General features: G+C 41.5%; 1 protein-coding gene across 1 annotated transcript; it reads left to right on the top strand.

Moving 5' to 3' along the window:
• The first annotated feature begins 35,541 nt into the window (after positions 1–35,541).
• ZNF516 (zinc finger protein 516) lies at positions 35,542–91,624 on the top strand. Its single transcript, XM_058809949.1, has 5 exons — positions 35,542–37,438; positions 77,668–79,137; positions 83,988–84,092; positions 84,999–85,066; positions 91,558–91,624. Exons 1-5 carry the CDS (start codon positions 35,542–35,544, stop codon positions 91,615–91,617), a joined length of 3,600 nt encoding a protein of 1,199 aa, XP_058665932.1. The 3' UTR covers positions 91,618–91,624.
• Positions 91,625–144,179: the final 52,555 nt, after the last annotated feature.

Raw genomic sequence — 144,179 nt, forward strand, 5'->3', positions numbered from 1 at the left:
CTCTTAGAATCTCTACGAAATTACTTTTTCCTTTGTCTGTTCTTCTCCCTTTTCTTTCTTGCCACCTCACTGTGTGGTGTTGGGAGCTTGCTTCTCCATGTTGGGCTGTCGTATTTATGTCCCAAAGGAAATGCTTTCCAGCAGTGTACTTCAAATTGCAAAGTAGAAGAATTTTGTGGCTCCCTAAATCTATAAGGCCTGTTTCTAAAATGATCTAGCTTTTAATCTTCTTTTCAAAGTAAAATAAAAACTACAAAGCTATGTAATTACAATTTGTAGCTATTTTTGGACTCCTGGCATGTTTCGTTTATAGTATAGTGATAAAAACAAATAGCACAGCGCCTAGACAGACAATTTTCAAACCAACAGCATCCACTTCAGCTACCCTGTATGTATTTCATACGTGTTTCCTTTGGTTATTTTTTTTTTTTTTGTTCTTTTTTTTTGTTATTCTTTTTTGGCTGGGAGTGTACTGAAACTGTATGTCTCAGTCCATGCTGGGGGGTGCAGGGAAAACGAGAGCTCTGTCTGTCGGGCAGGTCCTGTTGTGAGTGCTTGCTGAAAAGCGGATCGTGTGTCAGTGAGTTTCAATGTACTGCACACACACCCGCGCACACACACACACACACACACACACGCCTTGCTTTTCTGGCAGGTATAATAAAGGAAGAACGGTGAGTTGGCTCGTCACTATTTTTACACTGCATAGAAATGCTTGTGTTGGCTTATTATGGGGATAAAGCTGACTGAATAGTAATTTTTCCTTGTCTTTTTTAAGAAGATGGTGAACAGGGAAGTGGTGTTAGTTTTCACTAAAGAAAGAGGGAGAGAAGCTGGTAGAAATTGAGGTGTTTTGGGCACAGTTGTAGCCTAATTTTAAAATGGTCACGTTTACTTATTTAAAAATAGATTTGGGAATGGAATTAGCCATGTTCTTTGTTTTTAAAAGGGTAACGTGTGTGCACTCACCATATGGTAGCATTTAACCCATATTGTATTAGCTGACAAGTCACATTTATTCTCTGATTTATTTCAGTGTTTCAGAATGTTCTTTTTCTGAAATCTAGTACAATAAAAGATGTATTTAGGGTTGTGCAATGTAATTGTCTGTAGCTGTTTTACCTCATTGCTGAAATGATACCAGGTTCATGAGTAAGCAATATTTTCCCCTTCTGAAATAATTTCCTTAAGAAATAGTCATTCTCTGAATGTTGAAATGGTTTGCGGGAAGAGTTATGAACAATAGCCAGTGACACGGTGTGTTGTAAAGGATTGCGGGGTGAGGTGTTACAGTCTCTGCTGGCTGAAACTAGAGCTCCTCTTTTGATGGTTGAGTATGTGCTTGCAAAGTCTCTCTCTCCCCCCCCTTTGTCCACCAGTCTTTACACAGGGGCTGCTTAGTTGTCTGTTTTAATGGATGCATTCTGGCTTCCTTTGTGGCAGACTGTGAGGCACCTGCATTGGTGAGCTGGTAGCAGTATTGGCAACCACAAGTATGATAAAACTATGAATCAGGCAGCTTAAGGACTGACTTAAACTATGCAGTTAGGGAAATAAGATATCTTATTTTCCCTTTGGATTTGGATTTCCCTGGGAGTTGTATTTTTAGGCTTTCTTTCCCCTGTGCCATCCTGTCTGTGCACATCTTGGGAGTTTCAGGAGCTGAGGCTCTCCTGCAAAGTCCTGAAGTGTGCAGTAAATCGGGGTTAGCCCCATACGGTGCGTTGCGTGAGAACTTTCAAAAGTCGGTGGCACTCCTCACTGAGGTACCAGTTGCTCACCATCTGTCTCTTAAAGTAATTTCTTTTAACCTTGGGACTCAAAAATATTTCAACAAGGTTATTCATGTGTTTGTGTGAAGAGTATGTAAGTGTACCAAAAAACTGCTAAGCTTCTAATTTCAGCGTGGTGTTTGAATACTAATTATACCAATTAGGAATGGCTGACATTGTAATTTATAGAAGTTGAAAGGGGCATTAAACACCACCCTTCCAACACTAAATACAGCTTTTCCTCCTGTTTGTAGCTGCTTATGTGAAACCAAGGGTCTGTCTTCCAGATTGTTGTGCTGGCACATTGATACATCCTTGGATAAAATACCAAGTTTGTGTATTTTCACATCAGTCCCTTTGCAACATCCTGTGTATAACTGTACCTTTAGCTGATTAACACAATGCTTTCTTGGTACTGTTTTTGATGGCTCTGTGAATTCTTATTTTAGGACCTTTTTTAAAGGAGTGTTTTCATCACTAAAGAGAAAAGCTGTACGAAATCTATAAATACTTACTTTAATTAGATTTGCTCTGTTTGTCTCTTTTTTTTCTTTCCCTCCAGATAAATTTTACCTCAGTAATGAATGCTGTGATCTTCAGTGCATAATTTATATTGACATTAGTAATGATAGTTGGGGAATATTTTAATGCCAGTTTGAGAAAACATGACAATTTATGTTGGTAACCTTGGTCCCATTAAATTAGAACAGATTTTAGTAGAGAGCTGTGACTATCAGTGGTGTGATGAAATAACCCACTTCTTTTCGTTGTGGCAAGCATATTGGAGAGTTCATCTTATCACGAGCAGTACATACCAGGTGTCAAGTGACATGCCAGACACACAGCTTTGCTTCTGAATGACTCTTCCCAATTAGAAAGTAATGGCTTTAACGGGATCAACCAAGTAATCGGAGTCTGTCAGTTCTCCCGTGCCAGGAGGTGTATATTTGCAAATGTTATTTATTTATTTATCTGCTTTTTAATGAGTTGCAAAATTGTTGGTAACCTTAAGTAAATTTGGGGGGTGGTGGAAATACTGTGTGGAAATTGTGGGATTAATGGTTTAGCAGTTGGGATTAAAAATAGTCTCAGCAAATTACCCTGTTGATACTGAAGCCAGAATCTGTTAATGGGGTTACAAGCAGATTGGTTTATCGGTCATTTATTTTCTAGGTTGATTAGGGATTATAGGCTGCCATCACAAAAGTAAGCAGTGCAAATGCGAGGATTGCTAATATTTTGCTTCAAAGTTTCATGCACTTAGAAAGAGGGTGTCTGGAGCTCAGAAGTGGTTTCTAGATTGTGAGCAGCCCTTCCCCTCAGATTTTTATATCCTGAAGCAGATGTAAAAGGAGCCTGGGTATTGTATGGTTTTGATTGTTAAAAGTTTGCAAAATGGTACAAAACAGTAATCTGCAGGCCACTGAGAAAATTTTAAATGCCTGCTGCTGAATTGCCTACTGTTGTGTTCCCTGTTTCAGTGCAGAACCCAGGGCTTTCTTACAACAATGTTTATGATGTGCAGTCTGTGCAATAGACTGATGACTTTTGTGTGTCCTGTTCTAACCTGCAGACAAACTGTGTGTACCTCTGCATAACAAAATCCTTTAACTGCCACCTGTTTATTGCAGATCACACATACCCCTCTCAGCTAGGGATAGAGTTGCAAACCAGGGCATCCCCTCTGAGGGATAAAAAGATGGCACCCGTGATGGAACCATTTAGACATTACTCTTATCTTCCTCTGTCTAGTTCAGGAGATGCTGTGACTTTAGCGCTCTTTGCTACCTTGTCCCGATGTACAGCTTGAGATAACATAGTGACATTTATTTGGCTTTTCAATACTTGCTAAGTCAAATGCAATGAAATAGCAGGTAAACATTTCTGCAAATTTTAGCTAGATGTGGAGCACTGCACAAGATTCGTGGAGAGACCCGTAATTGTTTTTGTGTCCTTGGCTCTGACAGAAGATAAGGGAGAGAACAAGAAGTTCAAGAAGAGAAATGCTGACTTGGTTAGAGGAGTGGAAGATACAAGCTTAAAAAGAATCCTCTGGGGACTGGCTGATCTGGCAGGCTGGCAAAAGGGAAGGAAATGGGATGTAAAAGATCAAGTAATTCCTTACCCTTATAAAAACTAGATTTTCTTCTGTCCTTGCATAAGGCTTGTCCAAGCTTCCTGCAGGTTCGAAGACTGATATCCAAGGATCAAGACTTGTATCACCAGACTGGAGAGAAAGACAGATAGTTACCTGCTTAATGTGGCTCTTCTGTGACTTTTGTGCTCCTGGAGGATGGGAGAGAGAGCATAATAGACTTGATGAAGGATCAGCAGCCCAGAGTAGTGACAAGATCAAGAAATTTGTCTGAAGTTTGGCTTAAGTATTTTCTCCTGCAGTTCAGTTTGCACATCGACACAGGTTACTCTGGAGTGTGTTGGGAGCCTAAAGCTGTCCTGCTGGCTCAGTGGGATTGGGAATGCTGCCCTCTGAGTTGGTCCTTCCTCTGAACAGGAAAAAAAACCTCATCACTTGGGGTACAGTCTGTCATCTGTGATCCCCGTGGAAGAACACTATCTCTTAAACTAAACTCTCTTCAACATGTAAGAAAAAGGACAAGATGATGAGAGTTGAGAGTCTGTCAGCTAAGAAGATGCTAGACATGAGACAGATTTTTGTTTTCTTATACACACAGTTTTTTCTGCTTTATTCATTGTATTTTACACTTTGAAGAAGATAACAGTCTTTGAAGGGCGAAAGTCTCAGTTTCTCATTCTAATATGCAAAATGAAGTTTTGAATTTGAATCTTAATTTAAAAAGAAAATATATGTGTAGGTATAGCAGTATGTGAATGTAGGAAAATAATTTTGCAGATGAATAATAAAAATGCTTACCACACAGTCCTCCCTGTTTTCCTCCCATGCTGTTAGGGTCTAATGGATTTTGCCTATCATAACTCAGTTCTTGTGGAATCTTACAGCAGCTCTGTGAAGTTTATTGAAGACCAGGTAACCAGAATTACTCCTTGTGTAATTCCACCCACAAGTGAGGTAATTACACCTTGTGCTGGGCATCAGCGGAGCTATGCCAGTGTGAGCTGGTTCACTTGTAAAGATCTCTCAGCCGTTTCACGTCTGGCATCAGTGCCCGTCTCTTCGCTCAGAAATGATGAAGAGCTGGCACAAACAGCAGGCACGGCAAAAGCTGTAGGAGAAGAAAATAGGATGTGTTGAGCTGAACACAGCCTTAAAGGTAAAAAGACTGTAACAAGATCATACAGAAAAAAGGAGGAGGAAATGGGTGTTTGGAGGAGCTGTGGGTGTCCAGGAAGACTGTTGAATGTGGAGAACTACTTTCCCCTGTACCTGGGAATGCTGAGTTTCTGTAGGTGGGTGTCTGTCTTTCATCAGAAATCACCACGGCAGGAATCTGTAGTTATCTGCATTAAGGTAGTTAAAGAATCATTGCCCTTTGGTGATGCTTTTCTTCATGAGTGCTGAGGTTGCGGTGGTGGCCGGAGCTCCCCTGGTCATCATGTCCCTGTACAGTGTTGCTGGATGTTGCTGTCTGGGATGTGTTAATGGGGTCTGACTGAGATTTGCATTATTTCCTGTGGCACTGGTCTGCTGGGTGGTCTCTGCCGTCCTGCAGCAGCACCAGAATGAGATGGAGTGTGTGCAGAGCTGTGTAGGAACAGGATATGGGAGATGCCTGGTGTTCTGTCTGGTGCCTAGCTTGTGCAGCCCTGTTTCATCACAAGGAGCCCTGGGAGAAATTAGAGTGGTGATGGTTATAGAGAGATGTTAAACAGAAGAAGAGGAGGTTGGCTGAGCACATGTGTTTGCATGTGTGTGAGGTAACTGAATTTTTCTTCTGTGTGGTTTCTAGAAGGGACTTAAGACTTGGTTCTACTGCACAAATCACCCATTATTGTAGGCTCCTTTCCTGTCTCTTGTCCCCCAGGTGTACTTTGCTCTGCAGTCCCTTTTTCCTGGCTGTTGGGCACTTCTGAACTTGAGCTGGTGTCAGCACTCAGAACTTGAAGGTGGCAGAGACTTGGGATGAGTGGGTGGATGTGGCATGCTGAGCATGAGAGTTTTTGGAGGAGGAATATGAAGTGGAGCAGGTTTGTGTTCAGAATGAAAACAGGAGTGATCCAGGTGTTGCAAGGGGCCCGTGAGAAGGATTGAGCTATGCTGAGAAACCAGGCTGTTGGCACAGAAGGGTTGGGAGGGTGTCTGGCACAATGCAAACAGCCACCTAATATTGATTAATTTTTAGCACTGGTAGCAAACTTCCTGAAAAAAGAAATTGCTATTAATGAATAGAATTTGTTCAGAATAGCTGGGTTTGTAAAATATGCATGTCAGCAAAAATAGCCATGAAAAAAAAAAGCACTTGGGAAGTCTGTTGTTCATCCTCTGTCTTTTCTGTGAATACTCTCGTGAGTCTGTCCTGAAAGCACATTTTCTAGACGTGACTTTTACTGCTACAGCCTTAACTCTGATGACTTTGCAAAGAATGTGCTGGGTATAATGTTTCTGCTCTCTTAAAAAGAAGTAGTAGCTTTATGTTTTTAGCATTATAAAGGAGATAAAATGAGGACTTGCAGCAGTTCACTTTAGCAGCCTTCTGTAGCTCTGATCAGTTCCTTATGGTAACAATCATCCTCTGCATCAAACCACAATATGATGGTCAGGTAAAGGTGCGTGGGAACACAGCAGGCATCTGTTTTTATCTGACACAGAGTCAGCGGTTTAGGCTTACAGAATATTATGATTTATCAAGAGAGTATAATTATAAGCTGTTGTCATATGGTGGCACCCAGTAGCAATGATGATCTATTGCTGCTGTTCTGGGATGTGTACAAACACACAGTAAGAATAAGTTGCAGGACTTGATTGTATCTCCTCTGTGTACATGTGGTTGTATGGATCCATTAAGGGGTCATTAAAGTTCTCCAAAGCATATCTGCTGTCAAATTAAATGCTAATAAATGTCTGTTAATTACCACAGTCCTCTTCACAATAATAAGTTATTAGAATTGAATTAACTGTGCATTTTACTACAGTGGGGGGAAGCCAACGTTGGTGCTTGATCTTCATCTGGCATTTGAATGTGTATGCATAATGCAAGGCAAAAATTTGGCCACAGTCTTCCTGGTACTGAAGGCTGCCTGTGTTGTGATGGGATAGAAATGTCCTCTGCTCTCTTCCAGACTCAGCTGGTTTCTGTGCAGAAACCGGTCCCAGGTTTGCAGGAAAGCTGCACCTTGGGGCTGTAGTTCTGTATGACACCATAGGTGCCTAGAAATGTCATAGGTGCCTAGAAATGTGGTCAATGCCAGGGTCCTTGGGTCATTCAAGAAAGTAACCTGTCAGCTGCCTGAAAAATATTAGGATGGTTCATTAGCCCTCTCTCTTTGTGTCCATTTCAGAGGGGTAGTAAAGGTCACATAAGAGATCAGTGACCAAGGAGGAAAAGGTTTAGCGTGCCATAGAGCATGGGTTTACTCATGTGAGTACAGCTCTCTTCCCTGAGAAAGAGTATTGAGTATGGAATTATCTTTCATTGCAAAGATACTTACCTTTTGCAAGCAGCAGCAGCAACTTTCTGGTTTTGGTAATTGAGCCTGTTAGTAAGAGCTGTGTAGCATAGTAAATATGCACAGATAAGAAGCTTTGGTGTACCTCCTGAGCAGAGCAACTGGAAGTGAAGTGGTGCCACATCCCCTGCATGTGTAAATGGCATTGTAATTTCTTCTAGACAGTGGTCAGAAAATGATGCATATTCCATCACTTTAGGACATTCCATCAACTTGACCCCAGAGGTTAAACCTTGTTCAGTTACTGTGCGTTTTGGTAATGTTTGTCCAGTTGCTTTAGTCACATTAGTTTAAATTTACATCAGCACATCTTAGACTAGAGCCTGGTATTAGGTGTGCTGAATATGTGTTGTGGCATAGAAAGAGCAGGATGACAGGGAACTGGGCTGGCAGAAGGAGATGTGCTTATGGCATCTGTTTTGTGCCTCTTGAATGCTTTATTTCAGCCCCGTATTCCCTGAGTCATGTTAATCCTGGTATCGGTAGGTGCTGCCTACGCCCAGTTTATTTCTACCTTGAGGTCATGGCATAGGGTCATTATCTCACTTTCTGACTGTAAGCCATACTGCCTTGTAGGTTGATGATGAATTCATGGCTTTTAGGGAGTCATGTCTGCTCCTGTGCATATGTGCATACACACCCCCCCACTGCAGAATAGCAACTTCAAAGCCCTCACTAGGTAATCTTCACTGACATCAGTGAGCACTTCTTACTCATCTGAGGAGCCTCGCTGACTTGAGAGGCACTTTCTTGTGAGTAGGAGTTTGCCAGTGTTAGCAATGGTGGCCCAGCCTGGCCCTAGAGGGTGATGGTATGATTCAGTTACCCGAAGTTTGGCATTGCCTAGCTTGGGCATATACACACACATGCACAAAGAAAAACACCAAAAAAGGGGAAGAAAAGGGTGTTGGTGTTACCTGGCCAGGATTTGAAAAAAAAAAAAAAAAAAAAAAAGGAATTGTTGGTTTCTTGTGTGTTGTTGATGGTGTTTAAATCAAGCAAACAGAATTGCCTGCAGCCCTGTAGGTACAAGTGCCTCCTTGGCTGCACATAGTCATGTGGAACATTTTGTGTCTATGGCAGTGCAACGTGATGTGCTTCTGTCCTCCTGCCTCCGTTGTGACACTGTGGGCTGGATTCTCCTCAACTCTTTGCCATCTCCACCCACTGATGTGGAGAGTTCAGGGGTGTAGGCCCGGCTGATTTGGTTCTCTGTTTATATAGGACACAGACCTGCATGCTCTGAATGTGTTTGTTTAAACAACAGGTCAGCTGTTAACAGAAAATGGTACATGCCTTGCTGGTTAATGGGAAAATAAAGGCAATATTGTCATCATGATGGCTGTAGAAATTGAGATTGTTTCCTGTAGTTTCTCAAGTATGACAGAAGAGACCTAGCTAAGTATTGTTTAAAAAGATGCTTGCTCAAATAATAGTAAGTGTATGATGAACTTAATGGTAAAGATAGCAATGGAGTTCAATAGAGTGACTTCAGAATCCTGTTGTCATTCATTATTTCTGCTTCTTTTGTCTTGATCAAGAGCAGGTTTTTTTTTTTACCTTCTCCTACTTCCGGTTTTGCAGAAGGAGGTTATCTGTAGATTGCTATAGTTTGGAGTTTATATATTAGCAAGCATCACGTTATTAACCCTTGCAAGTCAGTGTTGATTTTTTGTAGTATAAGCATGGTATATGCCTGTACATGTGGAAACAAAAGTCAGAGATTTATTTTAAAACTTTATAGGTGGATATGTGGTGTTGGCAGGAAGCAGAGTGTACCCTAAGGCATCCTTACCAGTGCCAGTTGGGATTTAAGCTTTTATACTAGTAAATTTTATTGTCTAGGTTAAAAGCCAAATTCATTCAATTAAATTAATCTCTGGTTCTTTTCCAGTGTGGCAGAGTTTAACCAGGGACGAGTGTAGCTGTTTGGTTGAACATTAAAAGATGCTGATGATTTGATACTTTTTAAAGCTAATATTAGAGTGAGCTCAGAATGAAAAGAGGTTTTGAAGTTTTTGCATGGGGCTGCCATGCTGCCATTAATAAAATGGATCTTTATTTATTTACTTATTTAATCAACATGCTTGCCATGAGTACAAAGCTTGTAATTTAACACTCCTTGGTCTGGCAAGCTGATCCCTGTAGGCAGATGCTGGTGGCCACTTGGAAGTCTATTGAACTGACTGCAAAGATTTGGTCATGTGGGTCAGTCTGTACAATGTGGGGTTTAGTTTCAGAGACAATGATTCACTATTGCCTAATTTTGGAGCTCAAATAATTGCTTTGCTATCAGTGCTTCTTTTGGAAGTGTTCCTAATTAGGGTGTAAAAGCAGGTAGTTTATGTTAAATGGCAGGAGAAACAGTTTGCATGAAACCACCCTGTTTATGTATCAGTAATGCCTGTAATCCATCCACAAGTTAATGCATTCAGTGTCCTCCTGGAAGTGTTAAGAGATCCACTGTGCCCCTGAGCACTAGATTTAGCATTTGATGCTCAGATGTAGCTTTTAGATCTATAAAGTGTCTTCATCCTTTACAGCTCCCCACTGGCTGTGTTTTTCAAGACATTGAAGGAGCTTGGTACTCTTCCCAAGTCAGCTGTGATTTATGCTCAGTCAGAGAGGACTGAGGCAGCCCATTGAAGTTACCCTAAGGGAAGCTGTCATCATCAGGATGATTAAACAGCCTCGTTGGGCATATGATGCAATATCAGTGTGCAGGATAGCCCTGCTGCAGGTCGAGGGCTCTGGCCCCAGCTGATGCTCCTGCCCAGGTATCTGAAGGATGGCAGAGCCGCAGGTGCAAACTCAGAAACAGAAGGAGCAGGCAGGAACAGTTGTTCCTGTGGATTTTTCTCTAAGCAGTGAGAAGAATATGAAAGAAGGTTTAGGAAGGCTAAAATACCAACTTGCATAAATGGAAAACAGCTTAATAAATGCAGTGCTGACATGGCATAGGTGAGATCTTGTTGCCCGGTTGCTCCACATGCCCTGTTGTGACAGCTGGGGCGGTTGAGCGGGGGAGCACGTATCCTCTCCCCTCTGCAAGTTTTCATGTTGCAACTCCTATATGGATGTCTTCTGGCCAAAAACTTCTCTCAGCCATCACTTTAAGAAGCATGTTTTGACACTGCCTGCTTGCATATGTGCTTACAGGGAGTCACTGCAGGTGTCAGTGCAAAGACAACTCTTCTCTCGTGTGTGGTTGAAAGGTTGCAAGGCAAAGAAGTCAGCGAGAATTACTTAATCTTCTTTGAAAAAAACCAAACCCTAACTCTTCCTCATTAAAATTGCATGAATTTAACAAAAATGTATATCAACATTTGATGTATTTGGGCGGAGTTCATTAGTTTTGATATGAAACATTGGATTTAGAACAATCAAGATCAAGGACGTGATATTGCAAGTGTAAAACGTTTTGGGTAAAAACCTTTTTTGGTTTTTAATGTTTTTAATTTTTTAAAAAATTATTTTAAGCACATCAGTGCATATTTATATTTATATTTATATTTATATTTATATTTATATTTATATTTATATTTATATTTATATTTATATTTATATTTATATTTATATTTATATTTATATTTATGCACCTGGGGACAGAGATTACCCTTCATTGTTACTGCTTGTGGAGAGGTGACCTTAATAAGAAATACTGGCCTGAGTGTGTTCCTCATCCTTACCCCTTCCTTCAGAGGAAAGGTTTGGTATGGAGTGGCTGATTCAGTATTGAGAGGTGTGGTTCTTTGGGTTTCTCTTTGGATTTCATCCATGTGCCTTCTTTTTTTTTTTTTTTGTTTGGATTTTTTTGGTGGTTTTGACACAGACATAGGTGAAAACCAGGTCTGCTGAGAAACCTAGATTAACACACTAGATGTCCTGTGTAACTTTGCCAGGGTGAGGAGGAAGGGATTTGGTTGGGATGTAGCAATTGGCCAGTGTGCTGAAGTGTGGTAAGACCAAAGGGATGCAGTCACCAGGGTGCAGTCTGATTTGATTGTCCTGTGCTTAGTTACTCTTCCTGTAGTTACTGACAGGTAACATCCTGCCATGTAGCAGGCATCTGCATGTTTGAGCTAGGTCATACAATACCTGATCTTACAGATCTAATAATCTGGGGTGGTTACACAGCATAACAAAAAGAGTTTGCATCCTACTTCAGATTAATGAGATCTGTCTCTTAAAGCAGGGGGCTTAAGATGCAATTACTCTGTATTTATACAACAATCACTTGTTGTGGTGTAAGTGAGGTAGCTTATATAAACTTTTCTTTAGCATTGTTTTTGTTACTGTGAATGAAAAGTTGGTTTATTTTTCTTTTAAATAAATTTGAAAGTAAGATCAGGCTATTTTTTCTCCCTGCACATAGGGTGTAACCACTACAGCGGTGCAAATTGCAGCAAAGGTGTTGTTGCTTTATGTAGATTCAACAACGTGGAAGTTCTGCCTTGTGCTGTGTGGGTCCCTTCTTCTTTCAAGGCCAATGCACCAGAGTTCTTGAGCAGCTAAATGCCATAAGAAGGAGCTCCTGTCTCTTGTGTCATGGTGTTTAGCTTTGTGATACTGGCTGTGCAGTGGAGGGCAGAGCCCTGGTGAAGGGGTAGGGGTGGAAGAGGTGGAGACAGGAGGGCAGGGATACAGCCTGGAGGTGCTGGCTTACCTCCATGGCATCGTTGAAACACTTTTGTTTGAGTTGAGAAGTGCTTTGAAGTCCTCTGGTGGAAAGTCTGCCTCCTCGCCCCTGTCTTCTCTTTCAGGTGGGTAGGTTTTCTATCTACATTTTACCAGAAATGTAGGTTTAGCTGTCTGTGCTTTACAAGAACATAATGTTTCCTATGGCAAACAGAAATTGCATGCAGAAACCCAGGTTTGATTTCTCAATTCTGAGTCTCTCTGTTCTTACAAAAGAATGGTTTTGCTGCATTTTTTTGTTTGACTTAAGTTTTAAAGGAAAAGATTCAAATTGTGCTATTCAAGATGATTTAAAATATTCAAGTCATTGTCTTGGCCGGCAGAGGAGACCCTGGGGAGCTAGGATGTAGAAAGGCAGAGAAAACAAAAGTACCTGTTCAATTAGAAGTGCCAGTGCAGATTAAGGAAGGTGTAGCATTTTTCTGCCAAAACTCAAGCAGCAGTTTCAGTTCAACTGTTGACTGACACAATCATTGCCCCTGTTGCAGCATCTGAGTAACTGTGAGGAAATACCTCAGTATCTCCTGGTTGCTGGTGGTGTCCTGGTGACCTCATGCACTGATGTGTGTTTTCTCCCACTGGTGCCTGAACACGCATTGCTGCCAAGGCTTTCTTCCATCCACAGTGGACAGAAGCGAGCACTAGGCTTTGTCTCTGTGCCTATTCTTGATTGAAACAGTTGTTGCCTCCTCTTGGTGCCTGGAAACACATTCCTGAATGTTGAACACTGGCATCTTGCTCTTCACTTAGGAGTGAAGGCAGCCCTGTTGACCTTGGGCTTGAGAAAGTCACTGTCCTAGTGGGTTTTATAGGGGTTTCCTTTTTCTGCTTCTGTTTGTTTTTCAGTAATTAAAACTTGTCGCTATTTGAATTCTGAGAGTGAAATTCTAATTGCTAAATAAAACTTTAGTTATTTGTATAAATAATGAGGGACTCCGTTAACAGCTTTGTGTTTCTTACTGTTCTGGTTCTGCCTGCTAGGAAACTTTAAGGAAATATATGAAGCTGTCAAGGCAGCAGAAGCAAGAGAGTCTCGTTCTTGAAGAGAAGAGACTTGGATAGCTCATAAAATCGCAGCCTTTGGGTGCTGTGGAGAAGTAAATTGAAGTCATTATGACATTATGGTAGAGAGCGTCTGATCTGCCAAACTGTCAGCGTTTGATGGACGTGGTATCTACTGACACGATGTTGCACGAGTGCCAGCCAGTTTCTCTTCTGTCAGCGCAGTGTTGATACTGCCAAGTGCCTGTTACTGCCTCGAACTGCTGCACGTGTAGGAAAAGCTGCTGATCAATACTGTGAAGGGGCACTTTGTGTTTGGTGATTATCAGATGCCTATTGATCCGGCTTTCGGTTATGGGTGTGTGATGTTAGGAAATCAGTGATTGAGACGGTTGAAGTATTGGTAACAGATAATTTCTCTAAATTACAACATAAACATTTGCAACACTTAATAACTTGCCAGATAAATATAATTTCCTGACAGCTTTCCAGCATCAGCTTCATTTGGGAGCTGAGTCACTAACACCCTAAAGTTTAGGAGGAGAAAAACCAATGAAAGTCTCAGGAAGTGATTTTTTTTTTTTTTTAGTATGTTTAGTGTGCTTTTGTTTGTTTGTTTGTTTAACATAGCATGAAGTGAACATCCCAAAGAAATGATCTCACCAACCCTGCTATGACTAAGTGCCTCCAAAATGAGTCTGGAAGCAGGTTCTGAAAGTGGAGATGCAGCAGAAACAAAGGTGAAAGAACAAATGCTGATGTTATGCAAGATAGCAGATGAGAAATGATTCAATAATGGTTTCAAGCATTCATACAAGGGAAGGAAAACCCACCCAGATTCCCACTTAACAGTATTGATTCCACACTTGAAAAATGAACTGCAGTTTAGTGCATCTGAGTTGCAGAGAATGCTCTCCGTGGGTCCTGGAGAGGTACGACAGGAGGGGTTTTTGCTGTGTGCTTAGACGACAAAGTAATATGGGAAGGATTAAAGGACTTCTCAGGTGAAGTCATCCTCTATTTAGTGCTTATGGAGAAAGCACTGGCTTCTTGTAGTCTTGGCTGAATATATTTTGGAGGATTAAGGATATTTCTGCCATTGTATAAGTGACTGTTGAAAATAAGATCAAGGCTCCAGTCTTTTATTAGCATTCTCTCATAGCAAGGGCGTGTGCTTTGTATTTTACTGTGTCACAATTTCTGGGGGTTTGTTTTTGTTTGTTTAGTTTTTCTTTCCTTGTTTTTGTGCGTGTGATAGCTTGTCATCTCTAGTACAATGTACAAATTAGTTATTCAGGTAAAAACTGTAAAATCTGGATGACCTAATTATAGATTTCTTAATTTGCACTCCTGTGTCCTGTTATTAAGTATTCCCTAACTCAGAAAAGCTCAGTACTTGGAAATCCCATTGCAGTCAATGGGAAATGCTATAATAAGTACTTTGAAAAGCGAGCTTTCCTTGTTAAGCACTTAAACATGATGGTTTGTAGAGATACCCGAGACATGAAAATTCTTTACCTAAATTAGTAACCTAGTTAGTATCTCCAGAGCCGATGAAGTGTTTGAAAAATGTTTGCACATCATTTGCAAAATTTCAGGTTTAATTTTAAATAATTCTGAATCTTGTAGGTATTTTTGCTTGGAGCAGATGAGTAGAATTTGATTATGTATTTTAAGTACTGGTTTTTAAAAAAATTTTTAAGTTTCACAGTGACATCTCTGATTTTGTTTTTTGTTAAATGTATTGTGTCATGATTCTACTCACATTCAAAAAGTGTGAGGGGTTTTGAAAATTATAGCAGCCTCCCTGCACTTAAGCAGATTATTTATATGTGTGAAGTTACTCAATTGTATAAGTGTTTGCAGAAGTAGGGGTTCTGTGAAGTTTCAGTTAATGGCTTAAATTTCTTTTTCTTCCATTCTTAATAACTTTATTTTTAAGATGTCTGAAATGCCTGTATTTACAGCACAGCTCACTCCCTGCATTTGGTTTCAGAAAGGAAAATCATTTTAGGTCAGCTTCTGTTCATGTAGAAGGAAAGAAATGGATGTGGAAATAGAACGGATTTTGGCTTTGTGCGTGTTTCATCAGTGATACAATGGATTCATTCATAAACCTTTAGTAAGATGTATTTTGATATTTTTCCTTTCATTGTAAAACACAGGTACAAGTTTTCCTGGAGAATTAACAACACAAAAGCCTTAATTTAGGGTTATAATTACAAAATGATGACTTTACCATTCGGAGCAGTTTAATGGTTTTATGTGGAATGAGAAGACGGATGAGGCTTTCTCAAATGCACGCCTTTTTAGGACACTGTGAATAATGTGCAACTGATAATTCTGTTCTAGTAATATACAACAAAGCATAGAAATGATAAGACTACATATTTTAAGAAAGTATTCCTGAATGAGCAGTTCTAAATACATCCTGAAATAGTTCCATACAGTATGGACATGCTGTGAAGCTCAGGACATCCTACATTTCCTCAGACAATATATAAAATACTTCTTGTTATTAAATTTTAAGCAGGATTCACTGTGTCCTTTTATGTAGTTGTTCTGGGTGATACCTGGAAGTTTAATGGTTTCAGACATCTCTTAGTTTGCTCTGCAGACAAATTGGGGCATTTTCAAAGTAGCAGTTAAAGCCTGCTCAACTCCCATGCACTAAAGGGTAGACCAAAAATCACTTCCCTCAAAAACACTATAACCTCCCTCCCTCTGTTTTTCCCCACTTCCTTCTGTATGCTAGAGACTTTTTTTTTCTTTCTAGCTATGCATTCTTGAGTACTTATCACTAGGTTATCTGATTGACTCTTGCATAAAAAAGCCAGTGAAGAGACTTAAAAAAAGCATAGCTGAAGTTTTCAAAGGAACCTCCATAACACCATTTCTAACTCTTCAGCTACTTCGAGAATTTCAGTTTATGCTTCTTTCATTGTGTGCCTGTATTGTGCATCTGTTAATATGTAAGTATAGAAAATGTACTCTGTGGTAAAACTGGCTAAATATCTGTTTCAAAACAAATGTAGTCATTGAGGAGAGATTGCTTTAGACTCAGGTTATTTCACCAGTATTCTACACTGAACTTCTATTCAAACCCAGTATTGCCTGGTCACAGTCTGTGGAGTTGGAGCGAGGCTTGAGTGAAAAGAAACTTCTTCAAGTGGTTGGGTGCCAAAATGAGCTGAATTCTCAAAGACATCTGACCTGTGGAACTCACTATACCAAGATATTATCAGAGTAAAACATTACAGCTCAGGCTAACTAATGGAGAGGTTATGACATATGACTTTTGCCATAAGAGGGCTACTCAAAGCATGAGGTCAAGAAGACATGTTTTCAAAGAAGGATGCTCTTGCCTGCTTCTAAATCACTTTGCACCCTCTGAAGTTGGAGTACTGGTCTCATCTCTTACTGCTTTTCTTAAGATGAAGGATGGCGCTGGTTTCAGAAAAAGTATTTTTTTCATCTGAATCACTGCTACAGTGACTTAGATTTTAAGGAAATGTCCTCATGATTATGCAGGCTCTGTTATGTTGATACCAAATATGAACAGTGTCTGTCAGAAAGGGGAATCTATTACCATAAAAATGATTAAAAAGCAAACCAAGCCACGTTGCGGCAGTTAAGCTCAAAGTCAGCCATAGTAAAGCCGCAGAGTGCTTGCAGTGTCTCTGAAATGACACTAAATTGTATGACAAAGAATGGTGACATAGCAGCACTTGAACTTGATCATCCTCAGAAGTTTTGTACAAGAGGTTCCAATTCATGTTAGAAACCAACAGTAGTTGGTTTCTAACATGTAGTTCCAGTACTTCTAGGAAAGCTACACACTACTGTGGTCTGCAATTTACATATCATGTGCTTCGCTGAAGATTAGCTTTATTAAATCAGCCGCTGCTTCCAGATCTGCTTCAGCAAGACCAAATCTGAGGCTTTTGAATTTTTTTTTTCATTTTCTCATTGATGAAACAAGCAGAAGCAGACAGGCTTGCTGCATGTTGCTTCTCCATTCATGGAAAAGATGAATTCAGAACTATTAAGCCAGTTTCCTGTTTAAATTGCTGAATTTTTTTGTTGCCCAGAACTGGAATTCAAATGAAGCAAGAACCAGCTATTTCTCTCTGACCTTGACACATTTCCTTTTCTTGGCCAGCTGGAAAAATGTTGGAGCAAACTTCATGGCAAGACATGAAGAGAATAATTAAAACTGTACATGTATATTTTAGGGTGTTGGTTGTGTTTCTTTAGAGAATTGATTCAAATAATCATAGCTAAAAGTAACTGTAACACTAGTAGAAAACCTACCTATGGATGCTGGAATTGAAGGGTGAAAAACTAATTTTTTTCACATTTTATGATTGATTATTGATAATTGTGGCAACTCTGGAAAGGTTTTATTGTGCTGAATGAATGAGACCAACTTCTGACTTCAGCTTTTGTTCTGTAAAGTACTTTAAATGAGGAGTACCTTTGGTGCTCAGCAGCTGCATTTCTTCCTGTGGTGCTTTCATCAGTGCAGAACAAGAACAATAACGTGGAGATAACTTAATTATAAAATGTATAGATGTTGTTTCACTTACTTGCTCAATAGGCCAGAGACTTGGGAATATGAACCAGTGAAGCAATAAGCATTCTTCTAATAAGGATGCATTTACAAATGAAATAGCTTTTAAATTTGATATTTCTATGCTGTGATAAAGATGTGTTGTGTTTTTATGCCATGGAGTTTAGTATGTTCCTGTCAGGGGGTTATCAGAGTAGTTTAAATATTTTGGGTTGTAGATCCCTTATAAGGAAATGCAGCATGATTCAAGAGGTGTTGGTTCAGTTGCGCTTTTGGCTTATTTGATGTAAATGGAAACGTTGTTCTCTTCAGTTTTGTCAAAAAGACCACTCTAATAATATCAGTACAAAATGTGTCTCTTTTCCCCAAGCCCCACACTGTGCAGTCAAACCTAAGCTGGGCTAGGAATTGCTCTTTTTTGCAGTACGAGCACAAGCTCCGTATTGGCATAGCTCACCCCCGTAATTAGCTGCTGCCGCACAGGCGTGGTGGCCCGGGGTACAGACTCTTGCAAGCACATCTCTGGATCTGCATGTGTTGTTTTCATTTACCATGTTAGTGTAGATGACAAACATTATTAATATAGGGTAATTAAAGAGTGCATCTGTAGCTTTCTGACATCTCTGCAGTTTGTTCTATTTCAGGCTGCAGGAAGCATTATGAACTCTGAAAAAGCTGTAAAGGGAGATTAATGGAAGTTACTCAAAAGAATTTGAGATTTAAATGTGAAAGCCTGTAAAATTACTTGTCTTTCTCTTATTTAGATATTAACATATATTTAATGATTCCTAAACTACTTTGATCAAGATTCTGGGTTAGGAAAAATACTTTAAAATAAATGTTGGAATGAAGGTGTTAATAGGTGAGTCCAACTCTTTTTAAGGTTTTAAAGTAGTTACTCAGTTAAGTTAGACCTTGCTGCACTGGTACACATCTGGTCATTACTTTCTTTTGGCTGGATTTCCCTAACAGTTTACCTTTATTAATAGCTGCCAACTGACTCTTAGAAAATAATTAAAATTTTATTTGATGGTATTTGTAATATGATGGCAGTATTGTTGCTGGAAAGTGAAATCTAATGCTTGTCAGCTGCAAAATTTCTATAGATGAGCTTTACTGTTTCAAACAGAGAAACTACTGGTTTTGCAGTGAGAGCTGTGAAGTTTGGTGTGTGTGCAAATACACTGATAATGTTGTCTCTTCATAGTAGCATGCCCTTTACTCAAAACATCTGTGTACTGAAGGCCCTTTAAATTTAACTGACATCTTTTTTATATGTCATTGTTTAAGATTTGAAAAATCCCTGTCATTAGTTACTAAAGTTTATTAACTTGATTTTTGTTCCTTCCCTTTGGCTGCAAGATAATTGCTCTGGGTTGGTCACTCAAGTTCGTTTGATGGAGGCACTAGGAGGATGTCTCTGAAGCATCTTGTAGGCAGCCATGGCAGTGTCTGGTTTGCAGTAAGGGAGGGGTCTGCGTTCCTGCTGGCCTGTGCGGATGGAAGTAGTGACATACAAACAGAGCAGGTAGCAGAATGGGAGATGTGTGTGTTTTCAGAGCTTTGTTGGGTTTTTTTTGTTTTGTTCCAGGGAATCAGCACTATTTGGCTTCCCAGTTCGAAACTTGTGTTGTCAGCTCTTTTGGACACTGTTGACCTCATGCATATGTTCATAAAAAGGCAGGGAAGGGAATTCTCTTTGCCTTGCCAAGGAGTATTCCTGCTTCTGTGCCTGAGATGGTGTCTGTGCTCTGGGTGGCTGTAGTGCCAGCTGTTTTGCAGCTTGCCATGAAAGATTAGCCTTGCCCTGAAATTGTGTGGCCACATAAAAGTGACTCTCCACCCTTTGACTGGAGGTGGCTGGGCTGTAATGTCTCGCTGTGGGGAGGCCTTCGCCCTTTTCTGATACAGCAGCAGATGGCTTTGGATTTGTTCCTAATAGTCATGGGAATGTATGAGGGTCTGAATTGGATTAGGCTGAAGACTCACGTGCTCCTTCCCCAGTCTTTCCTCTGATAGTGCTTGGAGCATCAGAAGCCTCTTGGGTACTCTCTGGAGTACTCTCCCAGTTTGACCAGTTTGCAGTTCAGTGACTAAGCTGAGGTCATATCTGAGTATTTTTGGTTTCTTAGCCTGGTTGGGCTTTTCTTTCTGGAGTTTGTCCATTTGCAAATATTAAGCCTTATGTGAATTGATTAGATAGTGGTGAGGTGTGCTAGGCAAACTGGGAACTTAAATTTTAGGTGTCTTGGTTTCCAGCTGATGTGTACCTTGTAGGCTCAGGGAGGGTTTAAAAAGAATTCCAGTGCAAAAGGAAGTAATTCTAAATGTATAGGGAAGGTAAAAGTCAGCCTTGGACTTCAAAACAAAAACTGAAGGGCTGATGTCTCTCTTCATGGATGGTGTAAGTGTGCAGTGAGTGCTCAAGTCATTGCAGTACATCAGGAGAGATCTTTGTCTGACTCAGGCTCGAATGTGACCCTCAGTTTGCAACCAAGCCCTTGAGTTGTTGTAAACCTCTTGTATGCTGGCAGTCTTTCTGCAAGCCTCTAGATGAGAAAAACTTCTTGATTAAATGAGCTGTATCCTGCTGCCATAACGGGGTTCCCAAAGAGCAGCTACTTTGAGTAAGACGTACCATGTTGACCAGACGGGGCCCGTTGATGGCCAAACACCACTTCAGAGGCTGGACCAGCTTCTCTTGATCCAGTCAGCTTGGTAACAGCATGAGACCACCCTTTGCACCTTTGGTTTGTTATCTGAAGCAGATGAAGGAACGTTCTTTTCGCAAGTTCCAAGTTGATAATATGCTAGAGAATAAGTGATGAAACAGGCTATTATGGACTTCCTTTTCCAGCATTATTGCTGTGTCTCATAGGGTTGGTCTGTTGACTTCTCCTTTATGGGATATTTAACAATTTGGGCTGAAACAGCCTCTTACTGGTTTTGGTGTTAGCAGATGCTGTTACTGCCTTTAGCTGTACCCAAGACAGACACAGTTTTTCAAATGGCAAACCCAGTGAGACGCAGAGGGGCTTGTCACCTCCTTCAGAGCTCTCTTGTCTTAAAATGGTGTTGTCACCATCTATTCTACTTATATTCAGGGTTATACTAAAATCATTCTGGCAGAAGATCTTTCTTTGCCTAATTTTTTGATTACCTCTAAATCCCATGGAGTAAGTGAAGAGTGTGCATGATCTGTACATTTGACCATCTGTCCACTGAATTTGGATGGGATTGTTCTGGCCCCTTGTATTAGATATTTTTAGGTAAGGCTGTTGTAACCTTCTGAGGAGTATTTTATGATTGAACCAGCAGAGCAAAAGAATACCACATCTGTTTGCTTCAGTTATGGCTTTCCCACTTACAGTCCTGTCAGTGGAGAAGGTAGCCCAAAGCCCCTTTTTCTGCAGTCCAGTGCTTCCAAAAGAGAAGATATAAGCCTGTGAGAACAGAAAGTTCCTTGACTTTGTGGTTATTGGAAGAAGCTTGAGATATTACTGAGTGTACTCTAAAAGCTCAAAAGACAAATAAGAGAATCCACAGCCAAGTTTTGGTCAAAAACCTCTTTTAAGCTGATGGATGTACCTTGGTATTTGAGCGTTTGACCCATGAGGTTTAGTGCTCTGAGTTGACAGTACTATAATACCCATTTTTATTGTGCTTTCTCTGCAAGTTTTATCCATATCTGGTTTTGGATATTGTATTTAATTAACTCTTTGATTTTAAATGGTAGTTGAATGAATCATGCTTGAATTAATCAAGTTCAGGAGATACTTGAAAGCCTGTGAAAAAAGAAGTGTGACAGAAGGAAGGTCAATACTTTTAATTGTAAATCTGTATTTTTAGAGTTGTGATCTTGAAAGGAGTTGTCCTGTTTGAATACAAACCTGATACAAGGGTTTAAGGAAAAAGTTTCCTTATTTTTACAAATTACTTACTTATAGATAAGGTGGTGTACTTTTGACCCCATACACATCAGTAATAATGCGTGTGTTTTTCTGTCAAGATTGTGGTTTTTTACTGTTGGTCAAATTGAGGCTGTTTGTTTCTTCCATATATGGCAAGTTTTTACTTGTGAGAAAATATCTCTTCAGATTATAAACAGTAGCTTTGGTAAATGTACCCGTTACTAAAGGAAGGGAATACAGGTGTGCTTATCTAAAACTGTTAAAAAAATAAAAACCCAAGTCCTCCAATGTATTAGCAAATATTGTAGCTGACTCTTGTAAACCTGCCAAAATTAGATTACACCTGCCTAAAAATGTGCTTTTAGTCAGGCATTTTCTACAACATGCTTGCTATTTCTGCTGAAATATAAACCTCTCTGGTGTAGATTGCTTCTTTTTATTTATACGCTCTTTGTTTAGGGCTGCAAGTAGAGTAGCCATGGAGTTCTAAAGGTAATGTATAGTTATAAATGGTTTGTTTTGGTAAGAAGTGTCAGGTAAGTGTATTGTAGCAGTTATTTATATATAGAGCAAATATAATACTGTGCTGTTACATCATGATTATTTAACACTGCTTATGGTGTAGAAATATATTAAATAGGGAGTAAATGAGTAATAAATGGGGGAGATGCAGAGAAGTGAAAGCGATGGTAAAGATGGATAACCTAAAATAGGAGAACGGTCTTTATGTATGTGGCCAAGACAAATGGCATTTGTGTGTTAGGAATAGCATCACAAAACATCCCATAATGAACCAGCCACGCTGTAATCCATGCTTATTTGTTGTGTAACAGGTTTAAGGATTTAGCAGTGTGGCTCAAATTCTGCTCTTGGAGTTAGAGTCACAGTGATGTTGTGCTTCTCTGGTGGAAAATCTACTTGCTTCAGCATTGCCCTGAGGGATGAAGGAGTATATTTCTATTTGCAGAATGGGAAAGTGTGTGATATAAAGCAGCATGCTCATGCTGGAGGAAAGGGAGTTTGAAAAGCTTTAAAATCATCCCTACAGTCCCAGGTGTGGAAAGAGACTAACTCCTGTAAGAAGAATACGTCACTGCAGTGAGCATCACCTCTAAGGATCCTACCCTTTAATTTGATGTTCTGCATAGCCTGCTTTTTCTCCAGTTGCTTATGAAGAAAGGGAGTGAAGTGCAGCACTTGAATTCTATTTGTCATTATGCTTCTTGTTTGTTACTAAATGTAAATACATAACATTGGCTGGAAATGTATGTTTCAAATAGGCAGACAGGCTAGGGGTTCGTGACATGTGATTTATGCCTTGTTAGTTCTTTACTAGCTTACCTTTACCATTTATTTGATGGTCCTTTTGGTTAACTTAAGAGATGAACTCTGGGTAGGCAGGAGAAGGGGTTAGTTTACTTTTGGAGCTCATGGGAAAGAAGCTATTTCTCAACTTCTCTCTGTACCTCTGATGAAAAGAGGGACTTTGACTCTTTGAAAAGGTGAATCTTGACTTTATAATGATAATTTGCTCTTAGAAATTATTTGAAGTTTGAACATTTGGCACTGTTTAAAAGTACATAAAAGAGCACATACAAAAGATCTCAAGTTCCTGCCTTGAGGAATATACATACCAATTAGAACATAGCAATAGGTAGGACACGTATTATGCATTAGGGGAAAAAACTATACAAAATGGAGTGATGGATTTAATTTTAGAATATAATTTTGAGTCATTTGTTGAAAATATAATTTAAGAATGAATGAAAATATAATGAAAAACCAGTTCTAAATGCAGTGTCAGAACACAAGGTTGTAAGTGGGAAACCAATATAAAAGCTGTGTTAGGGAGGGTGAGTCACTGCCCACACAAAAGGGAGTAGGGTGGAACTGTGTAGGTCCTTGAAGAAGAAGAATGGCACTTGAACCTCACACACAAGGCATTCGGGTGTTGGCATCCTTTGATTTTTGGGACAGCAGCAGTTACTGAACAGAGGGGGACAAGTTACAGGCTTGGAGGCTGGAGATGGTTCTGGTGTTACCGTGGGTATAAAAGCCTGAAGAGTGGGCATCTGGGCAAGAGGACAGAAGGGGCAAGCAGGAGGCATGTGAGTGTGTGCTGGAATGTCCTGGCAAACAGCAAGCCAGTGAGCAGGGACTGAGGCTGGGCTAATGAGGGAGAGCCCGAATGGAAGAATTAGTCATGAAGGGCCCAAGCAGGTTTGGGAGACACAAGGAAGTGAAAGTGCTCCTGGAAGAAGCAGAAGTGTTGGGGACAACTGAGAAAGGGCTGGAGGGCAGGCAGACAGGGAAGAGTGGGGAGAAGACATGGCCTCCACATCTGTGGAATGGCAGTGGCCAGAAGGGAGTGTGAGCCTGGCAGCTGGCCTCAGGTGGTCCAGGAGGAATCTGACAGGCAGCAGCATGTGCGGAGAGCTGGGGTGGGAGGCATGGTGGTGACAGCTGTGGGGTGGAGCCAGGTCAGAGGGTGGCAGTGCCACAGAAGTGGTGTGGGATGGGCAGGGACATGGGCTCTGGTGGAAGGTGCAGTGGCATGTGTGGCAGTAGTGGAGTGTTGGGGTCTCTGTTGTGAAGAGTGGTGAGAGGAGAGGGTGCTGGTCTGTGCATGTGGTACACACACTCATTTTTTGAAAGCAGTGATAAAGTCTAACTAATATTTTATCATGCAAACAGGTTGGTGTCCTTGGTGTATGTAATTCATATTTTTCTTACCAGTCGAGAGATTTGTCTTGCAAGTTTTAGTTGTGTATGGAAAAATAAATAAACCAGCAACAGCCTGTGACATCAGACCTTTCTTTCTTCCTTGCAAGCTTGCTTGCTTGCTGTCCTGTGAGTGATAATTTCAGAGGTTTTGGTTTGCTTTGAAGTAGTTGCTCAGCATTTGAATGTTGAGGCTGTTACCAGAGTATCTGAGTAGGGGTGAGGTTTGTTCCTTTACTTTTTTTAATGCTCTTAACTCTACCTTCCTGTACTAAAGGCGAGCAGTGAGCTCAGGAATGGTTTTGGAGATGTCCCCCCAGGCCCTTCTTTTTCACAGACAATCTAACTCAGAATCATTTTCTGCATTTGGGTAAATTTCTGTCTATCTTTGGAGTTCTAGCAAAGTGCCTTGTACATTGCAGGTGAAGGACTGCCCCAAAGGTTCCAGGCCTTTGATTAAATTGCAAGGAGAGGAGAAGTACATGTATGGAGTAGTTCTGAACAGAGTTATCAGGGTTCATCTTGTGATTCCACAGTGTCCTGACCTGCCAAATTCTGAAGCATGCTTTTCATTGTGCCGTTACGAGAGCAAAGTTAACAGAGCTGGTAAAATAGACTTTGAAATTGTATTTATAAGGAGTGGATGGGATGTTTGTCTCTTTTAGGTGATACACTGCAGCGATGTTCCGCAGAGATAGTTCAGCACTTCATACCAAAATAAGCCAGACCAACAGAGAGCTGAAAGATTTGATTTCAGGTTTAGTTTCTTTTCTCCTGACTGGAAGATTTGAAATCCAGAAAAACTTATCTTGTGCTTTGACATACCAGACTATTCTTTCCTTCCCTTCGTGTTTAAAGAAGTAAATGAATGAAAAGAGGAGAAAAGTAGTTACCTCACTGAGCAAATCAACTCATGTTTTATGGTTATGCCACTTTTATTGTACTGGCTATGCGTGTTTGCTTTTCTGTGCTGGCAGGGACAGGCTAGTACAGGAGTCAGTGTATTTCAAAGTTGGATTTATCACATATGTAATGGAAGTGGCTTTTAATGATGATAACTGCAGAAAACTCTAAAATGAACTGTTGGAGTAATGAAGCAACAGCTGACATCTCATCTTTAAAACTGCTGGTGAACTTAGGAACTTCTGATCCTTCTTTTAAACTGCTAGCAGTCATTCATCTTACTGTGAAGTGTAAGGTAAACTCATCATCCCAAATTACACTTGTGGATAGACTGATCTTCAGGGGTACTGTGTACTTCAGTGTAAAGAATGTGAAATGAAGGCATTTCTAAGGCACTGGCTAACCACAAACTGTCCTCTGCCAGTTTGGGACTGGTGGTGTCGTGGAGCCAAAGCTGTGTGTGATTTAAGCAGCATGGTAGGTCCTGAGTCTCAGTCGGTGTAGAGCAGCCTTCAGCTTGGGTGGTGAGGGATCTCTGAAGTGCAGTGTCTTCTTCTGCATGCTTGACATTCAGAAGTGCAGAGAATGGAAAAACTGATTGAAAGTCTTAATGAATTACCTGCTTAAGTTCTTAAGAAGTTTAAAAAAGCTTCCTAAAATAGAGCTTGTCCATGCTGTTTGTGCTTTACAAGAGCTTACAGTGAAATACTTTATATATACACACACATACACATACATATCTCTACACACACATATCTCTACACACACATATCTCTACACACACATATCTCTACACACACATATCTCTACACACACAGAGAAAAAAAAAAGTAGCCCAGCATCTCCAATTGAGGTTTTGCCAGCTGTATGTTTTGTGAATTTTGTGTTGCTTCTCAGTGCTACCTCAGAAGTTAATGTTTAATGAATACTTTTATGGTTTATTGCATATAATTATTCCTCTTTGTATTTCAGGGCACAGTTCCTCTCCCTTTCTCCTCTGCCCTTTCTGTCCCACTCTTTCTTCACTCCCCCCAATTTTTTTTTTGTTTTTTTTTTTTAATTGTATTCTTTTTGTTTTTGTTTCATTGCTTTATAATTCCTTTATAATACTGTGGAGGGGGAAGAAACGAGCAAACAAATTGGTGGTGTTACTTCAGACATAATTTTTGTTACAGTAAGGCATTAGTAGTTAATCAGAGCACAGTGCTGCAATTCTCAGTCTGTTAAGAGGTTAACGCTTGGCAACGCTTCTATTTATAAGGTAATGATTTTACTGTTGCAGTTTGAGCAGTAAGATATATTAGGTATAAGTGAAATTAATTTATTGCCTTGAATTTCTTAATTCTTCACACAGCTTATCTTGCAGCAATGGCCCATAGATATAATATTTACCTTCCATTGACCTGGTGAACACATGTCTGTAGCTAGAAAACTTGTTTGGTATTAAACATACAGCTTTTCATGTTTGAGGTCTGCTATGGGCAAGTTACAGTGCTGTGTGAGTCTACCAAAGCACTGAAGTTTGGTCCTTACTGGTGGAATTGGTAGATGTGACAGAGTGGAATTTGGGTGGACATTTAGGGCAAAGTTGCTTCGTGTAACTTTTGCTGGGATAGGAAATCAACAATTCAAAACATTTACCTTCAATTATGTTCATGTTTTTCTTGCATTCAGGTCTTCATGTACACAACACAAAGACATTCCAGTTTTAGTTAGTGGTGCAGCTTCTGAATTGATACAAATTGATTTCATGGCACTGTGTGCACTTCTGGCAGCTGAGGATGTGGTTTGTGTGTAGCTTGAATTGATGGGGCAAAGGAAAGAGGCAGCAAGAAGTGGTGGGTGGGTATGTGTCTGTGTGTGCCATGTACTGCACTCCTGTTTTTTCTGCCAGCTGATGATCCAGTCCCTGTTCTTCTATACAGATAAGGTAATAATTGCAAAATACCTCAGTATGTCCTTGTCATGACAGTGCAAATAAAAAAAGATACTTCTAAATTTTTTTGCTGTTGTAAGATAGAAGCTGAGCTTGGAACAGAGGATATTAACAGGAAAATTACCCCGCCCGTACAGCTTGAAATCACCCCCCCCACTGAAGATTAAAATGGCCATGTTACAAGTCCGTGTAAATTGGTCTGCAGTGGAAACCTTAACAAGATCATTAAATATAAAAGCACTATTGGATGCTGGGAAAATACTGAGCTGCCCATATATATATGCATCTCCATAGACATGCATGAATAGACAGCATCAATGCCATCGATTTGAATAAGGAGGTAACACACAGGATTGAGGTGACTTTGCTTGTAACTGACTTACTTTTTTATTTGAAACTATCAGAACTGTAAATGTTTCTTCAACTTTTAAATCTTAGATTTTGGGAATAATAAGCCACTAAAGTAATTCCCTTGGTGGGTGTGGCCAAATAGGAAAACATTACTGTTGCACTGAAGTAAAATGGAGGGGTTATTTGTTGTTGTCATTGGAATTTTTTAGTTTTTGTTTTTTTTTTTTGTAACCTAAGTTGATGCTTATTTTCAGAATTAATGATACTGTTACAGCATGTCAAAAAAAGAGCTTTTGACTTGCCAATATATATCAGTAATGACCCTAGGAAAAGAAAAATCACTTCTGCACTGGTGCAGTTCTTGGCTTTTCTAGGGCTGATCAATAATCACATTGTGCATTCATTCCCGCTAGCCCCCCACCCTGCAGGGTCAACTTTAACTACTAAGTCTTTACATTTCAGAAAAAGGACATAGACTGCCTTTGCTTTACTAGTATCAGTCTCAGTGTTTCCTTTGGGTCTAATTTACTGTTACCCATCTAAAAAATCAGCAACTTTTTGGTTTTTTAAATTTATTTATCTGTAGTTTTTCCGGAGAGCTTTTCTCTTCTGCCTTCTGGTGCTGTGCTGAGAGGTCTGGGTAGAAACTGGGCTCAGGATGCTAAGGTTTGCTGTGGTTGTGCTATTTAAATGGATCCTCTCTTGATTGTATTGTAGCATCTGACAATGACAATGGGAGAACAACAGTTTCAGGGCCTCGTGTCTGGATGGTAACGCAGCTGCTGCAATAAAGTCTTGTTATGGTTGACCAGTCACATTTGGACAGTTATTTCTAATTAAAGTTCTTATTTACGTTGCATTAGAAAATAGTTTGAAGCAAGCTGGTAGATGTTTGGGTGAAGTTAGTTCATTTTCTCCTCTTTGCCTTGCAAGATTAATGTTGTTTTTTGTTTTGTCCTGCAGCCAGAATAAGTAGCCTTGAAAAAAATCTTGCTGTTAAAATAAGCCTTTTTTTTTCTTCCTTTTAAAAAAAATATAATGTAATGGTCTCCAGCAACTGCTGTAAAATAAAGGATTATTGTAGGTAGTTCTGTCACTGTTAGACATCACCAATAGTTTTAAGTCTTGTGATGGCATTTTGTGATTTCTGCATTGTTGGTTTTTTTTCCATGAAAGTACTAGTGTTAGTGGTTCCCTTTTATTCATTTCTTCATATTAGGGGGAAATGTAGTTTGTTCATAATGGATTATTGATTGGTCTGCGAACAGCAGAAGCCCCAAGGCCTTGTCATCAATGGTACTTACTCTCCCAATAGTGAATGCATCGCTTCATGCAGCCATTCGCAACCTCGGTCTCCAGAATATAAGCCAGTAATTGTTACTCTTGTGCAGCACAGTTTTTAGGGAGAGGAACTCTTCATTGTCATTATGGGATTTTCCCCCTCAATTTGTTCAAAGAATGGTCCCTTTGTTTTGGTAGCAAGATAAAGCTTGTCCTGGATGTTAATGATACATTTCAATTCATGGCTTAGAATACTACAGTGTAACTAGTAAAGTACATTTCTTTGTCTCTCAGAAGACAAACACGCACAGTACACTAAAACACAAAGTGTACTGAGTGGGTGACAGCTCTGTGTTTCTCAACATACCCTGTAGCAGTGTGAAAACAAACTCCCCCCTGCCCCCACCCAGCCTTGCTCCTGAGCTGATTCCTGAGGACCCACATAAAATCTGGGTTACAGAGTTTTTGTTGACTTCATTTTGAGAGCAGTCACCTCGTTGCAAATTCATACCTCCAGCTTTTTCAGCGTTAGTGTTTTTACCTTTATTTTATGGATCCCTTCCTCTGCGAAGGGTGCGGCACCAGTTGGGAAAGGCCTGACTCTGCTTTCCTGGCTGCTGCTTGGAAGCCTGCTGCAAAATGTCATTAGCTCATGGAGGGAGAAAGGCACAAAAACACATGATGTATTTGGAGAAGCTCAAAATAATATCTCAGGGTTCAGACAGCAAACTTTGCAAATGGGAAGAGCTTCACCAGCTGCATGGGAAGGCTGGTTGAAAATAATTAAACAAAAAACATTTTTCAAAATGCTGCCCAAGGATTTTAAAAGCCTGAGTAGAAATAGATTAATAGAAATTTCTTGTTTGTTTTTCCAGAAGCTTTTTATTTTTCTTTTTTAGTGCTGTGTCAATTTTGGCAGGCTTCAACAGACTTCAGGAGGTCTGTTGTCCAGATTGCTACTTCTGATAACTGAATGCATTTGGAAAATTTGCCAGTCTTCTGCAACTGGCTTGGGATTTTTTGATAGGTTTTTACTGGGTTAGTTTGGGTTACTCTCAAAAAATCCATTTAGAACTATGCTGCCTTTACCTTTGTAGGCTGTGCAGTGCCAGAATTTCCTGCAAATTCAGGTATAGGCTTACTGTTTAAAGATAAGCTTGTTCTTCTGTCCTCTGATGTAGTCTATGGTCCATAGTCTGGTGATATGGTTATGAGAGGCATGTGGGTAGGACTGATGTGTAGATAAGGATGGCAGGATTGAGCCGTGAGTCAGGGCGATGGACTGATGAGCCCATGGGATGTGGCTGTTCACAAGAAGCCACGTCCCCTCACAAAGTGAGGAGGAGGGCGTGCAGGTGGAGCAAGGTGGTGTGTGTGGAGGACAGAGTCTGTAGCCCAGGGAGAAGACATGGAGCAGGGAAAGGTCTCTGTGGTTCAGTGAGCTCCAGGGCTGGTGGGGCAGCTGCACAATGTTGTGCCTTTTGTCCCCTCTCTCCTGCACTTCGCTCTCGTCTGGCGTCTTTGCCCTGAATGGCAGAGCCTGTTTGGCTCTGAGCGACCTGAGCCTTCTCAAATGAGCAGAGAGCCTCTCTCTGCTCCAGGTCGCTGTTCTTCAAAAACACAGCTTCCTCAAATTCACTTACATGTTCACATGCTGTGTCCTATCATTTCATCATCTAGAAGGAATTTCAGTAAGATATTTTTCAACATGATCATGCCTCCCATAGGTTTTTCTTTTTCTTTTTTTTTTTTTTTTTTTGTTTAAAGTCCTTGTTGCTCTTGGCAGAGGAACATGGTGGTGTGATTGCAGTGTATGTTCAAACCTCTTGGAGATTAGAAGAGCGATTATTTCTCTGGTGCATTTATCTCTCAGATGGGACTTGAAATACACCCAGACTGAAAGCAGTTTGTTTTAAAAGATACACTCTGCTATTTCAGTAGGTCTGTGTGGCTTCCCAAATTGTATTTTCTTCTTTATTATTTACTGAAGAGTTTTGCCTTCTTACCACTATATATCATGCAATATGATTTAAAAAATCATATTTAATTGAGGAGAAATTTAAAAGAAATACGTAATTTGCTTGTTCTGTGTTGGAACAGGAATAATTTTCTATGTTTTTGTCTGCACTGCACAGCATATTTTTATGTAAGAAATGAATTTGTAATTACTTTTCTGGTGTAGTATCTTTTGAATTATTTTTGTCTTAATTTATTCCCCCCCCCCCCCCCCCCCAGTTTTCCTGTGTTGTTTATTTTTGATTTCTCTTTTTATTTATTGTTTTCCAAGAGGCACAGAAGGTCCTTAGGAGGCTGTGTCTTTCCTTCGGGGACCTGTGGGCAGTCCTCAATCCCTGATCCTCTTCCAGAGTATGGAGGTGGGATGAAGAGAAGAGTAATATGTATTTCAGAGTGTTCCTGTGTTGTACAAAGTGCTCTTTCCCTGTATTTCTGCTCATTGCTAGGCTAAATGAGGGTCTTGCAGGAGTTGTGAGGGTGATGCAGCCGTGCACCGGGGTACCTGCTGAGCTGCCAGCTGGGACAGGCTACCACAGCCTCACTGGGAAAGCCATGGATGGTGGTGGAAAAGATGCTGGGGCTCTGTGCTGAGAGCAAGTCACTTTGGTCAAATGTGCTTTCTCTGAGAGGAAACAACTCTGTCCAAGTTAGTTTTAGAAACCAAAGGAGTTTTGATGCCTAAATGTTTGAAATAGAGTAGATTCTGACAAGTACTTGCTTTAAGTGTGTGGGAAAGCTTGTTTTCCCTTCGGGGGCACCAGGGGAATATGACAAAGTTTGTTTTTATTTGTTCCCATGTGTGTCAAGGCAAAGAATCTGGTGAGGCAATGGTGCAAGAAGAAACCTTATAACTAAAATATTTGGCTGTGCAAAGGCATTTATTTCTCAGCACTCCACCCCTCATAGTTTTTAGTCTTTGTTCATTTTTCTTTTCCATCTTGCTTTATATACCAAACTTGTGTGTAAACAGTGATGATAAGTGTATTTAAAGGGGCTGAAAATGCCTCATGGATACTGGCTAGCTGCTTCCTACATGAACTGAGCTGCTGATTCCTAGTTCAACAAAATAAACTGAATCTAGTTCCTCTGCCCCTTAGAGTATCACAGCTCCCCCAAGTAGCTGGATGGCATTTGGTGTGGACTGCAGTGCCACAAAATATTTTTAAAGACTGTATATTAATTTTTGGTTTACATTCACTTGTGTTTTCTTATGGCTTGCCTCTCTGCTGGTGGGGGTTTCTGTGCTGTGACAGTCTGGGAGGAATCTGCAGGCTGGGTGTGACTGTGCTGTGGATTCTGTGTGATGAGCCAGTGCTGTGGAACTGCAGGGTGAGCTTGGACCAAAGCAGCGGAGGGCTGCTGCTTATCACCTGAAACACTTTCAGTAACCTGAGGGTAGCTGGAGGTGGCTGCATTCCATGTGTGCTGATAGAGAATTATTTCAGAGCACTTTAAAATTTGGAATTATTTCAAAATACAAGCTTTTTTAGCATCACATCAGCTGAAAGAAGCAAAGATAACGATGGCAAAATTTTACTTCTCATGAAACAGTAACTGGTGTTGTTTGATATACCAGTTGTCTTCTATCCATTGTGCCATCTTAATTGTTTAAAATAAAATATTTTACTTTAATCTTTAAAGTAAAAATTATTAAGACAGAATGTTACTTTCTATTGTTAGAATTTTTTACAGGTGATCTTTCCCTTATTTTGTATGTTCAATCTTCTAAATTGAAGCTTTTTTTCAAAGTTGTAATTTATTTACCGCTTTCCAGTGAACCAGCTTTGCTGTTCTGCAGAGAGACCCCTCTGGAAGAATTACTTCTAAGTAGCCACTCAAATTATATGAAGAGGGAGAAGTGAGTTGTTTGTATATTTTACCAAAGCCCAAGATTGACCTCCATGTGCTGTGTAAATGCAGCTCAGATTGGGTGAACACCCTTCATTCCCCTAGAATTTTGTCTGTGGAATATCAGACTTGAAATGTTGTGAGTCTTACGTGTGCATGAATTGAAATAATTCCAGTCTAGGGATACTTTATTTCAACTTCTAAGTCACAGATTACAGTGCATTGGGCAAGATTAACTAATAAAGATGAAAAAAATTCTCAGAATATTTTTGTGAAGACAGTAACACTTCCGTTAAGTATTTTAGACTAATAAAATTATTCAGTAGTTTTTAAGTCTGACATTTTTCCCCCTCAGGCCTAATTTAATACAGGACTAGGGGGATCTCCTGTGAGTGGCTAATACCCTTCTTATAAGTAATGCTTTCTTCATAGCCTCATTTTCATAACTAAGTTTCATTAATGAAAATGCTATAAATAATTAAAGTGGAATATGTCAAGACTAAGCCCAGGGAATCTGTGGCCAAGTAAACAAAGGGACTCTGAAGCTTTGGATCTACATGTGCTTGGACTGCTGCGTACAGCATTCTTGTCTAAGCTTGGCTCTTAAAGCTCTTTTGAACTTTCAGACAGGAAACACTGCAGAAAGTTGAGTTAAAATGGGCCCTACATTTTAAAATAAAAAAAAGTTGTTAGTCTAAAAATCAGCCTGCCAATAGAAGCAATATCCTCACTGGTGTAAACTGTAGAAAATTAAGAATGTAGAAAAAAATGTATAAAATACATGGAAAAAATTTGTTCCCAAAGCTTTATATTTTTTTTTCCTGAAATGGTGTGGAACATTTCAGAAGAAGCTGTTTACTTGCATTTAGCATAGTATACTTGAACCTGGTGTTTCTTTTTATGATTTAATGACTTTTAGGTTAAATCTTTGGTTATAAGACAGTATACGTTGTCACTTGGCAGTTTTAGGTTGTGGGTCAGATAAATAAGATGTTACTCAAAGTTGTTTCTTCCACTGATGGGCAATATAAACTTGTATTTTCTGTGTGGTGTGTTTGTTCCTTCTGGTGCAGCCACAATTTCAGTGGCTGACATCCTTTATTCACCCAGGAAGTTTCTTCTGAGGCTGTCTCTGTTTGATTTTAAATTACTAATTTCAAAGATTAGTTTAGATTCTGTAGTTTGTAAACTTCCTGCTCATATGGACTGCTGAATTTGAGACACCTATTTTTTTTTTTTTAATAATAAAAGTTTCATTCAAGAAATGAAATTGCTTTTGTAACTCATCCCTTAAATGTTATTGCCAGCTCTCTGAGGAAAAGGTAGTTTGGGTTTGATGCTGTTTGAGAACTCCCTAACATGCTAAATAGATACTAGATATGCAGAAAATCCAGCCCAGAAATTAATGTCTTGTAGCAAATAAGAGGGCTAGATCAAATTAAATGTGATAAATTCTTCTGTAGCCCGTGACTGAAATGAGCATTGCGACAGTCTTGCTTTTTGTTTAGCTCCTGCTGGTGATGTGGTTAGACTGCTTATTGACGTATTGGAGATACTCAGAGGTGAATACAGTGAGAAATCTTAAAATTTGCAGCTGTAGATCTGTAGCTCTTTCCTGAGTCATAGATGTCGAGTGATGGATGTGGGAATATATGGTCTCATTAGTGCTCTGCATATTTTTAGCTACATTTTAAGAAGCTGATGTTTTCTTAATGTGGCAATAGATCAGTTCTCTTCATTAGAGAATGCTGTGTTCTTTGATCTTAGTCATGTGGTGTTTGTAGTCCTTAATGAGGGTAGCAGAGGGGGCAGATTTTGTTTTACAGTGTAGTAATTGGAAAAGAAACAGCCTATGTGGATTTTGATCATTGTTTTTTGCTGTATACAAGGTGCTGGTGTGTTTCATCTTGCACTAAGATAATGACCTTTGCATTTATTCATGAAGAGATACAAAAATATTTAAACTTTTATTAATCTGTTCTGTTAATTAGAGTTTTTTTTCTTGTTTTGTTTGTTTATAGTTAAAATTCTGTTTCATTGAGGTGGGTGGTGGTGTCATTTCCTATGTGTCATGTTGACATAAATCACTCACGTTTGAGGTAATTTGATAGCTACATTATCACTTTGCTTTGTTAGTTTGAGACTGAAATTTATACTTGGAGGGTCTTTTTAGTTCACTGTCCGGCAGGAAATAACTTTTAGTTTTCATGAGTGCTTTGTCAGGCTCTGCTTTTTTGTTTGCTCTGTAATCAAAGTACTGAGCGTCCTCAGCCTTTGCGCCTTTCTGTGCCTGCCACTTCAAGCACAGCCGAGCTGTCTGAGACACAAAGTAATGCAGTTGCCAGCAGGAATATGATACTTACTAAAGTCTCTAGGAAAGCCTTTTATCTTTGGCAAGTAAGTATTTTACATGAAATTACACATGATGGTAAAGCCACAGATTTAAAGTGTAATAACCCCCACAAGAAATGTTTTCCTCATTTAAGGTGTATTTTTAGCCACTTCTGCCTGGTTTTAAAACAAAAAATATTTTTAAAGTTTGCACTTCGTTCAAGACACTGACGTCAGCGTATGGAAATGAGTATTTGCTCTTTTATGGATTTTACTTATTTAGTAATTATGCTTGTCATTGAAGTCTAGAATATCAGCAGAAAGAGAAACTAGTGCCTTTTGGTGCAATAGATTGTCATATGGTGCGCTTCTGAGTGCCGAGTGAGTGGTGGAAGCTGTTGAATTCAAAGCATGAACAGGTTTGAATATATTTAAGAATCTGTACATTTGTGTGATTTTGTTCTTGTTTCAGGTGATCTGTGCCTTGTGCTTACAAAGCACACAGAAATAAATTGGTGCTGTGGACTCTGTGGAGCGGCTGAAGGAAGCGTTACCCCGAGGATGAAGCAGTAGAGCCCCTCTCTGCAGAACCGTATGATTGAGAACGCGTTCCAGCCCTGCTCTGCTGCCGGACATGCTTCTGTCCTCCTGCCCCGCTTACCCCCTGCTGCAGTGATACAGATGGATCGTGGCAGAGAGGCAGAAATGGAGTTACGGAGATCCTCCAGCCCTGGCAAGCTAAGCAAGAACGACGTGGATGCTGACAAGACCATGTGCCACAGCTGCTGCATCTGCGGTAAAAGTTTCCCTTTTCAGAGCTCCCTGTCGCAGCACATGAGGAAGCACACAGGTGAGAAGCCCTACAAATGCCCTTACTGTGATCACAGAGCTTCCCAAAAGGGCAACCTGAAGATTCACATCCGCAGTCACAGGACAGGCACTTTAAGTCAGGGGCATGAGGCAGAGATGGGAGAGGCACAGCTGGGGGAGATGGGCGTTTCTGAGGGCCTTGGCGGGTGCACCAGCCCCACTAAAAGTACGTCTGCCTGCAACAAGATCTTGAACGGTACCACTCAGGTCGATAGCAGTAAGATCTTGTTGAGAAGCAGCAAGAAGGAGGTCACAGAGATGGCACCAGCTGAGGAGGATGACAAGCTGACCTCTTACCAGTGCACTTTCTGCAAAAACAAATTCGAAAGGAAGAAGGACCTGGAGCAGCACCTGCACCAAGTCCACAAACCATTCAAGTGCAGGCTGTGCAGCTACATGACCCTGAGGGAGGAGACGCTGTTAAACCACATAGAGAAAGACCATATAACAGCTCAGGTGCCCAATGGGGAGACCTACACCGAGAACTGCAAGAGCGAGCTGAATGTGGGCGAGTTCCCATGCGAAGTCTGTGGTCAGACCTTTAGTCAAACCTGGTTCCTGAAAGCTCACATGAAAAAGCATAGGGGGTCATTTGATCATGGGTGCCATATTTGTGGCAGGAGATTCAAGGAGCCCTGGTTTCTCAAAAACCACATGAAGTCGCATGGCCCCAGGTCTGGGAGCAAAAACAAACCAAAAAATGATTTGGAGCTGATTGCCACTATCAATGATGTGATACAAGAGGAGACAATTGTGACCGGCCTGTCTCTGTATGAAGTTTGCACCAAGTGTGGAAATCTGTTTACAAATATGGAAAGCCTGAAAGTGCATAATGCTGTTCACTACCGTGTGCAGCCGGGCAGCACCGGGGATAAAGCTGAGGGCTTGACTGATGGGAGCCTGAGCTCCTCGGTAACCAAGCAGTTTTTCTTGCAGTGTCTCAATCTACGGCCATCTGTAGGGCTGGATAGAGTTACGAGAGGACAGCCTGGGAAAAGAGTAGCTGAGCTGGATCCGGTCAGTAGCTACCAAGCTTGGCAGCTGGCCACCAAAGGAAAAGTAGTAGAGCCCTCAGAGTATGTGAAGTATGTGGGATGGGATGAGGCCCTGGCAGATGCAGACGTGACTTACGACAAGGATAAGAGGGAGTATATCCTTGTCAACCAGGAGAAGCGCAAGCGAGACCAGGACTCACCCAGCAACCCCAAGAAGAAGAGCTGCACCGGTGGGCGCCTGGAGAAAGCCAGCAGTGTCCCAGCGGGGGAGAGCTGCCCGCCTGCCCTCGGGGATCTGGACTATCGCCCTGCCTCGCGGCAGAGCCGCCGGGGCACCCAGAACAAGTCCACGGAGTGCTTTGAGTGCGGGAAGATCTTCCGCACCTACCACCAAATGGTGCTGCACTCGCGGGTGCACCGCAAGGAGCGCAGGAGCTGCAGCGAGGGCGGGACGGCCGCCCAGCCCGACCGCTACGGCTCCAGCAGCGAGGAAGGGGACTCGGGCTCCGTCAGCGGGCCCAGCACCCCCGGCTCAGCATCCGCCCCAGAGGACTCAGCCACCTCTGGCTTGGGAGAGGAGGGCGCTGAGGAGAGCTCGGAGGAGGGAGCGGCCAATCCCTTGCTAGGTAAGACCGCTCCCAGCTTTGCCCCAGTAATTGTTGCTGGTCCCTGTGTCTGTCTCCTGGTCTGGGACACAGCGATGACCACAGGGAGAAACAGGTGAAAGCATGTGAGAGGTCTTAGAGACCCTGTGTGCGCTGCATGTCTCAGTGCGGCAGCTCCTCTCTGGTGCAGGTAATAAAAGCGAGATGATGTTTTTGTAATGTGCCGGTGAGCTTGTATTTTGATGAAGGGCACCTGAGAAGTATTTTAGTTGCCTACAGCAACACTGTAGGATATTCAGGATAGCCCCCTGGATGTCCTGGGGGCTGCTTTTCCACAATTCATGTGTGTTCTGTTCTGCCTGTAGTGTGCAGGTGTAGCCCGCGTAGTGTAGCCCCAAAGCACATAAACTTGTTAAAATGCCAGCGTGACAGGAGTGTCTCTCCTTTTCTCCGCTTCACTTCCCAAATTGTGTTTATAACTCCAAAGGCTATAATTAATCTCTCTGGATTAAAGCGGTCCTTTGAGCCCAATGCTACTAAATAGAACAAATTATTCTCCAAATAGCAGCAAAGTAAATATTTAAAAGAACACCATTAAGCACTTTCGTATCTTTTTTTTTTTTAATCCTTTATTTTTGTTGTTCACCATGCTTTGTTTATAATACCCTTTTAGAAATGTGAGATTAACCATTCTTTCCTTACTAGCCCTTCTGCTGGTTTTTGTTTGTTTTCTGTTTGGTGAACAAAAATGGTTTCTTCTCATCTTCATTCCTTTTGTTGTGAAGAACATAGTTATCTATAGAGTTAAACTCATTTTCAAGACCATCGTGGATGAAGTAATCAGCAGTATTGTGGAAGAGAGTGGGTTTATTCAATTACCTTGCTCTTTCAGGATATTATATAATGTTTCCTTTTCTCCTGGCTTCAGACCCCACAGCAACAGAGAGACATTTACCAGAATTGTGAATTGTTACACACTTTTCATAATTTTTTGAAGCAATGGTGAATATATTCAAATTAATCCAAGAACATCAATTTTTGTTTTTGTTTTTTCACCTTTTCATAAAAAAACCTCTCCAGAAAGTCTAGTGACAAGCTAGATTCCTACAGATTCTTAAATATTTGCAGTATGATTACTTGCAAGTTTAAAAGACTCAGAATTTGGCTTTCCTATGTGCTGTTGGATTCTTGAACTCTTCTATTTGGGTACATGCCTACTTTGTGTGCAAGTCCATCCACTGCCACCTGAGGTACTTGGGTTCAGCTGACACAAGGTGTGGTGCTAAAACTGCAGCTTTGTCTAGAGTTAAATGGGGCTGCCATGTTGCACCAGTGAAATGTACAGTGCTGCAATCAGAACTGCTGGGATGGAAAACCATTTCTCTGGACATGGGCTAAAAATACTGCAACACCTCTTTGTATGATGTTCAAAGAGGAAAACTGTTCTTATATGTTCTCTGTATTTTATTTCTAACAAGAGGAGTTTTCTCATATCTTTGCCTGTTTTGCTTCTTGCCTCAGCTCAGGCTTTGAGCCCTTGCTGCAGGACTGAAAGGGGAGAGCTAGTCACATAGCACTTTGCTCTCATAGGAATTAAAGTTACTGGCTTAACTGATGCCAGCAACTGGAAACTCACTTCCTTGGGTATCAAATTGATCTTTGTTTGCTTTAACTGTAAAGAAGCAGCAAACTGATGGGTCTGAATAAAGGCACATTTTGGAAAAGGGATATATTTGCAATGATGGGCTGGGAGGGTGGCTGCTGCATTTTATATTTGCTAATATCACAGCTGAAGAGCTAATCAAGTATTTAATTGGCTAATGAGAAATGTTTCAGTGCAAGAGAAATGCTGCCTATTACTAGAGGTTATTTAACTCAAATCACTGTCTCAGTGAAGGGAACATTTTTTTTACAAGTGATAACGTTTTTTAATTTGAAAGAAAGTTTAAGGTTTTTTTGCTTATTTGTTTTGTTATGAATAAAAGGAGTTTTCATAGGCAAATGTTCAGGACTAAAGTTTCCCAATTTTATCATTTTGGTATGGAGGTTTATTAGCACTGCCCTGGTATTGTGTTCTAAGGAACTGTAGTCCTTCTGTCCAGCAAGCTGTAAGATTAATTTTATTCTTTTGCAGATTCTGCTGTAACTCAAGATGGTTTTCTTACCCTCCCCTATGAACAATGACTTAAGGTGTATGGAATATAGGCCAGATTCTGCCCTGATGTATGTACCTGCAAAAATGAGGTGTTCTGGTGTGGCCTTGAAGCACGTTTTGTCCTAGAACTGCTGTAGTTTGCTATCCTTTGCTGCAGCTTTTTTTAGTTACTCTTCCAGGTGAAGATTTTCCATCAGGAATAGAGCTCCAGCCCCATGGACAGGCTTTCTCCCCAGTGGAGGCTGACAAGCAGGGCTCTCAGTTCGTGCTCCTGAAATTATTTCTGCAGCATTATTTTTACTCGGGCTGTAATCAGGAAAATCTTGTGCTACTCAGAAGGTTTTACCATATCTGTCTTTTTGGTTTTTTTTTTTTTTTTTTTTTTTTTTTTTTTTTTTTTAAACTTTCCTATCTTTACTCTCTGTTTCCCCCTTTCATGCATTACTATGTTATCCTGTGTCAGAAAAGGGCCTTGGGACTGCCAAGTATAGAATGCTGTGGCCTTGACTCAGCTGAAAGTATTTCTTTGTGCATTTAATTCTTAATAATCTGAGGAGTGCTGTTGACGCACGGGGTCTTGCAGCAGGGAAGCTGGTGGGGCACCTCTGTGGTCACTTAGGGCTGAGGGTGGCAGGAGCAGGGATTATTGACAGGGCTCACTGGGAGAAGAGCAAGAATTGGGCTTGAGAGGCTCCAGGGCAGGCACTCCTTTTAACAGGAATTTGCCCCTGCTGCCTTTGTTGAGTAACATCATGATTCCTCAGGCACTGGGGTGTAGTGTTGCAAACCCAGTTTATCAGCTGCTGGGCTGACTACAAAGTGTGCTTTATCTGGTTGGAGGGAGGGTAACTGAGTTTTGTAGGGTTACACATAGTGTACTGTGTGATACCTGTCATGCAGAGATCACACGTGAAGTCTTTGTGTGACAGCCATGTGGGAAGAGGTGGCTCAGAGCGCTTTTGTTTCCTTGAGACCAGACTTTGGATGTTTTTGAGGTATTCCTGCCCCAGATGATTCTTCATTTTTATTTATCGTTCAAGCCACTTACAAAACTGTACCTGAATGTTTGCTGAGTTGCATCCAAAGCTGTGTGAACCATCTGTAGATTGTTGCTCCCCTCTTTCCCAAATTGAGGTTTTTGGCTGGGTCTTTTTAATGATTTTCATTTTCCCTGAGAAGAGCCCCAGAGATATGACTGAGAGAGTAGTGAGGGATTATATATGTGTTGATAAAAGTGAAAGGAAAACACTGTTTTTATAATCTTTCATCTTCTCACCTAAAATGTAGTTTTAGATATATGAAAGTAATTTAGTAGTTAGTGTTTTTAAGGCATTGAGCCCCTTCATTGCCATGGTGGTTTTAGCAGCAAAGGTGTTTGGGTTTGTTACATTGGGCTATATGTCAGTCCTGAAATGAAGAAGGAAGAAGAATTTTTGCAGCTGTGACTGCTGTTGGCTGGTGGAAAGATGAGTAAAAGAAGTGAAAATAATTTAAATACCTCTTGGTTCTTGGCAAGCATGGAGTAAAAGCACAGACCTGAGGTAGCCCAGCCAGTGAGGAAGTGCCATACAGGTGGTGCTTCTTCTGGTATGTCATTGTCAGTCTGGGCTGGAAGTAAATGTTAAAATTTATCTAGGAGGGGAAAACAAAGAAAATAAAAGAAAAGAAGAAAAGAGAAGGACTGTTATATAGGAACAAAGGAGAGGAATGATGCTTCTAGAGTGGCCATGTCAAGGAAGGACATCAGGGAAAGGAGAGGATGTATCACCTTGGAATGCTGCTTCCAGTAAAAACCATCCTGTGTATTCTATTTCCTTTATCTCCTGCCTCTGCTCTCCCTTCTCTTTGTCTTTTTTTTCCCTTCTGTTGGACTGCTCTGATTTTTTGAAGTGTTTTAAGGAGAGACTGATTCACCTGTATTGCGCACATGGCTGCGAGTGAGGGCTGTTGTGCTGGGCCCCGTATCAATGCTGCTTTCAGCCCGAGGAGCTCGTGACCTGACTGAGGTGGGCACAGGACTCTGCAGAATGTGAAAAAAACTCAAACAGTGAATAAAAAACAGCGGTGTGTGGCTGTGCTTGGTTTACATCAGGCATCACTGGCGGGACCTGCTTAGAACATGAGCACCGTGGAGGAGTGGGATGAGATGGGAGTAAGGTGCAGGTGGAGAGAAAGGAGAATGGGGAAAGGTGGAGAGAAGCACGACTTTGGTGAAGAGAGCTGAGCCGGTGATGAGGTTTCAGGAGAACTGAGGGGCTCAAGAGAGGTGTGCAGTAGCATTGGAGTTTAGACCCTCCAAGGCAGTGCCAGCATTGATGGCTTGCACTGAAGCTCTAAAGGCTTATGATGTGCTGTGCTCAGGTGGGTCACTCCATGAGGATTTCCATGTGAAGACCAGGTCTGGACCTCTTTGTGTTTGTTACATTTCAAAAACTCTTAGAAGACCATGGCCAGAGACTGATGTAGTATCTTTTTTTTTAGTAAACTGAAGAGACAGCTGCCTATGAATTGCTTACAGGTTATACAGTCTTGGGGATGTAACACATACCATTTATCCCAGGCCTGTTACATGAAAATCCTATATATAAACTGGAATGCTTGAATAGAAACATAACATTGGCAAGTTCTGAGAAAGAACTATAGGAGAGATTTATGAAGCATAAATTTGGACTTTGTTTTGCTCACATATGAATTATAACAAGTCCAGGAGCTGGAAGTTTATTGAAAAATGCATCTTTTCAGAAATCTTTTCATGTAAAATAATTCAAAAGTAAAAGTTGTTTAGAGTTGCTTTAATGTTTTAGTAAAGCAGCAAGGCTGTAATTTTTGTGAGGAAAGCAACAATAAGAATAAAGCAGCTAAGCAAATGAAATTAGAAAAATAAAAATGTATAGTAATTCCAGAGAACAGAGCTAGTTCTAGTAAATGTTTTCTGTTGCTAGCACGAGTGTATGGAACAGCTGCCAGTATCCAGTACCAGGACTTCATTGTTCTTACATGAAAAAGTGTTTCTTTGTGTGCAAGGGGAGGTCTCTCCACTATGTAAAAATCAAACATTTTTATTACATATCTTGATTAATTGCACTTCAGATGCTTCTCATGCCAGACTCTCAGTGTAAATCCCACAGTATCGTGCTGCTAAGGGCAGTGCTCTTGGGGCTTTTTACACCAAATGAGATCTTGTTCTATATGTACAGTCTTAAGTATGTTTAAGTTATTTAACATATTTAGTTTGCTGAAGGAGCATATAACAAACTGGAAAATGTTTCAGTGCTGGACAATTGGTAGCTATTGCCCCAGGCTTCCAAGAAATAAGGCAGTTTCAAGGAGGAACAGTGTCTCAGAACTGTGAAGATAACAGTCTTATGCTGTGATTCACCAGTTAATTTGGGCATTGCTGAGGGGTGCTTGTTGGAATATAAAACCCTTTCAGCTTTACAACTCAAACTAGTTGTTGGGATTCTTAATTCCAGTGAGATCAATGAAACTCTGGGACTTGGAATTACAAGCAAATTGATGCTTCAAATTATAGAGGAAGTTGGGCAGAAGCAAAAACCTATGCCAGCAGTAAGAGATCCATTAGATGTTGGTTGGGGCTTAGCAGAGTTCAGCTGTTCCTTAAAGCAGATTTGGACTAGATCCATTACCTAGTTTGTTACCTAGTTTGAACACATCTAATAATACCGTTTAGAAATTTCTCTTTCCTATCTGCCTTGTTGTAATGCAAGTCCAATGTAATGGACTGTAGTGATAGTCCAGTCATGATGCTTGTTAGCAAAGTCGTGTGCAGTGTGGTACTTTCTCATGATCTGAGGTTTCTCTGCAAAACACTGCAGTTTGAACCATCATTTTTGACCAGTACAGGTCATATCTCCTCTGTGTATCACCACAGCAGCACTTGTTGCTTTTTCCTCCTCTTTGGACTCTTGTACTCTCCTCCAGACTGCAGATGGTATCTCCTGTGTGAGTATACACATTCCTGTGGTGTTGCCCTCAGCAGTATTTTTTTATTCTATTTGTCTTTGACTGTGGGTTGATCTTAATGGGAATACCTGCCAAGGAAAGAGAACAAAATAGAAATTATGCTGATTGTCCCAAGAAAATGGATAGCAAGAAAAATTCTGACAGCTAGGATCAATGCAGTGTGTACTGAGAGGAGAGGAGGAGAGAAAAGCCATGGGACATCTAGGAAGTGGTTGAAACCTCTCTTGCCAGGTGCACCTCACACACATGAAGTTGCTTGCTCATTCTGTATTTTAGGCTGATGGTGAGAGCTATGCTCCAACAAATCCATGCAGGAAGTGTTTGGTTGGAATAGGGCAGCAGTGTTTGGCATAAAGCAGTCTGTACCCTTTAATGCTGTCCATTAACCTGACACCATACTGACTAAGGAACATGCAAAGATTGCCCTGTAGGAATCTTAGGTAAATTCCACTGTGTTCCTAATGACCACACTTTGCTCTGCATTACCAGGCCTGTTTTACCCAGTCCTATGTAATGTGGGTGGCCAGCAAGGGTGTTAAACAGCAATTCAAGTTCCTCTTGAAATGGGGCATGGTGATGAGGAACAGAAAACCCACAGTCAGCTCAAGTCAGAACTAAGGATTGTTGGCTGAGCTTGGGATACTTCAGTAGACTGATGGCTTGTCGTGACAGAGATTGCCTTTATTGCTTCTCAGAGACAATTTCTTATGCAGTGTTTTGAAGTTATTAGACCAGCTGTAGCACTACTTTTATTCCTTGTAAACATTTCTGTGAGGGTGTTAAGTGCTGAAGAACTTCGTGCATGTCAAAGATACTTCTGCTGTATTTAGCTTTAATTGTTAGTGTTCCTTTTTGCAGGTTACCATATGCAATTCCAAGTGACACAGTGAGATACAAGTATTATTTAGGCAGTTTATTGTAGCTGTGCTTCTGTGATATAAGCAAAAACACAGCTCAGCTTGGAAGAAAAATTGTATAAGCTGCTAAGAGGGAGATAGGTTTACCCAACCTTTATTTTATCTCTTAGGAAGCACGGAAATGTGGTTTCTTAAAGGTAGGTCATAGTAGGATAAGCTTTGCCCTGAAGCTTATAGAAAATGCCCAAGATTATTTCTTCATGCTACTACTTTCACAGTTTTTAGAAATGCTGTCCCAAGAGCTGCCTCAAAGGATTGCTTATGTCTCTGTTTATTCCTTCCTGAGCTGTCGGTCACCATTCCACACTTACCATAGAGTAGCATTAAAAAAATATTTCCAAGGGTGTGGAAAGGTATTGGCCATCTTGGTTTCAGTCTGTGCATTCAAAAATACTCCTTTATGTTTAAGTCAGTTGCACAGGGATTCCAGTGTTGATACTGGGCTTTTAGCTCTTCTTCAGTAACTGTGATAAATGTCTCCATATAGGGATGTGCACTTGGAAATCCTGCTGCACAGAACCTCAGTTTTAACAAATCCCTCACTTCTTGACACCTGCTCTGACCTTGCTGCCTTGTAAACGTCAGTTTAGCATCTCTGGTAACTCTTTGTACTGGATGTTTCTATTACATCAAACTGTAGTGTGTGAGATACTGCTTTGTGACATTTACAGTCAAAAGATCACATTGTGTAGTGCTTTTATTTTCAGCAGAGGCAGTTTCTGGTCAGTGAGTAAGGACTGCCATCCCCCAGCTAGTAAAACAAGATTCAGATGATGAAAATTGTGATGGTTTTAATCTGATTCCCAAATACTTTGGTAGCTCCATGACTGTGCTTAGTGGGACTCTGCTGATCTGTAAATGACTGCTAACGAGGGGCTTGTATAAATGTCTTTAATGTTAAATCTTTTTGTGGTTCTTAACGTTATGGTTCACAGTTTGCCCTCCATCCAGAGTCAGATTTTCTTTTTTAGTGCATTAAGTTTGGCAGTAGGTACTCTCAGTGGATGGGATGGGCTGAATTCTGCAGGAGCTGAAATGCTGGGGAGTCCCAGGGCTGCACAGGATATAAAAGTAATGTGTGGTTGGGCCTAGCCTTGGTAGATAATTTGTTTTCTGCAGGTGTGTTTTACAAATACAAGTTTTACTAGGTCTCACTTGACTTCACTTTATTACTTTCTAACCCAGTAGTCTCGTTGAGGCACTGGATTACTTTACTGTGAAAAGGCCTGACTGTGGTACCAGTTGTACCAGTAAAAGTCAAGAGCAACTTTGCTGCAGTTAAGGGAACCCTTTGTGATGGGAGCATTGATAGCTTTTCTTATTCTCAGTTTTCTTTTCATTGCCTCCAAGATTTATCATCAGCAAGCCTGTAGTTTTTAGGGATATGAAAAGCATATAGTGAATTTTATTGAAACTGTGGAGGAAAGCATTGAGTTTAGTGTTATAATTTTCAGTGCCTTGGACCTTGAAGGAGACTTTTGGATCCTTGTACTTGGTGTGTGATTGCTACTGTCCCATATCTTCTAAGTGACAGGTAGGCATTATTTTCAGTGCCATGAATGGATTTGTAAATGTGTAGGGAACTTACTTTCATGGTGAATTTTTCTTGTTTATAGACAGCATGGATTTGGACTGGAAAATTGCAGAATACTTTGGCCCTGATACAGCAATAGTTATAACTGCGGGCTTGATTTTAAGCACAGAGCAGTGAGGTTGGAATCATTGTAAACTGCTTTGTTGAACCACTTGGCACCTAATGGCCTGAGATTAGAGAAGAGTAGGGAAATCTTTCTTTTCTCTAATCAATGCCAGTGTAAATTGCATATCCTGAAATGCACCGTAGCATGCAAACTTCCCAGGGTATAAGTCTAGGGGAGGAGCAAGTCTCAGAATTGTCTTTTGTGGATACTCTGTTGATGGCTTGGTTATGCTCTAGCTATGCTGAGGGCAAAAATCCAACCCTTCATCCTTTTAAAGTAGGATCTCTATTGAGAAAGTGTCCATGTGAAAGGCAAAAGTACTCGCTCAAGTGATGATTATTGTGACTTTGATAGGGGTGCTTACTTAACATGGAATTAGAGCACTGAGATACTCATCCTTGTACAGGACCCAGGAGGAAAGATTTGCCCTCCTGCTTTCAGAAATTTGTTTTCCAGGTTAGTAATCTCAAACCTCAGTTATTACTTCATTATCTCTGTTACTTCAAATAACTAAAAAGGAAATAGCCATTAAAATTATTGTTTCTGTCACATCACAAGTATAAAGCTAAAAAGTTTAGTTTTATTTGGGAGCAAGAAGTTAGGATTTACTCCAAGTCAGATCTCTTTTTTTTTTTTTTTAATACAGGATGCAAAATCACAGATTTTATTTATTTATTTAAAGACTAAATTTAGGGTTAGCTTGCAATGTAAGGCACTCCCAAACCTTGTGTTTCTTTGAGATAACAAATTCATCAGGCAGTTGAAGGCATCAGCTACACCTAACAGCACTTCAGAGGTGTGTGTTATCTTAGGATAGCATATGTCTTGTGATGTCTTACTGCTTAAATAGCATTTGAGGCAAGCTGTTGTCAGCAAAACCTAAATATTTGTGGGGGGGAGAAAAAAGCATAACCACAAGGGAAATATATGGGTTCTTTGGGAAGTGTGAACCTCAGGTCTAAAGGGCTAAAGGGCTTTTTTCTTTTTTTTTTTTTTTTTCTCTTCCCTCTATCCTGTGAAACATTTTCTGGGTGTTTTGACAGCAGAGATCTTTCACCAGTGTCATGGTAGTGAAGGACTGAATGCAATAACTCAGGATGATAATGGAGTATAAAAGACTTCATCTCTTCCTGTGCCTGCTGTACCCCAAGGTAGTGGAGCAGATGCTGTGTTTCCTTGTTGCCTTTTGCATGTTTTGGTAGGTGTGTAGCACTACTGAACCAAGGGTCTGATCAGTTTTTTGTGATTTAGCCTTTATTCAGTAGGTAGTAAAGCCTTTTTTTTTTTGCTAGATAAGGAAGCAAACAGATCTGTCTCTTCCCTTAAAAGAGAATTCAGGAAGTACAGCTTACACTGCACATGGAACATATTAATCCTAAACCCCTTATAATACTTTGCAGAAGTTTCTTGTCCTTGCACATATCTGTATCCACATGCACAGCAATTTCCCAGAAATGTCTTAACCTTAAGTACTGTTGATGCCTGGAGAAGGCTTAAAAAGTACCCAAACACAGAATGACAAGTAAAGTTGTAACAGGAAAAAATTAATCTTTACTTGGATTGTTCTGGGACAACAAAATGGGTACGCATAAGTGAGAATCACTTACTTGCTACTGTAATGCTAAATATATTATACAAGGAATGTTATTTTTGTGGAAGTAGGGAGTGTTGTACTTTTTTTAGTTTATTGCACACAGACATGACACATTAGTTACAATTCAAACATAATAATATAATTTTGCAAGTTATTAGGATTATTTATCTTAGGTGTTATCAATATGCAAATGTCTAATAGTAAGGCTTATATTGGAACTGAAATGCTATTAATTCATAATGAAGTTTTTATGTGCCAAGAAGAATTTTCTGCTATACTGACATTTCTTGGTCAATTATATTAGAGCAAGATTGTGTTTAAAAAAAAAATGTATCTTAGCATATATTCAGTAAGTTGAAATACTGACTTCACTCAACCAGGGCATCATGGAAAGTACTCTTCATGAAGTATTTACTCAAATTCCAGTTCTGCAACTTTCTTTGAGGCCTATAAAAGCCAAAAGGAAAGAAACCTGATGCCTAGGGAAGAAAGAAAGGTTGGAAAGGGCCAAAACCATAATGTAATTAAGAAATCCATCAAGCAGAAAAAGGTTTGAGAAAGACACAAAATTCTGAAGGTGTATGGGTTTATGTAACAAGTATAGATAAATAGATCTACATGGTAAAGGTATGATGTGTTACTATTAGAGCTGCATCCAGATGATGTAAACAGCTTCTTCTGGAAGCTCATTGATAGTTCCAAGCAGGCCTCTGTTGCTGACAGCTCTCCTGAGATCCCTGTTGTTGTGGGGAGTGAGAGCCATGCTAAAGCACAAGCCAGAAATGTGATTTTCTGCAGTAACTGCCCTGTCTGTGAATTTGCTTTCTGACATGCACATGTTTGATCTGATGCATGATATCAAGGTTATCTCATGTCATATACACTGTAGGATTACCAATCCGTATTTCTTCTGTTGAGGGTCCCAACTGGGAGCCAAAGTGCCATTTATGATGTATCCCGGTGTTGCTGTGGGCAAACCAGGCACTCAGGCTGGTGCTGCCAAGAGCTGGGTGATGGATGGGACCTGGCTGGGGATATTTTCCTTTGTATTTTCCTCTGATGTGTTTGTGACCTGGAGGAAGTGATAGAGAAGTTTGTATTGAAGGGTCTGGATTTCAGGCGCTTGTCAGCTGCAAACCATAGGCAGTTCATGTAGGAGTGGGGAGCCTGAGGAGCAGCCTTGGAAAAGAGCTGAATCAATGGCACAAGGAAGTAAGCTGGAGGTACAAGCATGCTGTGTTTGCATAAATGGTGTCACAGTGCTGGCTTCCTAGTGGGAGGAGGTCCATAAGGATAGCCAAGGCCTGGAGCAGCGTGTGCCAGGGAGGTTGGCACGCTGTGGGAGCTCATCCTGTGTGGGCACAGCTGGCATTTGGGAACAGAGTATTGTTTGAAGGAAGGAAATGAGTGACCATGGAGAAAAAGTGGAGCATCAAAGAGGGAGGTGTCGTAACTCAGTGTCATCCTGCTCATGTTTGGAGTGAATTGGGGAAGGAGGACACACAGTGCTACAAGCCCGCAAAATCAGTCCCAGCACCTGAAGGTGTGCACAGCAGCAGAGCAGGTGAAAGAAAAACAGATAAAAGTTTCTTTCAGGTCCTGAAAACAATGGAAATGGAAAAGGGAAGAAGTGATAGGGAAACCTACAATGAGGGATTCCATTTTGATATGTTGCATCTTAGTGTTTCACCTGGCAAATCATAAGGATAATGATGTTCCCTTGCACTTATTCATCTGGGTGCTTGAGTGGCAGCAGATAATTGTTATATTTGGAGAAAAACTTAGAAAGAAAACATTTGTACCTCTATATCTATTTCACTTTCCTGCTGTGTGGGGAAAAGGATTAAAAGTATTTTTATCAAAAATGTTATGGAATGAAAGATTCAAAATGATGAAGTGCTGGACTATGAAAACATGATTACTTAAAACTGGTGTGACCAGACCTCTTAGCTTAAATGTAGCATGTCATTTCAAAGGCACTAAAGCCAGATGGATAACTTGCCCCAGATGTTTAGATTCAGTGGAGCAGTCGCACGTGGTGTTTTGAACAAAGTTGCCTATATCCTCATAATGGTATTTTGTGAATAATACTGTAATTTCAGACACCTTTCTTTGTCTGTATTCTTTACATTAATAAATTGGCACCCATAGCAAGCGCACTGTTTGTCAAACTAGCTTCAAAATCTTAATGTGTTGCTTTCTTGTTACAGTGACTTGAAATACTTGCTTTGTTTCTTTAATGAAATTAACAGCTTGTTGAGAGCTAAGGTTGCATGTTGGATTCATAATCAGTTTTGTTTATGCAGAATATTTTATTTTCTGTCTTTCTTTCAATTTGGGGGGCATTTATATATTAACAGAATTTCCATTAACTTCTGCTGTTTATTCTTTACCCTTAAGCTACAGCCCTTTGTTGTAGCATCACAGTGTTGACCCTGGAACCAATTAGTGTGCATAACATTCAGAGGATGATGAGGCTTACTGTGCAGCTATTGTTTTCCGGTAGTCCTGGTGTACCTAATTCTTGCAGTGCAGTAGGATAACTCTGTTTAAAAACTTTGTTGTACTACCTGGCCAAAACCAATAGTCAAAGCAATAAAAAATAGCCTCCTTTGCCAATCTCTTGTTTTACAGTCCCAAGAGCACAGCTGGGAAAGCTGCAGTGTTCTTCCTGCATTTGGAGAGTCGGGATGTTCTCCATTAGTTTTGATGTCTGTCACTTCCCTGGAAGTGAGTGCATGTGTAAATGTGATACAGATGTTGTATGAAAGCTTAATTGTGCCTCTCTTTACTTTAGGCTTTGGCGCTTCTCTGTTTTGACGCCCACCCTCCCACCCCAAAAGGCTTTTCCTGAGAAGAGAAGGGAAACTGTTTTCCCATTCCTCTCTTACTCAAGAGTTAATTATATTCTGCACTGTGACTACACCTCAGCAAAAGCTGAATGGAGAAACAAGACTCCTGACAAAAAGGCGGAAGTTTTTAGGCGAGCTTAGATTTTCCGTTCTTCCTTAGGACTTAGAAGTCCTTACTGATTTCAGCCAAAGGAGGAAATCCCACCCTGAGGTTACATTTCATCCATGGGCTTTGTTTCTGAGAGAGCTTAAATCTTCACGTTTGGTTGCAGGTTGTTGACAGCCAACTTGGTTCAGTTGTCACAGGTGCAACTGTAAGCAGGCAGCAGGAACTGAAGAAACACGGGTAATCCCACTTAGGAAATCCCCTAGTAGCCTGGTGCTCCCTTGAAGCAGAACACCAGAAATACAGTTAGTGGCAGTTAGGGAAAAAAAAGGAAGAAAATAAATCCTTGCTCATGAATCAAAATTAAAGCAATATGCACTTCTCTAATTTCTGGGGTTACCACGTTTTCACTGCTCTTCTGACAGCATTCTTCTCTCTGGACTCCTGAAAACAAAGAAGAAATTGCTTGATCATTTTCTTTAACTAATTGTGTACTCTGGTTCTGGGGTGCCAGATATGCAGTCAGACTGGATGAACCCGTATAATTTTATTCTGCTGTACTTTTTTGTGCTGTATTTATTTCTGTGAGTGCCTTTTTGCCCGTTGAGTTTTCATGCTTTCACAATCACCAGTGTAATCTCTTCCCTCTTTATTTGCACCCCCCAATACAGCAAAATGAAACAAGCCATTTTTTCAAGATGTCTGAAACCCAACTTCTTTATATTATCAGAGAAGCAATAACAATAATAGTCTCATAATTTTGATTAATAACTGTTGCATAGATTTTTAAATTATTTTTATTATTATTAGTTTTAGTTACCTGAATCACGAGCTAATGAGATTGTCAAAATCTGGTTCTAAACTAACATGGCTTGTGACCTATGTTTGTGGAAGAAAATTAATTGAGCAGATCCGAGACAATTTTGGTGTTTGTTGTTTTTAGGGTTTTTTTTCCCAGAAGAGGAACTTCCTGTCTCTTTTGAGAAAAATGGTCAGCTTTTCTAGGGAGGAAGAAGTATGTGAAATGCATTATTTCATATGTCATTTAAACAAAAAAAACACAGCGACCTCATCTTGTTTATCAACTTCTGCTGGTCAAAAATACTTGGTTTTAAATTTTATTTTTTCTTGTATCTTTTTAGGACATGGCTTCCAGTTTCACAGAATTATATATATGGGGTTTTTTTCTGTTAGAAAGAGGCAGAGTCACAATGTCGCAGAATCATTTTCAAGTGGAAAGCTTGGCAAAGTCCCCAGGGGAAAAGTAAAAGAGAACTTTAAACAGGGATCAAAACAGAGAATTAAGGAGTAGATAATGGTATATATGAGAACTGTGAAAGTGTTAATGACCAAAATCTTCCAGAAGGATTTCCCACTGTGTATTAGCATTCCAAGCATACAGCTGTGTCTAATTACCTAAAACTGATGATCAGTGCAATTAATGCTGCATCTGAGGAGCCAGGTAACAGGGCAGCCGACCATCTATGGGAACAAATAACCCAATATTATCTGTGCAATATGGGCATATAAAAGCACAAGGAGCATATTCAGATGTTCACAGACCTTTGCAGGCCCAGCTCCTGAGCCAGTGCCATTCCCTGCCCTCAGACTGGACACAGATGCATGGAAGGCAAGTGAAAAAGAGCAAAGAGAAAGCAAATCAGTCAGGAGCATAGTATCTAAAGTTCAGGGAAAACATTTCTAGATTCTGTTTCAAGCCATAAATAAAAATAATCCAGCAAATAGTTACTGCAAAAATAGAAGCAATCTGACTTTTTAAAATTTCTGAACAGCTGATATCATGACCCTGTATTCTTTGTTATTTATGGAAATCTGTTACTTGCCAGACTGTGAAAATGGCTGCCTGCTTGTATATATATTATTTTTAATTGCTTATAAGCCAGCAGCCACATTTTCACTAAAAGCTTAATAAAATATAAAAGATGGTAAAGACAGCATCTCTTTATTAATACCTAGATATGAAACTATTTCAATACTTTAAACATTCAAATAATTTGTGTGAAACAAAAAGGCTGGAAAAGCTTTCCCAAATAAATTACTGTCATCAAAGCTTCTTTCCATATAAGGCTCATATTTCATCTCCAGGCCTAGCTAAAAAGAACAGAAATACATGATCATCACATAATTAATAAATTACTCCCTTCTGATGGTGTAGTAATTTTACTAGGCTTTCTTTAAAGTGCAGTTAGTTATTTTCCTACATTATGAAGTTTGTTAATATCTTGTAGTTTGCTCAGCTGTTGTAAGGCAAAACTAATCTTAATAACTGATTTGCTAAATGCTGCTGTTTGTATTTGCCTGTCCATGTCAAGTACTGCATGGGCATTTTAACTAGCTGAGAAATTATGGGGAAGCAAAGAGTTAAGTGAGTGATGAATTACTTGTTTGCTATCAAATCTGTTTCCCTCTGTCTTGTTTTCACCTCACCCTGCCTCCATAAAACCGCTCAGCCAATTCAGCTGTAAATTTCTCAGTGGAAACTATCCAGTCTCCTCAAGTGCCCTGTTTCCAAACCAGTGTTTCAAACCAAATTCCAGACTTGCCTGGAAGTCTGTATTCATAAGCCTTGGGAGTGGAATAGCCGAGAGTCTGGCCCATCAAAAGCAACCACTGACTGTATGTGTGAAAGGTCTCTACAGGCTAACCACTACACACAAGCTGTTGAACAAGAGCTTGGTGTGAGAAAAATATTTTGGAGTGAAGATGGGAGTGGGACTGGGTTTTGCCATTTACAGGAAGCATGGGAGAGGAGGCGCTCCTGGTGTGTTCAGGCAAGGATGTTAGTTTCTGGTTGAAATATGGCTCCACTGAGTTGGTGGAAAGGATGAGTGGCAGGTTGTAAAAAGTCCAGTACAAAACCAGTATCACTGATCTTTGAGTCTGCAAGTCCGAAGCACGCAGCCTCCAAGAGGCAGTCAAAATACACAAAATTTATCTCTGGGTAAGAAAAGGTGGAGGTTTGCCTTCTTCAGGCTGGTTTCCTAACAGGCTGAGTTGGGGAGAGGATGGCTTTTGGCAAGGAAAGCTTGAGTTTGTCAAAAATACTGTAGCATCTTTTTGCTTCTGTCAGACAGAAGCCTAAGAACTGTGCTGTCTACAGAATATGTACTACTACTTTGCCAAAGCCCAAACAGGTTTTTTGACAATCCTTATGCTTCCAGTATACCCTGACCTGCCTTATATGCAAAGTGTGCCTTAAGGCTGGTGTCTAGACAGAGCCTTGCATTTCAGCAAAGGGAATTAAAAGTAGGCTCTGATATTCGTCCATTTGCAGAGAAAATTGTACTTTGGCTACCTGCCTCTTAATTTATTGGAAAAAATGTTAATTTTTTGTTGATTCTAGGATGTGCAAAGCTAGGGAAGGCATTTCAGGTGTTGCTTGTCAGGATGTAACTATATCATGGCTGTTTCAAATGCCACTGCTGAACTGCTGTTGTAAAGATTAAAAAGTGGGGCTGCTGACAATCCTATTCCATATCTCAGGTGTCATTGTTGTAACGGATTATTCTGCCCTTACAAACCATGCAAAGGCAGCTCAGTGAGCTTGACCTTAAAGCTAAAATGAAATTATGATCTGTTCTGCACCCTGCAGGATGGACTGGGAGAGTCAGGATGGTGATTCTTCAGTTCAGTCATGGTGAATTGCAAGTAAACAAACAAGGCACTAGTTAGTAGGACTGTTTGTAGTTAGTAGATGCTTATTTGGTATATTAACCTTGCTCCAGATTTCCAAGGTGTGCTGCCATTTGCTACCATTGGAATTGATACAGTCATGGAGTAAGTTACTTGGGTAATGTCTGTGTCAGGGTGTAGGTCATGTTGCAACTCTTAGTTCCTCAAACACCCAGTGTATCCAGAAATATAGCTATTCCTGATTTATTATTTACTCATTTTAAAAGTAACATCAAAACTTTGTTCTATTAACAAAGGTTTTTACTCTTTGATTTTAGTTCAGAGTCACTTTGTCAGGATGAGACATAATGGATGCTCAGTGCAAACTACCTAAGGGAGTGTGAGGCAAATGCACTTTTCAGTCTTGAACTCAAACACTCTTAAAGCTTCTCAACTTTTTAAGAGATTTAAGACTGAAACCTCAAGTTCAGATTTGCCTTATGGATTTTATTCTTGGCAATAAATTGTACAAAATAGGTATATAGGTGTATATATGAAATGCTGTTTTGCTGATTCACAGAGTAGTGTTTTAGGTCTCAGAAAAATTCAGCTTTTGCTTTTCAGATCTTTTGCATTCCCTTATAACTGCTTGCATCATTGAAAATAGCTCCCTGTAAGTGCCCCTCTATCCTTCATCTGCAGTGCTCTGCTGTTGGTGAACAGCAGGTTTAGAGTTTTGACTAATAGGCTGGGACTCAGATGGATGACCTCTATCAATTATTCATGATAGATCTGAGTAGCCATTGTATAACACTGACAACATTCATACCTTTCTACTGTAATATGAACTGTAAACGATACAGTGATTGATAGACTACAGATGACCCTTGGTCATTTTTATTAATTCCTGTTGCTCAGTTCTGTAACCTGTTTTTCATTGCTTAAGATATGGAGCTACTGTGTTTTTTAAAACTCCAGCTGGCCAGAGCTAGGAGAGGCTCTGAATTAACTGGTTTTTATATTTATGTTCTTCGGACTAGTTCTCTTTCTTTTGAGGTTACCAGTTGTAGCATCGAGGATTTCAGTGGGATCACAGCAGGCTTCTTGTACATATTTAGAATAGTATTAGATGAATGAAATAAAACATGGTTGGGGGATTCTGTGCTGTGCCTGATGGTGAGTAGAAGTGAGTAGAGCTGTGGGAAGGGGAGTTGCCAGCAAGAGCAGAGAAAGAAGTGTCACTTGCCCTTTGCTTGTGGACTGCTTCTGTTTGCCTTGTAGGTTAGCGCAAAAAGAAGGTCAAAACAGTATAAGGGTTGAGGTGTTTTGCTTCTTAACTGCTGCATAAGGGAGTTCCATTGTATAATCCTGCATTACACATACTGTGCTGTGATGAGCCTCAGATGCAAATTTAGCATTGAGAATAAGCTGAAGTTTCAAGAGCATTTAAATCAGTTTACTCAGAGTCTTACTGGAGAAGTGTTTTCTGAACTCCAGAATGAGAAAAGGCTCCTGAATTTGTAATTTCTTTTGCTTATGGAGTACATTGCATATGAGCACAGTAATTTGTGTTTTTGCAGATTTGTTTGAGAAGAGCTGTAGGTAAAGATCTGTAAAAACAGTTCTGCATTTAAATATGCTGCTTACCAGGAGTTCAGAGAAAGGGCCTGATTAGAAGGTAAGAACACAGTTGAGTGAGATTTGGGAGAAATCAACACTATCTCCTGTGCTGGAAGACAGAAGGGGATGGAGAGGACTCCCGGTTTGTGACAGCATCCAGAAGTAACCCAGAACTGGAAGACAAGCAAGAAATACCTGTTTCACAGGAGGCTTAGATGCACTCTGTGTTTCAGGTTCTGCCAGCAGAGTTGTCTGTGTTAGATGTGTTAGGCTTAGAGCAGTGTTGCCCCCTGAGCCCTGTGGGTCTGGTGAAAGGGGACCTCAGACGCAGATGCAGCAAGCCAAGTGACACTTCCAGCTGTCTTTGTGTAGAGAAAGGGCTATAACAACACAAATAGCAGTCTTGCCACAGTGTCTCCATCCATGCTGACAGTCCTGTGGATGTCTGGTTTTGGCTGCTGGCACAGATGTAACCTTGGTACTCTTGGTGTCAGGATCCCTGCATTGACAGCCCCTAAGATCTGCGAGCCAGGGCTGCTTAGTGAGGGATGACAGGAGTGGTGGCGACTTGCTCTGTAGTAGCAGCTACATACACCATGATTTCCTTGCAGGTGAGGGTGCTCTTGTACTTGGGGTTTGAGCAAGGGCAGGAACAAGAAGTGCTTGGAAACTCTGCCACTTATGCTCGCAAGTTTGCTTCAGTCACAGGCATTAAACCAGAAACTCTCTTCCCTTCAGCTTCATTCCAGGGAAAGAGCTGTGGCAGGCTGTTGCTTTATGCATTGCAGGCACTCAGGAGACTGCACCTGGTGTGTTAGGTTACCAAGCAGACCTGCTGGCACATCTGAATCGTGATCTGTGTGTCTGGCCTCCCCCAGCAGCCCTAGAGTGTCAGGCACCTTTCCCCAGGGAGCACCAATCCCCTGCTCTTCTCCCTTGTATTTCCTGTGGGTCCTCAGTGTAGCTGAAAGCAGGACTGTTCTCCACTCACCAGTCCACCTTAACAGAGCTTTACTAGCCAACATATTTTGTTGATCAGTGTGATTCCAACTCTGCAGCAATATGTAGACTAACCAGATGGAGGCTTGTACCTCTTGTGATTGTAAAATTAACCAGAATCATTGATAGTTAGGAGAGTGATGACGGAGACCCAGGCGCTGTCAGAACAATGTGCTTTGAGGCATGCTTAAATCTGTTAGGACAATATTTCATGTTGCTGCGTGCTCAGCGCACAATTCTACAGCACAGCGAGGCGCGTAAGCTTGCTCAGCCACAAGGGTGGATAAAGGATGAAAATTATTCACTACTAAATTTGACTCAGCAAAGAAGGTGCAGGTTCCTCTGCATTCAGAGGCATAGCCAAGAAATTTTAGTTAAAGGTCTGTGTGACTGGATTTTTGGGTTTTGTTTATTTTTTTAATAGTCCTAACTAGGATTTTCTGTCTGAGTAAAGCAGTTTTTTAATTGGAACCTAGTGTGAGAACTTCCAGGGAATCAGTGAGAAATTTGTAAGAAACAGCTGGAAATAACAGTGGAGAAGGCAGTGCCATCTCTATTCTCTTCCTGCCACACAGCCACAGGCGTACTGTAGTTCCCTGTTCATTTACATCAGTGACTAAAGGACCTATTTAAATGAATGAAGTTAATGAATTAATAAATGCAGAACGGGGGAGAAACCTGCATTACAAAAGGTACTTTGTTCTTAGATGCTGAGAGTAAGAATTGGGTTTGATATTTCACAACATAGCTCTGACTGCTGTTTGCTGTATTTCCTAATACGCCCCTGGTAACATGAGATTACACCACAGATTCCTCCTATTAAATGGTTATTCAGATGTGTTGTGCTACCGGCAGCTTTTTGCTTGCATATGAATTATGAGGTGTTTGAATTAGCAAAACGTGGATTAGCAGAGTTTTTTGCTTCGCTAGTGGTACTGCAGACACTTTAGCCATTTAGTTGTCAGATACAGTCGTTCTGTGTTTGAGCTTCCCAAAATAATGCCTGCTAGTGCCTCTGTAATTAAACATCTGTCAGGCTTTTAGAAATGCCCTATGGGTTTTCTTTTTTGGGGGGAGGGGGAGACAAACCCCTGCTTTTAGGGTGAAGAGTGCTGTGTGAAACAGCAAAATATATTTTGTTTCAGCACAAGGCCAAACTTGGGAGATTAGCAGCTTTCTTCTCCATTTTGGCTGATGTAAATAAGCAGTAAATTTATTGAGACATCCGGCATGAAACTGGTGTGAGAACAGAACTTTGGGCCTCGTGTGGCAGCTTGAGCAGATGGGTGCTTCTAACTATTTCTTAAAAACTGAAATGACAGGGAGATTAGGGTTTAAAAATCACAGCTTCTGTCGCATGCATTAATTAAAGGGTTTTAGTATAATAATTCTATCTTATTGTTCTAGAGCATACGCTCAGCTACTTTTAAAAATTGAAAGTACTCGTCCTTTCTCTGGGAGCCACGGCTGTTTGTTCAGTTAAATTCCTTCTGATTAAAGCTCCCTGAATAGTCATTGCCTTCATATACCAAGACCAGCCCTGTTTTCTCTATGCTACGCTGATAATGGGGTCACTGGGAGATTTCTGAATTGCAAGTTCTAACTGAAGTTTTATAGTGCTTCAGGGATGCCTCGCTGCTCAGCACAGTCTGATGAGCCTCAGAGTACCATTGGAGCACTTGGGGCACTGGCTCATACATTTCTATTCCTGACTTGTTTGGTTCACAGGGGAAGCACTGAAGAAATTTTGGTGATTTCCTGTCAGGTCCAAAATATCATCATACTTTTCAATATGGAAAGATGTTTGAACCCAGTGACTGCAATGATCCGACAGTTGTTAGCATTTTTATTTTTTTTTCTTAGATATGACTGCAGTAGCCTCTCCTTTACTACTTCTTCCCTGCAGAATACAAACCTGCAGATTTTTCAAATCTGAAAATGGGCTGTATGAAGAGTAATGATGTCTCAGCAATGTAGGTGGTTCTCCTCTGGAGTCCCAAACTGATGAGTCGTGACAAGGTTGCTTAAAGAAAAAGGCCCTTAAAGTAACTGCCATGCAAGTTTTATTTTAAAATGTCAACCCTATGAATACTGTGGATCTGTTACTGGTTTTGCTTCTTCCAGCAAAGCTTGACATTCCCTGGAAGAGCAGATGTTCGTGGAATGAACTCCTTCTGGGGAATTAACTAATTAAGAAGGTCGAGCTTCTGCGTTCTTCCAAACCGTGTATCCCGAGGCTGCAGTGTAGTGTCAGGGCTCTTTCTTGGCAGTGCTTGATGGAACACGTAGGTTGAGAATGGGTGAAGACCTGTAACCGTCTGCCAGGCTGCTAATCTGGTGTTGGAGTTCAGCAAAGGGAAAGGAAAGGAACTGCCAGTCCAACAGCTTTCCTGTTTTCCCTTTAAACTGAGCATCAAATGTGGTGGAGGTGGCATCCATTTCCAGCAGTTTGCTGGAGAGCCTGTCCTGGTACCAGTTCAGTGAGTGAGTAGGCAGACTTGATTTATGCTATCTCTGGCCAGTATCGCTCATAGACACAGGCTTTGCATCTGGGATATGCAGATACTGTCATCAGCTCTGAGATTAACTTAGTGGTGAGTAGTAAAAGGATGATTTTTCTCTTTCTTGCTTTCTGTCTTTTTTTTTTTTGTTTTGTTTCTTTTGTTTTGTTTTTGTTTTGTAGTCCTAATTTTTTTTTTTGCCAAGTTGGCCAGTGCCACTCCCAGCGTTGTGAGCAGAACCTCGAAGGAGCAGAGTTTGTTGTTCTTTGCCTCATTAAGTGCTACAGCTGCCTGTAACGAGCTATTAAGCTGTTAGAGCAAGCTGATCTATCTTTAGACTGTACTGACCCATTATCACCCCGAGTCTTTGTGTCTTAGAGGACAGGCCACATCAAGTGAGGGATTTTTTAGATCCTCTTAGATGCAGGAAGGAGCTTGGTTAGAAGAGGTAGGATGGCACCCACCTGCAGCAAGACAACTATGGTAAAAAAGGGGCTGTTGTTTGTCTCTTTCCAGCTGTGGGGGAATGGAAAGCCTCCTCAGAGGGAGTTTCAAATAAAAGGTGAGACTTGTTCAGTGGTGACTCTCCATTTTGAGGCTGCAGCCATCTCTTCCATAGAGTGTCTGGAACGGAGAAGACTAAATTGGCAAGGATTTGAGTTTAATAAGACTGGCAGAGGGATAGAGAAACCCCTCACTACCCCTCCTTGTGCCTTTCAACTTGGATTATAGAACCCATCAGCCCAGAATTTGGAGGCAACTTTAACTGAGCTCATTCATTAAATTTCTCATACTTTATTTTAAAATGAAGGTTAGAAAAAATTTATGAAAGCTACTTAAAATGAGTCTGAGATCTAAATATGCTTATTTTGAAAGTATTGTTTGTAACAGTGTGATACTATAATACTAAAACCACTGCTTTCCACAGAAAATAATTAATTTCTTGAGATTCAGTAATATTAGACAAAGTATTGCTTTGTTTTTCCGAGGTTTTTTTCAGCCTAGTAACAAGATGACTCAGATAGTAACCTGGATAATTAGGTTACATAGAAACAATCTCTATTAAAAATATAGGTTTATGTTCTTAACATTACAGCTTAAATTTACTATCAGTAGCAGTAGATCAATTTTTAGCCATAATAGGATATGCATAAAAAATGCAGCTCCATTTAAAGGCACTTCTCATTATAAATGCAGGAGTATGACACTGCAATAACATTTTTTAGGTAAACCAAATTAAAAGATTTTTAGAAGAGCTGCTGTAGCACTTACGCTTTTGATTTGTTTGAAAATGAGGATTGTACTTTACCACAATATTGAAAGTACTCCACAGATTTAAAAGTTTTATGTTTTGTCTGTTGAGAGGATTTTCAGGGTAAAACTGTACGTCACTTTGAAGTCCAGCTACTAAGCAGCAAGAAAACATTTAGCGCAGTGCAAGTGCCAGTAATACTCAGCTGTATGAAATTCACAGTAGTGTAATTGAAGTCTGAATTTTATGTTTAGGTTAAGGGAGCATGAATTTCTCAGGTAAGAGTTTCTGCCTAAAGGAAGTTTTTCAACTTTGCCTGAGTGCAAATACAGTGCACTGAAAGTATAATGAAAACTGAGAAGAGCTAAAGAATGGGGTTCAGAACATTGGGACAAGGAAAAAGGCAAGGGCAATGTAAAGGGCTGTTTGTTTATTTTAAATATACTTTTTTTCATAATGACTATGACTTTTCTTGCCTTACACAGTTACTCTGAGCTTCACTGCAACTAGTTAACTAGATTCAAAAGAAGAAAAGACCAAAAGAAGGAATAGAAGTTTACAAACTGTGATGTGAATGCTCAGTTGCAGTGAATGATGAGGACTAAATGTGGTGAGGAGTTAGGATCAGCAAGGCTGTTTTCACAGTGTTACATCTTCAGAACTGGAAGTGTACCAGTTTATTAAGTTCTCTGTTCTGGCCAGGGCGGTGATGAAGGAACCACAACTGAAATTAACACAGAGGCTTCTGTGTGCAGAGCTGAGTCAAGTAGAGGACAAATCTTCTCTGTTGGAGCAGAGAGACACTCTCACTTCTGAGCAGCAGTGCTCCTCCTCCAGAGGACAGAGAGCTGTAATCTCAGAGGCATTGAACAACTTTCTCATGGTTGTTTATGGGACTAAAGTATGTAGTAAACCCAAAAACTGTGGCTTGGAATGTCTTTCGTTGTCTTTAACTACAAAACCATCCACTCTGTAAGTTTTTTGTTTTTTTTTTTTTTGTTGAGAAGCAGAGAATGGAGCAGGACAAAAGGACAGAGAAAGAGTATAAAAGACTAGCAAGAAGGATGTGTTCAGAATATTCTGGAAGGATGTGGGGAAAAGAGGTCCAGAAGATATCTTTATGGTTGTGATAAAGGTAAAAGGCATTATACCTAAGCAATAAGCTTTTCCAGAGGCTAAAAAATACAGAAAGACAGCCATGAAGATTCAGACAGGAAGGGCAAAGGAGAAAAACCCTTGAGGTAAAGTCCTTTAGTGGAGGAGATGGAACAGTTGACTCAGCTTCATAGTTGGCAGAAAGTGCTTGCTGCTGAACTCTGTATGCTGCTGAAAAGGGTGGCTTTCACACCTGTGACCCTAAATACAGACCTGGCTCATCTGGAAACCATGCCAAGGATTCCCTTCTCATGGGAAGCCTTCTTGCACAGCCCAAAGAAGATGAAAGGAGGTACCTCATAGTGCAAAATTTCTTAATTAGAGACAAAAGAAAACTTAAAAGGCTCTGCAAGAAGAAAAAACAAAAGACAAGGGGAAGGAGGAATTGTCAGCAATGAGCTTGGGAAAGCCAGTATTTCATCAACAAATACACAAAATTATGTCAGAACCTTGGAAAGTCCCTGGTAAACTCAGTGCTTATTTATGCTCTTATATTTTTCAGAGAACTTTCATTCTGAAATAATGAAGGAATTATGTGAATTAACCTTAAATCTTTAAGCCAAGTAATTTTTTTGAGAATTGACTTCAGAAGTGCTGCTTTTTATAAAATTTTGCAAAACATCCTTAAACTGCGTGTTCTGACTCGGCTGCTCTTGTTTTCCATTCCCAGACAGTGAAGTAGAAAAGTGAGGCATCAGGTGTGGCATCAGGGAAGAGTCAGTGGTTTGCTCTAATTGTTTCATAAGCTGGAGGTGAAAACAAATGCCAGAGAAGCCAAGTGCACTCGGGTGCCCAGTGGCAGAGAGTGTGCACATTCTGCAGAGCATGGTGAAGTGTGCTTGTCTTCTGGAACCTATGCCTCGTGAATGGGAACATACAAAGTATGTTTTAATGTCATAAAATATGAGTACCCAAACTCTTGCATTGCTTCAAAAAACCTAGGCCTTTATTTCAGGACTCTTTCCTCTAAAGAAGTGATTTTTTTTCCCCCCTGAGAATAGAGCTGGCTCCATTTATCCTTCTCCTGGTCTTTGTCTAAAGTTGAATTCAGAACACAATATTGTACTTCTTTGTCTTCCATGCTACGTTTGGCAAAATCTGAAGTTTTTGTTCACCTGCACTCTCTGAGCATTTTGAATTTAATAATGTGTTGTTGCAACATCTTCATTTGCCCTCCTGTAACCACAAACCAACAGTCTGGAGTAGTTTAAAACTGACCTGGTTGCAAATGTCATCTGCCATCTCTACAGATACCTGTTTTCTTGTGCAAGTTACTGATTATTAGTTTACTTCCCTGTTAGCTCTAAGTAGAGCTTCTCCCACTAGCAGAGCACTTTTTTAATTGGCGAGAATGTTCTCTCAATTAGCACTTTTCAGGCAGAGGTTTTTGCATTTGTGAGGTCTTTGTATTCTCTTCACCCGTGTTTCTGTATTTTCCCCAGTGGCTTTGCTAGGAAAGTTCAAGCCATCCTTTCCTGTGGAAAGGAACATGTGGGCTGATCACTATGCATCAAGGAGGACACTCCGGAAAGAAGGATAGAGGTTGGCATTACCTCATCCTGGTTCTGACCACCCAAACTTTGGCCTGTTTTGACAGGGATTTTTTTTACATAGTAGGGGCAGTGAACAAAAGTCAGAGCAGCTCTGCTAGAGGTTTTGTGTCCCTTAAAATGGATGCCTTTCCACCATCTGCAAACATGGTGCTTCTTTGTAAAGTCATCTATATTAACCTGTTAGGAACTATTTAAATAAAGAGAATTTTGGTTTTTTAAAAAAAATATATAGTACAGTTCATTATATAGAAAACCCTTGGTCCTTTTGTAATTACACCCCAGTAATTACAGCTATATTTTCTTGATAGTGGCAGACTTTGACTTGAGGTGAGTTGGGTGTCATCATCAGCCACGTCAGCACACTTGGGTCCTGCGGGGAGCGTTTGCCACTTGATGGAGCGTCACTTTGCCCCACATCCCTGGCAGGAGCCCAAAGGACTTGTGTCCCCAATACACAGAGGTGGAATGACACGCATGAATTTGGTTATGGACGGCAGGGAATTTTTGGTGGAGATTTTTTTTCTTTTTATTTTTTTTTCTGTTCTTGTTTGTTTGCTTTTTATTTGTGTGGTGGTTGTTGGGCCGCGGGTGGGGTTTGGAGCGGTTCGCTCGGGCCGCATCCGGAGCAGGTCCCGGCTGGAGGGCCCGGAGGCGGCGGCGCTGCTGCCTTTGGGACGCGGCGCCGGCAGCATCCGCTGGGCGGCGGCGCCACCTGGCGGCCACGGCCGGCACCAGCATCTCCCCTGCTTCCTCCTCCCCCTCCTCCTCCTTCTCCTCCTCCTCCTCCTCGCCAGGGACTGACATCGGCGAGCGAAAGTGACCGCGCCGTCAGTGACAGTGAAAATACCAGAGCTCTGCAGGGCGATGTCCTGTACAGATGGGTGTCCCTGGTCTCTTGGGCAGCTGTGGTGGGGGCGTTGGTGGCAGGAGAAGGCAGGACGTGCTGCACATGGCAGTGAGTCCCTGGGATGGAGTTTCAGCCTAACACAATTACCTGTACACGGGTGAAGGTGCCAGTGTGATCTCCGCAGTGCCCAGAGCGTGTGGCTGAGCTCCAGGAGTGGGTCCTGTGTCTGCACCCATGTTTGAACATCCCTAACCCTAACCCTGAAGTCCCTCCAGAGGCTGTGTGTTCCTGTTCATTGAGGAACTACAGCTGAAATTGGCTCGATGTGATCGATGTCTGTACATGAGGACTAGTTATCACCTGGATCTCGTGTGTAGTCAGGTGTGCAGGTGGATTAAATTGCAGATTAAATGCCTCTTAGTGAATAGATTTTAAATTACTCTGACTTTGAGAAGGATTTTCAAAACATTTTTATTTTTGTGACATTGGCTTAATCTGCATCTTTTTCAGGGCAGTTGTGGTACTAAGTATTTCTTTATGTGGTGGTCCTGGGAAGACACACACACACACAGAGTTAGTAAATATCTGGGCAAACATCTGTTTTTTGGTATGATTTTCTACTATTTAAGAATCTGAATTAACCAGATTAATTTCTTAAGCCCGTTCTTCTGTAGACAAGTTTTATTTCTGTCTAGAAGCAGTCTTAAGGGGTCAGCTGTGGTTGGGATGGGTGGTGTCCTGCCATTTATAGCAAAAGGCTGGGGGTAAATGATAAGGAAGTCATATCGGAGATCTGAGGCATTCTTTATTAGTAACTTCATCTTTGAGCAGTTTTTTTTGGTTTTTTTGTTTGTTTGTTTGTTTGTCTGTTTGTTTGTTTGTTCGTTTTTTTCCCCCGTGGAGTGTTATGTGCATAAAAACAGTCCCTGCAATTGATACACGTCTGGGGCAGTGGGGTGAGGGTGGTTTGGTTACCTTAGTTCCCCTCATCCCTCCCCAGTGCATCCACTCCCCAGTAGAGTTGTTCTCACCTATTCTGTGCTGCTGGGAAAGCAGATGGCCTTCCTGAGCTTCCAAAAAATCAGGTGCCGGGGAATAATTAACACTTAAACTCCTCAAGAGGAGAGGTGTCAGTACTGCTTCCTACAAAAATACACCAAGCCACAGCCCTTGCCCAGGAGCTGGTGCAGCTTATTCCTTGTTCCCAGTGAGATGCTCTTCCATCCTGCCAGGTCTGCATGTCTGAGCAGACAAGCTTTGCACTGAAACGTCAGACATCTTTCTGTTCAAGGACACCTCATAAATAACTGATCATCGACATTTTAAAATCTTCCTCTGTTAATCCCATGGCAGGCCCAGGGATCTTTCCTGGGGCTTGCTCTCAATATGGAGGTGCGAGATGCCAGCGAGGTTAAGGGAGCCTCTCACCCAGAGTGGTGCTGCAGAATGCTGCACGTACATGTGTAGAAATTCTTTTTTATCTGACCAAGTTTTTAAGTTGCCCTTAAATACACTTACCTGCTCACTTGTAAGGAATGCAATAAAAGGAGTGCTGGGGGAAGGAAATTAATCTGAAGTACTTTCTTGCCTTTTTGGATGTGTGTATTTGGCTGTTTGGTCTTCTGCTTTTAATCCTTTTGAAAAGGAGAAATTCCAATTTAAGCCAGCCTGTGGCAGTGTTTTTCAGCATTTCTTTTGCTTCTGCTGCTTTTAACACTTAAACCTTGGTGCTAATTGGAAAGTGGAGAAGCTTCCTATGTGCTAGATGCAGTAGTTAGTTTCAGATTTAATAATGTTTTAGCATTTTCACACAGCTGTTATTAAAATGAGGCGGTGATATAAATAATCATGGCTCACAGGTGCAGAATTACTGTTTCATTGTCTCTGAAGTTTATTTTAAGTGATGTGTTTCTATTGCCACTTTTCAAATGGATTTGCTTTGTCTTCTCCATCATCCCTTAGCATAACAAAGTTTCTATTATTTGAAAGATTGATTAAAACAAGTTTACAGCTGGTTCTTCTTTTTTTCAAGACATCTTTGAGACCCTTGTCTCCTGACCTTTTTGAGTTAGATGATGCACCCTGGGATGATTCTCATCTGACTTCTTTCCCAAACAGAGGACTTCCTCTGTCTCTTCCGCCAGAGTTTAATAGATGTTGGTATTTATTTGTTATTTTTTTCTCTTTACTCGTTTTTTCAGAATAGTAAGACTTTAAAAGGAAGAATGTAAGTGAACCCAGAGCTCTTGTGTTCTTGTGAGCTCTCAAATTTACCCCTCAGTATAAAAGGAATGGAGTCAGGAAAAATGCTAAAGCTCCAAATCCCTTGTAGAGCGCATTTTGCGTGCGGACAGCTGCCCTTTCTGCTGCTGTGTGGTGGTGCTAGGTTCCTGCTTTGTCTGTCAGCCCTTCAAGGGGATTATGGAAGTTGCCAGTAAATGGCTCATGTCTTCAGTGATCTGCATAAGGCTGTCTGGAGTTGTTTCAGGCCAGGTCTGAAAGACCATTCACTTTTCTGGAAGTGCCTTCCATTGTCCTTGCTACCCCAAGGGAGGGCTGTGGAAGGAAGGGGAAGGGGAAAGGGAAGGTGGTTTTGTAGCAATTAACCAACCTGCAAATACCCCTGTCCTGTGCAGTCAAAAGGGGCAAACACCGCCAATGCCAAGCCAGAGATGGGTACAGGTGAGCTGGGTCTGGCACCTCCAGCCTCTTCTCTTGAGGCCTTTGGCTCTGGGCTGCAGCTTGTGTGACATGGACTGTGCCTTTGGTGGACACACATGGACACCATTTGCCTTTGATGCAATTCAGCTGCAGTGGGCACTGAGTCAGTGCTTTTAGCTGAGAAGCCAAAGGCTGCCCTTGTGCCTACAGTCACATCCTCCTCAGGAACCTTGGTTCCCTGTGGTCCATCCAGAGCAGAGCTTTTCAAATCAATTCTTGATATTTCAGTAGCATAGGTTCTTCTTGTACCTTGAGGAAACTCTGCAGTGCTTGGTTCCTCATTTCTCCTGCCATGTGCTTGCAGCACCACATAATGGTGCTAATTACAATCCAGCAATGTCACACCTCACCAAGGGCATCCAATTTCCATCCAGTTTCCAGTGGCGGTCAAAGAATCATAGTTCTGTCCAGCCTATGTCTTGGGTTTGATAGTATGTATTTCTTGCCCTGTTCCAACCCTATTTCATTCCATTCTCTTTTCAAAGTCCTCTTTCCTTTGAAAGCCAGAAAAACAGTAAGCCCAAGAAAGCGTATTTTCTGTCCAAGCACTGTATAACTACCAAATCTTTAAATCTGTGTAATGCTTACAGTCTAAGTTCCCCTTTCTGTCATGTGTTTCTGTATTTTTTGTGCACAGTAGAGATTCCTGACTGCCTTAAGTCTGTTAGCAGAGTCACCAGCTATGGTAGCGTGGCCTTCAGCAGGAGAAACAAGGTAAATTAGGTCATGCAGAGCTCCTGATTTCTGTGACTGCTGCCTCTGTTACCACGCTGGGCTTGCCGGCTGTGGCTGAGGCATTTCTGCAGAATGCTGGCTGACAGCACAGCTGTACCCTCTGTTTTTAGATTGAGTAGCTGTAGTAAAGGGCTTTATGATGTATGGCAGTACGCTAGCCATGCTTAACAAATGATGGGAGAAATGAAATATTGGATGAGGAATGTTAAGCTCTATGGGACGGCTGCCAGTCCACAGTCCTGGCCTGGAAAGCTTTCCTCCTTAATGCACTTGAAGGAGGATGAACAGGTGGTGGTCAAGAAGATGCTGTGGAGCAGACATTGTGGCAAATCTGACTGTTGGAATGAAAGGAAAAATCTCCAGGAAGATTTACAACTGTTTGGATCTCTGTTTGGAGGGATTGTACAGGCAAGCTGCCACTTGCTTAAAAAAATCTGAGTCATGATTTTCCATCTCTTCTGCAAGTATTTTTGATGCATCAAAGCCAATTGCGCTTCTCTTCCTATGCCTTAAATTAAAAGAAAAGAACCAATACCCACAAAACCCACAACAGCCATTGCCCAAACCCAACTCTCAAATTTAATTACGTATCCTGCTGTGTGAATGGTCTTAAACCTTTTCTTTTTCCCCCTCTACCTGAACCAAACTTCACAGGCAGGGCCACACACAGAGAAATGTGCAGCAGCTACAGAGCATACTGGAGGTGTTCTGCCTGGGTTTTGGATCTGTATTCTACTGTATAGCTGTTAACTCTGAAATTACAACAAAGCTGTGTTAGGAGTCAAATTGGTATCATCTGGCCTAATCACTTCCTAATTTTGCAGAGCATTCCAGGGGTTTTATACCCCATAATTTTCTTTAACTATATTATGAGCAGCAACGTTGAAGGCAATGCCAAATTGTACAGTTCTGTTTCGGCAAGCAGTGCCTTCAAATGTGTTTGTATTGGTTTTATGTATGTATTCCTCTGGCCCTTTATTTTACCCACAGTTTTTAGGTAAGCACTTAACATTCCTTCACCTTTTTCCAGGATTCAGACTGTGGCTGAAACAGCTCTCTGTGAGATAGGAAGACATCAGGATGCTCTTGAAGCTCAGAGAGCAAAGAGGGGCTGTGGGCCATGAGCGGGAAGTCTGGTCCCAAGTCCCAGAAGGAGCTCTGCTGGGGATGAGAGCAGGATGGGGCATCAGGATGGGGATCAGATGCATTAGGTGCAGCCTTGCTTTTTAGAACTGGTCAGACCAGTGTCACCTGCTGCCAGCTCTAGATAAAAGACAAACTTCATTCTCAAATAGTGAAAGCCCCAGTGAAGTCTTCACTACCCTTGGGTTGATACAATATGGATGGAGGGCGAGAAAGGCACTTAGAAAGGCTGAGATAACAGGAGCTACAGCTTCACCTGCAGATTAGTATGTGTTATTTTGTGAGGCTTCTTGGCTGCTGCTGGGCAGAGAATATGCTCACAGACCTCTGTGAGAAATACATGGGTGAAAAGACTGATAAGTCACGACTAGCTCTGCCACTGCACGGAATTTCTGTGTACCATGTATAGAATGACTTCCCAAAAAATGTCACTGAGGAGGTGCAGAGAAATGTGATGAACACTGAAAATGTTGTCTGTGGCACACTGCCAGCAGCAGCCATTTTGCCCACATTTGCACTTTCACTTCATTAAGTGCCCTGCTGTGGATGCTTTCCTTCCATAAGCCCCATGTTTGTGTTGCATCTGGAAGGGCTGATACCTGGGAGACAGATCCCAAAGCATCTGCCCTGGAAGACGGTTTGTGTTTGCGCCTGATGTGCACTGGTGCAAAGCTGAGGGTGATGAAAAGGTACTGTGCAAGAGGATATTGGAATAATTTGCACATAGAGCTGCTGGTTCAGCCACTTGATGTTTGGGAGCCTTGTAGCATCAGTCCCCTAGATAACAACTAAGCCAAATAGTCTTAAAGAAAACATTGTAGCTGGAGAGAAAAAGTTCACTGTGAATTTTCAGGCTTGTTTTTCCAGTACCTAACAATGTGTACTTCAGTCTGAGAGATTTTGGACCTGATACCCTTTTCAGCCTAGTTTCTTAGTGTCTTTGTTGGTGCCTAGTCTCTTGATTATGCTTGGAATTCCAATAACCTTGCTGGCATTTGCATCTGTAGCTGTGTGGATGCTTTCAGACCTCCCTTTTCTTTTGAGAAAAAAAAAAAAAAAGTGATCTTGAAGTGTGATATAACTCTGAAGCATTTCTGCTGTGTGGAGGAATTTGTAATTTTACTGAGCTAGGGAATACCTTGTAGAGAGGGGTCTTTTGTGTGCTGTACTGTTAGTGTTCTCAGAGTCAGATTTCACTCATCTAAAAAGGTTAAGTTTCAAATGTAATCAACTAAAATTTTTGTGCTTTTTTCCACTCAATTTGGTGACATTTCAGATTCTTTCTGAAATGCAAAACCAATGCAGTATTTCTGATGTTAATAACACTAATAATCTGAAATCTCAACATGTGCAGTCCAGAACTGAACAAACTTTATTAAGTCTGATGGTCACCTATTCACGTTTTTTGCTGTCTGGATTGTAAGCGCTCTGTGGGTTTTGTTTTCATAAGCAGCAGGTGTCCTGCTGGACAATGCTGGAGAGATTAGTTAAATGGAGACTGGGAAGCACTGGAAGTGGTGGGCTCGGCTGGCCTGTCCTGCTTTTGTCCCCTGCAGTGTCCCCCAGTTCTGCAGGGGAAAGGAAATGAACAATGCAATGGGGTCCTTCAGCTGTTTGCACTCTCTGAGTTTGGAAGGACGATGCATGTGACAGCGAGGGTAAAAAGTAACTTGCAGCTAAAGTGAGAAATTGCAGAGGGTAAAGTTAGTGAAATGCAGGAAAAAGGATTTTGAAATAAATCAGTACATTGTTGTTCTATAAAGGGAATCCTGAAAAAAAAAAAGAAGAGAAAAATAAACTGAAAAATAGCATGGTCATAAAAAATTTGAATTAGAGACACTGTTAGTCATATAATCATTGTGACAACAGCAGTAGTACTGTTTGGGAAGTAAATGGTGTAAAAAATGTGAAATTTTGTTACTCTAGGGTGCCTGCTGTGCTTTAGGAATACTGTTCTTCAGTTTGGAACTCCCACTAACATCATGCTGCTGGTCACTTCCTTCTCTCCCTCGTATTGGAAATGCAAAAGCAAAAAACACAGATTGAGATGAGCAATTTGCTGGGAACAGAAATGAGATAAAAAACTAAACAGAAACAATATTAATGATAGGAGGTATAAGACAAAGAAACTATTTACACAAAAAAAAAAAGAAACCAGCAACAAACAAATACAGCACTTGTCTGGTCTCCAGTTTTCTCCCTTCTCCTAAGCAGTGAGAGAGTGTGTCCCTTTCCCCTCCACTCAGCAGTGACCCGAGGTGGTATCGAATAGCATTAAGGTCCTGGCCATGCCTCTTCCAGTTTTTACAAAAAATTAACCCTGTCCCGGCCAAAACCAGGACAGTGCCTAAAAAAATTTAAATTTTTTTTTCACCAGATAATTGTTTTTCTACTCTGGGCCCAATTCCATCCCATCCTTCTCCCCCCCCCTCCCTCAAGAAAACCAGAACAAAGCAGCAGCTCTTATCTCTCTACTTGTGGCATCATGTGGCATCATCCTTCCCCAGTAAATACTTGATAGAAAGTAAGGAGTTCCCATCAGGATGCTTTGCTTGAAATTGCTGGCTTTGAATTTAAAAAGTCAGTGGGAAATCATTAAAATTTAGATATAGAAAAGGAAAATAGGGAGACCGTGCAAACTGTACCAAAGGGCTGCTACTTCTGGTTGGTAAACCTTTGGCCTGGGTTTATTTGCTAAGGATGTATAGGGTTGCTAGAAATGTATAGCTGATTTTGTGGAACTGTAAAAGTAACTCCCCAACAACTAGCCACAACAAAAATAAGAGAAAAAATACTCTAAAGTAATAAGAAAAAACAGTGTAATATAAACCAGAAGCATTGATGAAGGCAGGACTTCTCGGGGCACCTGGGACTTGCTTTCCATGTGCTCCTGGCCTGTGGTATGGGACAGCATTACTCCATTTCCCCACCCGTGTAGCTGAAGGGAAACCTCTGTGGGACAGGATGTGCTGTCTGACTGACAAACCATATGTGTCAGTCAGCATCAAGAGCTGTGCTGGGCTTCTGCCCTGTTAAAAACCTCAAACCTCAGCCAAAAGCCCTCACCACCAATTCTAAAATTCATTGGAGAGAAAGCAGGGATATTAGCTGATTGTGGTGCTGAGTGCCCCAGTCTAGTCCTTGATCTTCCTCTGAATTGTTCGGGAGCTCATGTAGGAGCCCCTCAAAACATCTAACAGTGTGTAAAGCAAGAGGAGCTTTGCAGATGAGAAGCTGCATCTCCTATCAAAACAGCATAACTTTATTTTCCCAGTGTGTCATTGTGGCACGTGGCCTTGTGCTGTAAGAAAACCTGAGAGGGTTTGTAGGAGTTGGCTCTCACCTCATGCCCACGGTTGCCACCATGTGGGATCCTCTGAGTGGCAAAACTGGATCAGAAAGCAGGGAAAAGGGTGGGCAGTGTGTGGGGTATAAAACTAGCTAGAACAGGGGGCGTGGCTCAGCTAAGACAAATCCCCCTCTGAAAAACAGACACTGGGTCTCTTTGAACGGCTGAGCTAGGCTCACAGGATAAACCTGCTGCTAAGGAGTGTCATGGGCTCACTGTTGAATGCTCCAAGAGGCCCTTCTTGGAGGACTAAGTGTGTTTGGAATTAATATGAAAGGAAGGCATATAGTTTTTTGGTATATCTCTGTGAAGCAGTTACTGTGTGTGGGTGCTGGCTAATGCAAGGTTTTGCTTTGCTGTATTGAGAGAGCAAAGGGGAGGAGTAACTCATGCTTTCTGCCTCCCTATGAAAAAGATGGATTTTTATGTGTTGATAGTCCATGTTTTTGTCCATGCAAGTTTTACAGTCCAAGTGGTGTTTCACCTCTTCCCTTGACATTTATTCCTCAAGCTGCAAATATGTAATAATTTTTTTATTTCTGTATTTCTGTTAATCATGAGTTTTTCTGCGTGCAAGTGTATCTGATGGTTGTTGATAGACTCCAGTGCTCAGGATGACATAATTCTGGAGTTTGAGCTCCTGGGGAGGCTGCAGACATTGGCCTGTCACCCTTCTGTCTTCCCTCAGCCATGTGGGGAAACTCTTAGTGTTTATTTTCTGGGGGGGTTACTTTTCTGTGGCAGTTCTCTGAACTCCTCCTGACTTAGCTGTATTTGCAGATCTGCACAGATATTCTAGGGGCATGGACTGTTTTTGTTGAACCTTCCTTTCACAGAATAAAAATCACCTGAATTTTCTGTGGCAAAACTGCTTTTTGCCTTTTTCCCCCTGCTGGGTCCCACTGTATTGTGCTTACTGTGGACTTTTGCATAGTGCCCATTATTATTGTCTGTATATATTTATATAGATTTTTTATATATGCTTTTCATACATTTTCTATATTCAAAACCCAGTGTGACCTGCATTGCCATTGTGTCTTCTTCAGAGAGATAATTTTATTTTTGTTTTTATAATGTGTGCTTTTATCTCTGAAAACTAAGCTCTGAAGAACTTAATCTAGTACACTCATATTTAACTTGCTGTCTGTTGTAACATCAGTTATTTTCAACATTGCTTCTTCCTGGATTTTGCCTTCCCACTGCATGGATTTTTTTGGATCATTTCCCTTCACTTGTCTTAGCCTGCTTTTCTTCCCCAGAATGAATCCCATTTGATTATTTTCAGACTGCATTTCTATTCTCTCTGAGTCCCTGTGCATTATTTCCTTGTCCCCATTATTTTTGCAGCTCCTCCAAATGCAATATTTCCTGGATATTTAAGTTAGCATGCTGTCTAGAATCTCTTCTGGAACATTAAAGAAAATACCAAGTGAAATAGGACCAAATACAGGTCTTTGCAATATTGCACCTTCTTCCTATGTTATCCCTTTGCTTTTATCATGATTTATTTGCAGTCAGTTTTCAAATCAAGTCACAGTATTCATCTCAAAGTGCAAATCACTATCAAATGTTTACTGAAAATCAAACACACCACATCTGTTCCTTTTCCTCAGACTCCTACTGCTGTAACACTAGCCAGAAAAGGGGCCAATTTCTAGCCAGTTCTGCTCTTCTGAATAGAAATCACGATTTCATTGTCCTCAGCCTTGTAGCCTGGTTTACTTTATAGGAAGCCTCGTGAATTAAAACAGCTGTGCAGCCCATTCTGAAGTTCTGTTTTGTGGAGAAACAGTGCTGGGAAGAAAACAAGTGGAGTTTATGCATGTGAGGGGGAGAAGAGAGAAGAATATGTGTGTGGGGAGAAGGGGAGTTGCTTTTATCTCTGTGTGTGAGTAAATGGGTGAGGGCATTAGGTGTATTTCTGAGGAACTGCTCAAATCCCTGAATATTCTTGTGTTTCTAGACTATGGGTTTCGTGTAGTTAAGTGTTTTGCACTCTCCTGCTTTGCTTTCCCTGTGGCCTGTGATGCTGTTGGTACTTGAAGCTGCAGTGAAACTGGTGCTGGCATCAGCAGCCATCTCCTAGCAAGGCACCTTGGAAAATTCCTATGCTTTAGCTGTTGCCCAGGTACCTGTGATACAGAAAGACTGGAACACTTCTCCTGTAGTAAAAGGACCTTTCTCACTCTAAAGTACAACAGATAAAAACAGCTGTTTGGGGTAAGAAACAAAGGAATTGTGACAAAATGTAAGGAGATAGTGGAAATTGTAGGATGAAAGTGAGAGCATGCTTAGCCAAGAACTCTTTCAATGGGGAGTGTGAGTTATAGTCCCTGGAGATCAAGCAGAAGGCATCTCATTCATGGCTTTTTGCTTTGACCTGGCCATAATAAAATTTCAAAAGTTTCTGGTGACAGTAATGCCTGCATGGAACAATATTTTATACCAGTGATTTAAAAGGATTATTAGTACCCCTTTTCAGTGGGGCAAGTAGCTGGGAGCAGGCAGAAATAAATTTAATCCATTTTTCTAAAAAGACTTATGCTTACCATCTTTCCATGCTCTTGCCTGCATCCCCTCTTCCACCTGGCTCTTGTTACCTGCTCACTGCCCAGCCTGGACCCCCTGCCATGATGGGAAGGATGGATGAGGCAGCCTGGGTGTTGAGATGTGTAGTGTTGGATCCCTGGTGGAGGGCAGCATGGGACTAGGGAAGAGCATAGGCTGTGTTTGTACTGAGAAGGAAGCCTGGGTTAGCCTGCAGGTGAAAATTTTTTTCTGTCCAAATCTTGGGAAGTAGGGTATGGACGTGGGGTTTTTGTTTGTTTGGGGTTTTGTTTGTTCGTTCATTTGTTGTTGTTGGTTTGTTTGTCCTTTTTTTCTTCTTTTAAGTACAGCTTGAAAAAAAAGCAGTTAGCACAAATACTGCTATTGAGCCTCCTGATCTAAGCTGTAAAATTGTTCCTGGTATGTTCATTACTGTTCTTGTGAGACATCAGAGGAATTGAGTCTAGCAAGACACTAGGAGGAGATGTTAGAAGCTTATGGTTGTGTTTTGTAATAGCTTACAAATTTTCATCTAATGCACTGACAGCATTGGGGCAATTGCAGACCTATACACCTCAGAAATGTCTTCATCGTTTTCCTGCTCTGTGTTACATTTTCCACCTGAAAAAATCTTTTTTTCATAGATGGATGCACTAGGAAATAGGGCAAAAAGGTCTGCATCCACCTCAAAATTTACAGTCCCAGGCTTTATGGGAGCACATGGGACTGTGGGCTGTCTCTCTGCTTTCTCCTCCTCCCCTCCCCAGGTACAGACCTAAACTGAGCAGCCCAGACCTAAAGACCAAGCCCAGATCTGAGATGTGACACCTCCCACGGTCTGACTTGTCCTCCTTGCTGAAAGAGCTTGGTACATAGATTTTGACCAAGCAAGAAAGTATGCAGCAATGTCTGTGGTACCCAGAGCAACCTGGGAGTTGCAGATATCATACTGCTGATGCCCAGCTTCATCACAGCTGCAGAGGTGGACCAAGAGCCTCCCATTTGTGTAATCCCTGGAATGGGGCTGGCAGTGGTCTTCCACCTCCCTCCTCTGCCCAGTATACCCAGCAGGTTGGTTCTCTCTCCGCTGAGTACTGCTGCAACCAAAGGATTTGTTTTTGCTTTGCTTTATTATTTACTACAATGATCAAAGCAGCCACTCCCTCTGATCATAAAGAGAAGCCTTAAAATCGTATTTAAGAGCACAAGTATTTTGAGCTTTGACAGATATACTTGGAAAACAACACAGATGTGCAGTATCAGATTTCACTGCTGCATGCAGTGTCTTTGTTTCAAACTGTAAATTTGGCTAGTGGTGCTGGGCATGTGCTTTTCCAAAACCTTGTCGCCTGCAACACGGGAAAAACAAATTTCTGAGCTGGGGGGATTTTCTCCCCCTGCCTATACTCCCTTGGAGAGTTTGAAAGGAAAATGATCTTAGCAGAGTGAGCATTCAGCCCTGTGAGGCTGCAAACCTATGGGTTATTTTTAACCTAATTACCTCGAATTAAACAAAAGCTTAAGAATGTTTTTGCTTGAATTGAAGGTGAGGATAAGTAGACTCCATGTGCAGAGCAGCTCCAGCCAATAGCGTGGCTCTTCCATTGCGGAATATTGCCCGTGGCAGTGCCCTGCTCTAATGAACAGCGCTCGCTTCTCTGAAGGGCTGGCTTTCCTGAGCTGATGTGAGAGGATCTGCAGCTCTAGAGCAGTTCACTCCTTTGCCCTTCTCACCCCTCCTATGGATGTGTGATCACTTTGGACTGGTGACATTTTAGATGGAGCACAGTCTCCTTATACTTGCCTGGCAGTGGCTCATTAACTGCGTGTTAATTGAAACTGAAAGTTTGTCAGATGATTCAATTCAGTTACATGCTAAATGGATTCAGTGCAGTAAGCATTACTGCTGTGGTGAAAATCTCTGTGAATTGATCTGTGAACTGATTTAAAGGGATTCATTGGCTTCATCAGTGGCTCTCAGAGGTCAGCATTGGGAGAGCAGGCAGCTGTAGCCACACTCCCAGCAAAACAACTCCTACTTTTTCACCCTAAACAGTTTTAATTACTGGCCAGTATGCTCCCTTTCCAGGACATATGTTAGGTGGATAAATTTACTCTGGAGAAGCGAAAAAGAAAATGAGGAGAATTAAAAGTGCGTTTTGAATTCTGTAATCTAAATGGCTGAAATGTTGGGTTCTTATCTTCCTGTGGATTGAGCCGTCACAAAGTTTTCCTAAAGTTGACTCAAACATAAATGTATGTTATAGAGAAAAAAAATATTAAAGAAACCAGAAGAAAAATACCTGCTTTAAACTAAAGGACAGAAAATTCAAAGTTTACGTCCTCTACAACTCATCTGTTATACTTGGCCACTGCAAAAGTCTTCCTTAAGTGGGCAGTTTATTCTGTATGCTGTACCTGCTTATATGGTTGGTTTCCGTGTGGAGCCAATTTTTATTGCTGAGTTATAAACCCTTTGAAAATAGGGGCTTGTAATGGAAGCGCTGACAGACCTTTAACTAGGTCAGTTTTATCTGGCTCCATTATCTTTGCTTTTGTTAAAGCATTAAATGTTTGCAGATTTGTTTATTTTTCTCACAGTCCCAGAATTTTAACATGGTTTTGTTATTGAATTGTTTTTTCTTCAAAATGTCATGAACACCCAGTACTAGAGAGCTTATCCAGACTACACAGTAATCTTTAAAAGTAAATTGAACTGTTGCGTCTTATTTCAAGATTTTCTTGCTCATATGGTACATTTGGTCTGTAGCACATCATTACCATAGTAATGCCAAAGTTTGTCCTCTTCTATCTTGAGTTCTTCTTTGTCTTTTGGGCTCCTTTCTGCGTAAAATGACAATAATGTTTTTTTGTTTCTCCCATTCAGATGGAAAGCCATACCACTGCAACTTCCCCGAAGAGGAAACCCCAATGATAACATCTCAGTTGGATGAACTCCCAAAACTGGGAGGCCACAACGCCAGAGAGAATGAAGCCAGGGAATCTAAACCAGAGATTCCTGCTCTGGTCTCAGCACTGGAGAGTGTCATCAAGGAACCCTTTTCAAAATACCATGGTTCTACAGACATAAAGATGCCAGTATTTCATCATGGCCAAGGGCTTCCTTGCTCCAGTCACATTGCTGACTTTGCTTCTGGCATGGGCCAGACATCTTTAGACATGGTCATGGACTTGAAAACGTCACTTGAAGTGCAGGCTAGTCGTGCTAGAGAAAATTTGCTAGACTTGCACAGGGAGCATCCTCTGATAGAAAAAGGTGCTGAAGCTCTAGAGGTAGCTCCACTTGATTTGAGTGAAAAATCAACAAGGGATAGTTCATGCAATAAATATCTCAATACATCCTTGCAGGCTGCTTTAATTGTCTACCCGTGTCCTTTCTGCAGTCACAAGACCTACTACCCTGAAGTCCTGTGGATGCACAAAAGAATTTTGCACAAAATCAGCTGTAACTCGATGGTACCCCCGTGGGTTCAACAAAATGGATTCAAGAGTATTAAAACCAACCTGGTCTTTCTGGCGAGGAGTGGGCGCACTGGACCCCCTCCTGTTCTCGGTGGGAAGGAATGCCAGCCTTTGCCCATTGCCAGATTTACACGTACTCAAGTGCCAAGTGCGTTGCCAGGTTCCAAAGCCAGCTCCCTTTCTGTCGGGATGGCTGCAAAGTCTGGGAGTACGCATCCATCAAAGGACAGTCACGCGCTCGGCCACTGTGCCTCACGTGTGTCAGGCCTGGATGGGTACAGACAGCCCAAGGTAAACCATTCCCAGGAGCAGTACAGCATAGCAGCACAACAAAAAAGCAAATACGAAGCAAATTCCAAACTCACACAAATGGGAAGCTATGGCAGAAGCGTAACACCTACTCAAACAGTCATATCCAGGCCTGGCACGCAGCCCACCAACAGTAAGCAGGTGGAGAAGTATGTGGTTCCCCAAGGAAGTACTGGTTTTGCCTCTCCAGGTAAGCACTGTGCATCCGACTCCATGAAGGCCAAATACACCCCCCCGCTGCAGTACCACGCCCTGTGTAAGAGTGAGCAGTACCCTAAACACGAAGAGCCGTCCGTGCCTCAGAGGGAGACTCACGTCAAGGCTGGGAATGAGATGAGGACATTGGCAAACTGCACAGCAGTTGCACGAGCCAGTCCAGTGCTGCAGCCTCAGCCTGGTGCCGTGGGAGTTCCTCCGGCTTTACACTCCAGCAAACAGGATCTGGGATCAGATGGGCATGAGAAACATTTGGACATTTTAAATATCTTTAAAACATACATTCCAAAGGACCTTGCTTCACTGTACCAAACCTGTGGTGCCAACAGCCCCGTCCTAGATCACACAGGTAAGATTTTAACAACCTCTTGCATTGCTGGGGACATAGCTTGTTTGTTCCTTCTTTGTTCAGAACCATGACATGCTGTTTCCCAGTTTTTTCCCCCTCTGCCTTTAACAGTTAGGATTACAAGTTCACTGTTTTTATCATTGCTGGATAGGCTTGAATAGGTTTGTTTACTGCTCTCTTAACATTGCAGCATCCCCCCTTGTGCTCTGTGTGACATTTCTGTCGCAGGTTAAATGTATCTGGTTCCACCTGGAGTACTGCTGTTCCTTTGTCCTCTTGCTTCAAGCAGGCTAGAGTTACACAGATGTGCTGTCACAGGAAGATCCCCCTGATACGCTGGTGCTGGCACACATCATCATCTTTTTGCTTCAGGCAAAATAAACATCCTCTGGGGCTTATCTGTGATGTTATTTTGGAGGTTTTGTTCAATTTTGTCTGCAAACAAGTCTTCCAACAACACAGAGGGATAATCGCTTGTCAGTGTCCTTTGTCTTTCTTGACAAAAGTCTTGAGATCTTCCTTGTCCATATCAAAGGCTACTAAGTATTTTTCAAATTAGTCTTTTGATTTTTTTTTATAATTATAATTAAAAAGAGGTAGAGCTGAACACGTGCATGGTAATTCACATAAGCCGAAAAATCAGTTGTGCAAATAGCCAGTTTAAAAGTTTGGGGACTAAAAAAGTTCAACGGCCGTATAAATAAAAATACACCTATGTATTTGCATTTGAAACCATACTCTTCTGATGGTCTTCCAGAATTAGTTTGTCTCAGTAGAAACTGAAAATCACACTGATTGTTTACACATGAGATGTGTGTGTGTCTGTAGGGGAGGAGAATTGGAGTCATAGTCTCACCTCTTACCGCTTGTAAACTGTGCTACTTTTTATACCCTTCTCTTTGTAGAAGTCATGCAAATGAACTTGTCATGAAAATACCACACATTCTGGGGCAGTGTTCTGGTGTCCTTCCTTGACATAATACACTCTATTTTGTCAGAAGCATGTGTGAAATGGATCTTTTGCAAGTGGTACAAAATCCAGGACCCTTGGAAGGTGGTAGTATTAAGGACAGCTGTGGTTTGGTGCCCAGAAGAGGTGTGCAAGTTGAAGGAGCCCAGACTGTTAAGTCAGGTTTTGGTGGAAGGGTCTTTTGGAGGAGACAGGAGGGCAGAATCTCCCTGACATAGGCCATGAGTGAGTGGTGCCTTTCAGCCACCCCCACTGTCAGTTCTGCTCAGTCAATCCAAAGGTGATGGTGTGAGGGATCTTGCTATTTATTGAGCAGATCATTTCACAGAAACTTAGGGCCTGTATGATGATTGCAGCCAACACAAGGCTCCTGAGTTTTGTTAAGGAAGCAGAGGAAGACATGCTTAATGTCTGAAACTACAGTTTCAGTGTTCCTTAGGGTTTTTTTGGTCCAGTCAGCTTTGCTTTCACCATCCCAGTGGATTGTTGTCTAAAGTTTCTCCCTGCCCACTTCCTGCTCCAAGTACCAGTTAATTGTACCACCCCCAACTTGGGGTACCTTCGTGTGGGTGCCCTCCTTGATGTTATTTAATAGTACATTGTGTCAGCCTGCTCAGAGAAATCTTACTGATCCAGTGAGCTCCCAGCCACGTTAGGAGGGATAAGAGAAAAACAGTAAAAGCTAGGAAATGGAAGATGACTAAGTGAAGGCAAGGACCAGAAAATTCATGATGACTTTCGGAACAAAGTAAAATAGGGGCAGGGTTTTTAAAAAGGTCTCTGTTTACCTGCCTTTTAAAAGAGGGATTTTATTGCCAAAATGTTTTTGCTGGGCAGTGATTTCTAGAGATGCTGTAACTGGAAGTTATTTAGTGCCCATCTCTGCTTTGAAACGTCTTCTTTCATTCCAAGTGTTTTACAGCAATCAAGTTTTCAGAATTTGAAACCCCCTTTTTTTTAATGTAGCTTGTCTTGGTTTTATATACAACTTCCAGGTTGCTGATGTTTCTCCAAACCAATTGGCATGACGGCTGTTTTTCATAGCACTCAAATAAAAAGCTGCTTCGGGCAAAAGGAACGAGATCCTACCAACTGCAAACAGAGGAGGGTAATTGAACTTCATCTGAAATAACATATGGCTCTAGATAGGCTGAGTCCTCTGAGTCAGTATGCATCATCCCATTTAGCTTTAATACTGTAATGTGAATATGGCAATTATGACATAAAGGACATCCAAAAATCTGGATTATGTATACTGTTTGTCATGTTCTTTTCTCCTCAGCTGAATATTCCCAATGGACTTTCCTTGGGGTTTTTGGTATGTGATGTCATCTTGGATCACAGTAGATTATTTTAGTGTGTGGTAGTGCAGTATTCAACTTCCTTTTGAGTGGCTGCATTTGTTTTTGGGATCCTTTCTTTGATGTTTGTGTTTGTTCCAGTGTGTCCTTGGAAGAGAGTTGTTGTGTGTACTGCTGTGATACAGCTGCAAACATGAAGCTTGCTGTGCTAGGCTAGGTTTGTTTCACTCTTCCCAGTCTTACGAAATGCCTGTGGAGAGAATCTTACTGTTACATTTAATAGAGGTTATTTATTTTATTCGTGCCATTAATATATTAGGAAAGGATGGGGTATGGCAGCAGATGCACTCTTTCTTCGGGGCTCCTTTGAGACCAGCTTTGAGCATGGGTTTCACAGGAGCTCCCATTCACACAGTGGGGTTCCTTTACATGAATTATCGAACACCTGCAGTCATCCACCCCCTTTTGTTCACCTAGAGGATAACCTGAGTGATGACTCGCCCCCATGGCTCAAACCTCTGAACTATCTAAAGCCTTCTGGTGCTACCTGGGAAATGCAACAATGGCAAATACACCTGGAAGCAGTCCATTTTTTTCCACCTGCTTATTGAATAACTCCCATAAAGTGAGTGCTAGGGAGGGGCTAGGTGGAAGTCTTAACCCACTCATCCTTGGTGTTTGTACATTGGTTTACAAACAGCATGCTCCACCTTCCCTCATGGGTGAGAGAGGTGCTTCCATGAAGGCTGGTGGGTCAGATTGGTGATGGCTGCTGAGATAACTGTATTCCCCTTCAACAGAAGGAAATGTGGGTTACAGAGGGATTAAATGTCTTTCCAGAGGTGTCAGAACCATGACCTGAGGAACCCAGCTCTCCTGGGCCTCACAAAGCTGCCCTGCCAGTCCCTGCCTGTCCACAGTGAGCGTGGCACTCCTGCAAAGGCCACAGCTGGTTCCTCCACACACTTCCCTCAGCTTTGCTTTCCAGCTTGCAGCTACAGTTCTGGGCAGTGAGGGGAGAAATGCTCCTAACAGCTCAGAAATCCACCTTTAATCCTGCCTTCCTTACAAGGCAAACCCATCCTGTTACAGTTCAGGAAGGTTCTCATTCATGTTTAGAACACTTACATGATTTTTAAAATTTTTTTTGATAGGTTGTTTTTTCCATAGGGTTTTGTTTGTTTGTTTGTTTGGGGGTTTTTTTGTGTGTGTGTACCAGATCTGGATTTTTCCCTAAATCATGATCTTGTATTTGACAGTCAGAAACTTAATTTTGTGGGTATTCAGGTGTATTATGCAGACTGTGCTGCCATCTGCAGGAGGTGCTATTATAAAAGAAGAAAACAATCTGTGAGTGTGGTGTTTGGAGGTTTTTTTGCAGCAAGAGATTTCTTTGCAGTATATGGTCTGGTGAAAACCATCCCAGGATGCTTGGTGTCATACTGGCAGAGTAAATGGCAGCTGTCTTCTTCCCCATTCAATTTCAGGTGCAGCATCCATATTTTGGATTAATCTTGTGGCATCCTGCAGTTGATTTTTCAGTTGTGTGGAGGTTTTTTGTTGCCACTTTTTTGGTCTCAATTTTATTCTATTTAAATTCTGTGACTGGGAGGAGGAGGGGGAATATGAAAGAAAAGCTGAAACTTCGCTTCTGTTGACATCCCTCTCGAATTTCTTTAAAAGCCAGAGTATTCCAGTTGCAAATGGAAACATCAACTCTTTTCTTCCAAAGAGGGTGTTTTACCAAAATAGAAAAGATGATGTTCAAACATTTTTTTTAAATAATAAAAAAGCCCAATAAAAGTCAAATGTGTCTTTTTTGATCAGCAGCAAAAAGACAAAGACCAGCCCTTTAAGTCAAATGCTGTAAACTGACCTTTGGAGAAAAAGGAGAGGTTTGAGCGGTTTTCCACAAATGCTAATGGCCTAGAAAACATGTTTACCCAGGGCTGGGGGAAGGCTGCTGTGCTGCTACCAGCTCAAAATGTCCGGAATGACACTTTCATTCACAGATGTCTTTCGTCTGTGCCTCAGAGGTCCAGGGTCAGAGCAGCACCGGCAGGCAGGTAGGCAGGGGCGAAAGGTTTGATCAGTCTGCGATGGCTGCGCTCGCTCTGCATTTGTCTCTGAGGTATTGCCGCCTGGGGGGGACAGTCGGGCTCTGGTCCTACTCACTTCCTATTATCCATGTGACTTGTCTCCGCCACGCTGGAGTCACTTTGATTTGCCTGATGTACTGCTTGACAAAGCTGGGTGATGGCTGAGAAGTGGATCCAGCTGCTCTGAAAAGCGCACACCTGACATGCCAGTCCTGGTGCGGGCACATCACGGGGAGCATTTTTTAATTCAATGTAATTTATGCATTCTTGCAGTCCTGTGTGTGCCTGGCCTGTCAGCCAGTGCCTAGATGAAGGCTGACAGTTGTCATCCAGGGCCTGAAGGTAGCCTCACATAATGACACATTAGACATACTAATGATGTTTTCTTCTGGCATAATGTTTTCTTCTCAACTTTCCTCTCTCCTCTCCCCCCCCCCCCCCACCTTCCCCCCCCCTTTCCTCCCTCTCTCCTGACTACAGGGATGCTCAGGACACAAACACGCCAAGGAGACTGTGTCTGCAGAGAATGTGGAAAATGCTTTACCCAACCCAGCCACCTCAGGACTCATCAGAGGTCCCACACAGGTATCTTTTCACACTCGCTATTGCTTTTTCCATTTCTCACTTGCCTGCTTTCAGATTCAGCTAACAAAATGCCAAGAATTACATTTCACGTACCATGTTAGCCTAAGTAATTCCAGTACCTAAATCTAATAGACATGTTTTTTATTTTTATGACTATTGCTCTTGTTCTCCAAATATTGCTTACCTAATCCTTGCCCAAACTCCATAAAATTGCAATGCATTTAAGATGTCTGTTTGCAAATGTTTTATTTTAATTAGAGAGTAGGGTACTCAGAAATGAATATGCTAATGAATTCTGTTGCCACCAGCACAAATTGAAATCAAAGTACCCCTTTCAGCACAACATAAGGCTTTGTTTTGCCTCATCGTTGCTGTTGATGGGAACATTTTTGTGGGAAACGAGATTTTCCCTCAGCCTGGTTAGCCCTAAAATGGGAAGTCCCTGCCAGCCTTTTTTAACCTGCCACGGTCTGTGGTTGAGGCTGGAGGACGCTGAAGCTACCATTGTCCTGAGCCCTCCTGAGCATTGCATGAGACAGTGAGAGTAGCAGGTTTCCTCCTCAAAAGTGTGAATGATGCATACATAAGCCAGTCTGATGCAATATGACAGAAGCCAAATGGTAAGTAATGCAAGAAGAGAGTCCTTTTACACATACACTGATAATTAATGTTGTCAGTGATTGCTTTCTTCAGCGCTGAAGTCTGAATTAAAAAGGGCAGTGGCCCTAGGCTGCCATTAGCACACTCTCTTACAGTAAGTGTTACGGTAAATTGGTATTTTCCGGCCACAGGCTAGGAGCTGGTGTCTTTTTTTGAACGTGGTTAATCTGTAATGGTCTCAAATAATGTACACACACTAACGAAGCTTGAATGTTCATCTGTTAACAAGCCCCCTTGTTCCCACAGTGGTGTTTGAGTCTAATGGACTCCGAGGTACTGAAGTTCACACCACCTCTGCAGATGCCCCAAAACAAGTATGTTTTACAATTAATTGGGTGTTTGGTTTTTAATGTGGTAGCTGGGAAAATATTGCACAGTGATACTCATCACTAAGGCACTGACTGTTTTATAATGTGTATAAATAATAATGGTATTGCTTAATTTTTAGCTCTTAAATTTTTAAAGCATTTTATCAGAACCTGATATATAGAGAGTCAGTTAATTTTAAAGCAGGTAGTCAGTGTTTAAATAAACATGTTACTGGCTTACTTGGGGACTGGGTGGGATGGGTAACTCTGTAATGTGCATTGACGTGTAATAGTGAGATAGCACATAAAGAATTCCTGGAAATTTGCTTTTACAATTAACACATTTTCTGCTGCAACAAGACAACTAATGTTTAGTCTCTATTTTTCTGAAGAGTATTTGCACCCTGATACCCAGTATATGACTTGAAAAGCTCTCACCCACCAGTTTCCATAGACTCTGTTAGTGTGCTTTCCTGTTTCTAGTAGTATACAGTTTCCTGTTTAACAAACACTTCTCAGAGCTCTGAATTATACCTGACAAAGCTGTTATATAGAAAACCATTAAACTGAAAAATCATTAAACTGAAACACAACATTTTTTTGTGTATCTTATGTCGTTGGAGAATAGTGTCATAACCTGGACCTTCCCATTCAGTTTCCAGCTTGGCAGGTTTGTTTCAGAGCACACCTTCTCATGGGCACTGCCCTTCCATTGTGAAACTACTTCCAGCATAACTCACTTTTCCTTTCATCCTCATTCTTAGTTGAATTTTCACTATAGTAGCCCCTGTCCTCCTGTCTGTTACTAAACTGTTGCAGATGTTTTTAGCCATACTTAGAAAATGCATCTCCATGCTACTCCCAACCTGATAAAGTTCAGGAATTGGTTTCTCCTTGCTCAGCAAGCATTCTCACTGGGCACCACTGCACTGCCTAGTTCATGTGCTGCACCCTTCATGAAGACTCTTGGCACCTCCTCTGTGCCCTTGCATCTTTCTGGCCCAAAGGCTGCATGGAGAAGCGAGCCTCTGTCATAGGAGTGTCTGGATGGACACCAAGCCATAGAAGTGGCCAGCAATTATCATAAAGTCTCCAAGATGGCATAGCACTTCAGTTGTTGTTATGGGCAATATTTGCTATGCTTTTGAGGGACAGTAGCTGCAAAGTTACGTTGCAGTGTCTGCCTTATGATGCTTATTGGATAAAACTGTGCAGGGACACATCTCTGAGTAACAGGGACACAGACACAGTCAATGTAACAGAGTGAAACACTGCAACTCTGCCACCTCACTCAGCTAGCCTTTGGTTCTCATCAGTTTAGTAACAGAGATTTAGTAAACCTAAGCATCTTGCAAGATGCTTTTTCATCTTTTCATGCTCATGGTTTTCTCTCCGCATGTGTAGTTGAGATCACATTCTGAAGGCTTTCTTCTAGAGGACAATATAAGGTCAAATTTGGAACTACATTTCCAAAATATTCTGGAATGGCCATATATATCCAAATAGAAATGTGTCAGCTCAGACCACATCTGGGCTCTCTTTGTAATTTGGGTTATATTGCCGCACAATCAATTGACTCGTAATCTTGCCTTTGTAAACTGTTGTCATGCCAGAATTTATTGACTAGCTTCTTCCATGGCAAAGGTAGCTTGCTCTCTCTATCTGCCAGTCTGCCTTCGAAGCATTTGATGAAATCACATCATCTCTCAGTACAGCAGAGCACTGAGTAGGGGTTGCCTTCTTCAATGGCTTCATCTCATGCCAGTCGGTATTTCTTCCATAGAAGATGCGGTGTGATCACTCCTGCAGGAGATCGTTCCCTTTCTTTTGTGGTGTTTGCTCCTCGGTACCAACCTTTGTCTCAATTTGTCAGTGTCTGTGTCGGGGGATTGTTCAGTTGTCTGCTGTTTCGCTGGCTCTCGTGGCAGGCAGGCATTGTGCTGCCCCAGCAGCCTCCACCTGCACAGTTCCTGGGCGTTACGGAGGGAATGCTCTCATTTCCACAGGCAGCTGTGGGGGCCTTTAGAAGCACAGAAATGAGCTCTCAGTGAGAACAGCGCCTGCAGCATTCCCTTAACATTACCATTTCCCACTTTAGACGTTGTCACTCCATGTCTTCATTTCATTTCTTAATTGGGGACAGATCTATTCATGAGAGTTTAGGGTGTAAAGTCAGTTCAAGTTACAAAAGTGCCATGCACGTGCTCTGAGCAAGAAACAATAGTTACCTATATGGTAGTTTGAGAAGGGAAGAGGGGGTTTTTTGATGTCAAGTGGAAATTATTCACTTTACATAATGTTTCCACCTCACAGGTAAAATAGCTTCCCCTGAGTAGTTTGCTAAAAAGTAAAAGTATTAACATTAGTATTTCATGGTTCTGCCATTCCCTTCTCTAGGCAGCCAGATCATCTCTAAAGGTTTCCTTCAGGAAACAATGTTAGGGAGGGCTTTTAAAATCCCCCAGCATGGTAGCTTACAGCACTGCCACGTTGAATAGTAGTTTTATCACAGAATAATTCTAATTCTGTGTGTGAAAAATAGCTTCTACTGCCAGGCTTTTTCAAAAATGAACCAGCTAAATCTATATTTAGGTGTCTAAATAAGAACCCTGTTTTAGGGTAGTGAACCACCAACAGAAGGTGCAGGTGTTCAGCATCTGTGAAAAGGAGGTTACCTATAGGAGTGTGTAAAAAAAGATCAAACAGCACACAAGTTTTGCTACTATTAGCACTGGGCTGTGTTTCATGCTTTGTTACCAGCACCAATGAAATAAATGAAATGTAGGAAATAAGATGTTCATTCATAACATTATTTATTGTGGTTTCTTATTTCTACCTGAATGCTTTAAACAAAAAACCCAACCAAATGACATTTTTACATAAAATTAATTTCCCATGAACTTTGGATTATTTCCTACTCTTCTTTTTCTAAAGGACAAAAAATGCTCATTACATACCCCAAGTCAATACAATCTGTGCTAAGTCACAGATTCTCTTGAAAAGCTGCCATATTAAACATATTGAATATTCTGAATATTTTTACAAATGCTTAATATCTCAGTATATACATAATTAAACTTGCTTATCCACAATGAATATGTATCTTAATTTGGAATACTCTTAAGCAACATTCAGAGACATGATTTAGCAGGCATGGATTCAGGGAGTACACTCCAATTGCACGTACATGGCAAGACAAAAGCTGGCTCCCCTTCAGAAGGGGCCCTGCAACCACGTGTGTGTGTGTGTGTCTCAGAGCAAGGCTCTCCTAAAGCGTGGGGTCATTTCAGAGGCACTGCCTGATGCTGCAGCCAGAAGCCCAATTCCCAGAGGTACAGGAGTCAGTCTGGAGCCTGCTTTTTCACTGTGGTGACAGCAGTGGTGGCAGTTTCTAACGCGTACGCCGTGAGTTTTGACTCCTTCTGCGTTTTTAAAGCCCTAGAAAAATCTGGCCCGCTTAAGGAATGCAGTTTATGCTCCATGAGTGTCAATCAATAATCTCTAAAAATTTTAAGGGACAAGAAATCGGGTTTTCTAAAGGCCTGATTTCCTGGTTAGCAGTTAGGGAGAGCTCTCTCTAATTGAGTGTATATGTACGTGAACCATATTTGCAGCACTGGAGGCAGAGACACCAAGTTCTCCCTCTTCTGTGTGAGTGAAACAAGGAAAATCCCCAAAACTCCAGCCTTTGTCCTCTCCAGAAAAACAGTTTTTATTTACAGAAAATCAATTAGAAGCTGCAGCTCAGGGGAAAAAACCCAAATTATTCATATCCTGAATTCTCTGGGTGAAGCTTTCCCCATGCCAGAAAACAGATCAGCCTTTTTTGTGAAACAGCTCTGGACACCCCAGTTTTTGGGCCTCATTCACTGAAAAGACAGGTGTGCAGTAGGTCCTGTACCTACTCTGTGACCCTTCATTAAGGGGTCCATAAACCTTTATTTTCTCCACTATAAGTATTTAAAAATATTTCTTGCAGTGTTCAGTACTTGAAATCACGTAATTAGGAGTAAGCCTGAGGGGGATAGAAAGGTTGGAAAGAGCCATCAAGAAAACACTATATACATGTCTGTATGTGTGTTGTAAAGGAGCTTGGGGGAAAAGCTGGGGACATCTGTTACCTGTAATGTTTTTATAGTCCAGCAACACTATGGCTCTGCTTGTCCTAAAGCAACTTTACAGAGAAAGGGAGGAGGCAAAAAACCATAACCCAGATTAAAAAGTTATTTAAACTGTTGGTTTCTGAGTTTGGCTGATTGGGGTTTTCTTGCACTCACAATTCTCGTACTGTCTGTTAGAAGTCCTATTTATGACATTTGTTCATATGAAATGTCTTGCCCCAGTTCCTTGCAGAGTTTCTTCCAAAGATCATGATTAATAGTTCAGTCCTCATTATTGCAAATGTTATTTTTAAATAGTTATTCTGAGAACAAGAATTCCATTAATCAAAATAATAGATAATGAACAAATAAATGGCAACCTAATTTGTCTCGTTCATACATATGGAGATTATAATGCAAACAATCAAGGAACCATGGAGGCTGCTGTACTGGCATCTGAGTAATATGCATGTGCTGTACGTCTGTTACTTTATGAGATTTAGATACAGGATTTGGAGCTCTGGTTCTTGTCCCAACAATTGTCCCTTGCTAGCAAACTGCAGTGCTATCTGTGCTCCTTGCAGTTTACTCCAATGTCATGCAGTGATCTGTCTCCAGCATATTAACATGCACACAAACTGGTTTTTTCCTGTTGACTGGGGAAAAGCCCTGGAAGTTGCTATGAGAGCAGCTTTTGGCATGGAAGCTGTAGGTTTCACATAAAGATCTGCTGCTTTTCACTGAAAGTGAAGAAAACCTAGTTTTTAAAAGGGAAAAAAAAATTATTTCAGGAAGAAGTCAATCCAACTCTGTATCAGCTGGTTCAAAATGTGTCCATACCTTGGGGTGGTGTGAGTACAGGCGGGTGAGCCCCTGGGTGGGTTTTAGCACACATGAAGCTCAGGTTCTGTTCACCAGTGAAACTGGGAGCACAGCTGTGCCTGAGAGGGGCCCAGCCACACAGCATCTCCAGTCCTTGCACGTGCGGGGCGGATGGATTGTCCTTCCCCTGGATCCCTTGTGCTGTGTGGTCCATGACATGCAGGGCACACCTTCACCACCTCGCAGGCCATCCATCCCAGAAGAGGGCCTCCAATTTCACCTCTTTTCCAGCTTCTGCCCAGGGAGAGTGGGGCAAGGAGCCTGCCATCCCTCCCTTCCCCTTCCCTCCCTGCTCCCCAGCCCTGTGAAGCTCTGCCGTGCTCCCCCGTGTACGTGGAGCCGGTTCGATGCGAGGCGTTCCAGTGATGAATGCCTCCTCCTGGAATTGTGGCTGTGTCTCTCAGGCATGATGCAGCCGCGCAAAAATGTAAAGCATCTTTCTTAGTTTACTGCGGGAAATTCAGCATCCAACTAAGGAAGTTTTATCACATCTCTCATTCAGTTACTGTTTCCTACATTTCAAATATACTGCAGTCTGTACAGCAGCTTTTTTTTTCTTTAATTTTGTTGCAAATCTTTCCGACTTAAAACCAAACTTTGACTGGTAAATGTCATGAATCTCGGGCCAGGTTTAATTAGGAATTTTCTAAATCTATTAACAAAAGAGATGCACTTAATACATTATGTCAACCAGAGCTGGGCTTTCTTTAGCTATTTCGAGGGCTGCCATAGGCACAGCTTGAAACTTGCTTGGATTTTACATGGGTGCTGTATTTTATGTTGCATTAATTTAAAATGGTCTGTTTCACTTCATCAAGACTTTAGCTTAAGGATAATGCATTTATGTAAGATTAATCTTGCCATGTTGTTTTAGGATCAGGATTGTAAACTGCATTGTTCCGATAGTGATGTTCTAAATGTCATTTTAAAGCTTTTCTTGGGAGCTGCAGGCTCTCACTTATTCATGATGTTATCTTTAATTTCACTTGATTTTAGAATATCCCTGCTATTTTTTTTCAAAGTGGTAATTATTCATGAAAATTGTCTAAGAAAATAAAAGGAAGATGACAAGGGGGGAAAAAAGCCGCCTTACCATTTGACAGACCTGCACAAGAATTCAGTTTTTCTTCATTCAGCTGCCTCTGTGACCTCAAACTTCAGCCTTTTTAAAACACTGATCTAGTTGTGAATCCCTTTTGGCTAGCTCATAATTTCCACTTTTTGGAGGCCACTTTTTTCCCTTCTTGTTCTCAGCCTTTTCTGAGCTGCTCTGCCAGGTCCTGTTACTTCTTCTTCTAGTCCATCTTTATGGGGGACTTTATATGGGCCTGACACGCTTTGCTCTTGGTGAAGATGCATTAAAAAACAAAACCCCTAAAGTGTTCTCACGTGGTGGGTCGAGATGAATGTGCATGATGCTAATAAAGGGTAATGAATGCCGGCAGAACTTGCCGGAGGGTCGCGCCTGGGAGCAGGGCTGAGAATGAGCTTTTCCCCGTGTTGTCCTTCTTGCAGGGCAGAGACCACGGCAGCGCGGAGCTCAGCCACATGCTGCACCTCCGGAAGGGAACCTAGATCCCGGGCGGAGGAGCCCCGGCAGCCGCCGCGCTCCAGAGCATCCATCCCCTGCCAGCCAGGCCCGCACCCGGAGCGGCTGCGCCGGGCTGGGAGCAGGCTCTGCCAGCAGCGGGGTGCCCCTGCGCTGTTAATCATCCTAAAACAAATGAAGATGCTACACAAGATATATATAAATTGACATACTAATCAGTCCCATGGTTCCTTATTTCCTTGATAATAAACAGTGGAGTTGGCAAGCACCGTGGCGGCACAAGGCGTCTATATTAATCAAGAGAAGTTTGAGACACTGGAAAAATTAAACTTTATGTGATTTGGACAGCATGAAGAAGTTAAGCACTGTAACAAAAACCTCCCTGATGCTCACAATGACTGTTTGATACATTTGAAAAACAGCAGTGGATTCGAGGGCTGGAGAAGTATTAATTAATGAAACTGCCACTGCCTGTCATGCTGAAAAGCAAATTAAAAAAAAAAAACACAACAACAGTGAGAGGAAGAATGGGGGGTGCAGGGAAAAGGTGGCATTCGGTGCTGAGAAAGCAATGCTTGATGAAGGATTAAAGGGACTAAAGAGAAAGACCGTCATTCTGCAATGGTTTGTTTCATTACAGTTTGGGGACCACTTGCATTTCTAGTGCTCTCGCTCTTGACTGCGCACCATTAATAGTATGTGAATATGGAAATTGAAACACTTCCCGAGAAAAGCTTCTATTCTGCTTTGGAAAAGAAAAGCTAGTTGAACACTAAGGAAAAACCAGGCTTCTGTGTTTTACTCTCAGGACCTTTTTTTTGTAACAGGGCTACTTTCTTCTACCTGGTCACAAAGGAAGTCTTCACTTAATGAAGAAATAAAAAGGAGAAAATAAAACATTCAGCTGTCTAACACCGCTGATCTGTCTGTTTGGAAGAGAAAAGGTGTCACTGAATGGATTCAGGCAGCCCTGGGGCCATAAGGTGCTCTCTGCTCCTGCCTTTGGTTCAGCAGACCAGCTGCTGCTCCTCCTTGGGCCCACTGATGTTCTGGAAAGAGGAGGAACTTCTTTTGTGGTGGCAGGTTAATGTTCATATAAATGTGTCATGTCTTGTACTTGGTGATCACTGGTGGTGTTAGGAAAAAAAAAAAAAGAAAAAAAAAGCTTTATATACCTCTTCTACAGTAACTCTTTAACTGCAAGTTTTCAAGGTGGGGTTGTGGCACATAACAGGTTGTTAAACCATGCAGTGTAAGCAATTAAAAATGTATTCCACAGATATAAATATTTTCTTTTCTTATTGCTGTGACACTATGTGTGATGGTAATATTTCTGAAAGTTTCAGATTTTGCACATATAATTTTATGCATTATCAAAAGTTACTGCTGCCTTGAAAGAAAATGTTCTGTGAAAATTTTTGCAAAAGCTTTACTAGTTTGTTTGTTTTTTTTAAATTGTAACATTTTGTAAAGGCAGGAAATGGAATTAAAACAACTAGCATGCTAAATATATTTTTCAAAAAAGCAATAATTTTACATGTACAGAAATGATGCTAACCTTTAATACAGGTGAAACCACAGTTTACTTAATACAGTAATGGGATAGTGCTGTTTTTGTAGAAATGGGCTTCTGACAAGAGATTTGTTTAAAAAAAAAAGGCAGAAAAAAACCTTAAAACATGATCTTTCTGTTCTAACAGTTCTGTTCTAACAGGTAGGTGGGAGGGTGCTTTTTAAAGAAAATCTAGTCAGCAATTTGGGCTGGATACTACTTGTTACTTGTTTTGAATTACTTGACAGGTTTTGTTACTTTGCAACATTTGCAACAATGCAAATTAACTTTCTTACTTCTTTTTTTCAAACTAGATTTTCCTTATGCTATTACACGAGATGTGAACCAGAGTTCTCTGTAAGTCTCGGTGTAGCTAGGAATGTCTGTGCAAGTACTTAAAAGTGATTGTAATTAACTGTTCTGTGAAGTTATTTTGAGGGAGTTCGCATAGACACATTCCATTGTACACCAAAAAAAAAAGAAAAAAAAGAAAAGAAAAAGTTAAATATTTTGCTGTGTTGCTTAATGATTATCATTTTGGGTTTGCACTAGCTTTCTCTTTGGTTTTGATTTTTTTTAATTACTTTTTTTCCTTTTGTTTTGTTGCTTTTCTGAGTCATATTTTCCATGAGAGAAAGTAATGGTGACAGTTCAGGAATGCAAAAAAGCTAGTTGCTTAACCTGTTTGTTTGTGGTTTAGTTATTAAAAACTCTTCTATACCCAAAATGGCACAAAAGTGTAGTGTACATTTGTAAATTCTCTCTTTTTTTAAATTGTATTTTTTTTTTGGCAAGCTGAACTAGAAAATCTGAGTTAATATTTAGAGCCAAAATCTTCTTTCTGGAATTTTCTTCCCGAATTCTTGCCAGAGAAGCTAGTGCTGTCACTGCCATTGCCAGGATACTAATCAGCAAAGTTTACAATCATAATTTAGCTTCATGAAGAACAACAGTAGGGGAAATCAGTTTAAATAATTATATGCTGTGTGTGGCAAAGAAGTGAGATTTTCACTTAATTAAACAAGAAATAAGAGTGGGTGGAGGAAAACCAACCTTAAGGACCATCTGTTTTTGAAAGTGAATCCCACGATTTCTGGGGTTTTTTTTCTTTATCATTGTGTTGTATTGATTTGTTATTTTAGTTAGACCATAGTATTTAAAATGAGTTGTGTTCTTATTTATTTAGTCAAATGGGCTTTGATCAGCTCTTTTAAGCAACGTGATAAGTTTTTCGGCATGACACACTCCTGTAAAGCCCTTTTATGACTGTTACAGGGACTTTCTACTACCTCTACCAATCTACTGTTTCTTCTTCTTAACAGGTTTTTATGGTGTTGCAAGTCTAATGTAACTTAGACAATAAAGGGTTTGATTATCTACACTGCAGATTCTCAGTGTATCTGCCATCTCTCTCTCTTTCTCTCTCTCCCTCTCTCTCTGGTTTGTGTGTGGTTTATTTTAGCTAAAGTGTAGGAGACTCTTTTATTGTGGCTGAAGCGAAAGACCAGCAGAGTATTTTTGTATCCTGAATGTTGTACACTGACCAAAAGTCCAGCTTGGAGAAACTTTATCCACAGTGCTAATCACCTACATTGCCACCATGCTGCATTCTTGAAATTCCTTCTGTCAGAAACGCTGTATAAATGGGTGCATTCTACAAAAAGTTAAGCCAGTTGGAAAGCCAAGACAGTTTTTAAGTTTGTTTTTTAAAACCTCTTAAAAGCCCTTAGTGATAAACCTTAGCATAAATTGCTGCCTCTCTCCTACCAAAGACTGAGCCTTTAGAAAACAGCACATACTGGCAGGTGCAAAAAGTGGTTTGCTATTGACTGTAGGATACAGATTTCTCACTGGGGGATTTCCAGGCACTGATATCCTGCAGGTTTCATGGTAATCCCTGTAAATGTGTTGCTTTGGGAAACTTTGTGGTGTTGTTTACCCTGCTGGAGGCATCAGAGCGTGCGTGATGTTTGGAGCCAGCAAAATAACAAAATCCTGTTACTCTAGTGGGAGTGCATCCCTCCTGTTCACTCCTCCTCACACCTATGGAGTTCCTGACCAGGCCTGTGCTTGGTTTTGTTCCTCCTTGCCATATTCCCATGCTGGGCTACTTCAAGTGTATCTCAGCAGCTCCATCAGGAGTGCTGGAATTCATTGACATAGGTGGGGATTTGTCCTTGAAAAACTGATCTGTCACAAGGCCTGGAACAAAGCAAGAGGTAACTTCTTCATTAGATTCTTAATACTTAAAATATGTTGGATTACTGGGGGAAAGGTTGCATTTTATGACAAGTCAACTTTCCCCTGCCTCCTTGCAAGCCACTATTTTTAAGCCAGCAGTTCTGTGCAAAGCACCAAATTGCAGAGTCTTCTCCACGTGTGCTCTCTCCTTTCTCTTCTGCTGTGTTTGAGGACCCCACACTTCAGGGCAGTCCAGTGTTCAGAGACAGAGCACAGGTGGATTCACTGAGAGCTCACAGGTAAGGAACACCAGCCCCTCCCAGTGCTTAGAGGGTAACACAAATGAAATGGAGTGTGTTGATACATGAAAAAACTTCTAATTTAGTTTTTTATTACAAATTATTATGAAATTATTGTTTCTGGATAGCAGCAAGTGGTGTAAAGCAGTTGAAGATAATTGAAAGCATAGACATGGTCCCCTATTAGCTGTTTTCTATGGGACTCTGGGAATGCTCTCACTTTCAAGAGGGACTGTACCCATGTGAGGACATCATTAGCTATCTCCAAGTATAGAGCAGCTGTTGCTTGTTTGGTTTTTTTTTCTTTCCCTCATGGGTTTATTAATACTCCATTTGGGAGGAGGAAAACCATAACCACCCTAAAACACTAGAAAATAATGCTCTTTTGTTTGCAGCTGCTAGTCACAGAGTAAATAGTACATGGAAAAAATAAATGTATGTATGTTGGGTATAAGCAAGTATTTCCAAGGTGACCACCAGCCACTGGTCAGAGTAAGGGATGCTTTTGCTAGTGAGAGAGGAAGGGGTATGTTGTGAGTGAGAAGCAGGCACAGAGCAGGGGTTTGTTTGGTTCCCAGCTCTGTAGGCTGGAATACTGCAGTGGACGTTGCTCACAGGGCCATAAGAAAGACGAAGAAAGCCCATGAAAGGTCACTAAGGAGCTAAGTTTTGACCGCCTGAAATTGAAGTAGATGGAAAGCAGTCTCTGAGGAAGGCTGAAGCTGAGAACAGGACCAAGGAGAGGCCAGAAGTGGAGCGAGAAGTTCAGAGGGGAATCACCATTGAGTGAAAATATTGCCAAAAAGGGCAAAATCAACAGTTTGAGAGATGAAAAGAATTTGGAGATGGAGCAGAAACTCTGAAACCTAACCAGAAGAGTTGTGTGCCTATTGCAGAGGGCTTCTGTTGAAATGAGAGAGGAGGAGTGTGCAGACAGCTTCTGGGAAGATGGATTGGAAACTTCTGAAAATAAGCTCATAATTTAATCTCAGTGAATCATCTTATTCTGCAAAAATGTTCTTAGGCTGAATGATGTTCTGACAGAAAATAAGGGAATGCCTTTTCTGATCTCTGCTTTCTTGAGTGATGAGTGAATCAGAGGTGAATAATTATGAGTAGTTGAGGGTGGACTGAAGGGTCCCTCCAGTACCTAAGGCATTCTGAGAAGCATATTGCTCTTCCAGAGAAACAAGTAGACCGATTAGCCCCAAGCAGGAATGGGGGGAAAAAAGGCAGGCAAGAAGGCTCAGTGTTCTAAGCAGATGCTGAACTGGAGCAATCCTTTGAGGATGCTAGAGGGTATGTTCAGATAGCATTCTGAAATACAGAATGTTTAAAGATGCCTTGTAGTATGTCGGATGAAAGAGCTGGAGATGCTTAAAGCTGCTAAAATGTCCAACACTAAAATGGCTTCAGACACTTGGCTCTTTCCTTTGTGAAATCCTTTGTATCTCAAACTCAAGTTGTTCAGGTGAGATTGGTACAGATGGCTTGATTTGTTTGTTCCTGTGTCATCAGGTGAGTTACTTGTGAGGAATTTAGAAAATGTGAGTTTCCCATGTTCCCTTTCTGTAAGTGAAAAGCTGTGCGTGTCATCTCTCATCATCGTCAACCCAAAGTACCACAGGAACATCAGAAGGCTTTTCTAAGCAGAGAAAAATTATTTATTTATCTTCTAAATATTCATTGTTATGATATGACATAAAATAAAAGGGACACTGACCCTCTGGTTCATCTTACTCCCAGAATTCAGCTTATTTTTCTGGGACAGGGCAGTGTTGTGCTTTGCCTGGGACAATTCACAAGCCAGTGGTGGTTTCTGAGGTCTGCAGGTTGTTACAGGGTGCTGGAGCAGTGCTTCAATAAACATGTTCTTCTGTGAGGGACATTCCTTGGTGAAGGTAGGTCACAAACCAAACCATTTCTTGCTTTTGCCATGAGTTTTGATGACAGTCATGCTGCTGCAGGGATACTGGGTCTGTTCTTCCCCATGGGAGCCAGCAGTGGGAGGTCACTGCAGTCACCTCAGCCACAGAAGACCATGGGTGTAAAGTGGTAACCAGGTCACTGGCTACTGCTTTCCCAAATTTTCCTCCCTTGTGTTCCTCTCCTGCTTCAGAGAACATAGATGTAGGTGGATGGTTTCTTGCACCACACAGGAGCTGACATCTCCAAAGCTGCAAAGCTGGGAAGAGTTTTACAAGAAATCCACACCAGGAGCTTGCCTTGTCCTGTCCCCTCTGCTGGGGTTTCCTACCTGCTTGTCCTGACAAATGGCAAATCAGTTGTGCATCCATGCTTCTGATAATGGGCAAAAGCCTGCTATGGATATAGGAATGATTGGCTTTTCCAAATACGATTTTTTTTTTAAATATTGGCAAGAGTATAGAGTGTCATTGTTAGGGAGTGTTGGACTGCTTTGTTAGAGGTACAGGAGGAAGCTTAGTGCAGGTGTGACATGAAGCACATTTTTTATCTCTAGGAACTGTAGGTCTAGTGGTACATTCTGGGGGCTCTTTACAAAGACAGATATTTGGAAATTTGCTAACAAGAGTTACGGAATTATGTGGATATTTGCTCAGGTCCTCAGTCTCTGGTTGCCTGCCATCCCTGTGCCCTGAGAGGACAAGGCTGCCTGCAGCCACTGGCCCTGGGCTGGCCCTGGGGTGCTGAAGGGGACCTGTGCTTGCTGTCACTTGTGCCAGCAGTGACACACGTGCATGGCTCTTCCTGGGCTCCCTCCCCTGACCTGCCTGCCTCCCAGCTCACAGCCACAAAAGGGGAAGCTCTGCTCTCTGCTCTGCTCTGCTCTCTCACATCTCAGTGAGAACTGCAGGAACTTCCTGAGCTAGGCTGAGTGCAAGTGCTGGAGTTAAATCCGGGCAAACCCAAGCGAAATTCCAGGGGGAAGGACAGGCGGTGAGCAAGTGTCAAAATGACATGGGCCTTTTTCTTGCTGCTGGCAAGGCAGCTGATTTATGTCACAGCACCATTTCCAACACTACCCCCTAAAGTACTAGTGCTTTCAGGGTTAGAAACATACAGAATTCCCTACAAAGTTACATAAGTTATTTTCATTTTGTCTTCTCTGACAGCATATGATATGAGAAATCCCATGGCTTTTAAGGTGAGACAAGTAGAAGGGGAATAGTCCAAGTGGCAGCAGTGTTACTCTCCTAAGCTGCAACTTTTTCAGACCATGACATTTAAAGTATTTGGTAACTAGAGTTAATTCTGCTTTGCATTGATTCTGTTAAATAAACAGTGACTTTAAAATGAGGCACAGCTGGAGGCACCATTAAACCCACCTGAATTTTGCTTCTCAAGCTGTGTTTTCTGAGTATTCTGCAGAAAATGAGTCTTTGAGAGTTTTTAGAAAAAAATAAACAAGCTCCTAAATTTAGAGAAATCATCTTGACTGTAGCCAGAATGCTTCAGGAAGCTGAACTTGCAAGAAATGGGCTGAGATGGCACAGAGAGAAGCACCAGAGCTGCAGACCTAGCTAGATGGTGTTATTCCTGAGGCTGGTTTGGTAAATATGATTCCAGGGAGTCCAGGTGCCTTGTAGGGCCTCCTCTGATAATTGTTCATGCCACTTTTGGCAGAATAATTTGTAAGATTACAGCTTCCTTCATTATATAAAGTGCCTGTTAGGTAGGTGTCCATCTCTGCTGGGCGCTGTATGGTAAGAGACATTTCCTGATGCTGAAGCTGCCATGGGCAGCCACGCAGAAGTGATGCTGCACCAGCCCCGGGGGCAAATTCCCCCTCTGACCACGGCACTTACCTGCTTGAATGCTTTTAAGCTGCCTGTGGGGCAAACCAGTCGCAGCTTGGAGAAGGGAGGTGCAGTGCACAGCCCTGGCACTCCCGGATTCACCGACCTGCCTGAAACTCTGCTCTCACTGCAGCCAAGAGATGGCACAAATCGTCGTGGATGCTGCGTGTGTAGCTGCATATATAGCTGCAGACTGAGCCCAGGGCAAGTTAGGGGAGAGCAGGGACTGTGGGAAGGGTGTGGTGACAATCTCTCTTTGCTGGGAGAGTCCTGCTCGTTGCCCTACAGCCGTCTGTAAAGGAAGATGTGTCCTTTTTTAGGCTTCCAAAGAATGCTCTAATGAGAGGACATTGAGTGTGGAAACACAAGAACTTGACAGTCCTAACCAGCCCAGGTAGTGATGAGGAAAGGTTGATACTTGGATGTTTCTTGGAGCCTTTAATTGTTTTCAATTATTCTGTCTATCTGTGGGCCTGTATTCCTTTTGTACCATTGGAAGGCAGTCTGTTTCTCAGAGGAGACTGAAAACCACTGGAGTTCTCTGTATCCATCACCTACATGGAAAAATGGGGAAGAAAAAAAAAAAAAGAGACTATCTTCTCCTTCCCACCTGTGTGTATTTGAAGAAACTGCACTAACATCAATGGGATTTTTGCACAGATGCATGGCTGACTGTAAGGCAAATTTGATCTCCACTCAGAGATGCATGGGAACGCGATACTTGCCTGTTTACAGTTACTTTACACAGGGAAGGGATTAGAACAGAGTTTTCAGGATGATGGCAAAATGGTTCTGCTCCACACTTGTATTTGGGGAAGCTGTGACACTAGTCCTAAATCAAAGCTCTAGTTAAATCAAGAGATTAATGTGAAGCTGATGTCATGCATTAGTGCATAATATTTTAACTGAAGTTTCTTCTTTTGGCAAGAAACCCACTTAAAAAAAAAACCCCAACCCAATAAAACCCAACAAAAAACTTGCAATAAAGTAGTCTCAGAAGATGGAGGTAAACAGATGTAGTTGTCCCGGTGAATCAATTGCGAATAAACTATGAAAATGATACTTAATGTACTTTAAAAGATTTGGCTTTAGTATGGAAATGATGCCAGCTGAAGTGAAAGCAATACTATCTACGTGGGAAAGTGGCATTGAAATATTCTTTCTTTCTGCCGCCTTTTGTCAATAAGAGAGGCTTGAATTATGCATTAGCAAGCTATAGAGTTATGGAAGATAATACAGCAAGGTTATGAACCCAGAACAAAAGAAGGGGAATCTAGGTTCAACTCAGTAATATATCACTTGGAACATATATAAATGATTATAATGCTTTGCACATTATAAAGAGAGTAGTCACATATTTAAATGAGAACAGAGCCATTGCTTCAAGATTTTCTTCAAATATTAATTTTGACATTGTAATTAGTTCTTCTTGGGAAGCCTTGCAATGTTCGGTATGCTTAGAGTTTTGTAGAATATTCTAGAAAATTACTCTAGCAGATGTACTTTAGATGTAGGATTTTTCATAAATATCAATTTGTATTCACATAAACGAAATTCTGAATCTCTGGCTGTGAACAGTCATCTTTTGAAATGGGAACGATCTTTGGACAAAGATGGTCAAAGCAATAGTAATTCTGAATATTTGGAGGAGAAACCATAAGCGAAGAATTATTTGCAGCATTTTTTTTCATTATTAATATTTTTATAATGTGCTTCTCTCCCTAAATTGACAAAAAGAGAGGGAAGCAAAATCCATCGGCTGCTCTGTTTGCTGTCTGCTGATAGTTCTGAAATGGCTTGTTCCCTTAGAGCCTTTTTCCTGAGTGACATCCCAGGGCTGTCACCTGCTGGGTGCTGGTGCTTCTGCCCACCTTGGTGACCACCCCAGCCCACCAGGCTGTGTCCACCCCTGCCAGTGCAGCAGGAGGAAAAGTGAGGAGCCCTTACCTAAGCCTGCCCTTAGCAGCCCCAGTTTCATTTAAATTGCTCTGTACCTGTACAGGAGGGGTTCTGTCCCCAGGTCAGTTTTGTCTGGAGCTGGAGCCCTGTCTAGTTCTCAAAGATGGAGCAGCACAGGGCAGGGATTGTATCACAGGACAGAGCTCTGCTGGAACACCGAGTTTCCCAGTGACCAGTGGGATCATTCAGCTGGCCCTAGGGGCACGGGATGACCCTGGGAGTTACTGCAGTGTTGGCTCTGAGGTTCTTGGCCATCCCACCCACTTTTACTTGGGCAAGTGTTGGATCCAGGTGTGCTCAGGTCCTTCTTTGTCCGCAGATTTGCTGCACAGCGGATGCAGAGGCCAGAGGCTGCACAAGCCTGTTGACATACGGTCTCCCCCTTTTTTGCTCAGCTCTGAGGCAGCCTGGCTCCTTTGGTCCTCTGTGCTGGGCTGTGGGCACCACCAGTCCTTGCTGTGCTGCTGCCCACACATGGCCATCTCCTGCTCCCAGATCATGTGATCCCTCCTTCTGCAGTGTCAGGGAAAAGATTCCATGTTTTTGTTGCTCTTACAAACAATGAAGCTCAGAAGATTTAATTTTTTTTTTTCAATAGGATTTTGAGCAGTGATCAAGTAGAGAAAACTAAACTACAACAGTTCGGGATTTTTTTATTTTCTGGAAGCGAATTATAAACTTTAAAAACAAGGTCTTCTGGTGGCTGAAGCCGTTTACTAAATCAATGAGGCATTTGAGGTGCACTTGCAGTTCCTTGAGCTGTATCATTAAACAAGTGTAAGTTAACCAACCTTCAGACCACTGTTATTACTTTTAATCACAGCTGAGGAGCTACTTAAGAAAACTATTGGGAAAAGCAAACCATTTCTTGAAGAGAGGAATAGGGAGTCCAAGGTAAGCATTTACCAGACACCAAGAATCTTTAGATCCATTTAGTGGATCTCATTATTTGGTGAATAAACCACCTGGCATTGCTTAGAAAAGCATCAGTATAATTTCTTTCCAAGACAGACCTAATTGTGTAGCAGTGTGTGGCCTTTATTTTCTTCCACTCCTGATCTGAGACTGGGAATGCATGCCATGTAGTTTCATTCTCTTTTTCTTTCAAAAAGTTTCCTTAAAAAAGGAATAACTGTGGAGAAGGGGTGTTGTGTTGGGCTACCCCTGCTAACTGCCTTGCTAAAGAAAGGTGCCACCCGACCTCTTACAAAAGAAGTAAAATAACACACAGTTGCCCCAGCATTATTGTGCTCTGCAGTGAATGGTTATGACAGGGGAAACAGAAGAGACTTTGGGTTTGTCCTTTGTGTGGTTACTCTTTGGGCTCAGAGATGAGGGCTCCATTGTCTTGAATCAACCACCAGAAGCCTCTCATTTTCTTCCTCCTCATTACATAGTTCCAGTCTCCTGTGCACATAATTACGGAGTTTGTCGCTTCTGGTTCTGAGAGGAGGGGTAATTCCTGATGTTTGGTTGTTCTCACTACTGTGTAAATTTTGAACACTGAATCTGACAAGTGTTCAGTCGGAATGGGTTGGGATGTTGCAGGGATATATGTACAACTCTCCTGAATTTCATTTAGCCACCCCTTGATTTGCTTTAGTCAAAGGACTGCTACATATTGCACGAGGCTTGGAGGATTTTTAAATTTGGGTTTCAATCCTGAGAACGTGGTGCACTGCCTATGATTAAGACTGACAGTTCTGGATGCACAGATCACTTCGAGTGAGTGATTTCCACTTGGAAGAAAACAAGGTCTCTGGGAAGAGGTAAATGCAAAGGAATTACCTGTGTTGTTTAGCCAATCCCAGTGAAAAGCGTGGCAGGGCTGAGATCTCAGGTACTGATGTCCTCCTGCAGATGTGAAGGCCACACCTTCATCCAGCTCTTTGCCTCTGCTTGTGCTTGTCTCCTTGTCACTGGGGTCTGCTGCCACCACTGGCTTTTTAGTGACCTTCTGGTTTCAGAGAGGCTCTGAGAGAAGTGGGAAAGCGGGATCTGTGGAGGGTTGATGGCATTATCCTGACTTTTGTTAGCTGCTGTGGTACTCAATGACTGGAACTCAGAATGGATGAGGAATAGAAGAAATATACAGAAAACTTAACAGCCTGTGGAACCTCAGGGTGCACTGTCTTTGGTGCCAATGTCCATCAAGTGCTAATTTCGTTGCTACACAGCCCAAATAATTTTATGCTTTTTGTAAAATTTTTAGAATTTTCCAACTCTTGGAAATTTAACAGAAGTAATGTTTGATTCATAAAACATAACACAGCTTAAAAAAAAAAGGGGGCAATGAGGATACAGGCAGTTTCTGGGTAGAAAGCAGTTCACAACTTGGGTGGTTTCAGGTCAGTTTTGGGTCTCATGCAGGCTGAGAAAAAAAGCTGCTGCTGCTTTCCATAAAAATAAGAGCCTGTCCTTGCTCTTCATTTCCAGTACTTATTATTTTTACCACATTCATATATTTATATTTTGCTTTTGGAAGACACAGGGACAGAATGATACTCCTTTGCCCCTGATCTCACTGTGATTATCTAATATAAATCTCCCTTTATAATCTTATCACTGGGCAATTCAGTTATTCTAAATGTGAGCCTTCTTACCCACTAATCAGTTCATCTTCAGGTTTTTAAAAGCCCTATTTCATAATTCTGCACATTCCAATTGCTTCTGAGTGTCCAGCCCCGCTCTGCCGTCACTTATCCCCTTCTCCTTCCTTTCTGACAAGGAAGGCTCTTTCTCCCGTTCACAGTCTTTGCATTGCTTCCAAGTTGATGCACATAGTCATTTGTAATCAAGGCTGTAAATTGTATTTAAAGCTGTACTGCACTATCCATGGATATTTGAATCATAAATGAGAGTATTGTCCTGCCTGTACTCTCACTTATTCTTTCAGCCGTAATAGATCCTTTCATTTGTGCTCAATTAGCTTTTCCACTCCCGCTTTCAGACCCTGAAAGTTTCCACTCTTTTCTTCAGGTCTTGAATGCTGATGGTGTGGCCATGTTTGCCTCTACCCCATAATTTGTTTAGCTCTTTTGTACCACAGATTTCCCTGAATATGGTTTGTTTGTTTTGACAAGTCCAAGCACCATGACTATATTGTGCCATAAAACAAAAATGTTCCCTTTAATTATTGCTGGGGCACTGCAGCTCTGTGATCGGCCTCTTGGGTGTTTTGGCTTTTGTCTCCAGGTTGAACATTAACAGAATTTTTCTAGAAGATTGATATAAAAGTTTTTTAAAAAATTTTTGTTTTGTTTGCTTGTTTATTGGGTTTTGGAGGGTTATTTTGGTTTTTTTACTCGGATAGAGCAGTGAGCCAAATCGCAGCAATCATGTGTCAGGAAGAGTCACTTTTAGACCAGCACCCCGCAGTGTGCAAGCACACAGAGTGCCCTTCCTTGTGCTGCAGTGCCCTGATGCTGGGGCAGTCAATCCAGCCCCCTCCAGGGCCAGCTCTGCCCTCCTGGCTCCGGGCACAAAAGCCTTGGGGGAGCTGCCAGCTGCTCCTGCCTGGGTGCCACAGTTCCCCTGGCACTTCAGCCTGGTGCAAAATGTGGCTCCTCATATTTTTAATGACTTGTCCCGCTGCCGGCACAGCAGGACATTTTATTTTTGCTGACATCTCCAAAGATGGAATTAGAGAGAACGAGGGTTTCCTTTTCCCTGTGCATTTTTGAACTCACTTTTTATTTACTTTTTTTGTGTCTTTCTTTTCTGAGAAAAAAAAGAAACAAAACTCAGAGAAAATCAGCTATAGCTTCACTTCCTTTCTTTGTACTACAAAATGTGCACAATACTTCTGCAGTGTGATCAGACAAGGTTTTATTTCTCTTCTTGTGCTCTTCTTGTTTTATAAATATGGGCTGATTTTAATCTTTTTTTTTTAATTGATGTTCGTTTCTGTTTTGAAAGTATTTTTAGGGGAATTTTCTTTCACTTTGAACACAGCTGGCATGTTTAAATAAATGTTTCTCTTCTGCACTGAGCCTTGGGATAATGTTGCAGGCAGAGTGATTGATGTCTGTTTGAAACTAACATCTCAGAAATTATTTTGTGATCCTCTTCCAAGAGGAAGATGATCATGACCTTTCCTTCCAGGACTGTCCATGGTTGGAGACAGAATCTAGCTGGATCCTGTTTTGGGTGAATGTTGTCCTTTGTGTTTTGAAAGTTTTAGTAGGCTTTCTCTTGCTATAGATAGCCATCCCTATTTTACTCTAAATATTTTCCAATCCTGTGATACGCTAGAATTAAAAAGTAAAACTGAAAATAGTATACATCTCTGATGGACTAAAATGAAGAATGTTTCATGTTGTGTGTAAATGCACACAAAGAAGGAGAGAGACAAAGACAGTGCAAGTGTTAGGGTATTCATCTGTGATGTGAAATTGAAAGAAAACCATGAAAATACAGCAGCTAAGAAGACCTTTGGTGACCTGTATTTTGTGGGGATGAATTGGGAAAAATACTCTGTCCTAAATCTGAGCCTAAATCTGTCCCTAAATCGCAGTCACAGTAAAAAGTGACAAATATAAGCAATAAAGTGTTATGCTTGGTGCTCTAGATCAGGGGCACCCAAGCTTGTTGGACAGAACTTTCTAGAGCAGCCAACTCTAATATTAACCCATTCATGAACATCAAATGTGGTTAGACTATCTTCATATTTTGTGATATATAAGTATAAGTATAAGCTTCCTTCCTTCCTTCCTTCCTTCCTTCCTTCCTTCCTTCCTTCCTTCCTTCCTTCCTTCCTTCCTTCCTTCCTTCCTTCCTTCCGCCCCTTCCGCCCCTTCCGCCCCTTCCGCCCCTTCCACCACTTCCTTCCTTCCTTCCGCCACTTCCGCCACTTCCGCCACTTCCGCCACTTCCGCCACTTCCGCCACTTCCTTCCGCCACTTCCTTCCGCCACTTCCTTCCGCCACTTCCTTCCTTCCTTCCGCCACTTCCTTCCGCCACTTCCTTCCTTCTGCCACTTCCTTCTTCCGCCAAACCTCTTTTATTTGGCAGTTTTCAGTTGTTTTGATCTTTGTGCATCATGAAAGAGTCCTATATAACTAACAAAAGCTCTTCAAAACTTTTATGTGTATCTGGATAAAATTGCAGTCACCATTCTTTTCTGGGGACACTTTTCTCAATCTATACAAAACCCAAATTTCAAGTCCTATCCTTTTCCTCTGAAAGAAGGGTCAATGTGAGCCTCTGCTGATACAGATTTTTGCACATACACTGACCTTGTGCAGCATTTCTAGTTAGTGAATTAAAATCAGTGGAGGGAGCCAGCCCTGTACAAGTCTCAGTGGCCTCGTTTTATTATATGCACTTCAAGGATAGACTGTTAGGGAGGAACATTGCTTGGGTGATTCAGACAGACAAAGCAGGATGGAACTGCAGGGCTTGTACCCTGATCTGGATATTTCCATGGTTGAAAGTCCTGTGCTATCCTCCCTCTTTGTACATCTGTACCCTCACATATTATACTCATCTCCAGAGCTGCTGCCATACTGCAGCCTTAACATCTAATATTTCTACCAATATTTTTTTATTTTAGTTTTATTTTGCATTTGGACGTTGTCTGAATTTCAGACTCTTGGCAACAGGGAATTATTTCCTTTTCCCAGTCCAGAAAATTGCCTTTCTTTACCATGACAGATGTGTACCAGTGTTACACGTGATGACATCCTTGACATCCTGCCACATTCTGGCAAGGTAGTTCACTTGAAACAGGGATTTGGATTTCTGCATGGTTCTTTTTTTTTTTTTTTTTTAATATATCCCAAGTTCTCCACAATTTAAGGATGGGCTGGGAGGGAGGTAGATGGAGGTCAAGGGAAGAGAAGTCTGGAAGGAAAATGCAATGCAAACCAACAACCATCATAATCAGCAGCATGCCAGAGGTGCATTAGAAGGATTTGGATGTAAGGAAGTTTGAGTCTAGCTGGTGATATGGAAGAGAGAACCTCTGTTTCAGGAAGTGGTCAAACAGGGGAGGAAAAACAAAATCATCCATTTCTGGCTGCTCCTGTACTGTTTGGAAGCATGTCCATGCCTGTTCCCTTTGGGCACCTACCAAACTAAGAGTTCCTGGAAGCAAAACAGGATTTGTCAGGATATAAAAATGTTCCTGCTTTGTATTTGCAAAAGAGATGTGCCAGAACTCTGTAAATGCTGTCTGTCCATGCCCCTGTGCACAGAGCTTGGTGGCATGTACTGCACCGCACTGCTTCCTGACCAGAGACCTCCAGGAGGTCTTGAACCAGAGATGAGTCATTAAAACCAGATTTTCTTCTCCAAGGGGAAGTGAGACTTGCTATTATTTTATCATAGTGTTTTGGTATTTAATATACAAGGACTTGATAAAGTACTACTATATAACCTTCTAACAATACCCATTTTGTCCCATAAAATTATTATATCCAGTCTTAAAATGTTAAATATGTCACTATTAGGGTACAGTATAATAAAATTCAGTTTATAATATTAAAACTCAAAACTGACACAGTGTTATCAATTATATTCCTTGGTAATATTCAACTTTTTTCATTCTTCTTTAATTTTGCATTTTAGTATAACAAATTGACATAGAAGCCGTAGCCTCCAGTTCAAGGTCTCTTGGCGGTGAATGGCAGTAAAGTTACAAGTAAAATGATAAGAAAACAAATCACAGTGAAATCTAATATTTAATAACATTTCAGACAGATTACAGAGATTTAAGGCCCTGTGCTGCAATCAGCATTGGATCAGAGCAGATATGCTAGTAATTGCAGAGGGAAATGCTCTCATCTTCTTGAAATAAATGCAGATCATCAGTAGAAGACTGTAAGTATACTGAACAGCCAGTATCAAACTGAATTTTTTTTCTGGTATAATTTGAAAAAAGATTTCTAGTGTACTCCCAGAAGACAGAAATCTGTGTTACATTGTTTGGTTTTAGCTGAGGAAATGGTATATTCCCCAGTCCCTTAAATTTCTGATGACCTCTTCAGTTGGTGCTGGTACAGCACATCTTTCATCTGGCCTTTTACATTTCTTGAGCAAATGTAAGGAAAACTTCCCTAAAAATGGAAAACAGGCCACAAAAGAGGCTTTAAATGCTCTGATGCTTTCCTATCTATTTTCTACTTTTAAAAAAGTGTATCTTTGTCCTATATTCTACTTTTAGAATACCAGAATGTAATAAAATTTTTATCCAGCTCATAAGGGACTAAATCACCTTCTTAAAATTTGTTCAACTGACAATGAGCCAACGGCCAAGTTATACAATAATGTGGAAAAAAAAAAAGAAAGTTACACATGAGTTAGCGGGGCTTTCTTTGCACGTAATGTACATATCAATTACTTAGTGATGCATTATATAGTATAATCTAATTCAGCATGTCAAACTTTTCAACCCAATTTATAAATTCAGCTGCATCAGCCTCTGCATCATTTACACTGGGTAATTTTTAGCTTCTCTTGAAATCAGGTCCTATGGAAAAAAAAGGGCTTGATTTATTGTGCGTGTTATACTCTGGGACCTAGTTTGCTCAGTGAGCAAAATGAATGCAGTGAGTTTCACACAGTAGAAGTAGATATTGTGTATTGTGTTTTGTATGCTGAGCCTTTTTCTTTCTTTTCTCTCTCTCTCTTTCTTTCCTTTTTTTTTTTCCCCTCCAATAGAGCTATCCAGTCTTGAATATGTCAGTGTGCCTTGAATGTGCAGTCACATTCTGAGGTATGTCTTTGAACTCTTCAATGGTGCTTTGCATTTCTTTGAGACCTTTTATGAGAAGGAAATAGAGAAATGTGGACTAAAATGCTGTGCGGTTGTCTCATTATTTCTCTTCCATTAAAAAAAAAAATGGAAAAAAAAAGGAGAAGGAGTTAGTTTTTGTTAGACAGGGACACCACCGTTATATTGGATATTCAGCATCTCCTGTGCATGGCTCCACACTCAGGCTTGCAGACAGCATGGGGTATGGCGTACCAATTTAGGAGGCCAAGACAATAGTTCTGTATCTGCTCCGAACAAAGAAATTATCATGCCCAGCTTGCAATTACTTTGACAAGAGGAAACTGATTTTCAATATATATCTTATCCCTGGCTGTTAAAAAAAAAAAAAATTAAAAAAGCAAAGAAACCCTAAAGCACCACCCTCTCCCCCCTCCAAAAAAAAATCCAAAAAACCCAAGCCCTAGAGAAAGTTGAAGGCTAATGATTAGTAATCAGAAGATAATAAAGTGTGACCAGAAAAATTAGAAGCTCCCCTGCAGCTCTAATTAAGCCAGTAGGAAACTAGAACCATTAAAAACCTGTGGAAGGATGGCAGAATGGTGCCTGTAAATACGTGGCCTTCTTTAGGTCAAGATTCTGTCACCCTTCCTCAAAGTAACTTTTTGGTACCAAAATGGTCATGAGGAGCAGGCAGAGGATTGTGGGGTCACAGGACAGCATCTGGCAAGTTTCAGCTGGAAAAGCTTGCGCCACACACTCAAAACACAGTGTGTAGGGTACATCCATACTGCAGGGATGTTAAGTGTGAGTGTCACCAGCCAGAGAGATATAAATTAAATACATTTAAGGAGAAATTTCACAAAGGATTATTCTGGCATATAAAAAGAGAAGCCAATAAAAGTTTTGTACAGAGGAGTGCTCCTAGAGATTGTATTAATATATTTTATGAGGTTTCTTTTAATTAAATTTACAACTTAACAGGTTTAATTTCTACTTGTGTCAGGCATGAAAAGGAAAGAGGACAGTTTGAGACAGTTTTTCTAGAACTGAGGCAATTTTTTTTCTCATAGTTACAAATATATCCCTTGCTCAGTGACTGTGTTTATCTTTTAAGTGGTGGGGAGTATGGGTTACTATCTCAGTTAATTCTCTGCTCTAACACCCATGAAGTGTAATGCATTAAACAAGTTTAATTTTTAGAATCTATTTTGCACATGCCCTTTTGACAGAGACATTCCACCAGCAGATAGCTTTTAATACTGTACTTGGGGCACAGCGCCTGACAGAGATTACTGTGTAACCTGAAGTAAAAGTATTAGCGTAAAATACAAGGCTGTGTACATGGGATTTCATCCAGAGCACTCAGCCAAAAGAAATACTGAACCGCTGCTAAATCATCCTAATGAGTTAAGTATTGTGTGTGGTTTTGTTTTTTAAGCAAATGCACTCGTATTTGTTTCTGGAACTATAAGGGATCAGTCAAGCAAATGTTTCCGTGAAAGGAAAAAAAAAATGTTCATAAAACTTACACTGCTTTACTTCTTGGTGGCAGAGTATTTAAAATCATTGTTCAATGAAAGACTAAACACTTTCTTGGAAAACTCATTTAACTCAAGTATTAGCCATACGAGGTGTCTACTCCACTGTGTAAAATAATAAACTTTGTTCTTTCTTTTTCTGTTTTACCTTTAATACATAGCCACCTTTATAAAATCCATATGTTACACATAACAAGGCGTTTTCATTTAAAAAAAAACTCCAACACAAACCAACAACTCAAACCTACAAAGAACTAGACTTGCAGGCCTAAGGAAAACATTTGACTCGTTTCCAGTTTAAACTGGGGGTGAGAGAGGGGAGAGAGGGGCAAGGTCAGGAGGAAATGGAGCTGCTAAAACAGGGGCTGGCCATAGGAACAAGCAGAACTGCCTCAGCCTTTGTGCCCTCCTCCAGTTCTCTGCGAGTGTAGGGATTAAGTAACCACCACCATTCACACACCAGCAATTTCCCTCCCAGGTGTGAAACATCTTCCAGATTGATCAGCTGGGAGTTTTGGGAACAGCTGGTGGTCTCTCTTCTCCCTTCCCCGCCTCCTGGTTATCCCCCATGACGCATATAATAATGGGAAAACAAGAGGAGTAATTCCTAGATATTATCACTGGTAGCTGTTGAATAGATGCTGGAAGTGTTCCTTTGCATGCATTGCACTTGCTCTTGTGGGTAATGGGAGAAGGAGGGATAAATGTAGGACCATGTTTATGGGGGGTAATTCTGGTGCAGAGCACACCTTGAAAACGATTCTGTCTGGCTGGGGAATTCCATCCCAAGGGCCATTTGGCAGCCTGGGGCAGGGGGCTGCACAGCAGTGGTCACTTTGTTGTATTTTTGAGGTTCCCCAACTCTTAGCCCATTGTGAGGGTTCATTACTGCTGTAATTTAATGTAGTCACAAGTGTGGCCCACTCACCAGGGGCTTCTCTGGAGTCCCTCAAGCTGGGACTGTGCCACAGCCTGATTTTCAAATGCCACCCACTACCTTGGCTGTCTGTTTGTCTTTCTGGAAAAGCCTTCAGATGGTCATTTTTGGCAATGCCCAAGACTCCCAGGAACAGAGAGAGGGAACCTTCCTATTCCAGGCTACAGCTTTTTCCTTACTTTTCACCAGACAGTCTCAGTCTCAGCTCACTGTGGTTTGCTCACACACAGTACATAAATATATTGTTCTGGCTGGATTTCCTGGCTTTGCACCTCTCCTCTCCAAAAAAATCCTCAACCTGACCACTTTAGGAGATATTTCATTGAGCAGCATCTATGTCTAAAACATTTCAAAGGATTTTTCCCTATGGTACAGAAAGACAAAACCCATAGAGAACTGTTATTTTGTTTTTCTTTATAAATCTTTAGTATTTAAAAATCAAAAAAATACACCATTCTGTTTATGAAATTTGTTAAAAATAATCCTTCTCACCTTTTTGCAATGTGTTTCAGCTTATTGGTGCCTTTTTCCAGTTGTAGTCAAAAAATGACGTATTTTAGCATAGATCTCACAAATTCAAAAGAGCAGAGGCCTATAAAACACAGAGTTGTGGTTTCAGTTTTATCATTACAGGCTAAGGCACAGTGTGTCCATTACCAACAGCTGGAAAATGAGACAATGACTAAAAGTGGCATCATTCTGTTTTCTGGATGCTTTACTGGCAAAGTTCAGTGAGGTGAAGACACTTGTGATGGAGACAGCTCAACAGGGATTTTTCACTTTGTGTCACATGCTAGTTTAAAAAAAAATCCGCTAAGAGATGTCAGAGGTGAACTGAACAGCTTGAGTCTAGCACAAAAATCAATGCACACAAATTGTTTAGGTCCCAGTTTTGCTCTACAGTGTGTGTGTGTATGCCTACAAATTATAAATATGGCTGTCTAGGAAATGATGCCTTTGCTGTTTGTCACCTACTTCATCTCTGCCACGTGTTCCAGTGAGGTCAGTAGATGTTTGCTACTGCAACCTCCTCTTTGCAGGAGGGGACAGCAGAGTCCTGGCTGGGCTCAGGGTGTTGCAGGGTCGTTTAGGAGATGATGATTTCCTCCCACCTCCATTTCCATTTGTTCACCTTGTGTTCTGCTGAGCAGCTTCACTCTCAGCCGTCTGCTGAGTAAGGACATTTCTACACAACACCTTTTTCAGGCAGAAGCACCCACACTGCCCATCCACATGCTTGGCTGAGAGAAAGCCCTGTAGCCACTGCGACCCTAAGCCCACCACTCCTTCTCTTATAAAAGCAAACAAGTCAGGCCTTGGCAGCTCAGATGGAGGGCAGAAAATGCTTGTGTAAGCCAGGGAAATGTCACAGAGGCTGTATCTCAAGTCTGCTGCAGTTTCCACACTCAGATGACTTCTTTAGTGTTATTGTTTTAAGTGAAACTTAACCTTGATGTTGGCAGGGACCTATTACATTATTTGACTGTTGGGTGCTAAATGCACTTGCAGTGCAGTACTTGCTTATGTAATGTTAACAGCACCTGTGGTATTGCCATGATAGCCACAGATCCCAGCTACTAACAAGGCCTTACTGTGCCAGTCATTTTACAAATCTGGAGCAAAAGACAGGCCTTGTCTCTGAGACCATGAAGTTTTGAGAGAAACATGTCTGAGCACTGAACTTAAGCACAGAGGAACTCAGTAACTTGCATGAAGTCTTAACAGCCAGCCAGTGGGAGAGCCAGAGGGAAAAAACACATTCCCTGAGCTCTGGTTGTGCTGTGCTCTCCTGATCATTTTGCTTTTAAATAAATCTGCTGTTTAAAGTGCTGGTTATGGCTATTGTTCCAAGAGGAGTTGATAAGGTCAGTGCACAAGCCCCTAAGACAGAGGAGAGTTTTGTCTGGGGGTGCTGCTGTGCACAGGCACTGAGAACATGGTCAGTGGTGGAGAATTTGGAAGAATGGTGGAGTAATGAAATGAGTTAACCTGCAGAGTGGGAAAATTATCAGACCTTCCTGTCTGAGCAAGTGTCAGGATGTGGGGGAGCACGGAAGCAGAGGAGGGAGAAGCAGAGGGGAGAACATATGGATGTGTCTTCTCTTGCAGTCACAGCCTCCAGAGCAGGGGAAGGTCACAGTGCTCTTAAACACAGCCAATGTGATGCATCTGTAAGGCAGACAGTTGGAATAATCCACTAAAAATTGTCTGCATGTATGGAGATTTAAGCATTTGTATATACAAACACAAAACTTTCACTTGTGGTAGAGGGTTGACCGAAATTGTATTTAATTTCATTTCCTTATTTAGTTGAGAATATGTGATTCACATTCAAGGTCCAACAGAATGGAACCCATCTAATTTAACTAAACCTTTTGGTACATCAAAAGTGCATGAGTAACTGATGGGACATGGCAGGGATCTGCTGACAACTCTTCTCAGTGCTGACCTCAAGAGCAGCTCCTCCCATTCAGTAGCAGGGACAGATCAATGCTTGAATTTATCATCCTCAGTTTAAACAATAGCAGTATTTCAAATGCTTTCCTGAATACTGTACTTTCATATAACCAGGTTTTGCAGAAAAAAAAGAATAGAGGATTTATTTGAGGAAAAATGGTATATATCTTAATAAAATGATTTCTAAATTAAGCTCATATTTTAAAACACGATTTGTAACCATGCAACATGGAATTCAGTCTTTTTTCACTGAAGGTAGCCACAAAACATTCCCTGACTTCTACATAAACAATGGTTTCCCTGGATGTCATTTTAGCAAAATATTTGTGTTCCATCTTAACTAAAGGTGTGCCAGAGTCCTGTTGTTGTTCAACAGCCTAAAAGTTGGTGTAAAAGCTTTGATGAATGAAAATTAACTGCTTAAATAGTAGAAGAAAGCAAATTCTCTTAAAAAGTTCTGGAGCTGGTCACTTTTTTTATCACTGTGGAACACAGGTTTCCGGTTTTCTTTCTTCATATTAGCAGAAGAATCTCTGGTTTAGAGTGCTACTGTAACCATTTTAACTTTGAATAGATGTGCAAGCCACAGGCAGGCTGAAGTCATTGGGCTTAGAGATATCTGTAGACTTGCCTTCTTACTTGTGCTGACAAGCAGCTGTAATAAGTCCATGTGCCATCTGTTCTTTTCAACCAACCATGTGAGAAAGTTTGCTTTCAAAGTGATTTTACTGCTTTGATCCCATTCCTCCATCTCTTTTACTGCTTCTTACTTTCCATTCTCTATTACTTTTCATTGTTTCCTGTTATTAATCCTTCCTTACCCTTGATATGTCCCCCAGGGCTCTTATTCTGTGGGTGGTGAGCACTGTCCCATGCATGAAGCTCCTTTTGTCATCAGGGACTGACTGATTAGTTTTTTTCTGAAATCCCATGAAAGCTCAGAAAACCATCCCTCACATGTGTCCCTGTAGAACAACCTTGACACCTACCAAATGAACTTTTTAAATGTGCTGTTTACTCTAGGTATTGATGTGCGCTGGGGCAGTAACACACATCTAGGTAAGAGTGCCAGACAGTTTTCCTGTGCATTTCAGGCTCTCTCTGTGTGGATCAGGTGTATCAGATGGCATGTTCACCTGGCAGTATCCTGCCTCTTACAACTTCTGACTGCTGGAGAATCAGTAGCATTTCAGGTTTTCAAAAAAATTAATGGAAGACATGGCTGGACTCCTGATATTATTTTCAGTGTGTCTTGGGGTTGATCATTCTCCACTGCACATTCCCACAGGAAATGTCCTCAGCTTTGCTCATAAGTTCACGTAATTTTAGGCTCTGTGTCATTCTCTTTTCTGATCCTGCAGAATGGAAAATGGCACTCTGCCTTTCATCTGGTTCTGCCTGGAAATATGAAAGGTAAAGTAAGATGGGCACGCATGATTCCACCCTGAAGGGTTTGGTAACCTTGAGTTAGAAAGCCTGATCAGTGAAGATACCCATGCCAGAACCTGATGTTGCAGGAAAATGACATTTTCTAGGTATTTTAGCCTTCTCTCTGTCACAGATAGACCTTTTGATGTCTCTTATAATTGAAAAGGTATTGCTTCTCTGTGGTAAAAAAGAGACAAAGGGCCAGGTTTTCTTCTTGGGCTGTGTCTAGATCTGTGCTCTCGGTTTCAGCCTGCATGCCTTGAAATACTTTCCTGAATTGAAAAAGTCAAGTTTGCTATAATCACCTGAGATGCAGCTCACAGGTTCAGTCTTTCCCCATTGCTGCCAATTTAAAGGTGAGCTTGTGTCCTTCTGCTCCCCTGGGGAGTGGGCTGCTTCCAAGCCAGTGCAGCAAATCACCCAAATGTGGGGTCCCTCTGCCTCTTATCACTGAGTTTAATCTAAACCAGGAGATACATTGAAATACCTGACCTCACTCCTGCAGAGACACAGCCTTTGAATGAAGCAATGCACAGATGTGACCTCAAAAGTCAAGTTTCATACTCAGAGGCCAGGCCATTCTGACATTCTCAGCTTGCAGGCAAACCAAAGAGTAGCTGCAGAACTGGGCAGTCATTTGGATGCTGACATGAGATAGATATGCAAAGGTGATATCCTCTTTGCTGACCATAGATCCGTTTGCCAAAACTCCGTCCATGCAGGGAGCATCCTTTCAGACTGTATCTCCCATTGATATTGGTTGCAGGGCATGAAGCAGTTCCTCTCACATTTGAGTGTATAAAACACCAAGACATGCAGAAATAAGGATGCATCTGGCAGAAGCAGCTAGGGTTGCTCTTTCAACAAAGAATTTTGAGACTGTGAGTGTCACCTCTCAGTTGGATTGTAAATGGAAAGAAACTGGGGGCCAGAGATGTCCACCACCCTGTATGCAAGATAATATATTAATTTGGTGTGAGGAAGTATTAATAATAATTATATATAATATTTATTTTGTTAAATTTGTGGTGAAAATATCTCCAGGTTTACCTAGAGGGGACATATACCCAGACAAAGTCCTAATGCATATATTAAAAATACTCCTGGCAAGTATTCTGTTTGCTGTGCTCTCACTGGAGCTCACTGACATCTGAATTAACTTTCCAAGGAGGAAGACCATAGGCTAAACGAACTTCTGGCAGGAATTTCATTTGACTCAAAGTCTGGAATGTCCAGGTGAAGCTTTGTGGTGATACAGAGAAGCCCCCACTGCATAGGGTACCACTTTTGTTATCATCATTAGGACTCACATCCAGGCAAAGAGAGTCATAACCAACCAAAATAAAACATAGATGGTCTCTCACTGTGTATGACTTAGAGAACTTCATTTCAGGTGAGGTCCTCTCAAATGCACAGATGACTGATTCCAGCTGTGTGCTGCGAATGTTATACCCTTTGAAAAAGTATCTTCTTTGTATCTTCTTTGAAATACATCAGAATGTAGAAGAGCACCCCAAGTACTCTTCTATATATACCCAAAATATCTGGGAAACTGGCTTTAGTATTGTTTGACGAATCCTCTCTGCTGAGATAAATCAGTCAATTAGTCATGCTAATGTTTTCTAATGGCATTTCTGTTAGAAGAACAGTGTAATTTGGCTCTATTTCTAAATTCTAGCAACATGAAGCCCCAACATGTATTGATCCTATATTGCAAATGAACGATGTTTCTATGCTACTGAAACTCAAAAATGTGTGATTGGTTTCACCTTGCTACCACCTGCCAAGGCAGCAACTCGGTAGTACTCTCACACCTTCCAGTAAAATTTCAGGATACGGATCCTAGCAGAGACCATTAAATCAAACTTCGTACAGGCATGGCTACTTCTCTGAGAAAAACAGAGCAGGCCTAAAGAAGCACCAACATTTGGCTTGTGGGATCTGAACCTATTAATTGCACTGGCATCTACCTCCTCTTTGTGCTCAATTATGAGCCCGTTTTGAAAGGACAGTTTGTCTTTAATGGGTTAATGGACGCCACATTAACAGAGGAGTTACAACACGATAAACAAATATAGTTTAATGCACCCTACTTTGAATGCAGAGTTCATATGTATTCCAGACAAAAGGCCAAACAAATTTACAACACTTCATGCATTTCTATAGCTGAGCATTTTTTACTGAAGGATATGTAAATCCTGCACTAATCAGAGGTTCTGGGATTCCAAATGCCACTAAAGGTTATGACCTGAAGCCCTGCTAATAGATGACTGAGGGCGTAGACTAAGTAGTTCTGAATGACAGCAACCACAGGGTGTTTTGCATGAAAAGTAACCTCTAATAAATGACCTCTGCTTTTTTCCTTTCAAAGCTATGACAGTAATGAATATGAAAGGGGGAGCTTTGTACACACCGGGTGTTATTTACACCTAAACACTGCAAGAGTCTGGATGTATGTGAGGGTTTCAGTTCTGCTGAAAAAAGGAGGAATGGGTGTTTTTGATGCCTTAACAAACACTGCTGCACTTCTGCTGGCTTCATTAATAATCCCTTTCTTAAACAGTGGTACAAAACAACAAGGTCATGCTATTCAAGGGAGTATTTCCTCCTTCATTGTGTGTATGTGTGTGTATATAAATATCTGTATGTATGCATGTATGTAGATATGCTTACTGGATGGATTACAGGCTTTATGTGAAATCTCCTGGATTGCTAGAAGCATTGATAGAAGCATTCAAATTTCTGCTGTTTTGTGACCTTTAGTTAGGCAGAACACTGTGTCTTTGGTGGTATGAACAAAGCAAAGATGGTTTTAATGGCAGAGTCTGTTCTTATGGATGATATTTACACTTGGACTTCTAGCAGTAAAACAGTTCTAAGATTTTTTTCTTAGGTGCAAGCAGAACCAGAAAATTATTTTTTCCCTTTGAATGATGTTGATCAATTGCTGAAACCGTTCTCATCTTGATGGAGATCCTGGAGGGGGAACAGAGCAATTATGACTGGACTGTGCTGTCTGTGCTGCTACCAGCTCAGGATTGTTCCCAGATGCACACATTGCTTTGCCTTAGCCATTCTCCATGTAAACCACTAGCAATGCCTTGCTTTGGGGGGTTGCTTCCCCTCCATTCCTGGTTTCAGTGTGTAAGGGCAGACCATGACAGGGCAAGGCAGGCAGGAGCAGGTCAGTTCCTCTGTGCAGCTGGGAATTGAGCCAGGTAGGTCTCCTTACTGCAGCACCAACAGAGGGATTGTGTGGGGATAAAGGAACCCACAAAACCCCCAAAACTGGGCTCACATCAGGGGCCCCTGAGCTGACATGCTGAGGCACAGGCTCTGTGTTTGAGACACGGGGTGCAGGTGTGCCTGCCTGGGACCCAGCACCCTACAGCCAGCTCAGACGGTGCAGAGGGCACTGATTAGCCCTCCACTTCCCTCTGCCAGCTTCCAGGCTGGGAGCTGGTGTGCTTAAACCCCATTGCAGTCTTTCTTGGCGGTCCTGCAGGAGTCATATTGAGGGCCTGGCATCTTCTGGGTGCTCAGGTGCCAGTCTTGCTGCTGAACAGCTCAGTCCTGCACGGCGCCACCACTACACGCTGCTGTGCACACACTGCCTCCAGACACGTCACACATGGCAGTAGGGTGGCTGTGACATTCCACTTGCCCCTGAACCCTGTTAGCTTCTCTGTATAGAGTCTGTTTATTTAGGATTCAAGCATGTCAGCAAGCAGCATGTGGCCTACAAAGAGCATCTTGATAGCCAAATGCACTTCATACCCCAGGAAGCTTTTGTCTGATGCACAAGCTTTTTGCTTTTCTTAATATTATCCAAATATTTTTTCATTAGTTAATTTTTAATACAGGTGTTTTATGTGCAGAACATAGTTATGTTTGTTCAGGTATGACTGCCATTTTGTTAGGTGGCAATTTTTCCCGAGTAAGAAGACCAAAGCAGGGCTTTAAAATGCACTCCTCATAAAAAATTAAATAGCTATTCTTTATTTACATATTTACACAACACTCAATCCATCGTGTAAAGCTTTCTCTGCCTTAAACCCAAATCTCCGGGGTGTACTCTGTGCCTGGGGAAATTGGATGGCTCAGAAAAATGATAAAGAGGTATCTGTCCATACACCTATCTATCATTTTTTACACCATACTCATTACCATGGTCTCTGAGCTCCTATTACACGTATGGAACCTTTCCCATTTCGGTGCAGAGCTGGTCAGCAGAGACAGCAAAGCCATCATTATTTTCTGAAGAGTGCGAGCCTGGGGAAGGACTGGCTGCTCACTCTGCAGTGGCCGTTTGGAAGCAGCCAGTTTGTACAGAAGACAAATCCCTTTTATTAGCTGCCTGGGAAGTCCAGTTTGGCTTCTGGAAGATGCAGTTCAAATGGACTGTGTGCAGAGAATTAGCCTTAGGTATCAACATTGCAGCTCCCACGTTCACTTCATGTCACCTTGAGAGAGAGGCTACCTCTTCCCTGCCTTGCTGACAGCTGCTTACCAGGAGGGGGACTTCAACTCTGAAAAGGCATCAAAAGACCTGGCAACTTTAACTTAGATAGACTGTCCGAGAGACTCTTCAAATTAACAGAAATAGCAGCATTTCTCATTCTCTTGCATGTAACTGTTTGGCCACTTTCAGGCCATGTCATGACACATTTGTCTCATTGTTACCCTGGGGTCCACCTGTTTCTTTGCAGAATTCACTTATTGTCTTTTGACTTGTGCTTCAATTTCAGGCTCTGGAGGACGACAGCTTTTTATTAGGTTGTATTCAGGGCCAGCCATAGTGGGGGCCTGATCTTTGACAAAGACCTGTGGGCATTCAGCAGACAAATATTAGTTAACAACGATCATTACAAAGAATAGCTCGCTTCAAGGCTGACTCTATTACAGCTGCTATTGCCATTGATTGTACTAGCACCATTAGACATCCTGTTGCCCATTTGTTTAAATTTTTTCCCTCCTGTGCTAGGAGGAGAAGCTTCAAATCCATCTTAGTTTGCCTACCAACTCTGTCAGACATACAGCCGCAACCAGGAGCACCCTGTTCTCCCAGGAGGGCTGTTCCTGGGATGTAGCAGTGTGGCCATGTCATAACACTGGGGTGTGGGTTCCAGGATCTGAATGGTGGATGGATGCTCCAAACAAATACATTCTTCTCTTTCCTCCCTTCCTGTGCCATAAAGCAGCAGAACGGCAGGGAGAGTGGTAGTTTTGTTCCTATTTTATTGGTGAAGGGCAAAGTTGTCTGTCCTAAATCACCTGCCCAAGAAGACACACAGAGCATAAATGTTTGACTTGTCCCTTTTCTACTCCAACCATCCACTCATTCAAGCATCCCTCTCATCCTAGCCTGGCTCAGGCATGCTTTAGTCTGCTCCTGGCTTTATTTTAGAAATAGAAGCAGACTTCATCAGTCAGTCATCAGGAGTGGCAGATGGCCTTCAGTTCATTAAATGAGTCCAAGACTAAAAGAGAAAATTGTGGTTTTGAAATAAATGCAGAGGGAAAATTATAAACTGTAAAGGAAGAGCTGGAACACCCCTCAGGCCAGACTCAGAACGGGGCTTTGCAGATCACCGTTATCTAAAATTGAATGGGTTTGATTCAGGCTTTACTGTTCTTCTCTTACAGAAATCTGGCACAACTATAGGCCCCCTGAGGAGAGCCAGGACAAAACTCAAAAAGGTGTGATTAGTATAACTTGAAATGCTTCCTGGAAACGTTTCAAGTTTGACAGATTTGTGGTGGAAGTCTGCCTTTTTTTCCTGGTTAGTTGTCGGGACCCTGGGCTTCTGGCCATGAGTTTTGGATTCCTGCATACCTGGAATACCTTGCAGCCTTGGAGAACCTTATTTTGGGACTGATGATTGACTGATACTCCAAAAAGTGTCCATGGGACATAGTACAGTACTTAAAACATTTTATTTTCCCTCCCTTTCTTATTGCTTTCTTATAGAGGCAACAAAAATTAATTTTCTAATAATGTGCAATAGAAATGCATTTTCTTTTAAAGATTGCAGACCAGATTTTCATCTCTCCCCAACCAGCGTAACTCAATTGATACCTTTGATATATGCCCGCCTAAGGAAGAAATTGGGCAATTTAAATTTTAACTTCCTCTCTTAGGAACAATCCTTTCATTCCTGAAATCTGCAGATGAAGAATGAAACTCTAAAAAACCTGCTCTGTCTCACCATGGCTTGACTGCAGGACTCTGACAGCGGCAGTCTTGCACTGCGGTAAAGAGGCGATTAAAAGTTTTACTATCCATTTTATCATCTCGGTTTTTAAAAGAGAGCTGTCATTGTTTTAGGATTATTTTACTTATGTCTATTCATTTTGTTTCATTGTCTTTACAAGTCTCACTCCCATTTCATGCTGCTTTTGGTTCTGCCCTTTTCAACTCCTCATGGATGAGTGGGGAAGGAAGAGCAGACTGGCCAAAAAATTGGGTAGGGAGAGAGTGTGGAAACAGCTTCCATGACAACCTCTTACTTCATTTGGGAAGAATGAGAACAGCACCTTTTTTTTTTCATCCCCTCTCTATTTTTACAGTGTCTTTGCATCTTACAGGTACACTAGAGCATTGTTGCTTACATGATCAAGCTGTGCAGCAATATCCCTCACAGACTGTTTTTAATGGTCTTGGGAATCAAGGCAAAGGTATGGTCAGCATGCTGAGACCTGGCTGGAGAAAGCAGAAGGGAAGTATTTTTAGTCTGGCATTTGGAGGAAAGTAAGGGAAAAAAGGCTGGCAATGGAGACAATGGCACAAGTGGAGACAGGAGATGGAAAGGCAGAAAGCAGGAGTACAAGCAGATAACAACATTTTTAAAGTCACTTTCATACAATAGTGGAATTGCTGTAGCTGGAAAAGACCTCTAAGATCAGTGTGATAAATCTCTAACCCAGCATCACCATGTTCACTGCTAAACTATGTCCCCAAGTGACACATCCATATACTTTTGTGGTGTTTTAAGCAGCTTTGGTTGTTTTGAACATCTCAGTAAACAAGTATTTGTACCTTTAGATGCTTAAATTATTTCAAACTTCAGTGTATTGTAGCTTTAAACTTTATGCCTAAAAATTATCATGCTTGAACTTAGAGGCTTTTCCTTGTACAGACAAGAAAATTTTCTGAAATACTCAGTTTGTGGAGAGAGGGAGGATGGTATGTTTTCCAGGCGTCACGCAAGTTCAGAAGTCTTCCAATTTAAAAACACAGCAAAATACTGAAAATTTGTTCTGGGAATATTCATTCCAATTTATTAAAGAATTAGGGTCCAGCTGTGCTTACTTTCCACAACAGTTTGCTTCTGGGACATTTTTCATTTGCTTTTCAAGCAGTTTCTGTATCAGAAACATTGTTTTAAATGTCACAGTTGTCAAATCAATGAACTAAAACAGTATCACATGGCTTAATTTGAACAAGTAATGCGCTTGGAATTTCAGATTTGGAACAACAGTCTTCCTGATCTGTTCACTGTCCCTCAGCAGATGAAAACAGAGAAACTGGAGTAAGGTTAGGCTATGCCCTATCCCGCAGGGCTGCACAGAAGAAGGAGGAGGGGAGGACATTTGTTTAACCTGGAAGTACCCATCTACAATGGAAGTTCAAAACACAGATAAAACCCCTGTTTTGTCTATAACTGTCCGGCTGTCTGTCCGTCTATCTATCTATCTATCTATCTATCTATCCATCTATCCATCTTTATTTTTGTCACCGAAGCTTTTATCTGAAGTTCATCTAAGTTTCCATGGATTTTGATTAAAGTTTAATGAGGTTCCTATTACTGCCCACAGAAAAAACCAACCAACCAAACAAACAAACAAAACAATAGGAAAAACTCTCACTGGCACCAAGAGTAATTATTTTCTTTAGGCTGACAATTTGATACCACTACAGAAAGAGCTTTTACCCACAGTATATTTATAAGGACACTAAGAGGTAGCTCAAAAGGGAGGCACACAGCTGAGGTATCCACAACCATATCTACATCTGATATCTAGGTAACTTGAGCTGGAGCCATGGCTATGGGTTGTAGAGCAGTCCTTCTCTCTCTAATTTTCCTCCCACCTAATCCAGTGGCTTGTTGTTCTCTGCCTTTTCTTCTTCCCCTGTTTTGTTCACAGCTCTCCTACCCCCCAACACTTAGTGTTAGTAGAGCCCTAAAGAGCACTGGAGAACTCTGAAACTTTCGGTTTGCACCAAAACTTATTAAGTCCCTCCCTAAACTGCCTTACTCCCCTTGCTGAGCATGGGATAAACCCACCAAGGACAGCTCAAACCATAAGGAAGTATGAGATGTTGAGATTGATGGGATATTTTCAGAATGGAATTTTGCTTCAGGATTTTTATTCTAAATGGATTAAATAGGAAAAAAGTATAAATACTTGGAAAAACAAACTGTGGGGTAGGATATATTTTTTTGGTCAAAGAACCACCTTTACCCATCCCTCTTGTTTAACCTTCACTACATAAGGGCAAAAAAATTGTCTGGTTTCATAAGAAATACCTACTTTGTAGCCTGTCAGGTTAGGGGTTTTTTCTCTGGTAAGTATCTGGTAAGTACCAAAAATAATGGACAGTGTAAGTGTGTCTACAGAGAAAAATATTTTTAAAAGAAGGATTTGAATTAGGATGATAAGGAAGAGATTACAGAACTGGTTTTTAAATTGCAAAGATTTGGATTTATTTTACCTATCTGCAGGTATCATAATCTTAAGTGTTCGTGCTTTCAAGCTTTAGCTTGTAGACATTACAATTAGAAATTTATGTTCAAAAAGTAATGTGTCTGCCAGACATCCTGGTAGATATTTGCAATTGGAAGTTTAAAAAAGGTAGTGACACAATATGAGTATTGCCTAATTATGAGATATTTGTGGAAGAGGTTCTTTCACTAAGGAAATGTTGGGAACACATATTTTATTAGCAGTAATAAGCATGCTCATTGCAGTCACAAAGTTTCTCTGCCTCACACTAGTCACAGCTCAAATTCATCCACTGAAAAATCAAGTTTGTATCCCATAACGTGAAATAAAGCCATCCATCATATCAAACTGAATATTATCATTTTACCAAATTTTCCAACTCTTGTCACCTACTTGCCCTACTGTAGTTAGTTATTTATCATCATTAATCCCTTAGCAGGAACAGGGAACATTCAGGCTGGTGTAACACTACTATAGAAATCTCCTGCCAGCAAAAATGGTGTGGTGTGCCAGGACTTTGTTCTGCTGATACAGCTCCACTGCACAGGGGTTGGGAGCTGCTTGAGAGTTCACTGTGCTTGCAGGAAAAACAACCAAACCACTAAAAACAGGTTTTGATACAGGATATGGTGATAGGGCATTCTTCTTAATTCGAGGTAAAACTCTTGAAGTCTGGCCATCAGTGGATAGAAAACACCATTATTTGAGTTGCATTTAGATTCTGATATTAATCCGTAAAGACAAAATCATACCAAAGTGACAATCTGGCCAAAATTGACTTTTTCCATTTCTTTCTATGTCTGCAGCTTGAACATGACTTTAATTTACAAAAACATTTCTGCAAAATATTCTATTTTAAGCAAGTTGGGCAATTTAGGTTTGAAAGATGGCTAATGTTCGGTTAACTTTTTTTTTTATATATATGACTTTTGAGAACAGATCATCTTACCAAACTGGGAACTGTTATGAATGTGTGTTTGTGCATTGTGCATTCTTAGCCTGTCTCAAGGTAAAAGTCTAGAAAGGATTTTATATTTCCTAAATACGTGCCTAGTGATTAGATCACAATAAAGCTGAAAGGATCATAATATGCCTATTATAAATTATTATGTTTCAAAGGAATTATTTTTGTTACTGGGTAAATATGCACCAGTGCCTTAGGGAATAACAGAAATTAAACCATGAAATTTATATAACCTTGAAGGTCTGAGAAAAATCCAAAACACCAACAAAGAAGGCTGAATATTTGGTCTGACACCATCTTTATGTAGCACTGTGCTTCCTTTACATGCCAAAGTTTCTGAAATGTGTGTGATTTAGTTTGGTACAATATAAGGGCAGCCTTTAATTTGGGATTGTGATAACATGTGTTAAAGGACAAAATGTCAGCCAGATTGGATTTTCTGCTTTGAACACACTTGAGGTTATGGCTTTAAGTTAGTGCTTAGCTGTCAATCTGACAAAGGACTATTTTTTTCTGTTGGCCTATTTAATTACATAAAACCAAATGCTCAGATGAGGAAGAAGAACTGGTAAAACTTTTTTCAGCTTCAGATCTAGGGCTGCCTTAACACCCTGCTAAATTCCAGGCTGCATCTAACTCACAAGGTGGTGGCTGTGATCAAGAATAATGGTTTCATTTGTATCTGGCAAATACAGTGCATATAACTTTTCCTTCCTGACATGGCACAATTGTTCATGTTTTTGACACTTCTGGAATGCATGGTATTTGAATTTGCAAAGAAAGTTCAAATCAGTGCAGAGTGCTAGGGGTCTTAAACCATGTGTTCATAGTCCTGTTGCCTGAGCAGGGATCCAGTCAGTCTTCAGCTAGGTTCACTATTCTGGTTTTTACTGACACAGATCTCAGTACCTGAGGAGCTCATTTAGCTAAGTAAGCTCCTTAATAAGGAGTAACATTTTCCTTATGTGAAGATAGCCATGCTGTACATTTGGGATTGGCAGTGGAGGTGCCACAGCTCTTTAGGAAGGGGACACGAGTCCAGACTTGGAAGGTTTCTGGAAGGGTCCTTCTTCTGTAATGGATTTTCCACTTTGGCTTTCTAGGTTCTGATTTTACTAATCTGAAACTCTCTTCCAATGCTTAGATAGGCAGCCACCTCCTTTGATGGGTTTCTAGATGTTTCTTAGCAATGGGATTGGAAGAGCAGTGTAAGCCATTTAGTTATCTAGTTACATTTAACTCTGGACATTATGAACTGTCTGCTTTGAGACACAGAAGGAAAGAGCAAATATCAAGGAGTTCCTTCACCACACATCTATCAACAGGGGGCTGATTTCATCGTTCAGACTGCCTGAAAGCTCTCATGCGCAATGACATTATTTCAAGCCCAGAACATAAATTCAGGCAGGATAAGAGTTAGGAGAAGACTGTTTACTGAGGTGAAAGGGTTGCTCCAGCCCTCTGAAGGCACTGACCTCTAGGCCCTCAACTGATTCCTTTGAGACCTTGCAGGTGAGCCAAAAAATCCACTTGAGTGTGATGTCTTAAGTTTTAGCTTTCATATTTTCCAGAGTCTGTACTGCATTAGCATATAACTCTGAACTTCATATAAAGTGTTAGCAAGTTCTCTTCACAGGGTAGTTAGACAAAACAATCCTTTTCCAGCCTGACAACCAAGGACACCATTGCAGCTTCAGGCCCAAAAGGTACAAATAACAGCAAACTGATGAGAGCAGTCTGGGAGGATGGGACTTCATAACCTGAAGGTGTAATTGGACAATTAACCCCAACATGTAAATGAACCAAAACTTATAAAAGTGTGAAAACGTGTGATCCATCATCCATTTTGGATAGGAGCCACAGCCAGGCTCTTGTACTGCCCAAGGTAAATCCTTTAAAGGCCTTTTTAATAGGCCGATAGCAAAATAGCCTCTGATCCAGGCAGCCTCTTGAGGCATCAGTGGCCTTTTGCCTCACTTTAGCCATTGGAATGGAGAGTAACATGGAGGAGGTGAGGTACTGATATCACGATTCATCATGATATCATGATTCTGTCTGCAGTATCAAAGGCTGTTGAGTGCTGATATTATATCAGTATTTGCAGTTCTGGGGCTTTTTTTTTTGTCCTGGCCTTCATCAATCTCTCTCCAAAGAGCTGGGGCAATCATATCTCTGTGACATTTCTGCTTTGACAGAGAGGATAAAGATGAATGGACAGTATTATTGTCTTCCTCCAGTTGGCCACACTCATCCCTCTACCCAGGAGCTCATCAAAGTAGACCAGTCTGGCATGGAGTCAGCATCAGTAGGGTCAAGAAAGGGAGTGAAGAAGTCCCATGGCAGGGGTATCACCAGTTACCCGGGCCACCAGGAAAAGCTCCAGGTACTTGAACATCAGAATTAGAGTCCTCCTGCAAGAATTCTAACACCTGAGTTACCAGAGTGCTGCCAAACACCACACAGAACAGGCAGATGTGCTCCTGATGGATCCACATGAACCAAAGAAAAAACAATGGCTCTGTGGTACTTTGAGGTGCTGATACTTGCTTCTCTTTCATATCAGGGCATAAACTGAAGGAATTTGCTATTGTGCCAGTCAGTAGAGCAATCACCAGTCAGGGATGGCAGTTTAAACTAAACTATAATAATGTAGGCATCAATATTAGTCTTCTTTTATTATAATATTGTATTATATAGTATTCTTCAGTGTTTCTTAAGAACATACTTTGATAGTTTCTCTACATTCATCCCAAGATCACTGGTTTTTCCATTATACACCTAGACACTGGATGCTAAGAGAAGAGCTCTGCTCTGAAAAGCCGTACCTATAAATACTCTTCATTATTTTTCTATTTTGCGACCTTGTTTCCAATTTTGTGATCATCTCAACATCCATTTTGATGGAGAGAAAATACATTTTGCTGGAGTGCAAGTAATTTCCTTTCTCTCTTTAAAGTTAGTCTGGCAACAGAGAGGATTTGAATGGACAGTGAGTGCTCTGTTTGACCTGGTTACAGCTGGAGGTGGACAGTCTTCTGGTGTCCACAGCTTGAGATGGGGTTTTGATGGCCAGGAAATGTGTATGCTCCTTCCACCAAACCAGTCAGTTTAGGGATTATGGCAACAGTACATAAACAAGTGGAGAAGACTTGTCCATTGCAGACAAAAATCTATGCTGAACTCTTGGAGCATGAGCAAAGAGGCTTCACTTGTCCTAATTCAAATACTACCTGATTCTTGGTGACCTGCTGCATGTGTTCTTTTCTGTTGTGTGCGGAGATGTTTACAAGACCCCAGATTTCTTGACTGTCCACACCTAAGAGAAAAAAGGTATGTGGGTGTGATAAAGTTGCCTAAACATCCATTTCTAGTGTCATGTTAGGCTCTGGGGACACACTACAGCAGCCTTCCAGTACCTAAGGAGGGCCTACAAGACAGCTGGAGAGGGATTTTTTACAAGGGCATGTAGTGACAGGACAAGCAGGCATGGCTTTAAACTGAAAGACGGGATGTTTAGGAAGAAATTCTTTGAGTGTGGTGAGGCACTGGAACAGGTGGCCCAGGGAAGCTGTGAATGCTCCATCCCTGGAAGCATTCAAGGCCAGGTTGGGTGGGGCTCTGAGGAACCTGGTCTAATGGAAGATGTCCCTGCCCATGGCACTGGGGGTGGAACTAGATGATCTGTAAGGTACCTTCCAAACCATCCAGTGATCCTATGCTCTTGACCACCTACCTGGCAGTCAGCCACTTCTCTGGAAAAATATGGATCTTCTGCAACTCGTATGTAATCTCTTTCAGATCATGAAGATGTTTTGGAAATCCCACAGCGTGTAAAATAGTGATAGAAATTTATGTTCAGTAACCTCAGACTTTCTCATGATGTTATACAGGGGGAAAGGCTAATGGGAGATTTGCCATTATGCATGAAACATTTATATACCTTATATTTCATATCCTCAGCATCCTGAGGAGCATGAAGCATTTAGTCCCCTTTTTCTACCTGTGAGAACTGGTACATTACAAAACTTTTTAATACTTTATTTAATGCCTCTGGGGAGAGCAGGTGGCAGTACTGAACAGCTTCCCAAGCAGGAGGTCCATTAGCAGAGGTCATGACTCCACAGCACGCCCTTTCCACCGCTGGCCTTTCTCTGTCAGCAGGTCAAAGTTTACAGGCATTTTGGGGGCCAAGGAAACGGAGGATTGTTTTTTTTCTTCACTGTCTCTCCTCTCAGGGGCCTGCTGAAAGCTCTGTTCTGACAGCTATTACAACTCCTTTGGCCTTTTTGGCACAGGGATGTGCTGTCGGACGAGGCCTGGAGTTTGGATTCTCCTGCCTGTTCCTGGAAGAACAAAAACATGAGTGAAGACACTCTATCTGAAAGATTTGGGGAAGCACCAAAACAAACACAAATAATTGAGGGCAGACTCACAAAGGCCCAAACCGCATGCATTGTAATTCTGCTGGCCCAGCACACGATATCTCATCACCACCTACTCTGTCTAAATAAAGCCATTTCCCGGCGAGGATGTCTGCCCCAGAAATGCGCGGGCACGGGCTGGGGCGTGCTGTGCTCGCCTCCTTCCTCCGGCACCGGGGTCCAAGAGAGGCTGCTGTGAGGAGCCAGGCCTGAGGAAGGAGAACCCCCCCGTCTCCCCGGCCTGCGGACACCGGAAAGAGCAGCACTCCTGCAAATCTCCACCCGGGCTGCCCTGCCCGCAGCCGCCCAAAATGGAACGAAAAGGCGGATGTCTTCCCCGGCGGCAACAGAGTTAGTTCAAGGCAAGTTCTGTCTCCACACTCATTCAGCTTCCGAGAGGAAGGAGCGGGCTCCTCTGCCGGAGAGAGCCCGGCTGTGGCTGCGCCGAGAGGGGCGGCCCGGGGGCGGCCCAGGCCGTGCTCCCCGGCCGCTGCCTCACGGCCCCCGGGCGGGCGCGGGCAGGGCCGGCAGCGGCGGGGACAGTCCCGGCGGCGGCCACACGGTGTCACCCGCGCCGCTCCGTGCGCCCGCCGCACCGGGCAGCGGCACGGCAGGAACGGCTTGGATCGGCTATTTTATTTTATTTTATTTTATTTTATTTTATTTTATTTTATTTTATTTTATTTTATTTTATTTTATTTTATTTTATTTTATTTTATTTTATTTTATTTTATTTTATTTTATTTTATTATTTTATTTCAATGTTTTATCTTGTTAAATTTTATTCCATTCTATTCTACTTTTTTGTTCCTTTCCTTTCCTTTCCTTTTTCCTTTCCTTTCCTTTCCTTTCCTTTCCTTTCCTTTCCTTTCCTTTCCTTTCCTTTCCTTTCCTTTCCTTTCCTTTCCTTTCCTTTCCTTTCCTTTCCTTTCCTTTCCTTTCCTTTCCTTTCCTTTCCTTTCCTTTCCTTTCCTTTCCTTTCCTTTCCTTTCCTTTCCTTTCCTTTCCTTTCCTTTCCTTTCCTTTCCTTTCCTTTCCTTTCCTTTCCTTTCCTTTCCTTTCCTTTCCTTTCCTTTCCTTTCTTTGTAGTTCATTTTTTGTCATGTGTTTTGTTTGGATTTGTTTTTTCTTGTTGTTGATGTTGGGTTTTTTTGCTTTGTTTTGCCTTGTTTTGTTTTGTTTGTTGTGGTTGGTTGTTTTTTTTTTTTTTTTTTTTGCCTCGGCCCCAGTGTGCCTCAGTCACGGCCAGAGCTTCCAGGGCTAGAAAGGTAAACCCGCCCCAGAAAAGGTAAACGAGAGGACAAACACAGGGTCTTTGGTGCCTGTGGGACAGTCACAAAGGGGAGAAGACACAGGATCCTGCTGGTTAATAAAGTTTATTCACAACCTTAATTCTGGTTTATTAACTTTAGGTATAACAAGTTGTGCAGTAATTGTGGTTGTTAAGGGAGCACCAGGCAGTTTTTCCTAGAGGGTATCAAATTCTGTGTTATTATTATAGATGCATTAAATCTCCATTAAAAGGCTTTCTGTAAATGTTTCAAGGCTATGCCAGATAGAAGGGTACTTCATCTTGGTTTCCGAGCGAGGTATTATCTATTTTAAAAACCTTGCAATAACAGTTACCTTATTGGTCTCCCATCAGAAAAAAATACGGTGGTTTACGAACACCTTGTTTTTTGGGGAAAAGAAAGACATAAATTGAACTTCAGTGACTGCCGTATCAGTCATTAGTGAATCTGGGTTCAAATGTGCACTCTCTATAGAGCCTGGCCACGGTCTTTCACAGCCCAGCAAAATAAGGAAACTACAGGATGGAAACTCAATGAGCCTAACTATTCTGCTTCCTTTTATTTTTTTTCCCCCTTTCGAATAAATCACACTCTTTTGAAGCTGCTGCTTTTCTTTTGCGGGCACAAACCCCTCATCTTTTAAAGTCTGTCTTTCAAGCTAATTGTTTCCGCAGGCCAAGCAACTGGCAAAAGGCAGCTCCAGCCTATCTCTATATTGTCTCCCCAGGACTGTTTATAGGAGAAATACACGTTTATACAATAGACGCCACTGTTTAAAGGCTGGCTAGTGAAGGAGTATTTTTAACGAGATTAGTTAATGGGTTTGTTCAGTGCCTTGAAGGAAGTGTTCAGTGCTAGCAGGGCAGAATTGCTGTGGTGGGGCCCTCAGCCAGAGGCAGGTATTGGATGGGCTCCCACGGATTTCAGCAGTCTCTGAATGAAGGACTCAGCGACAGATAGAAGAAGTTGAAAAGTGCAAGCGGCAGCGCGGAGAAATAAAATGGAGAGCAGCAGGACAGATGCAAGCGAGGAGCAGTGATGTGTGAGCCTCCGGAGGTGCTATTTATGTTTGCGAGGAAGGTCTGTGCTATTAAGTTTCAATTTGACAGTAACGTTTTAACAAACATTTTAGAGAAATGTGTTTGCAGGAAAGATTAGAGATACCCAGATCTCTGACTGCAGTGAAGCATCAAGTGAAGCTCAGCGTCTTAAGGGAGACCTGAAAAACTTGAAATTAGGAAGAAAAAAAGGATTGGGCAAGATTTTATGCAATTTTTGCAAAGGCAGTACGGTGAATGATGTTGCTCCCGTGGTATTTCAGACCTGTCTGAAACTGAATCTACCTGAGTCTCTTGTATGTTTTTCAACCTGCTTTTTGCATGCCAGGAATTCTCAATCCTTTTAAAAATATACATATTTTTATATATAGTGATATCTAACTAGATCTTTTAGGATCCAACTCCATCACTCTCCTGGCAGTGGTTTTTACTCCTTTTGTTGAGGCCAATGTTCTGCTTGTGCTCTCAAAGCCAATATGATTACTCATCCAAGTAGGACCTAAATATGTGAATCAGCACAGTAAAATGTGTCCCAGAGTCTGTAAATGGAAAAGATTTGCTCCAATAGGCAGGGCTCTGTGTCTGGTTTAGCTCTCATCTCCATTAATATGTCCATTACTTAAATTAGTGAGATAGCAGGCCTGCCCCAGAGTAACAACAACTCCGCTATCCCATTACAGGAGGCCTCCATGTCTTGTTTTTTCCCCCATTCAGCAGCCTGTGCAATGTGTGATAGTGCTGCTGGTGATACAGCCACGACTTATTTCCAAGGAGCAGGATTTTCTAAATGTGTCCACTAGATAGCACAATAAACTTCCTTCTTTTCCTGTTGAAAAACTTTCTCTCCCACCCAAAGAGCCATTAGCCCTTCAGGCTCAGAGTAATGGTGCTTCAGGAGGAGATCAAAGTTTCTCAGATAAGTGTTCCTTTACACAATGTTCCTGACACTCCACTTTGTAAACAGGCTTCTTTTTTATGGTTAAGAAGGACATATAAACATGCCAAGTGAGATGGATAGACTGCCACTTTTTCTTTTTCTTTTTCTCTTTGTATTTGTGTGTGTGTTAACTGCTCAATGAGTATCATGGTTGGGTTGCACTGATACCGTTGAATGTGGTCTGTCTTTTGTGTAAACAGAGAGAGAAAAGAGAACTGCAGGAAGGAATCCCAAGTTTAGATTTCTTACTGAAGTCGCTGCAGCACCAGTCACACTTTCTGCCACCATTGATGAGAAAACAGTCATGTGTCCTTCTGAAAGATGACAGAGACATTAGCACTCAAATCCATGTGCTTGTGTACCTGCTTATAGGGACATGCTAGGCCCACGTTCTGCTTTAGGACCTCAGATGAGCAGTGTAAAACCTAAAAATGAGGTTTCTGCCTCAGTTAAGGTTTCCAGACTGCCTCAAATCCCCTTTAGCTTGAAACGAAGAAGAGCACGAGTCCCCTATAAAGGCCTTTGAGAAAAGCTTAAATTTCCCTTAGTGGACCTTATAGATAGAATGTCCCTGCTGTAGGGGAAGTCAGCATGTCTGTATACTCAAGGGAGGGCCAGCTAGAAATAGCTGGTTGGAAACCCAGGATGTGGATGGGAATGTTCCAGGTGAAGCAGCATGAACACCTCCTGTGAAAGGCATTGTGCAAGACACCTTTTATTCAGGGACAAAACCTGAATACAAATTTGCATTTTGACTCTACTTAAAATTAAGTGAAATCTGCAACTGACATGCCCCCATTCTGGCACCTTGGGACAATAGGAGCCTGAAAATGTAGATTCAGCTCTTTGAGTTAGAGAAAATCAGGTGCTGTGGCGTCTGCTCATGTCTTGTCTTCTAGGAAACTAATAAGCACCCTCTCTGGTATCTTGGTTAGCTGCTATGCTTCAGATAACAGCTAACCAAGATGTATATTCTCTGTCATGCATTGCCAAATGCCAAATATAAGGTTTTAAAAGAAGAAAATTTAAAAAACCAACCAAACAAAAACCACAACTGGCAGGCTTCTTTGGAGCCTCCCAGAGAGATTGCTGTCTTTCTACCCAGACTGCAAGCTCCTTAGGGCAAGGACCTGGTTTGTGTGGCAGCCATAAGCAGTGCCATTGCAGTGTGATCCCCCAGCACATAGATGGAAGGTGCAAAGCATCTGCTTGCACCTCCCCTTTCAAACCAGGGAACTGAGATTTCTGGATCCCTGACTTGAGAAGGAGATGACAAGGCCCATCTTGTCTTTCACGTTTCAGAGCTAGCTATAGGAGTGTAACTCATGCCTTTTAAAACAGGTGACACAAGGGATTTTCCATGACAATCTTTCAAACTAAAGCAAAAACCCTCTGTTCACGGATTGAAAACACTCTTAATCACAGTGCACAGACTCCCTCTGACATGAACCTGCTCCAGCTCTCCTGATTAGACATCCCTGAGGGTTATTGGTACAGTAGTGGCATCTAGAAACCACAGCTACGTGTCTGGGCATCAGCCTTTGCTCCATTTCAGAAATATAGGCAAAACCAAAGCAAACTGGAAGATCAGTAAGAAACACTGAATATAAACAGACCTTTTACCTTGCCATACTTTGGGGAGCCCAAGTGAAAGTGAGACAGCTGTGGGCAGGGGGCTTGGCTCAGTGGAGGCATAGTCACTGCTCTGGTCTTGTAGCAATTCCAGTACAGAGAGTGCTGCAGAGAGATGTGAAGAAGAGCACTGGGGCAGTTTTCAGGTGGCTGTAGAGAAATCTACCCTGAAGAGCCCTGTGGGTGTTATTTCAGATGCTTGTTTATAACATAATATTTCTTACTTTTCTGTATTCTTTAAGGAAAAAACTTTGCCTATTTTCTTTTAAGCAGGAAGAACAGTGGTATAGCCAACCCAGCCAAACGCCTCCTACAAACCTGTTTTCTTCTTTTCTTTTTCCTACCCTTTTGTAGCCACAGGCAGGAGTGCCTCAGATCTCATCTTTTAAGAGCTACGACTGATCCATTAAATGTCTTCTCATGGACATTTTTTTCAGCTCCGAGGAGTAGAGTTGCTGAGTGAGAAAGGCATGAGCTGGGCTCTTGCTGCTGGGACTTCCTCCAGACCAGCTTGCAGTCTTAAGAAAAATGAGTTGGATGGTCTCAGCTCTGTCCCCAATGAGCAGCAGCAGTAGATCACTTCGCAAAAATGAGCCACGCGTAATTTGGCACCATTGACAGAAGACTCACTCGCAGCAGCTCAGGGCCTTGCAGGCTTGAGATAATGTGCTGCTAAAATCACCTCTTGACCCCAACCCAGGAGGTTCCTCCAGGTCACAAGGGAAGAGGGGGGTAGCAGGCCACTGTGAGATACCTTGATAAATGTACAAGCCCCTACACGTCAGCCTGGCACACCTGCACCAGTGTGAGCTGCTCTGTTTATCACAGGAAGAAGAATTTGTTTCCTGGGTTGTGTTAGAGGACTCCAGACTTCTCATTTCAGCTACCTCCTCCTTTTTCCCCTCCAGTGCAGCAAGCCCACTGAAGTGAACTGGTGGCCCTGACGGAGTGCAGAAGCAGGCTGCATGCATCTCCTTGTGTTGGAACTGGCAGAGAAAATCGGACACTGGGACAAACAACCATAAATCAGGACTGTCCTGATTAAATCAGGCATGGCTGGCAAGTAAGTTATTAGCCGCCTGTGAAACTAATTGTGATACTGATACACTCAATTTTGCTGTGTCTTTCAAACACCGATTGTGATGGGAAACAGCTGTTAGAAACCAGCCCCCCCCCCCCAAAAAAAAAAGAAAGGGAGAGAAAGGAAAAAAAAAAAACAGAGCAGGCTTACGATTCAGAATCATAATAAAGTCTGTCTTCTCTATTCCCTTGCACAAAAGCTCTTATATTCTTCTATTCTCCTCTAGACAATTACTCCCAGCAGGCAGGGTCACTTAGGATGAACACTATTGCATTTAAAGTTCATCTACTGAAGGGGGGGAAAAGACAGAGAAATAAGAAAAAGAAGAAAAAAAAATGTCTTCCCATTAATGTGAGAAAAAAATGGCAGGTTTAAAATGGGTTAGAAATTCAGGTTAAAGCAAAAAAATTTTCACATGACATCGTCAGGAAAAAAGATTTTATTCAGCGGTATTGTTTGACTGAAAACTTCCTTCACAAGAACACCAATGCCAGGATAAAAAACCCAGTGTTTATTTGATGCCCGGATGGGGCAACTGTTATGAACAGCTAGAAAAAAATGGATGTTTTGAAATATGTCAGAAGGAGAAAAGGCCTAATCCTGCTTTGGTGGAAGCTGGTGGTGAGCCCTCCAGCACCTCCTATGTTGACTGGCAGGCCATGCTGGACGGGACAAGGAGGGCTGGGCAGGAGCTGGCAGTGTGACCCCCTGTGCAGTGGGAAAAGTGTGTGATTTGGCCAGCTAAAACCTCCCGCTGCCAGGAGTTTGCACAGTCACTCAAGCCAGGGCCAGGTGAAGTGCTGTAGTAGTTAAGGACAGGAGCCTTGCAGGGTTTGTGGAGAGGTTGTTACTGGACTGAGAAACATAGCTCAAAATCCAGACAGGATTTTGAGCGTACAGACCCTTCTCCAGGTCTGAAAAGGAATCAGCAAAGCCTAGCTGCAAGTCTGTTGCTTGGCTTAGCCTCAAAGAAGATTTTTGAGACCCAAACTCTGTTTTCTTTCCCAGAAATACTTAGGCTAGTGTAAAGTGTTACCTCTCTTTGTACCCTTTTAACTGCCATGATGAGTGCTCACACCTGAAACACACCTCCCATAAGACAGAACACACCTACATATGCAATATGTGTGATTTGAAGGTCCTTCCCTCATCAGAATATTAATTCTTGGTGACTTTGTGCCTTGGCCTAAGCCCCTGCAATGGGCCACTGTTGGAGATTAGACTCTTCCAGCACTTGGTTTGAATCCCTGGAGCCTCAGATACTTTATACCTCCATTTTAGCTTTTTGCCACTTTTTCTTCTCATCTTGTATCTGTCTAGTCTGTCGTTCTATTGCTGTTCATTTTTTCCCCCAAGTTAGATTTTAGCTATAACAGTGGAGAGAAAATGACATGCATTAGCTAATAACAATATGACTGCACCATGAGTTTGGAAGAGATGGAAGGAAAAAACAAATCACTCATGTTTCAAGAATCAAACCCCATCCTCTCAGCTTCCACAGTAATATCTCTGGCTTCCTGTTTGCAAACCAGAAATGTTTATTTACAATGTCTTTTTAGACATCTTTTCAATGTGTAATGCTCATGTCATTACATAATGGATCATAAATGATGTTGGTTGTCATAGAAAAACACAAAGTCATCAAATATTTTCTTGGTTTTTTGTTTGCCTTTTGTGGCAGGATTCAGAGTTGTCTGCAGTTGGGAAAAAGGTAAATCATCATCTTTCCAGTAATTCCAGCCCTGGTGTATTCAGCCTGTCAGGAGTTTATGAGTGAGGTGATCCTGATGCTGCACATTCTGGTTGTATTTTTCTCAGTGGCCCTGCTGTTTTAGGCAGCTCATCAGCTGTGTGCCCTGAGAAAGCCAGGCAAAGGCTTGCATGTCCATGGTTTTGTGAGCAGAATTGGAATACTACTATAGAAATATGAAATATACAAAACCCATGACCATTTTTTTTTTCATATATAAGGCTATGTACTGAATCAGATACTGGGAGTTCCTACTATAACCTATGACAATGGTTGCAAAAGGTGTTTGTGCATTTTTCTGATCTGAACTGTAGGGATATTATATGACTGCAATTTTTTTTTTTTTTTTTAGTCTTGAGATGAAGCTGCCTGGTCTGGTTTCCCTTACCTGTAGCTATCATGGGGATGAGAGAGATGAACATAATATGCCCAGAGGATGCAGTCCTTATTCCTGAGTTAAACTAAGACCTGGCTCCCTCATAGGCTTTGAGCTCAGCTGAATCTCCATGCCCTCTTTTTGTAGGGTCTTCAAGTGGCAGCATTACAAATTGTTCCTTGTCTCAGAAACCTGTGAGGAGAAGGAAAGGAGCCCTTAAACCAGGATACTGGGTTGAAATTTTACCTTTGCTTACAACAGAGTGTATCGGATATAACTCCCCTGAAGCTAGCTGGTGGTGAAGCTGCTATTCTTCCCTCTGAACAAATCAATTCCTATCTCTAAAAATAAGTGAATTAGAAAAGAAGTAAAGCTACCTTTTATAAAATATATGTGTTTATTTGGTAAACCTTGTAATCTATGTATGAACTTTATTGATACCAGCTCTATCTAAATTCTTTTTGAGATTCTTAAGGAAAAGGCAAAAAGATTTTGCATAGTTTGGATAGATCAGGAGACCTTTTTATTCTCTTTGCCACAGAAATGACAAATAAACCACTGTCAGGATAAAAGGCATTGACAAAATATGTCCATACAAAAGACATACAAAACTTTCCACTTTTCCCTTTTTTTTTTATTATTTGGAAGGGCACTGAGAGTAATTTCTCAACTGCCTGAAATAGCTGGGCCTCCTGGATCAGAAATGCACCTCCATTAATGTCAGACAATCTCCATCTTTTGTACATGCCACCTAGAGAGTTTATGGGTAGCTATGCAGAAAGAAGAGGGTTTCATGTCTAATTCTTATCAGCAACAGAGGTTATTTTCTGTGGTCCTCTGCATCAATGCACAGTAGGGTGTTGGTGAGCACCCGATAAAATTTCCAGCCACACACAAGGAAATGCTGAACTAATAAACTGTTCTTTTAGTGAATTGCAGAGACCAAAGGATTTATCTTCCTCTCTGAGGAAATATACAGCTGTCACAAGTAATATCGCTGAAAAAGTTTTCAGTTACTATGCAAGGTCAGATTACCTGTATCTTTTGTTATCTAGATGGGTGATGAAAAGTCATTGAGATCTATCAAAAGTGAGGCCTCAATTCAGCAAGCTGGCTAAGCAGGTAGCTGGCTTTGCTGGGACTCTCTGCCTGCACTCAGGCAGCCATGTGCTTTAGCAGGCTGCTGAATTTGAAACTAAATTACAAGCAAAGATCTTGAATGCTGTCTTGGAACTTACTCCAACTAACCAGACTTACTTACTTGTAACTTGAACTCACTTGTAACGAGAAATTGTAAATTATGTCAGTATTATGCACAGGAGTGGGATGTGTGTGTTGGTGTGAAAGGAGAAAAACAATGTGTGTAGAAGAGTGGTAGGAACAAACACTCCTCTGAAAACCTCTGTGCATTTTGCATGTGTACATTGCATTTGTGTACTGTCTGAAGAATCCTTCAGAGATGTCCATTGCATGAAATCACTACCCATCCTCTATGATGAATTTTTATTGCATAGCTTCCACTGTGCTAGGAAAAAAACCCAAATAAATCTAAAAGTACTAGCCCTGCTATGAGTTCCAAACACAGTTCTCATTTCAGGATCCTGGCATGCACTTGTAAAACATCTAAATACCTATTGGTGGATAAGAAAATCAATATACTTGTGAGGTGACTAAGTAACAAAATATATTAGAATTGATGTTACAATTAGGAAAAAAAAAGAAATAAATTGTTTTTCTGCTCATTAATATTTGGATAAATATTTATGAATGTATAAGACAAGCAAGCACTGCCAACACTGGATCTTTATTATGCCAGGCATGGGAATAATTCAAGCATTTAGGCAGCTGCAGGTTGAACTTAACCCCACTGGCTGTTCAGCTGAATTTGATCTGGCCCCAGGAAGACATTGCTTTGGAGATGGCTCAGGATGTGTGGTTTCTGTGCAGTTTCTGTTTGGAAGAAAAGGAGTGAGATTGTCTGCAGGTAACAGGCTCCTGATAGTGAGCTGTGTTTGCCTTGACAGATGTGTGCTAAGCAGAGTGATGCTCAGGGTGGAGTTGTCTGCTGCCTAACGGACAGGTCAGCCAGATAAGAAGGATTTGTAGGAATTTTGTTTACAGGATTGGCCAGGGAGTTATTTCCAGCCTGGAAGAAGCAGTAGGCACTCCCTTAGGACAGGTTTTCTATCGGGGTCTCGTTTTTGTCTCTTCTGTTTCTCATTAAAGCCCTCAGGTCCAGGCCCCTCAGTGCACATGGTGAACATGAACCCTTTTGCCCAGGGCTGTGTGCAAGCCTGCTTGCTCCTTGTGCAGGGTGGTCATCAGGGGAAAGACAAGCAGAGAGTGAACCCTGTTTGTCTTCCCCCTGCACAGGCAAGATGGACATTCTGCTGTCCAGCAAGGTGGCTTTTGTGGACAATTAAGGAAGGACTATTTATACAGTGCTGCTCTATATCTGTATAGCTGGGAGAGGAGAAGGGGTCATGAAGAAGAACTGGGGTGATCTGACCACACACAACCATTTCTCTTTTCTTCCTGGTGAGTAAGAGCCTGACATTCACTCTTTTTTTGTTTTTTTTTTTTTTTTTTTTTTAAAGGGAAAAAGAGGCATGGCTTCATTACATCCAGGAGATTTTTGTAGCCCTTGTCTCTAGCTCAGGATATGAACCAGAACAATAGGTGTTTTGGAACCTGAGCAGAAAGCCAGCCAGATGACGTGTCTCAAAATGTGATTTTGCAGGGGCGCGCATCAATAACGGGACTGCGGCGCTGCACGGATATTGCGCAGGCAGCCTTAATACGCTCGTGTGGCATCCGGATTGACAAGACAGACCACGACGGCTCCAAAGGGTCAATAAAACACGCGCCATGAAGGACTTACACAATAGACAGTAATGGCTTCTTTGGAGCTGTTACGGTCTATTGGGTCAATAATAATCCACTTTTTAAAGAGTGCCAAAATATGAATTTACACAACAAGCCGTAATGGCTCCTGATCTATCAGATAAATGATATGAATTATCAGCATTGGAGCCCACAGTGCAACGCACGTTTATCTGTTAGGGTGGATAGAATAAACGTTATATGCTTCAAAATATACTTTCACATTCAAAGGTCTGATTTCTTAAAAACATCTGTGGAGGAAAAGAAAAAGAGAAAACCCCAAACTCCAATCATTAAACCCGTAACATAAATAGCATAGATCAGGAAATTGAAACCTGAGACTGTCTCTGGAAGGTTACTGTGAGTTTTCACTCTATGTTATTTTTAATTAAATAATGCAGCAGCATTTGCCATGTATATTTAATTTTTTAGTTATTATTTTTCTGTTCAGGTTTGTCTGTGAACATTTTCCCATACTGATAAACTTTTCTATGCAATTGCATCTTTTCTCTTATATTAAGAGCTAGTTATCTGAGTAATGGTTTGCAGGATCCAGACTGCGTGTTATACAAACAGGCTTGGTCTGAATATATGCATTCAAGACCAAAAATCTGTTTAAATAACATATGTTCTGTTTGTGGCCACCTATCTGTTTCTATCAAGGAAGATAAAAGTCCTTGTCTGCACTGTTTTAGCGGCACAATCAAGACAGAAACCCTCAACTGATGTTTGCCAGCAGGTGGTGACACACAGCAACAAGCTCCAATGGCAACAACATTTCTCTGCAAAACTTGGAGAAAATCCAGGCTTCAGGAAAATGAAATATGCCTTCAGTTTGGGAAGAAATTATGATGAATGTCCATCAGCAATGCATGTGATGATTTAGTCTCATTGCATGGCAAGAAGAAGTATGTTCAGTCCGCAGCAGGTCAAAAGTTTTCCTTGCTGTTTCTCTGCATTTCCTTCTTGTTATTATGAAACATTTGGCTTGGCTGTGAAATATACTTTTAATTAAAAGATAGGAAAATCATAGTAAGACAGCAGCAGCAGAGAGCCACTAGAAAGCCTGCTGTCTTAGCTCTCGTAATAAACATAACGCGAAGGATTGGTGCACACAAAGTCTGAAGTGTTGTAGTGAGAATATCTATACGGTGACTTGTCCGAGTCCTTTCAAAGAGAAGTGTAAATAGTGTTTTCTGCTTGTCTGTGATTTCCCTAAGCTTTTTAAAACTTCATATGCTTTCCTGTCTGGTCTCACACCCAGTTAAACTTGTTTGAAAGACCCACAGCTTATCCTAAACATCACCACCGAGTTTGGAGTAGCTTAGTGGGCAAATAAGTCTTCTGTTATAGACAACATTAAAAATTAGTACAGAATAGTGGCTGGATCTGTCACCTTTGGTTTCTATAATCCTGTACTTTCCAGGCATTTAAAATTCCTTGGATTTCATGCATACATTTTGTACACATTACTCTACCTTAAACAACATGCCCTTGAAAAGAAATTGGGGTGCTCACAGCATTTGAAGTGCAATAACTTAACAGAGGGAAATACAAGTCTCATCCTGCTTAGCAGGGAGCTGAGAACAGGATGAAAATGTAAAACTACTGAGAAATTTTCCCCCGATGCAGTGTCTGTTTCCTGCAAGTATCTACCATCTACAATATTGACTGGTTTATCAGGCAGCAGGTAACTCTATCAGTCTATCTTGAATTGTCATCCAACAGGAGATTAAACGCTGCCTGCCTCCTTCTTGTGATTTTCAGTCTTCACATCGCAAAGTTTTCAATCAAATTTCAGCGGTGTACATTTAGCTTAGAGAACTCGTGGTACTTATCTTCCCAAAGCAGGTGATTTAGACCATGTTTACCTTGTACAGTTCCAAGATATCTTTCGGCAAACCTGTTCACATCTCAGGCCTTGAAATGATTCCTAAGTTAGTGGGTTTTTTTTGCTTTTCTCTGTTTCCCTTTCTCTGTCCCTCCACAGGCAGGTGACCAGCCAAACAACACAATAACAGCACAGCTCCTGAAGAACAGACACGTGCCAATTTTTGGAAGAGTTATATGAATGTGGCAACTTTCTGTTTTTAGATTTTTTTTTTAAACAAAAGCACCATGGTGCCTTACAGCCTTGTTCTGAGAAGCTTCCTCCTTCCTAATCTCCTCAGTGCACTTATCACAGTGTGGTTTCACCCCACAAATCTGCTCGATCCCAGGAAGATGTCAGCTGGGTGCTCATTTTGGTTTGCATCAGACACCTGAGGAAGTCGTGGGCTGGGAGGTATCCTGTAAAATAAACTACAGCTCCATTTGTAAGGAATCCAGTGTGAGCAAGCTGACACTGAAAAAAGGGCTTCTCTGCCAATTTGCATATTTTCTGCATAGGATTTTGATAAACAGACTAACTAGAATTTGAATAAGCATAAACTTGAGATTAAAAAATGCTGGAAAGGCAATTCAAAACAATCACAAATGCCAGACTGGATTTTTGTGTTTTATTCTCCATGCAAAGGAGCTAGGAAATAGTATAACTAAGAGTGATTCTGCTAAGGTAAAGGAATGAATAATTGGAAATTATACTCAGAGCCCTAATTGGTCTCTCACCACCTAATACTTTGAAAAAGCTGGCATACAGTAGTCAGGGCAAGGTTTGGGAGCAGGATCTGTTCACTTTTCTGGCCACTTAGAACAGCATGAAAATACCTTAGAGGGGTAAAACGGTCCACAGACCAGTATAGACCATTGAAAAAGCAATTGAGAGTACAAGTATAGTTCCAGAAGGTCAGAGGTTGCCCTTCAAGGACTTTCTGCTTGGAGAAAGAGGAACATGTTCACATTTTTTGATATGGGGCTGCTCAGCTAGGTGCTCCCTAGGGGCTGGCATTTGGGATGGACAAATCTTCACAGCGTGACATGGCCTGGCTGCATGTGAGCACTCACCCTCGGGGTGGGATGAATATGAGGAATACAGTTCTGGATACAGTCTTTACAAACAGGGCGGGAGTTTAATCCTGAACTCCTTCTTATTCTAGAAGATCCAAGAGGCTGTTACAGTAATTTGATGCCAGCTGGGAAGAGGCAAACACCTCCCAAGTCACTGCTTTGGCCAACAGCCTGATGACAACAGAGGGTTCTCATCAAGCAAGAGAAATATTCCAGAGGGTGATACCCACTAGAGTTCATCTGCTTCATACTGTCAGGGCAGCGTGAAAGAGAGTGAAGTGACAGGCGAGTTGGCCCAGCTGCTTCTTCATGAATATCTGAGATTCTTGTCTAGTGTAAGTGGAAACTATAGGAACACATCAAAGACGAAAAGACACTGAAAATTGAAAGGCAGTGCCTAGATGATTTTTAAAAGAGTGAATTTGGCTCAATCTAATTCACTTCCTCCATATATGAAATGGACTAGGTTGAGATGGTAGGAGTGAAAGAAAATTGCTTTGTTGTTGAATGTGGAAATTAATTTTTTTTTAACCTTTTGCCTGCATTTTTTGCTTTTTCCTTCCCTTTCCACAAGTACAAGCAAGCAAAAGTGCCTGGGGCCAGGCTGCAGGGAGAGGATTATGGTACAGTCCCATTTAGGCATCAGCTTGGCTGAACTCTGCTCAGGGGTACCT

This window comes from Ammospiza caudacuta, chromosome 1 (genome assembly GCF_027887145.1).
Source record: "Ammospiza caudacuta isolate bAmmCau1 chromosome 1, bAmmCau1.pri, whole genome shotgun sequence".
Lineage (NCBI taxonomy): Eukaryota > Metazoa > Chordata > Aves > Passeriformes > Passerellidae > Ammospiza > Ammospiza caudacuta.

Bases quoted from the DNA above. Each gene is read 5' to 3' on its own strand.
- ZNF516 (XM_058809949.1), top strand. From the start codon at position 35,542: ATGATTGAGAACGCGTTCCAGCCCTGCTCTGCTGCCGGACATGCTTCT. The intron at 79,138-83,987 runs GTAAGATTTTAA...TCCTGACTACAG, and splicing joins CCCCGTCCTAGATCACACAG to GGATGCTCAGGACACAAACA. The intron at 84,093-84,998 runs GTATCTTTTCAC...TTGTTCCCACAG, and splicing joins TCATCAGAGGTCCCACACAG to TGGTGTTTGAGTCTAATGGA.